The sequence below is a fragment of the Manis pentadactyla genome, chromosome 2 (genome assembly GCF_030020395.1).
Source record: "Manis pentadactyla isolate mManPen7 chromosome 2, mManPen7.hap1, whole genome shotgun sequence".
Classification (NCBI taxonomy): domain Eukaryota; kingdom Metazoa; phylum Chordata; class Mammalia; order Pholidota; family Manidae; genus Manis; species Manis pentadactyla.
Window position 1 is genome coordinate 48,207,446 of NC_080020.1, and position 143,249 is coordinate 48,350,694.

Here is a 143,249-nt window from a genome sequence, read left to right on the forward strand (position 1 = left end):
TGTAGGCTTTGCAGACCATACATCCTCTGCCCACAACTACTCGACTCTGCCATTGTGGGGCAAAAACAGCCACAGAGAACACAGAATGGGCCTGGCTGTGTTCTATAAAACCGTTTTTATAAACAACTGGTGTCGGGTTGGACTTAGTCCGTGGACTGTAGTTTGCAGACTTCTGGTAGAGTGGTTGTATAAACCGTCGCATATTTTTTACACTGGATTAATAACATTCATCAAATGTTACACAACATGGATGAATCTTAGAAAGCATATGTTTTGAGCTAAAGAAGTCAGGTACAAGAGGACACATGCTTTTGATTCTATTTATAGAAAATTCAAAATCAGGCAAAATTAAACTAGCTGTTTAGGAAAACATACCTAGGTAACAAAACTATGGAGAACATTAACAAGATGATTACCATAGAAGTCAAGATAATGGTTACCTTTAGCAGGTATGGAAAGGAGTATAATTGAAGGGGGACCATAGGAGAGTTCTGGGGGGACTGACATGGGTGGGGGTTATGTGGAATAATTCATTAAGCTGTACACTTGAATGTACTTTTCTGAATATGCATTATTTTCACCAAGAAAGTTTTTTTTAAAATAGGAGAAATTCTAATGTTTAATCTCACATGCCAATGTACTTTCCTGTAGACTGTGAGAGGTGCTTCAGGAGCAAATTTCCTGGCGAGGGTACCTGCCTAGGGCCCAGTGCTAAATTAGCTGGACAAGAAAACATAGGAGGGAAATGGTACTTATGCCCTAAGGAAATTGCCCAGGGGACTTTGCACTGTGCAGGGAGGAAGGAAAGAAGGCTTCAGGCTAGAGGGCCACATCTTATTCAAGGGAGAAGTCCCAGTGTTAAAACTGAAATCTAGGGTCTGAGCCAGAATTGGAAAGCGTAATGGCACCTCCATTGCCCATCTGCCCTGTGGAAGCTTCTTTGGGTTATTTTACTGCTGAGTTGATTTAAAACAGGTTTTGAAGGGCTGTTTACCTGGTTATGTGGACCTACTCTTCCTAGTCCTAGGGGCGACTCAGGTCACAGGCTAAACACGTGAGCACACGTGTGTTTGTGCACACACCAAGCATTTGAAATAGGCTGATAGATACCTACAGGATCACATAGTACTAAAATAATTTTGAAAAACATCAGAGACTAAAGAACCGAAAACATGTCCCAACTCCTGTCCCAGTGTTTCTGCCTACAAGGTTGTTTTCTCATGATGTTAATCAGAAACTTGAAGTGTTTCTATAGAAAATTTTTCATCCTTACATTATGAGCCCCGGGGAAAACTTGGAAACTACGTAGCATTCAAAAATAGAAAATGATTAAGTAAACCAATTCCAGACACATGATGAAATATATTACGGTCATTAAAATTCTATTTAGAGAGAGCTGGTAATAACTAAGACGAGAACAGGAAACAAAATGGAAATTACAGAATGATTGTAACTGTGACAACAGCAGAAACTTATACACAGGAAAATACCATAGGAGAAAATTCAATAAAATGGTAAAGAGCTATCTTCAGGAGGAGGGAATGAAATATGGATAGTATTTTCCTTATAATTTTCTAGAAGGAATATTTCTAAATTACCAAAACAATCTGATTACTTTAAAAATTATAGAAAAGTAGGTAGGCACAAATACATATAAGGAAGGCAAAAATCATGAAATTTGGCGTCCTGGGACAGGATGGTGGAAAGGGGAACTGAGGCACAGAGTGGGCAAGGGGGAGAAGCTACCACTTGGTGAGCTCTTTTCCAGGGTCTACATGTCTCAACATAGGGCCGCTGGTGGATTCCCAAACCAGGGTTTATGTGCAGTCTGGCAACTCCGAGTCTGCGCTCTTACCCACTCACCGCCTGCCTTCCCCCAGTTCTCAGCGCCGTCACCCCTATCGTCAGCATCACCACCATCTTCATCATCGTCGCCCATTTCCTCAGTTCAAAGCCACCTTTTTCTTTGTACATTTTAACATTTCTGAAATCAGGGTATTTCATACAATTGATACAACCAGCTTTTATTTTTCCTTTCCCAAAGTTTGTTAAATCAATGATTCATCTGTAATCAATACTGTCGCAGTCTTAGAAGCCTTTGTGTATCCTGCACCTCTTGCCTCAAATGACACTCCCCTCCCCCTACCTCCATATGAATAAAGCTTCCTAACAGTCTCAGATGTCCAAAGATGATGAGTTCCCATCACTAAGAGTATCACAGGCAGGATGAAAGGCCTCCAGAGGGGATGTTACAGACAATTCAAGGCATCAAATAGAGTTGTTTCAGCCCAGGGTTCCTCTGGTCTGGCGGTCAATGATCCCTTGTATCAGAATCACCAGGAGGTGATTGTCAAAATGTAGATTCACAGATCTAACCTTCAGCCCAGACCTATGCAATCAGAATCCCTAGGGATGGGCTCCAGGAATCTTTCCCTTTATCAAGCACTCCAGCTGATTCTAATGTTCACTAACATTTGAAAACTGGCCTAGACAAATGCTAAACCCCTTTTAATCTGCAAATTACAAAGTCTGGACATTTATCAAAGTCTCAACTCCCCTCCCACAGTTTCTCCTCTCATGGAAATTCCTGACTTCCATGTTCCCTGTGGACCCTGATCCTTGGAAATCATTTCTTTTGTGCTGCTTTGGATGAGAAGGAAGGGTTCATTCTCAAGATTTTATCACCTGGAACTCTGTTACCTCATCTACTCCCTGCAATTCTGTGTGCGTATGCATGCACGCTCCTAGCGCTGTACGAATAGTCATGTTCAATGCTTCTGCAGGAAGAGTGTAAATCTGTTTATCACAAATTCAGCCTTCATGCTTTTCCCTATCCTGTTTCCTCTGCCACAAATGCCATTTACTTCTGCATTCTTTTAACACACATTCACTCGCACCTACTACATGCCAGGTATCTGCTGGGTGCTGGAGATAACTGACATTAAAAACAATCCAGTCCCTGCCCTCCGGGAGGTCAGACCAGTAGGACAGATGGTTTAATAAAATAATCTGGCAAATGCAAAACACCAAGGTATGTGATATTGATTCATTTGCTTATTCACTCATTTGTTTGCACAGTGGAAATATTTGAGCGCACACTATGTGCAGGGTGATGTTGACACAGCAAACAGTCCAGACCTTGCTCTGCTGGAACTCGCATGCCAGTGGGGAAGACAGATACCAGACAAGTGAACAAATGAAGCCAGTGCTATCTGACAACATGTGCAATGAGAAAAATAAAAACGGATAATGTGAGAGAGTTGGTTGTGGGGGGGAGACAGTGCCTGGCATGGTCAAGGTGGGCTTCGCTAAGGAGATGACCTTTGAGGGGGGCGGAGCCAACATGGCGGCGTGAGTAGGACAGTGGGAATCTCCTCCCAAAAACATATATACTTTTGAAAATACAACAAACACAACTAGCCCTAAAAGAGAGACCAGAAGACGCAGGACAGTGGCCAGACTGCAGCTACACCAGCGAGAACCCAGCGACTGGTGAAAGGGGTAAGATACAAGCCCCGGCCCTGCGGGACCCGAGCGCCCCTTCCCCCAGCTCCCGGCGGGAGAACAATAGGCAGAGCGGGAGGGAGACGGAGCCCAGGACTGCCGAACACCCAGCCCCAGCCATCCGGGCCAGAGCGCAGACACAGTATATGCCCAGGGGGCCCTGGATACTGGGAGAACAGGGAGTAAGACCTCTGAGCGGGTGCTGAAGCTGATGCCCCTGTGACAAAGAAAAGCGGGGGCTTTTTGAAAGTCTTAAAGGAGATGACCTTTGAGCTGAGACCCTGGTCCAGAATGATGAAGAGGAGCCACCAGGTAAAGCACAAATACATATAAGGAAGGCAGGTTCAGTCCAATTTTCAGGAAGTTCAGAGAAAAACAGGCTTTAGCATGTAAACAGTGCCTCTGAATGACTCTTTGGAGAGCCCCTGCTTTTGAAAGTGAGGGTAGATCTGGGGTCTTGGTCCTCCCCCAACCCCACCACCACCACCACCATTCCCTCCAGCTCAGCCCAGGCCAGGACAGTCCCACAAAGCAGGGTTTTCACCTCCCAAGAAGCACACCCCAGGCAGAGACCCTGCCAGTGCAAAGCCCCTAAGGTGCCCTGTGGAGTCTAGGAACAGGCAGACCAGTCTGCTGAGGGTTGGGCATGAGGGAAGAGGGGAAGGAGGTGAGAACAAGTGGGGGAAGGGGCTCGATGGAGCAGGACATGCCAGACACAGTGGGAAATTTAATTGTATCACAGGTGCAATGGGTGCTTTGGAAGGGTTTTAAGCAGAGGGATATGCAGGGCTGTGAAGTCCAAGGTTGCATTTAAGAAGCTATTACAAGGTCCTGGTGCCTTGATCTAGGTTGGTGGAATCGATATAGAAAGAAGAGGACAGGTTCAAAATAGAACCAACAGCACTGGCAGACAGATGGGACTGAGCAGGGTGAGGCACAGCAAGAAGACAGATGACAACTAGCCTGAGCTCGGGTGTGGGGAGTGAGGCCATTTATTGAGATGGGAGAGGAGCCATTGTTTGGGTGCATCAGGAGAGCAGGAATTGAGATTCATGTTTTGGATGTGCATTAGGCTTCCAACTGGCTGTGTGAGTGGGGCAGTTTGTTATATAAATTCCAAGCTCAGTGGAGAACTCAGGGACGGAGATGTAAATGTGGGTCATGGGTAAATGATAAAGGCATGGCCGTGGGATTATCGTCTTGCCAAGGAGAAGGATCAATTCTTCCTCAGGGGGAGTGGAGAGAAAGGACCTTCACACTTGCTGTGTCACTTAAGGACTTTTGATTATAAGCAACAGAAACCTTGGCTACAGAGCAGCTCATAGACTGAGATTCAAGAGAGAAAGAACCCAGGTAGGACCGGAATCTCAGCAGCAGAAATTCCAGGACTATCTTGGGATGTCTCAGTTCCAGCTGCCTTGTATCCTGGCAAGATGCCATGGCAGACAGAGTCCCAGGAGTAATGTCTGAAGGACCAGCCCTGGGCTGTGGGGTGTGCTTGGGGGCACACCTGGTTCCACCAGGTCCTGGTCGGGTGTGGGATGGGGGAGGGAAATTCTCCAAAGAAATCTGGGTGCTGTCATTAAAGGGAGGACGGAAGCTGGGCAGGCAAGAGCAACAGACATCTCCTTACCATACCTGGCCTGCCTGGAAACTCCTGCACATTTTTCATGACAGCTCAAAGGTCAAATTCTCTCTGAAGATTTCTTTGACCTTCATAAATGAATTTACATGCTCTTCTTCTGCGCTCCCACTCTCTGAATTGTAAGCACCTGTGGGCCTGTCGCTCCAGCCCTAACTTCCCCTACCACCCTCCCCCCATACAGACTGAGCATGCCAAGGTCAGAAACACACTCCTATTCATCAGCGAAGCCCTAGCAGCTCATACACAGCCTGGAATATAATTGGAATTCTGCACAAAATTTGCTTCATTGAACGTGGGCCATCAATTGAAGATAATGTGGATCACAACCATGAAACTTTTTTTGATGTATCATTCTGATTCATTTTAAAGTCCAGAGTGAGTTGAGTGACAAATTACAGAGATCTCTCCCAAATACCTTTCAAGTCACACAGCCAAATCAGTTCTGCAAATTATATGTAATCAACGAGGAAATCAACAAATACTGCAGGCGCATTAAGAGTTTAGCAGATTCATTATGCATTTAGCACGTTCAGTCCAATTTTCAGGAAGTTCAGAGAAAAACAGGCTTTAGCATGTAAACAGTGCCTCTCTTTGGAGAGCCCCTGCTTCTGAAAGTGAGGGTAGATCCGGGGTCTTGGTCCTCCCCCACCCCCTCCCACCACCACCATTCCCTCCAGCTCAGCCCAGGCCAGGCCAGGCCCACAAAGCAGGGTTTTCACCTCCCAAGGCAGTGCTGGTCATCGCACAGGCTCTTTCTGCTGGGAAATTCTTTGGGAGATGAAAGAAGGGAGGGGAGAGAGGAAGGGAGGGACGCAGGAGAAATATAGAAAGCATTAAACTCCTTGGGACTCTGGCCTTTCTCTGAATTTCTCAGCAGCCTCATGCCTCTGAAAAGGGGTCATTTACTAATTCACTCAACAAACCTTGCCTGAACCCTTGCTCTGTGCCACGTCACAGGCCGAGCTCTGAATCAGACCCGGACCTGCCTTCAGACAACTTACAGCTTGGTGGGGGTGACAGACGCCACAGCCACAGGCACATCAGCCCCAGTAGAAACTCTGTCTCCCCTGCCTGAGGAGAAGGAGGGGGCAACATCTGAGCAGGGTACTGAGGAATGGTGAGGAGTATGTGAGGCGGCATCTCAAAGGTGCAGAGGGAGAACAATGCCTTTGGGGAACAACAAGTAGATTGATGCCACCACAGCATTAAGTGTAGGGGAGGACAGCATGGATAGCACCTCCTGCACACAAGTCACAGGGTCCCCCGAGTCCTCCTACTTCAACTTCCTCCCGTTGCAGATTCAGTCACTGGCACCCAGGGAGGGGAAGTGAGTTGTCCAGGATCACCCAGCAAGTGGCAGAGGCTGAAGGTAGCCTCTGGACATCCACCCCAAGTCCTCTGCAAATTCCCTTCCACAAGTGCCTCAGTCACCTCTGGCCACAAATCATCCCATGTTCTAATTTCTGAATTGAGCTGAGAAGTGGCAGCAATCCTGGACACCACAGAGCACACAGCCATGATAGTCCCCTTATTGATTTGGAAGAAATAACATCGATAGAAGAATAATTCACACTGGCAAGGATGTAACACACGCACTTGTACTAGTTTATGCTCCCACAGCAGACATTGCTAGTCAAGCCCTGTGCTATTGCCCACTGATTTCTCAGTCCATTACTTCAAGCAGCTAATTAGAAAGGCATTGTATTGTCACTTAGGTGAATGCTGCATGCCTTTTTCTGTGCAACCATTTGACTACCTGCTGCACCCACTATTTCTAAATGAAATTAAAATTCAGGGAAGAACCCCCTGCAGCCCAGGGTTATCCTTGCAGGCAGGAGATGCCCTGGTTGTACAAACTGCCTCCCAGACCAGAACCCTGAGGGGAATCACCAGCCTCCTGACTAGAGAGATTCTACTGATACCCTGCCTTCCCCAGACGGTCAAGGAGAGCGGATCCCTGCCCCACGCTCCTCGCTGTGGGGCTGGCATACTTCAGTCTCTCCCGAACTGCAGTGTCAGAATCACCCAGGGAGTCTGTTGAAATTCAGTCTTTGGCCCCCGGCCTACAGAGTTTGATTCCATAGTTCTGGAACCCAGCCTAGGAGTCAACAGCTTATACAGACACCCTAGGTGATGCTGACACAGGAGGCCTCTGTGCCACACTTTGAGAAACTAGTAAAATGGGATTTGGAGTCCCATAGATGCAGCATTCAGTAGGTGCTCAGTAAGGGGCAGCTCAAGGTTCTGGCAGCTGGCCCCACCTTGCAGGAGTCCCAAAGGTGCCGATGCGGATTACTATCATCTGTAATGGACAGGTTTAGGGGTGCGTACCTGTACCACAGCCCGATCTGGAGAGCTGCCCAGGGCCCCTAACCTCTTCCACCAGTAACCAGCACAGACTGGTCCAGTAGGGGAAACTATTCCAAGGACAGCTATCCTGTAAGCAGGTGACCTGGACCCATTAGGAATCCCCTAAGCCTGGAGTTCAAAGTCACAAGCCCTGGAAACCACCTGAAGAGGTGGTGCAAATGGGAGAGCAAGGCCCTATCTAAAGGGGAAACTTCTCAAAGGATATTTTAAATGTCAAATCTTATAATATTTAAATGTCTGTTCATGCAGGCCAAAATTGTCAAGGCCAGCCAAAATATACTTACAGGCTAGATTCCAAACACAGTCTAATTTTGATATAATCAGCCTCATTTCCCAGCCTCCTTTGCAGTTAGTTGTGGCCATGGGACTAAGTTCTGGCCAACTGAAGTTATTATGTGGCCTATAGAAGTGTTGTGTGGGACTACATGGAAGTTTTCTTAAAAGGGAAGAAGTGAATCCTTCTTCCCTTCTTCCTTTCTGATGCTCAGAATACAGACTTGATGACTGGAATGTCAGCAATTATGTTAGACACTGAGATGACTTTGAGGATGGAACAGTGCTGAGGATGACAGAGCAGAAAAATAGGAAGAGGCTAAGTCCTTTAGGGTATTGAGAAGCTGTCATACTAGCCCTCAGCTTCTGACTTCTATCCTTTTTTTTTAATATGAGAGAAAGAAACTTCTGCTTATTTTTGTTATATGCAGACAAATTTAATCCCCCCCACCACCTTCCTAGTTTAGATGAGGCCTGGTCATTCTGGCTACTCTTGGATTTCATAAGAGTACCCTAGATCTTCCTGGCAAACTGGACTAGTTTGGATGACCCCTTGAAAACCAAACATTCTCTATTTTTTCTCTACCCATCTCTACCCCCATTCCTTACCCACCCCAGACTACACTACCCATTATTTTCAAGTTAAACAATTGTTAAAGGATCCTTTCTTTAAAAGGTAAAATCATGGTTGTCATGCAAATATAAAATGAGCACATGTCAAAGGTATGATTTAGCTCGTTAATAATGAGGGAACAAAAATCTGACAACAGGTTCAAGGAGAATCCAAGGAACAGACTCTTGAATAAGCAATCAAGAATTCTGCCATGAATTTGTTAGTGGATGCAAATCTGTCCTTCCACTGGGTGGAAAACAACTGAATCTCCATGGCAAAATTCATTTGCGTCACTATGGACAAGAATCATTGCCTTTACTGCCAGTTTTCTACAATTTACAGAGTCATAAAATAGCTCAGTCAAGACCGTGAAGGCTGCAGAGCCCTAGAGAATCAGAGAACCCCGAAGAGTCTGCCAGACATTATTTTAAACCCAACAATGCCCTGAGCATCTCTAGCTACTAAAGAAGAGAGTGTCTCGTGTCCTTCCAAGGACACCTTCCCAAACCTCCACACGTTTGACTTTCCTGCCTCAAAGAAACACCTAGAGAAGCTTTCCCAACTGAACTAGGCTTTGAAGGAGGAGCAGGACTTTGCCAGGCAAAGAAAGTTCTAGACTAGTGGAGGTACTTACAAGAATTCCCTAAGGAGCTGTTGAAAAAGTACATGCCCAGGCCCTGCCCTGAATTTACTGAATTTGCTGTTTGCAGAGCAGGCCCAAAGTTTTTACTGAGGTTCTGTGAGGTGTGATGAGATTGTGAGCAGCTGATGGAGATGGGGAGCAGAGGCTAAAGACCCCCCTCCCCGACATTCCTGCCACTCCCACCCCGCCCCCACCTTGGAGCCGGCACTGCTAAGTCATGGCCTCCGTGTGCTTATTTGGCAAATACCTGCCTGGTGATCCTGCTGTGGCTCCCCAGCCCCCTCCAGCTGCCTCTCTGCTTCTTTGCTCCCCTTTGTAGTGAAGCTCTTGCCCTCTGTGGTTGTGGTTTCCCATCCTCCCATTCACCTTAAACTCACTTCGGTCAGGCTTTTGCCCCAGCCTTCCACCAACACTGCTGTGCCCAGGCCATCCCCGTCTCGGGATCACCAGGATCCAGCTGGTCCCACTCTCCTCCTGCCAGACCCTTGCCTACCCTGGCATGGCGTGTCAACCCCACCCCGGAAACACTGTCTTCCCCGGCTTCCCACCCTACTCCCCTGGTCCTCCCACCCTCGGGTCTTTCCTTTCAGCCTGTTTTGCTCTAAGGATTTCCTTTCTCCCTCTAAACATGCCAGGACCCAGTCCTTGGCAGGCTTCTCCGTCAACACCTCCTCAGCCGTGAAGCTCTCAGCAGGACTCACGGCTTCCAGGGACGCCCGTGTCTTTCAACTCCCAAGTTCACTGCTTCGGAGCACATTCCTGAGAGCCAGCCTTGTGTCTAACTCCGCACTCAATACCTCCACCCAGTCCTCTGAGAGCAAACTCAGTCTGTCTACACCTCACTCGGATCTGCCCTCACAGCACTGTTCCACCCATAGTGTTCAGCCTGGTGTGCGACCCTCCCTCCTGCCACCAGCTCAGCCCGATCCTTGGGGTCATCCGTGACTTCCCCCCGCCTTTCCCACTCCACATTCCATCTGTCAGAAAATCCTACTGCTTCTGCCAAAATATACCCCGGATTCCAGGACATCTTGCCCTCGGTTTAAGCCCCCACTGTCTTCCCTGACTTGGGTCTACAGCACGCCCCTGGCTCCCACCTCCCTTGACCCCACATAGCCCTTTCTCAACGCAATGCCCACACAGATCCTTTCCAAATATAAGTCAGACTGATGTCATTTTTCTGCTTAAAGACTCCTGGTGGCTCCTAACACACCCCAGGGAAGGCCTTAATTCTAAGTCAGGGCCTACCAGGCCTACGGGGTCCGGCCCCAGGCCCTTTCTGACCTTCTCTGTGCCACGCTCCCCTCGCTCACCCTGCTCCAGCCCCAGCCTCCTGGCCATTGCTCCAGGCCAGGTGTGCCTCCCCCAAGGGCCTCTGCTCTGACCCTCACCTTCAAATCCTCGCTCAAATGTTTCTTTCCCTGATACCCTAATTAATAGCAGACAAGCAGCCATGACTGCTGCTCACCCTCCTGAGCCTCCTACCCTGCTCTTTCTGTTCCTCCTTCCACAGCTTAGTATCTCCTAAAAGACTGTGTGATGTACTGATTTATTCTGGTTTACTTCTTGTGGTCTGTATTCTGCAGGTAGAATATGAACTCCATGAAGGCAGGGATCTTTATCTGTTTTGATCATAGATTTATTCCAAATGCCTGTAACAGTGCCTGGTACATAGTAGTTGCTCAATAAATAGTCATCACGGAATTGTTCCTTGCCAGGCACTGAGCTGCCACCTTACACAGCTGTTTCATTTAAAGTCTCAATTCTCCAGTGTATTGAGGCAAGAAGGCAGGGCACCATGAAGAGGAGGGGCTGCCCAAGGACACAAGGTAAGTGCCAGCCCAGAAGCTGCCCCTGAGGCTGGGTGAAGTCCAGGGAAGGGATGTGCCACACTGCAGGCAGGGCTGATCCCAGATCCTGAGGGTCCTGGACGCCCAGCAGGTGAGGCTGGACCTTGTCTAGGCCAGCGTTGCTTACCCTCCAGTGAGCACCAGGTTTAGTTGGGGGGCCTGCTAAACACAGAATTCTGGGTACCACCCCCTGAGTCTCTGAGTCAGTAGGTCTGGGGCAGGGCCAAGAATCTACTCTTCTAACAAGTTCCCAGGTGCTGCTGCCACAGCTGGTCTGGAGACATCCCTTCAGGAGCCGCTGGAGTAGGTGGTGGAGAACCACTGAGGGGATTTCATCAACAGAGGCAGCTTCCTATTTGCTTTGCAAAGTGTTGTGTGCAGGGTGGATGGCAGGTAAGGAACCCCAGCAGGGGTGAGACCAGGGGAGCAGACCGGAGGGCAGCGGGGCCCAAGAGCCAGTCAGGGGGCTTCTGTGGCCCCTTGGCACTCTCCCTGGCTATATAGCTGCAGCCCTGTCTTCCAGTCAATTAACACGTTTCCTTGGCAGAAGATGTAGGCCTCGTGGCTCCTCGCTTGAAATTTTAATTATCTGCCAGAGCATGATTTCCATAGCCACCCCCTCTAGGGGCGGGTGTGAGATGAGCTAAATAGCTCCACAACACATGACGTTAGCAAAAAAGTCATCAGGGGCTCACTGATACTGCCTGGGAGCTATGCCAAGAGTCCAGAGGTGGCCCTCACCCCTGGGTGGGGGGCGGCGGGCTGCAGGCAGTGGATGGGGCTGCAGACGGAGGCCTTGGGCAAGCCCCAGGACTCAGATTCCTCAATTGTCAAATCAGTTACCCAAGAACAGCCCAGCAGTGCCAGCTCTGCTCCAGGCCCTGGAGGCGCCTTCCCTCTCAGGATGAAAAGGACCAGCTTATCCACCCTTCTGAGGTGTGAAGGGCACACTGACAGTCTCCATTTTTATAGTGTGCATTTATTGAAAAGCGAGTAAGAAAAATGTATCGCTGGCATATTCAATCTGTGCTGTTATAATTATTTCTTAGAGTAGAGCTAAATTTAAGTTGTTTTAGAGGTGACCTCAAGAAAATATTAATTAAGCAACGTATATCCAGCAATTAAATAATGCTTACTTGCTGTTCATGGCTTAATTTATTAATACCTTAGAACAACCCTATAAAGTAGTTGCCATTATATACTCGTTCTTCAGACAGAGAAACAGAGATACAGAGAAGTTGAGTAATTGGCTCATGGTCCCACAGTAGATGGTAGAGGGAGGATTTGAGCCTAGACAGCCTTGATGTAGATTCTGTGCTCTTAACTGCCTCCTCATAACATAAGCAGGATGGGCAAATATCAGATGATGGTCCTCCAAACACAGTCATTCGGGAAGCACCAGCAAAGCGTCCCTTCCTCGGCTGTTCTAAGACCATTCAAAGTAACGAGGTGGGAGGCGCTATGGAAGAAGCTATCTGGGCCCTTCCAGCCACTCAGCCTCCCAGGAGGACGGAGGTGGGAGCTGGTGCCCAGGTCTGTCTTCTCCAAACATGAAATGTCTATGTTGTCTTGACCGCCCCTCCTTGACCCATGGGAAGCAGGAAGGGAAGCTGGGAGCCCAGAGGATGGATGGAGTGAAGTGGGAGAGGCCAGAGACAGGCAGAGCAGCGGGGAGATGTGCCCGGGGAGGATTCTGTGGCCACAGTATGAGTCTCCAGTCACATGGATGCAGACATCAATAGGGCTCATCCAGGCTGTGGCTCCGATCCTCTTACCCACCATGCCCCCCTTTTAATAATAAAAAAAAATTGAAAGTGAATCAGAAGATTTTTAACTGCCATATCCAATCTGTACTGTTATAAAGAATTATGTCTTAGGGTAAAGTTAAATTTGTTTTTTGAAAGTGTTCCCTCTTTTTTCCTGAAATATATCTATAGGTCCATGAAACTCCCACCCATATTTCTTTATGTAAGTGCTTTGGCATGACTACATTTGGCAGATTACTTCATACAATGAAGAAAATATATTTGGATTAAAGAGGGACAAGGGACTCAGATGCCTTAGAAGGCATAAGAAGTGCAGGGAAATGAAGGGGCAGAGGCAGAGGGGGTTTCATTAAAAACCAGTGTTAGGATTAGTGTAAATAGATTTCTTTCTATGTGATAAGAAAAAGGGAAATAATATTAATTGGAGTCTGGCTAGCATGCCAAGACAAATAGAGAAAATAAGGCAATGTGACAGTCTCACAGAGAAGCTGGGCCCTCTTTGTAAGCGTAGTGTCCAGAGAGTTCCCTGCGCTGTGGCAGAGGACAGGGCAGAGATGAAATAGTCCTGGAAACGTATCTCCTGTCTTGAAATTTCAGCACCTAGTAAGGCACACAGCCAGTCCCAAAGACCTGGGAGCTTGTATCCCTGGAGAAGAGAGAAGTCAAGGGGTATGGGATGGAAAAGAAAAAATTATAACACAGAGGCTTTAAAAGAGTTGTGCAGTCAGCTGAAAACCCTATCAAAGTAAAAAACAAAAAAATGACAGAGAACCTCTCAAATAGTTTTTTAATGTGTAGTTCCAGAACACAGATTTCTTATCATTAGGCTACAATAAAATTTTAAATTGCATTGAAAAGAAATGATTTTGAATATTTCTGGAAAATTCATTAATGAAAATTTAGTGACATTTCTGCATTTTATGTATCTCCACTAATTGAATGCAATTTGGTTCTAAGTCTATTATAAGGTGTATGCAATGAGTGACTGCTTTTACAATGGCTACAGGGGTGGCTCCAGCCCTTTACAACTACATGTGGGGTCGGAAATGCTAGGGTAGATGATGTGTTAGATGCCCATCAAAAATAAATTGGTCAATAATGTCAAGACAGAATTTTTCTTCCATTTAAGCTCCCTCTCCATAAGAACTGTCTCCTGAATTACTGGGTTTTCACAGAGTGTCTTGTAAAAACTTTTCCTTATTAAAATGTTGAGATCTTGATTATATTTGTACTATTTAGCCTGGTGGGACATTTTAAAGCCTGGAGGGATGCACGCAATTCTCCCTTGTGCCTTGCTGTGCGGGACCTTCATGCCCACGGCAGGACTCAAGCATCCTTGCCCCTTCCCCAAATGCCGGTAGTGTTCACAATCCTTGTGACAATAAAAAGACTGCCTTCCACTTCTAAAATGCTCCACTCAGGGATGGTATATCATCCAGGTAAGAACCCTGGATTCACACGGTAAAGGAAAACTCAGGTGGTCTGTTCTGTCCTGCTTTAATTGAGTCTCTACTATATTGAAAAGATATGGCCAGGTTCTCCATGTATCCTCACAGCAGAATATAAAGCCATTCTATTATTGACATTTTCCACATAAAGAAATGAAAGTCTGGAAGGGCGAAGTGAGTTGCCCAGGGTCAGTCACCCAGCTGGCAAGCCCTCGGCTCTTGCTCCAGGGTCCTCATCTGTCAAATGGCTAGGAAGCAATCACTATGTATTTATGGAAGGAGTGAATAAAGAAACGAGCAGACGGAAAATTGTCTGGAAGGCTTTCTTCACTCCAGTACCCAATCCAGTAGGTTTCTGGAATGCATAAAATCAAAATGAATTTTTAAGTTTCCAGTGTCTGACAAATCATGGAATAAGAAATCCTCCTTCATGAACGGGTTACAGAAATTAAACAAGGTCCACACATCAAAAGTACTCAGCACCTAATAGTTCCATCCTTTCCTGTATAGTTCACCCCATCCTTGCCCTCCAAGGTCAAGGTAAAAACTCACCTTAGTAAAAAATATCCTTTACTCGACTACAGCATTTACCAGATCACAAAAGCGCTTCTATATAAACATTCTCCCTTGATTTTCATGTGTTCAAAGAGTTGGTTTTGAGCACCCACTAGATATTCAGAAACACCAGCTCAGGGAAGAAGGCAGTGCCCTGCTTCTCAGCTCCACTCAGATCCTCACATTTCCTCCCTCCACTGTCTAAGAAGTCTGCTTCATTTGCACTGGAAGCAAGTCTTCGCCTGAGCCCTGCCCTGCACAATCTGGCTTTATGTTCAAGATTACACTTCAACCGGCTCTGCTGGATTTATTTCCCTTTGAGCTTGCATTTGGCTCTTAAAGGAGCTTTCCTCTTCCTCCCTGAAAATACCTTAAAGATAATCCTTGAATGCCCTTCTCTAAAGGGTTTACTGAGCACATTCTTATCCAGCCTCCTCCCCTCTGGGTGGCAGGTGGGAGCTACAGGGAATGGGCAGGGCTGCAGGGAATAGATGCTGAGCTACAGGCAATGGGCAGGGCCACTCCGTGGATATAAGCTCCCCACTCTGTCAGCTCAAGGCCTGATCTCAAATGCCTCAGACAGGGTCCAGCACACACAATGGGTGCTTAGAAAACTTGTTAATAGACAAAAGGAGAGAGAAAAAGCATAAAGACAGGCTTTCTAGCTGGTCATCCTTTTCCCTTATGTTATGTATGTGTGTATGAATTTCATGTACGTTATCTGCCTTCCAAAAGCCACCAGAACTGAACTTTTAAATAGAGGCTTGGTGTTTTAGATGAAGTGGGTTTTAAATATTCTTTGCAGGGAGTGCAATGGATAAACCCTTAAGAAATCTTCAGCCCTTTGAGGAATTAACTCTTAGAAACTGATGGGGTTTTAGGGCAGGCTACCCTAAAATATGCCACTTTGACATGTTGATTATTTTGAATTAAAGTTTCTTAAGAAACAGCTTAAGGTGCAAGAAGGATGCTCTGAGCCTCCTTTGGCCCCTGAAAGCAGGGAATATTCCTCATGTGAAGGCTACCTTCCCTGTACCTGGAAGTTAGAAGACATCCTTATCATCAGAGAGAGGGAATTCAAGGTCGAGAAGTCTATATGAAGACACTCCATTACTTCCTCATTTATTTGCTTGCCCAAGCCAAACCGCTTTGTCGATTCTTCACAAAAATTGTTTCTTTGTTTAAAAGATATCAGAGCTTCTGCATTTGGTCAGTTCAGAGTCTCATATTTTTAGGAGCTCCCATATGTACAAAATTAAATTTGACTTTCTCCTGTTAATTTGTCTTATGTCAATTTAATTATTAGATCAGAAAGAAGCTAGAAGGTGAGAAAGGAAAAATTTTCCTCCCCTACAAAACCATTTATTTAAAAGGGAAAAAAAACTCCTGATGAATGAATAGATCCAGACCATGATTATGAATGTCTGCTCCAAAAAGATACAAAGCCTTGCAAAAAGAAGAAAATAAAAAGTTAATCCTCTTACAGATTCACCTCATCTGGATCCAGGGGCCAAGGAACAGGAGCATGCAGGGAAGAGAGGAACAAGTCAAACACCTGGAGGCTGCAGTCAGCAAAGACAGACTGGGAGAAATGTGATAAGGCAAATGAATATGTTTCTTCAACAACAACAACAAAATTGCCTTTAAAAACTGAGAGAGAAAAAGATGAAGGAGGGGAACCTTAAAAGGAGTTTAGGAGAACACATAAACTAAGGTATGATCCATGCCATATTTTGATCCCATTCAAGCATGTATTTTCAAGGGGGGACTCACCCCTAAAGGAGCTTCTTTGGGGAAAATCTTAGCTGTTACAATAGTCTGTGGCCCTCCGAAAAGCCCCAGTACATTAAAAAATATACGGTATATCCGTACTATTAAAATTTCATGGAGCAGAGCAAGGAGGGTTGTATTGGAGAAAAAATGTCTTAAATCTTAGGGGTCCGGAATAAAAAGTGGTTTAAAAACACTGAATTAGAACATGCAAACTGTAAAAAAAATGCATGTGTGAGGCAACAGGGAAAACACTGAGTTTTTACTGGGTATCTGATGAAATATTTTTTAGGTATGACAATGGTATTGTGGTAACATTTTTAAAGAGTCCTTATCTTTCAGAAATAACTACTGACATATTTGTAGATAAAATAGAGAGTCAGGGAGAAACAAAGACAGAGAGAGCCAGAGATATAAGGAAAGAGAAATTCATTGGTGTTTCTTAGAGTAGTAGATTTCCTTCTGTGTTGCAGGATTCATCGGTTCTTAGACTGTGATTGCTAACTAGTGGTCCACGGATTGAACTCAGCCCATGGTTATGTTCTGTTTTGACCCTCAGGGTGTTTTAAAACTGGGTGAGCCAACACTTTCAAATGAGATATTTCACTTAAAGCTCCCCATTTCCAGCCTCTTGCAAAATCAGACTCTCTGAACTTGGACCTGAGCCCTTAAAAGTGACTCCCTTCTTCTGGTCACCACTGCCACTCCTGGTCATACTGGAAATGCCCACACTCGCATTCTATTCTGCTTCCTGCCTTTTTCTTTCCTGCCAGCTTTTGGTGTATGGAAACAATGCCATTAACAATGGCCACCAGTCCTTGCCCAACTGTGAACTAGGTAGAGTTTGGCCACATTATCTCATTGAACCCTCCAAACCCTTCCCTGGTTTGGACATAGGTCCTGTGATCACTTCTATTTCATAAATGACAACACTGAGGCTCAGAAAGGTGCAGTGACTTACTCAAGGCCACATAGGCACTGGGAATTTAAACCTGTTTTTTCTGATTCCAAAGTTGTGTTTCATGTCATACTGGCTGCTGCTGCCCCTTTCGTGTGACCAAAACATACAGGCTCAGTCCCCCAGGCCCTCGGGCAGTTCTGATCTGAAGGGGGGAGGCAGAAGCCACTCAGTTTCCCCAGGAACCTTGTCTCAGTCTGGTTGGTTCCCTGGCAGGGGTGTCCCTCCCATATTTGACATCCAGAGTGGGTCATTTTTATAGCAACCCCTTCTCTATATAAGGTGGGTATTAAATTATAATAATCTGAAATAAAATATTCTCAGGTGAAATTGATATATTTTGCTTATCAGTGGACCAAAATATTACACCTCACAGTTTGTATTTTGTTGCCCTGTTTTAAATTTCAAACATAAACAAAATTTCCTGGTAGTCATGTAGAATGACAGAATTGAAAAAACTCAAGTTCAGTTTCTTCATCTTTGCAATTACTGTTCTTTCACTTATTTCAAATCTACTGTTCAAACACTGGAATGTGCAGCATTGTAGACCTCTCCCAAAGCAAACTATTCTATACCGTTATGAACTTACTCTCAAAACAAGGGCTTAGAGCTGAGTGCCAGGTCTAATGTGAATGTATCATGGTTGACTGTATGACAGGGAGTTCTCAGAATAAATTTCCATGTAGAATAATATTTTTTAAAGCATAGGTAACAAAAATGTGCTAATTTGTAGCTGACATATATACTATTAAAACTCTCAACAATGACCATAGCTATTGTTTAGAACTTACAGCAACTGACGTTTTTTACAGGGAGGAATATTTTATCACTAACATTGTTCAGAATTTCAGGGACAGGTGACAATAAAAAAGCAAACTGACTTGTAGTTCATTTTGTTATTGCTAAAGTCTCAGACAATGGACCCCTTACTGCTTCCCTGGCCACCCTTGCGTGCTCAGTCCCTCTGGAACATCCTTCCCTGAGCCCAGAAGGGCCCCCATGTGGGCTGCCCACTGGAGCAACAGAGTGCAGGAATGCCCCAAATTTGATGTCAGATGACTAGGTGAAGCCCCAGATCCATCACTTTACTTCTTTTAGCTTCAGTTTCCTTAACTGCTACACAAAGTCAGGCAAACAAAACAGGGGCGTTGGGAGAAGCAAATGAGATTATATCTACCAAATTATATAGCAGATTATAAACCATGAGGCAGTATACAAACCCAGTCAATATTGTCAATGAACAAGCATTCCAGAAGGTGCTAGCACAGTTTGAAGGTGGACAGGTGCTATTTATTGAGCACTCACAATGCATCTGTGAACTGTTTTTTCCAATACCAGTCACCAGTTCTGACACCAACTCTCTGGATACCAATGGTAGGGTGGCCTATACAACTCAATTCAGTTCTGACACTGCGCAGAGCTAGTGTAGATCTACAGATTGAGGCTCAGTCCCCCAAACTGCCCCACTCAAGATGCCAGCCACAAGTCCCATGTTGCCACCTATACCTCTGACCAACCAGCTATAAATTCAGGAGGTCCCCACAGCCTCCTCCGCAGCTTGAAAATTCACTAGAACAGCCCACAGAACTCAGGAAAGTGCTTTAGTACTGTTAGCAGTTTATCATAAAGGCTACAACTCAGGAGCAGGCGATGGAAGAGATGTCTGGGTCAAGGTATAGGGACAAGGTTCAGGGGGCTTCCACACCCTCTCTGGGTGCACCCTCCTAGCACCTCAATCAGTTCACCAACTCAGAAGCTCTCTGAACCCCATCATTTGAGGTTTTTATGGAAGTTTCATTACAGAGGCATTAATTGGTCAAATCACTGGCCATCAATGATTAACTCAATCTCCAGCCCTCGCAACTCTCCCCAGAGGTTGGGGGTGCAGCTGAAAGTTCCAACATTTTGATCATGGCTTGGTCTTTCTAGCAACCAGCCCCCCAACCCTGAAGCTATCTGGGAGCCCTGCATTTTAGGAGCTTTGTATGAGAAACCGAGACAAAAACCAAGCATATAATTGTTATGAATTGTCACTTTGCATATACTACCTTACTTAATGTCTTCCTCATCATAATTCTGTGAGATCAGTGCTGTCATTCCCATTTAAATGATTAGGAAACTGAGGCTCAGAGAGGTTAGTGGACTTGCCAAAGTCATCACAACTGAGCCAGAATTCCAATCTAGGCTTTGGACATTCCAGAGCCTGCCAGATGCAAAGAAGGAATGGCTTCACCCTACTCAGCATGAAGTGAAAAGAAGACAGGTCCCCTGTGGGCATCACCCTGAAGCCAGGGCCACAGGAATCTACCCCACTGGTGGAGCTGGGGCTGTTGACCCTGGGTGAGAAATTATCAGGAAGCTGACTTGAATGCCAAGGAGGTAAGACAGTGTGAGCGCTTGCTCTTGCTTTTTAAAAGGACTTTTTAGTAACTGAATGAAAAAGGAGTCTAAGTGATCTTGTGCCTTGGGACCAGGCAACCAGGCAGCTTCTAGATCAAGTAAGAAGATGCTTTGAGAGTCCAGCTGACAAAGTACCAGGGAGAAAGAACAAATGCTCAGCCCCGGATGAGACAAAGCAGCAGGACAGATCTGCATCCCTATTTTAGATTTTGCATACTAAATCTGAGAGAGGTGATATGACTTGCCCAAGGTCTACAGCCCCCAATTGCCAGACTCAGGCACTAAGCCCCAGTCTGTATGACTGCCTGGTCTGTGCATGTTCACAGTGTGTGGCCACCCCAGGAGTGGCACAAGGCACCAGTGTTTGGATATCTTCCTTGGAAGCCACAGATTCCTATCTCTCTTAGCAGAAAGCTCCTGCAAGAATGATGATTCTGCAGCCTCTGCCTACGACTTTTTCTATTCTGGGTGCAGGGTGTGCAATTAGCATAAATCTGAATAAATTTCTCCTTTTTAACAGAAAATAGAAATACATGAGAAAAGAGATTAAAAAGCTCATGTTAACTAGTGGAATTGTGTGCCATCCTTCTTTAGATTCTACCTCATGTCTTTCCTTCTGTTTAAGAAGCCCATCCTTCTCTTTTCCACCTGATGAACTCTTCATCCTTCAAGGCCCAGCTAAGGTGATGTCTTCTGTACACTTACAGGGGTGATCATTTCGCAATATATACAAATATTGAATTATCATGTTGTGCACCTGATGTAACTAGTATAATGTTTTATGTCAATTACACCTCAATAAAAAAAGAAAGAAAAACTCATACAATACCAGAAAGAGCAAAGAGAAAAAACATCTGATCACCCAGAGACAACACCATGAAAATATTAGGTCACATCCTTTTTCAGCAATGTTTAATTTTTAGCAAGGTGCATGCTACACCTCACTTTCCTCCTCTATGCTAAGGAAGGTAGCCAAGTGTAGAGAAATGAAGCAGCCTTGGGGTCAGGCAGACTAGTCTTCCATCCCATCTCTTGTCACTTGCTGGTATGTGACCTTAGGTCAGTAACTTCGCTTCTTGAAGCCCAGCTGCATTTTTGGTGTGTGATGGGATTATTTATTTATTTATATCAACACCTTTATTGAGAGATAATTCACATATCATACAATTCATCCTTAAGATATACGCTTCAGTGGCTTTTAGTGTACTCACAGAATTTTGCATCCATCACCATAATCAATTTTAGAACATTTGGCTACATCAAAAGAAACCCCCACTCCTTAGCCATCAAGCCCCATCCCCCCCAAACTCTCAGCAACCACTGATCTACTTTCTGTTTCTATAGATTTGCCTGTTTGGGACATTTCATATAAATGGAATCATGTAATAGGTGGCCTTTTATGACTGGTTTATTTCCTTAGCAAAATGTTGTCAAGGGGACTTTATTAAAAAATTATGAACCTGGACTTTTTCACATGCCAAACCACTCCCAGGGAGAGCACTGGTTTTGCCTTCTCGTATTCTCTTTGCTGCCCTTCCCCAGCCTTCACCGGACAGCTTTATCCGGGCTGGCACGTAGGTTGTTGTGATGCAGGCTTTGGAGAAAGGCCAAAGAAGAGAGAGCGACTGCAAGATGGTGGGGACGCACGTCCATCCTCTGTGGCACAGACAGGGTGACCATGCCGAGCTTGAGGCAGCTGTGGGCTTGGATGGGATGCAGGGAAAATGTGGTGAACGTGCATCCCAGGCTTATGAATTGGATCTGCTTTAATGTTCTGTTTGTAAGATTCAGCATGCCTTTTTTATTACTTTTGGCATAGGACTGTGCTTCCCTAGAAGTTACTGTTTGCAAAGATAGAGATGGTCTGGAATCCTGAGGCCTCCTTGATGACCTGGCCAAGGCTCCTGCCCAGCTGGGAGCAATCAGTGCTGGCAATGGTAACTGGTGAATAGCATAGGCAAGGCGCCTTACACTCTTTCTCACTCAGTCTTTGCAGCACACCCATGAGGCAGGCACATTTTACTGATGGGAAAACTGAAACTCCTTAAGTGAAGACACAAGGAATTCCTGAGAAGGATGCTCGCTGCCTGCTTACCTTGTACAGTCTACCCACAAACTGGACCTCAGCAGGTAGCACCCATCCTGGTCCCCAGAACATACTCCCACAGGCCCACCCACATGGTCTTCCAGTGGCCTGACTCTTGGCCCAACTCTTAGCTCTGGGTCAAAGGGTTCCAAGCCACACTAAGGTCATTTAATATTTTAATGTCTTTCTTTGGCTTTTAAAATAATCCAGAACTATAAAGCTCTTAGAAGAAAACACAGGGAAAAAGCTTTATGACATTAGATTTGGCCATGATTTCTTGGGTATGACACCAAAAGTGTAGGCAACAAAAGTAAAAGCGACAAATGGGACTACATCAGAGTTAACAACTGTGCATCAAAGGACACAATGAACAGAGTGCAAAGGCAACCTATAAAAGAAAATAATTTCAAATTATATATCTTATAAGGGTTTAATATCCAGAATATATAGAGAACTCCTGCAACTCATAACAAAAAAACAAACAGCTTAATTAAAAAATGGACAAAGGACTTGAACAGACATTTCTCCAAAGAAGATATGCAAATGGCCAACAGAAACATGAAGAGATGCTCAATATGACTAATAATTAAGGAGATGCAAATCAAGACAACAAGGAGACACCACTTCACACCCATTAGGATGACTACTACCAATAAACAAGCAAATAAATAGAAAATCAGTGTTGGCAGACATGTGGAGAAATTGGAATTCTTGTGCACTGTTGGTGGGAATGTAAAATGGTACACTTGCTATGAAAAACAGTATGGGGGTTCCTCAAATAATTACAAATAGAATTACTGTATGACCCAATAGATTACTATATGATCCACTTCTGTGTAAATACCTACAAGAATTGAAAGCAAGGTCTCAAAGAAATATTTGTACAGCTGTGTTCATAGCAGTATTACAGGTTTACAGCCGTCTTAATACAGTATTACAGCAGCATACACAATAGCCAAAAGGTGGGAGCAACTTAAATGTCCATTGATAGATGAATGGATAAACAAAACGTGGTATTTGTAGCCCATGGGATACTATTCAGCCTTAAAAAGGAAGAAATTCTGACACATGCTACATAGATGAATGGATAAACAAAACGTGGTATTTGTAGCCCATGGGATACTATTCAGCCTTAAAAAGGAAGAAATTCTGACACATGCTACATAGATGAATGGATAAACAAAACGTGGTATTTGTAGCCCATGGGATACTATTCAGCCTTAAAAAGGAAGAAATTCTGACACATGCTACAACTTCTATGAACCTTGAAAACATTATGAAAATTGAAATAAGCCAGTCACAAAAAGACTTCATTATTCCATGTTTACATAACATAGAGTAGTCAAAGTCGTAGAGACAGAAAGTAGAATGGTGGTTACCAGGAGCTGGGGAAGGAGGAGTTCAAAGAGGAGAACTAGTTCTCCCAAGATCACTACAGCTCAGCCACACTCATGCTGTAGCCACTGCCCGATGCTGTCCTCCAAAGAGTGCATCGTGTGCATCTTTATATTGATGATGAACAGGGGAGGCTTGACACAGAAAACCCTGGTTGAATTGAAATTAATTGTGGTTATAAGTTTTGCTTAAGTGTTGCATGTTCATTTGATATGTGGAGGAGGCACAGAGGGAAATTACAGGAAGGAATCACTTTGAATATCCCAGCTGGTGGCTGTTGTAATAGAAGAACATGGGCTTTCCATGGAGTCAGAGATTGCTCACTGGAAATCTATGGGATCTTCAGCAAATCATTTAGCCACATTCGCACTCAGTTTCCATACCTAGGAAAGTTAGGATAAAATTCCCAGCCTCACAGACCATGGATTAACTCAACTGATGGACATAAAGTTAGTAGTTGGCAATTTTTTTTCTGCAAAGAGCCAGACAATAAATGTTTTCAAATTTGTGATGGTCCACAGGCTCACTAACTTCTTTACGGTGATAGTAATTGTGATGATGAAAATAGTGATGATGACGGTGATGATGATATTTATGATAATGATGGTGGTGATGTGGTAATACTGATTATGATTTTATAAGGAGAGTACGGGGAGTGATTGCATAACCCCAATGGATGGGATCCAGGGACAAGATAAGAACATAAGTCTTCCAGGCACAGTCGCAGGGGGCCATCTGGTGAGAAAATGGGGAGCAGCAGAGGTGAGGCTTAGAACCTCCCCCCTCATGTTCTGAGAGAAATCTTCTGCATACGTGGATGTTTTATTGCCCTTGTCTAGCTTGGATTAACACATAGTCTACAGGCACACACCTGATCATCTACATTTGCTCTCTTACAACACTAAACTCTGTTTTCTACCTTTATCTCGTATCTACCTACCACTTCAGCATTTTATTAAAAATAATAATAATAGAGAAATGTGGTATCCACATATAAATCAAGTATAAAAACCAAATGAGTATTCATATTTGAACTGACTGTTTAGAGTTCATAATGCATGAGCAAAACCGAAAGCTTCTGTGATGACTGCCCTTGTACTGTTCACCATGTAACTTATTCACTATGTAAGAATTTGTACTCCATGTAAGAATTTGTTCGTTATGCATCAGAAGATTGGAGACTGACGAAAATTAGGCTTGGGGTTGATTAATGATTGTGCATTGAGCATTGACTCCCCTATACAGAAATTTATTGTTGTTAACAACTATTTGATCAATAAATATGAGAGATGCCCTCACAAAATATATATATATATATATATATATATATATATATATATATATATATATATATATAAACACACTTCCAATTGTAAAATAAATAAGTAACCGGGATGTAATGTATAGCATAAGGAATATAGTCAAAATATTGTAACAACTTGGTATGGTGATACCTGGTACCTAGAATTATCATGTATATAAATGTTGAATCACTGTGTTGTACACCTGAAACTAATGTAATGTAATACTGTTGTCAACTACGCTTCAATAAAAAAAATAAAAAATATATAAAAAATTAAAAAAAAACATAAGTCTTCTCCATTGCCACTGTGAAGAAGACATACCAAAAGGAGTGGATGCTGGCATCTCTGGGTGAGGACACCGACAGGCTGGATCCCTTTTTCTAGGCTGTTTGCACACAACCCTTCTGTTCAAACTCTTCCTCCAGACGGACTCATAGCAGTGGCACTGTGTATCTGCAATGCTCTGGCACTGACTGGGTGTCCTAGAATTAGCATCAGATTCCACAGGGTTAAACGCTCAGTCATCCACAAAACCACCGCTACTTCAGACGCCATCCACAAGCCTCAGGAGCCACCTGCACTTCTGACTCGCTGACTCCAAGTCTGTAGGTTCCCATAACCCACTCAGGTTTGATAATTCTCTCAAATAACTTACAGAACTCCCTGAAAATACTGTACTTACCACAGTTTTAATACAGATTACACTGTTCAGCACCAGCCAAGTGAAGGACAAGGTCTGAAGAAGGGTGCAGATCTTCTGTGTTCTCTGTGGAATCCAGACCCATCACCCTCCCAGCCCATCGATGTGTCCAGCCATCAGGGAGCTCTGCCACGCCATGATGCAAGGATTTCTACTGGGGCTTCATTATTACACATGTCTAAATAAATCAATGGCTACATAATTAAATTCAATCTCTAAACTCCTCCCTCCCTGGATGTCAGGCTGCAGTTCCAACCCTCTAGTCACACGCTTGGTCTCTCTGGTGGCCAGCCCCCCGCCTAAAGCTATTTAGGGGCCCACATTGAGTCACCTCTTTGGCATAATAAGGACACTCCTTTCACTCAGGAAATCCTAAGTTTTTGGAAATCTGGACCAGGACGAAACCAGATATATTCTTTTTTTTACCACACCTCTTTTAGAAGGCCTCCCTCCTCCCCTCACCAAAGGCTTTATTGAATTTCCAGGCTCTGAACTTACTGCCTGAGAGACATCTTGTCCCTGGAAATGACCTCTGCAGGGACTGATCTCATCGTTCAGCCACACATGGACGCATTCTGCTCATCTGTAGGTACCCATGGACCTTCCCTAAATCTCCTTTTCACCTGCCTCCTGAGCTTCAGGCCTGAACCCCACTTCCTAGACTAAGGCTAGAGCCCATCAATTACTTACATCATCCTGTGGATCTGCCCCAATTCCGTCTCGCCAATCACTCCCCGAGCCTTCTTACTGTGCTTTCTTAGCTCACCCCAACTTCAGATCCTCAACTTGCCTAGCCTAGAATTCTGGCTTGAAATGAGTCCTGAAAGGACAAAAGTCCAACTGCCAATGGCACATTCCCAGCTCTGCCATTTCCTAGTTGTATGACCTTTAACTAGTTACTTCAAGTCCAGAAGGTTATGTTGCCTCATCTGGAAAAGAAAAATTATCTTCCATCAGCCGGTTCTGGCTAGGCTTTGCTGCAGTAACAAATACATCCTAACGTAACAGAGGTTCATTCTCATCCACACCCTCACACACAGCACTGCTCTGCCCTGTAACTGTGTTATCTAGAACACGGGGTCTCTGGGGCCCCTGGGGCAAGGAGAATAGAAAGGGTGAAGGACGTATACTGGCTCTCACTTGCCTTGGCCCAGAAGTGACCCACATCACCTCCATTCACAAGCTACTGACCCACAGTCATCTCATGGCTCCCACATACCTGAGAGGATTGCTGGGCATGTCTGCATGCTATTTGGTGAGTGCCAGCAGTCTTCTCCACAGGTTCTTTGGCCCACTGGGAGGTTGGGAAAAATCAAGAAGCTCATATATGTGAAAACTCCAGCCACAGAGCAGATGATAGCTAATCAGAGCTTTCTGATTCCACAAAGAGCCTCTGTTTTGCTTGGTTAGCTCTACGGTCTGGATAAGGGAGACAGTCCCTGTTATTGTTATTTCCCAGTGGGGCCTGCTTGCTTCCTGGCTGCCTATCACAAGACAGGTCCTTATGGTCTGGCCATGGGGGCTGCTCAGACAGGGCTGAGATAAGCCACCCTGTAGAAATGACCACGTTATTTCTCTCAGCCCCGGTCCAGGGTCAGGGATTCTAACAACTCAGCCTTCAACTCAAAGCCATAGGCAAAGTCTTTCTTAAATGTCACTGACCTTTACCTTTCAGCCAAAGGTCAAAAACAATCTGACTTAGTGCTGTTGCTTTCTATTTTCTGGCAAAGTTTACTCCATGTGGCTGTACCCAAGTTAGCTAGTAGAATGGAGCACAAGATGTGGAGTCAAGACAACAATAATAGCAGCAGACATTTATTGAGCACTTCCTGTATGCCAGGCTATTTGCCAAGTGTTTTATGAAAATTGTCTCATTGAACTCTCTCAACATACCTGTGAAGATCCAGTTATTATCCCCATTTTACAAGTGGAAAAATGGAAGCACAGAGTTTGGGAAGCCTGTCCCTGTGTCACAGTTGGTATGTGACAGGGCCAAGATTCATACCTAGATTTGTCAGATTAACATGGCCTATGCAGTGGACCACCCAAATCCACGCCTGGGGTCACACAGCCCCTTTGCTGTTCACCAACAGTAAGCACATCTCCCAAACACAAAGGATCCCTAACTTTTAGAGTATGTGAGGATTCAATAATTCATCTTTCAATAGGCATTTATTAAGGTCCACTGTGTCTGAGGACTGGCTAGCTTCTGGGGTTCAGGAGCTGAATCATGAATGGTGTCTTTAAGGAGCTCATGGTCCAGGGTCTCATTAGTCCCAAAACAGGGAGAAAAAGGCCATGGGAGAATGGAGGGGAGGAACCTGGAAGCTGGACACAGGGTGAGGAAAGGTCAGGAAAGAGCAGAGACCTGATGGGTAAATAGGGAGAATCAGCAAGCCAAGGAAGGAGGGCATTCCAGGCAGAAAAGAGCATGTACAAAGGCACAGAGGCACAAAAGGACATCCTTGGGAATTTTGAGGGACTTGGGATTGTTGGGTCATAAAATCCATGATGGCGACAGGGTGGGGACTGTTAGGAGACGTGGCTGGGAGGTACCCAGGGCCAGATTGTTCGTTCATTCATTCATTCATTCATTCATTCATTCAAGGAATATCCACTGAGCACCAAAAACACTCCGGCCACTGTGCAAGGCACCGCGGATACAAGAGAGAACAAGATGCAGAGTTTGAAGTGTGGAGGAGGGAGATGGGCACAAAACGAGTCAACAAGTATTAATGAAAACGTTTCAGAGAGATACAAATAAGAAGGGCCTTGAATGCCAGGCCCAGGGATCTGGGGTTGCCTGGAAGAGTTGTGGGCAGAGGAGATGAGCTTAGATCTGTATGTTAGAAGCTCACCCATTCCAGGGGGGCTTGGTGCCGCAGCCTGGGCAGGCACTCTCAGCACAGCGCCAGGCCCACAGACCTGGGTCTCTGTGTGCTGTGCTTCCAGAACTGGGCCTCTGCCCCACCGGCCCCACTCTTAGGTATTCCATCCCCAGCGATGTCTATGGCAGGACTAGATGCCCCCTAATCACTCAGCTGGCTCCATGCCCAGCAAGGACTGGGGCGGGGTGGGGAAAGGCATCTTGATAATCATTAAAGCTCCAGCCTTGAACCTGAAGGAAGAGACAGCCCGAGGAGTCCCTTGTGCCCTGCCACTGAAAGGCTGAGGGCTCAGCCAGGTTCCCTAGGACCTCAGCCACCCTGAATGGGTGGTGCTCAGAGATCCAACTAGAGGCCGAGAGTCTTGTGAGTGACTCCTGCTTCTGCCCCTGACCTGCCATGGACCCCAGGCAGGCTGTTCCCCACCCTGCACTTCTGTTTCCTTCTTGGCAAAACAGGGACAATAATCCCACCTTCCACCCTCACAGGACTATGACAGGGAGCAGTGAGATTATCCATTTGCTCCTCACCCAGCAGGTTCTTACTGAGCTGGACCAGTGCATGTCAGGTGAAGGGACAGTGCAGACGGCAGGACAAGAGAAACAAGGCTCTTGTATTTATTGAGCATTGCCTAATAGCCAGGTCTTGCTTGAACAGTATCACATGAAATTGCTTCATTTAATTTTCATAGTCACTCAATGAGGTGGGTTCTGTCAGCACCACCTTTTTTACAGACTAGGACAATAAGGCAGAAAGAAGCTGTGAAACTTGCCATAGGACTGGTCCGCAGGGAGCAGCAAATGAGAAAATGAACCTGGTCAGAGTCCAAAGCCTGTCCTAATCACTAGTCCACTCTGCCTTCTGCCCATATATGCCTTACAGCCTATATGAGGGAGACATGGTTTGAACAACACTCAAAAACTAAAGTAGAGTTACAGGCTGGAAAATTCTGAGGCACTAAGTTACTGGATGGGAGACAGAGACAGGAGAAGCCAGCAGAAGTGAGACCTGAAGGAGGTGGGCACCTGGCTCACAAGGAGAAAATAGAGAAGAGAGGGGCCCTGGGTAGTGTGGGCAAGGCCTCGACTGCAGTGGGGTGTCCACTGGACTCAGCAGGGGGCTGCAGGCCTGGGAGGCTAATGCAAGGCGTTTGCTCTGTCCTCCAAGAGTGGTGAGAAGCCACGGAAGGGCTGTGCACTGACTTATGTTTTTGAAAGAATCCCCTGGGCTAGAGGGACCCCAGCTGGACACAAAGAGGACCATTCAAAAGACTCTGCAGAGATGCCGATGAGAGGGGGTGGTGGCCTAGACAGGGCAGTGCCTGGGGGTGGGAAGAAGGCAACTTTGGGAACATATAGCAAGTAGAATTAACAGGAGTGGGTGGGTGAGAAGGGTGACGTTGGGAAGCACAGGACATGGAAAGTTACAGGTCTCAAAGAGCTCCTCACCTGCTCATTCTCTACAGAAACAAAGGCTTAGTAAATCATCCTAAAACAGCCAGGTGGAGAAGGCACAGGGTCCTGTCAGACCTGGAGACTCTGGCCCCACTGCTGACCAACGCTGTGGTCTCCAGCAATTCACTGCACCTTCCTGACCCTCATTTTTCCTCTCTCAAATTCAGAGATGCAAACGATTTCCCCAGAAACCTCAAATAGACTTTCCTTTATGTCTCATTGGCCAGACATAGATCTCATGACCACCCTAGACCAATCAGTAGGGATGACATGATGTGGCAGTTTTCAAGCATATCTGTATATTCTTGTCACTCTCTTATCAAGAGGTAGGTCTCCATGAATTTGGGTCAAACTTAGGAACTTGTTGGCGGTAGAATGTGGCAGACAAGACACAGTGTGATTTCTGAGGTTAGGTCATAAAAGGAGATCCGGCTTCTACCCAGTTCACTGGAGCACATGTGCCGGAGCCCTGAGCTACCCCTTCAGTCCTAGCACCCTGAGGCCCTCACGCTGTGGGCAGGCCCAACTAGCCCATGCAGAGATTTCACAAGAAAAGGCCCTACGTGAAGAGAGAGATGGCTGGACAACCCCAGGGGCCCCAAGCCCCTCATATTCCAGCTTTAGCCCATCTGACTGCCATTGCTGGGACACTGCAGCCAACCTTTCTACGTCCCTACCCCACAGAAACCGTGTGAGATGGCAAGATGATTGTTGTTGTTTTAAGCCTTAAGGTTTGGAATAATTTGTTACCCAGCAGTAGACTACCAGGTCACATGACCAACCACACTTTATCCCCTGGGGTTACACACGTTGCCAGCTGCATAAAACACGGTTCCCCTTAGCAAGTGAGAGGGACGATGACTATGGGAGAGATGATCCCCAATGTCTATCACATTGCCAGAAGTTTCTGAGATGGGGGATTTGATGACCAAACTCTGAGTACTAATACTAGGAACTTTCTCATAAGCCACACATAGCCTGATACTCTGATTACTTGATTCGTACAAGATTTACATAAGAGCTGGACCCCTTAGTGCTTCTTGAGCCAGGTTCCTATATTATTAACATGCTCTGTGCCTGCAGTGGCAGCTGATTAAATCATCCACCCAACCCAGAGATCTTTCCTGTGCCAAGTTGTCTCTGGGCTGTGAAACACAGAAATGAAAATATAACCTTGTCCTTGCCCTCTGGGGACACTCAGAGTCAGGTGTACCCATCACTAACTGCCAAATCAAACATAGAGCATGTGGTGTTCATGAGAAAGTGAAACTCTGATGTAGATGGAATTCAGAGCCAAGCAGTCTCTTCTGAATCTGGGACAGTGGGAGATGGGGAGGAGGGCTCTGTGGCAACAGAAACATTGCAAAGCATGGCAGCTCCCCTCCCTACCTACTGCCCTCCTGGCATCTCTCTTGCCCCCTGACTTCCACCACATGGCCTTTGTTCTGTTCCTGAATGCTTCAAGCTCATCCCTGCCCCTGAGCCTTTGCACTTGCTGTTCCTTTTATCTAGAATGCTTATCCCTCTCCCTCCATTTTGTGTGACTAGTTCTTTTATAATTTAGACTTCAAATCAGATGTCACTTCTTCAGATATTTACCATTTCCTGGCTACTCAGCATCCGACCAGCCTTCTTCACATCAGAGCAGTCAAAGAAGAGTAGTTATCCTCCTTCTCTCTCTATCTCTCTCCTGACCCCTGAGAATTATGGGGCAAGCATGCAATCTAGTCTCAGCCAGTCCAATGGGAAAATCAGAAATTATTCCCAGTGGTGAGAACAGTCAAATCCAGGGTCTGACAGGGAAATGGGTGCCAGGCAGGGATGGCAGCTTCCCAGGCCAACTGTATTATAGCTGGTCAGGCTGAAGTCTCACTTGGGTCCTGCCCCCCTTACTAAGTCTTGTTCTCTATTCCTATAAATCCAACCAGCCACCCAGGGGCCCCACTCAGTTCCTGTCCCACATTTGTTAGACAGAACTGGTTTCTGTGGTTCTTGAACTTTCCTTACCTCCCTTTCCAAAGCAGCCAGCCTCCTCTCCCCACACACTCCACAGTGACCCTATCTATTACTGTAAGGCACATTCTTCAGCCTTTCCTGCCATTCGTATTACCTTGTGTTAATGTCTTTTCTTCTCCCCAGCAACAAGGCAAGCTGAGTGAGAAAAAATATGTTTTGGTCATAGTTGTATCCTCAGGGTCTTGAACAGTCCCTGACACAAAATCAGGATCCGAAAATCAATACAGAATTGAACAGATACGTACATGAAGATGGAGAGGAGGATGTGCTGATAGAAGGAACAGCATAAGCAAAGGCCAGGAGACAGGAAAATGTTTGGGAAACAGCAAATCCATACCTCAGGGATGTAGAAATAAGGGGATAAGGGAGAAGGCACTCGAGTTGCTCCCCCAGGGGTCAATGGGCTCCATACCCTCCCTCAAGTGTCTCAGTTCACGCCTCCGTCAGGGCTCCAGCTCGACACAGCAGATCTACCTACGGCCCCAGTGACATGGCCACAACTGCCCTGAGTGTGCCCGGAAGTGCACCTGAGGTTTTACAAACCTCTCTTCATTCCATCCTCACAGTTATCCTCTAAAGGGCGTCTCAACATCTCTGCTGTGCAGGTCGCTGTCACACAGCTTCCAAGGAAAGGTGGGCTGATCCTAGGCCCTTTCCTGTTTCTTCTGCAGGACTTACCACACATAAGGGGGATCCTAAAATTGCAGGCCCCAGAGTCACAAAGGGAGCCCCCCAGCAGCCTCAACTTGAATGCAGTGACAAGGAACCCAGCCTCTGCCATTGCCCGAAGTTGCCACCTGGCAGGTTTGGGGAAGAGAGGAAAGAGGCAGATCCAGGAAAAAGATTCTAGCAAACGGCAGAAAGACCTTGGAGCGGCTCTAACAAGGGACCGACAGATTCAATCTGAGCTTTGAGAAAGTCCCCAGAAGTGAGAGGAAAGCTGCAGGGGAGGCCTGAGGCCTGGAGGCCCAGGAGAGCAGTGAGGATGCACGGCCAGCACACATGCTGGCTATGGGGAGCCACGGAGGTGATGGGGGTACTTGCTTGTCAAGGTCTAGGCAGACAGGAAATGGACCTCAGGGTTTCTTCTGGCTAAACCAGGCCTCCTAAAACTACATTTTGCATGTGTCCCTAAGGGAATGCCATTGCATAGCCAGGGCCCTGCTGAGGGTAAGGTCACAGGGAGGCCCATTGCCTATTAGCCTGGGGCCCCGGCAGCTGTGTCAATCATTAGCTGGTGATTGGTGGCCTCCGGAAGCTGTGCTCTGTGGTAAATCACCCTGTGCCCCATGTTTTCCCACCAGTCTGCCTGAACACCCCCAGCTCCCCTCAAGAATCATGGATCTGCTAGGCTCCTGGCGGAGGGCTTGGGGCAGCTCTCTCCTTGCACATGTTGGTGCAGGGCAGGTCATCTGAGCCTGCTGTCAATGAATTAGAGGGGTTTCATTATTGAAGTGGGAAAGGGAATCCCACCAGACCATCTTTATTCTTCTTTTATAGTTGAGAAACCTACTAAGGAATGTGCGTCCTCTGTGCTAAGAGCTGGAGACACAAAGATGGAAATACGTGACTCCTGCCCTCCAGGCCAATGAAGGAGCACTCATGTAAACAAACTGTCCCCTTGAACCTGATCATCGCTGTCACTGTATGGACGATATCCAGTAGGAGTGCAGGAGAAGGGGTCCTGCCCAATGTGGCCTGGGGATAGCCATTGAAAACTTGTGGTTCTTCCATTCCAAGAGTTTAGGGTTTAGAACAGAAGCAAACACATGAATAAAAAATATCACACAACCAGATAATGGCATTCACAGATGTATGAGCACAATTTAGTGGGAGCATTGGAGAAGGAGCAGCTAATCCTGCCCTGAGGAGTTAAGCCAGGCTCCCCAGAACAGAACAGGAACTGAAATTTGGGAGGTTAGCAAGGGCTGTCTGTCTTCTGAATGCCCCCAGCCTCCCGATGTCCTCCCTGGGTGTCCTGCCCCAGGGAGCTCCTGTGACCAGCTCCTGGCCTTGCTCAGCTCCATGGCTTTCCTCACACTCAGTGGGTCCCCTGCCACTCCCCAAGGTATCCACTGGCACTAATCCCACCTCAGGCTTCCAGGAAGGTGGGGCCAGGACAGGGGAACCTCTTGGTTCTGTGCCCATGGAGGTTAAAAAAAAAATGTACTGTTTAAGCTTTTTCTCTGTTTCTGGAAGCTGCTAGCTCACATGACTTATCCCCTCAGGATTTCACGAGCACACACAGATTGATTTACTGTCCCCTTTAGAGCGGGTCAACATCCTGTATGGTTAACTCATTACACTTCTTTTAAAGCGAAGAAAAATGAGGCTCAAAACATGCTGAGAAAAATTGAAAAGACAGAGTTAACTACTAAGTTCAGGTCTGCATTCGTACAACACAGCTGCTGGCCCTCCCGTCCCAGGTCAGCCAGGGTCATGAGCAGCTGTGAACTGGCCTTGAGAGAAAGAGTTAATCGCCATTTATTCAACAAATAGTTATGAAATTCCTATTATGCACCAGGCACTGTTTTAAACACTGGTGATTTGGCAATGAACAAGCCAGACAAACATGGAACTTGGATTCTAGTGAAAAGAGATAAACAGCAAGTGGGCCAGTAAATGAGCCAACAAGAGCATTTCAGCGAGTGATACATATTAGAAAGGAAACAAAAGCAGGGTGGTGGGATAGTGAGTGACAGGAGGGAAGAGGGACTGCTCATTTAGAGGGATCAGGGAAGGCCTACATGGTGAGAAGCACCCAGCCGTATGAAGAGCTCTGGAAAGAGTATTTCGGGCCAAGAAAGCAGCAGGTGCAAAGGAGTGCAAAGGCCCTGAGGGAGGAATGAGCTTAGCATGGCTGTGAATCAGCAAGACCAGTGTGGCTAGAGCAGGGTGAGGAAGAGGCTGAGTACCATGAGATGGGGCAGAAGTCCTCCTTCTGAACACTACGGGGAGAGAGGAGTGAGGTCTCATCACCCATGGGATGGCTGCTCCTCATTGCACAAGGGGTTACTGTCAAACACTGGTCTTGCACAATCCTGAGGACACTCACCTACTGTGGCAACTCACCCTGCCTAATCTGACTCTCCCTGCTAATGCCACCGTTGTGCCCCATGCTTGACACCAAGTTTCAGCTTCCTTGGGGCACGTCCTATGTACTTGGCTGATGCACCACCCCAAGCCATGACGGCTGGTCCAGAGGGGCTGCTAGTCGCATGACCTCAGCTCCTCCCATGATTGCAGATTCCCCTTTCCCTACTGATGAATTCTTTGGGGGTTACTAGCAGATCCACGTCAGGGGCATCCCAATGACATTTTCTAATTTTAAATACCAGAGAGCGGGGCTTGGGGGCTCTAGTACCTTCCTTTCCAGAATACCTTAGCATATCTTATTTTAGAAAATCAATTTAAACCTAACATTTCCAGATCATTGATTTTTTTTTTCAGAAGAAGCCATAAATTCTTGTTTTATGTGAAATTTGCAGATCTTAAAAATACCAGAAGAGCCAAAACCTGTCAACTACAAGAAAAACTCCCACTATTAATTAATCATTTAATTTGTCATACAAACATCACAGTTATATATTACATGTGTGCATGTATATGTGTGTGTGTGTGTGTGTACTTTTCCAACTTTTGAAACCAGTTTCTTTTTTCCTATTATCAATAAAAAAGTAAAAATGGCTCTTCTGGTAGCCAGACCGTGATGTTCCCATCTGAACATAAACTATTCTCAGGGCTCACAGAATACAAACTGAGCCCCAGGGGGGTGAGACTCAGACTGGGCCATGCTGCCTCTGTGTCAAATAAGACAGAGTCATTCAGAGGCCACAAACATTACTAAACAGCCCCTCCTCTGGCTAATGAAAATAACTGTCCCTTTTTACTGCCTCCAAAATAAAATGCGTAAGCAACCCAATGACCCAATGACCCTTGCTTCTTGATGATGTCCAATCCTGGACCTCCTTCCTTGATTCTTTAGAATCATCCAGGTCAAACCCAAATTCTCTAAGAAACTCTTCCAGCCCAACCTGACCTTTGTGGTTCCTCTGGGGCACCTTCTCCCTTGCTGCAGGGCCAAACAAACCTACCTTGTGATGACAGTTGTGCACCTGGTGGCCTCGACAGCAGCACACCTCGGGCACCCAGGCACTGGAGAGAGCGACACCAGTTTTGATGGCAGGAGGTAGGGCACCGTTTGAGTGGCGACATCTATGTTACTCCCATTTTTTCAATGTTCCCCATCATATATTCCTTTATCACAGTATCTCATCACACACTGTAGCTATTTTGCTTTATTGTATTTATCTGTATTATTTATTTTCTGTATTGTCACTCTTCACTTGTTTTCTGTCTGGACCATAAGCTCTGGGAGGGCAGAGTCCCCCAGAGTCTGATAACAGGTTGGTGTATGGGGAACAGAAGCAGACGGGGACCGGAAGACCGTTCATCACCAAAGGAAACTGAGCAAGAATAAGAGTGCAAGCTGTAGTCTGGGGCACTGTAGAATGGAGAACCTGCCTGGGAAAGTCAGCGGCACTGGCTCTGGAAAGAATACAAGGACAGAGTGAACACTGCTGGCCTTGGCTGGTTCCCCATGAGCCATGAGCTCTCGGGTTTATGAATAATTTTCGCTCAGGGGAGCCCTGCAGTGCTTTAGGTCCTGGGACCTGAATCAGTGACACACTAATAAGGACAGCAATGTGGTTGGGTGAGGGGCAACCTTATATGGGTAAAAGCCCTGGGATGGGGCTTTTCCTCCACATCCGTCAGCAATTCTAAAGTAGATTGAATCACAGATTGTGTCTTTTAGCTCAGGAGGGGAAGAGAATTGAGAAATACCAGGGGTCACCATCTTCCATGTGAGTCCAATCCAGCTAGGCCATTAGACTTCCTGGGAATCCAAAAAAATTCCCTGACTCTGCCGGGAAATAGAACTCAAAAGGAATCCCACCAGCAGCTTAGCAGGTGCTGACCCCCACCTGAGGTGAATCTGAGAACCTTCTGAGGAAGAGATGGCCTGTGTGCTGAGTTTGGAAGAGAAGACACCACTCTTTGGAGCCAGGATGGGGTAGAATCAGAGAGGGGGGCTCATGATTCTACTATGGGCAAGACAGGAGCCAGAATTTGAATTTGCAAAAAAATTGTGAGCTAAACTAGAAGTTAGAAGACCAGCTATGGGGCCCTGAGCCAGCTACTGCTCCCTTTCCCCAGCCATTCTAGAAAACAAGGGGGTGGGAATCACGGCTGCCAAGGGCTCTTTCTGCTCTACAAATGGTCTGTGTTGTGTTTTGGGACAAGCACATGTCTTTTCCAATCCTCAGTTCTTCTGCCTGTAGGGAGAAGAGAGAATAAATAATAGAGGAATAAAAGTTGATTAATGTCTGTAGATTCTGGGCCAGACATCATGCCGGGCACTGGGGATGCAAAGATCAGACACTTTTTGGGTCCTCGGCAGTATATAGCTCATTGTACTGATGAGGGGCAATCAGAGACACAGATGGAAGGCGTCATCAAGGCGTAATAGCCAAACCTCAAAGAATGGAGAGGAGTTCAGGGGAGAAAGGGAGGACATGGCAAGGCGGGGTTGGGGGTGGGAGTTGGGGGAGCCACACAAACAATGGCCAGGATGTGTGTTTTGTTTGCTGAGTAACTAGAAGGCAAGGACTAGTGTACATATATTGGATATCTGCAGCAAAATTTACACAGTCCTGTGCCTGCGGGGCTCATGTAGGTGATGTACATGAGTGAGATGGGCAAGTGTCTGAGATTAAAGGAGGTGTGGAGACTTTAGTGAAATAGAGAATTTATGATGGCAGAGAGAAACACTGCTCAAGTTCCTGTTAAACGCTACCTTGTGAAGATGAGCCCAATGTCTCACTTTTTAGGAGAGGACAAAAATCTGGACTTCTAGGTGAAATCTTCCAATTTGTAAATATCAACTCCAATGTGCCAAGTGAAACAAGCTAGACATAACCCTTGGCTCCTTAGTTTGCCACCTCTGGGAAAAATGGTCTCTGAGATCCCTTACAGATCTTCTTTACTATAAAGGCATTCAGCATAGTGATTGAGAGCATGGGCTGTGGAGCCAGAAAGATATTAGTTCAAATCTTGGCACTGGCTTTTACCACTTTATAAACATTACCAGAGTTGTACAGTGCACAGCCTAAGCAGCTGTATAAGGCTGCCTTACATGTAACTATAAGCAAGGGCCTCCTCCTCTCCAAGTCTCAATTTCCTCACCTGTAAGTCAGCAATGATTATCTGTGCATCTACAAGTGTGAAACATGTATGCTTAGCTCAATGTTGGGCATATAGTAAATACTCAAAATATGACATTTTGGCCCTAGCGTCTTTCTAAGGACTCCAGCTAAATCTTCAGGCCCTCTGAAGAGAGGTATTCTTTTGTACTGGAGAAATTTGGCTGGAGGTTGGAAAGGAAGACTCTTCTTTATGAAACTGGGCTGGAGTAAAATCAGATAGGGGAGCTCATGCTTTACCTAGCAAAACATGAGCCAGAAACAGAATGTGGGAAAAGAGATCTTGAGAAAATTGGCCATGAAATTCAGGTTTTGAGAGACTTTAGTTAAAAATTTATTAGAAGTCATGAACATATCTCCCCGGGCAAGGGAAACAAAAGCAAAAATGAACAAGTGGGACTATATCAAGCTGAAAAGCTTCTGTACAGCAAAAAGACACCACCAATAGAACAAAAAGGCATCCTAGAGCATGGGAGAATAAATGACATATCCAATAAAGGGCTGACATCCAAAATATATAAAGAGCTCACGCACCTCAACAAACAAAAAGCAAATAATCCAATTTAAAAATGGGCAGAGGAGCTGAACAGACAGTTCTCCAAAGAAGAAATTCAGATGGCCAACAGACACATGAAAAGATGCTCCACATTGCTAGTCATCAGAGAAATGCAAATTAAAACTACAATGAGATATCACCTCACACCAGTAAGGATCACCACCATCCAAAAGACAAACAACAACAAATGTTGGTGAGGTTGCAGAGAAAGGGAACCCTCCTACACTGCTGGTGGGAATGTAAATTAGTTCAACTATTGTGGAAAGCAGTATGGAGGTTCTTCAAAAAGCTCAAAATAGAAATACCATTTGACCCAGGAATTCCACTTTTAGGAATTTACCCTAAGAATGCAGCAGCCCAGTTTGAAAAATACAGATGCACCCCTATGTTTATCGCAGCACTATTTACAATAGCCAAGAAATGGAAGCAACCTAAGTGTCCATCAGTAGATGAATGGATAAAGAAGATGTGGTACATATACACAATGGAATATTATTCAGCCATAAGAAGAAAACAAATCCTACTATTTGCAACACCATGGATGGAGCTAGAGGGTATTATGCTCAGTGAAATAAGCCAGGTGGAGAGAGACAAATACCAAATGATTTCACTCATCTGTGGAGTATAAGAACAAAGAAAAACGGAAGGAACAAAACAGCAGCAGAATCACAGAACCCAAGAATGGACTAACAGTTACCAAAGGGAAAGGGACTGAGGAGGATGGGTGAGAAGGGAGGGGATAAGGGGGGGAATGAAAGGGGGCCTTATGATTAGCATGTATAATGGGGGGGGCACGGGGAGGGCTGTGCAACACAGAGAAGACAAGTAGTGATTCTACAGCATCTTACTACGCTGATGGACAGTGACTGTAATGGGGTTTGCGGGGAGGACTTGGTGATGCGGGGGAGTCTAGTAAACATAATGTTCCTCATGTAATTGCAGATTGGTGATACCAAAATAAAATAAAATAAAATAAAAATTTATTAGAAGATTCCATTTATTGGAATATGTTTGGAAGTCTGTTACTTTTTTTTAAAGACTCCTATTCATGAAGGAAAAACCTCCCCAATTGCCTGGAAAAATTGAGGCCAGTGACTGGATAATAAGTGCAAATAAATTCATTGAGGGTTTGTTTATACAAGATTTAGAACAGGGCCCTGAGAACAGCCAGAACTATTCTCAGCATCTCCCCCTTCCCCTAACCCCCTCCTCCCTCCCCTCTACCCATCAGATCCCTTCCTTCCTGTTACCTGTTCATGGTTTTGCCTCTCTGGGCTGTGAGCTGTATGGCATCAGGCAGCCTGTCCTCAGTGTCGTTGCCTCTCTAACACCCAGGGCATGGAACATATTAGACGCTTGATAGAGCTATGAAGGGATCGAATGGAGGACTAGACAAATGCCTCCGCTCTTAAGGTGGCTGCGATGACAATGCTATGGGTTGAATTCAGTCCCCCAAAAAGATGTTGAAGTCCTAACCCCTTGTACCTGTGAATGTGACCTTATTTGGAAATAGGGTTTGCAGATGATCAAGCTCATTAGGGTGAGATCTAATCCAATATGGCTGGTGTCCTTATAAAAAGGGGAAATTTGGGCACGGAAATACATATAGAGTGAAGGTCATTGAACACAGGGGGACCGCCATCTATAAGCCAAGGAAGTCCAAGGTCTACCAGAAGCAAGGAGAGAAGCATAAACAGATCCTCCTGCACAGCCCTAAAAGGAACCCAACCAGCTGACACCTTGACCTCTGACTTCCATCTCCAGAACTCTGACGCAATACATCCCTGCTGTTTAAGCCACCCAGCCTCTGGTATTTTGTTATGGAGCACCAGGAAACTTATACAGACAGAATACACAGGAATCTCAAAGTTACAAATGCTGCATTTAAAGGATACATGTGCTGTTTCATTCATTCTTTCATTATATAAATATTGACTGAGCTCCACCCACGTGCCCAGCCCTCCCTAAGGCACACATGGCACGTGCTCCCAGCTTCCCTGTTGTTCTGTCAATTGTCCACCCACCTCCTTTCCATTCCCCAGCACAGGTTCTTGGACCCTCCCCAGTTCACCCGTTCCCTGGGAGATGTGTGCTTGACTTCAAAACTCCTTGTTGGTCACAGTTCACATTCAAATGAGGAAACCAACCCAGCCCCCCAGACCCCCATGCCACCCCTGCTAGATGTAAGCTTCCCTTGCCTGGACCCCTACCCCAGAGATTCTGATTTGTCCATTGGGAGGTCCAGACATGGGTATCATTTTAAACAACCCAGGGGGCTCCTAATGTGCAGCCAGGGCAGGGAAGCCCTGGACAGGAGGCCTCTGGTAAGAGGGCTGATCTTTGTCTAATAATAATAATAAATAACAACAACAGCTAACATTTCCAAAGTGTTTACTAGTCATATGTACTCTTTTAAGCCTCACAACAATCCCATGAGGTGGGTACCTATTATCATCCCCATTTGCAATGAGAAAAGTGAAGTGAGAATTATGACTGAATGTTTGTATCCTCTCAGAATTCACATGTGGAATCCCCAGCACCAATGTTATGGTACTAGATTTGGAGGTGGTTAGGGTCAGATGAGGTCATGAGGGTGGCATCCTCATGATAGGAGTAGTGCTCTACACGCACAGGAAGGGACCCGAGCTCCCCCTGCCCTGTGCGGGCGCAGAGAAGGGACAGCCTGTAAGCCAGGAAGAGAGCTCCCACCAGAGCCCGACCCAGCTGGCGCCACCTGCATAACCGAGAGAAAGGAGTATCTTGTACCTAAGCCATCCAGTCTGTGGTATTTGTTATGGCAGCCTGGCCCCAGCTGGTAAGAGACGGAGCTGGGTCCCACACCCTGGAGTCTGGCTGCCTGCCTGGGCCTGGGACAAGGCCACGACTCAGGGCTGCAGCCCAGGGCTCTCACTGGGACCCAGGAGCCAAAATACTGATTTGGACGTGCACGTGGGACCTGACCCAGCAGCTGATGCAGGTAATGTAATTGATCTTTTCATTTGCTGCTGGCTTGACACTTTGCCATTAACTCACCCCTGAGTACATTTCTGAATACGATTCTATCCTGCTAGGAATCTTGCCTTAGTATTTGGATCTATCCCAAACCTGATGCGTTTCACAGTGCAGAGATGCATGGGAAGGAAGCTACCCTGGGGTCCCTGATGCAGGGGCTGGAGGACAGTGAAGTGTTGTGCCCCAGACCTCAAACTCCAGGCTGGCTACCTCGACCCAAATCTCAGCTCTACCTCATGATAACTGCGTGACCTGGGGCAACTACTAAACCTCTCTAAGCCTCAGTTTAACTGTCAGAAAAATAGGACTGCTGACCTTAATAGCAGCTACCTCAGAGGGTTGTTGTGGGGATTAAATAAGTTAATACACATAAAGTCCTTACAAAGAGCCTGGCACGCAGACAGTACTATGTGTGTTTGACATTACTATCCTGGAGACTGCCATGTGACAGACAGTTCCCCAGCTGTAGTGGAAAACCTCTCTCTGTCCCTCTGGACCCTCTCTTCACCCCAAAGGGCCACTATATAAAAGAGCTCCCCTGCTTCTAGTGTTTTATTGTGCTCAGCCTACGAGCAGTGTTGCCAGGAGGGCAGGGGAGAGTGGGTTGGGTCTGTGTCCCCCACTTCTTCACTACTGGGCACTAGGGGGTAGCTGCCTCCCTCCTCCAAAGGTTGCAGCTCCTTCAAGACAGTTCTTTCCACCAAGCCCCCTCTGTGTCCAGGTTCTAGAAACTGCTAGCTCTAATCCAAAACGTAACCCTGGCCCCTCAGCCTAACCCCTCAACCTCATAATCACCTTCATCCACACCTACCCGTAACCCAAGCCGTAAACTTAACTAAAATCCTGGCACTGAACCCTAAACTTAACTCTCACCATAAAAATATCCTCACCCTACACCTATAGCTAACCCTAAACCTAACCCCTTAGTCCATAAATCTAGCCCTTAACCATCCCAGTCACCTTCACCCCCACAGAACAATAACAGTGAACCTAATTCTCATGTGAATCCTCAGCCTAAACCCAAATTCTAACTCTAACCCACACCATAACTTCATGTTAAATCTAACCCTAACCCTAACCCTACCCATTCCCCACTCCTTCACCCTCATCATCACCCAGACCTCACCATAACCCTAAACCTCAATCTTGCTGTTACTCTAACCCACACCATAACTTCATCCTAAACCTAATTCTACACCAAACTCTAACACTAAACCTACCTGTACCCCCACCTCCTCACCCTCACCTTCATTATCACCCACACCTCACTATAACCCTAAACCTCAATCTTGCCCTTACACTAACATTAAACCCGGACCCTAACTCTAATCATAACATTATCTTCCCCCTAAACCTAACCCAAGACCTAACCCTAACTCTAACCATGGCATCTCAACAGAACCCCACAATGTCATACTCACCCTCACACGCACCTAACCATAAGCCAAATCCTAAATATAACCCCAAACTTAACACTGAAAGTGATCCCTAAATCTAACCGTAACCATATTGACACCATACACTGAACCCAAAACTTTATCCAAACCCTAACCCAGATCCTAGACCAAACCTTTCAACCTTATCCTCAAGTTCACCAGCACCCAAGCATAAACCAAAACCTTAGCCTAACACAAATCCCAACACTGAACCTGAAACCTAACTTTCACCATAATCATATCTTCACCCTACACCTAACACAGCCCTCACCCTAACCTTAACCCTAAGACTAGCCCCTAACCCTGAACCTCCCCTTCACCCACATAGAACAATAACTGTGAACCTAATTCCCATGAGAACCCTCAGCCTAAACCCAAATTCTAACTTGATCAGACACCATAACTTCATGCTACACCTGACCCTACAACGAACCCTAACCCTAGCCATACCCATACCCGAACTCCCTTACCCTCAACATCACCCAGACCTCACCACAACCCTAAACCTCAATCTCGCCATTACCCTAACAAACCCAGACCCTAACTCTATAAACCTACCTTCCCCGTACACCTAAGCCGAGACCTAACCCTAACACTAACCCTGGCCTCTCACTCTAACACCTAACCCTTATACTCACATTCACCCACACCTAATTGTAATCCTGACAGTGAACCCTAAGCTTAACTCTCACCATAACCATATTCTCACCCTACTCCTATTGCTAAGCCTAAACCTAACCCTATACAAAAGTCTAGCTCCTAACACTGACCCTTTCTTTCACTCACACAGAACCATAACTGTCAACTAAACAATAACACGAATAAGTAGCCTAAACCCAGATTCTAAATCTAACTGACACCATAACTTCATCCTAAACCTAAACCTACACCTAACCCTAATCCTAACCATACACATACAATCACCCCCTCACACTAATTGTCACCCACACCTCACCATAACCCTAAACCTCAATCTCACACTTATCCTAACATTAAAACCAAACCCTAATTTTAACCATAACCCTATCTTCCCCGTATACCTAATCCAAGACCCAAACCTAAGTATAACCCTGGCCTCTCACCACAATGATTCAATGTCAAGCTCAACTTCACCCACACCTAACCCCAAGACAAATCTTAAACATAATCCGAAACCTCACACTAAAAATGAACCCTAACTCTAACCATAATCCTATCTTCAGCATACACTCCCCTGAACATAACCCTAAACCTAAGACCAAACCTTTAAATCTCATCCTCACATTCACCAACACCTAAGTATAAACCATAACCTTAACCTAACCCAACTCCCAACACTGAACCCAAAACCTAAGTCTCGCCTTAATCATATGTTAACCCTACACCTAAAGTCAACCCTCACTCTAAACCTAACCCTAAGTACAGCCCCTAACCCTCCTACTCACCTTCACCCACACAGAGCCATAACCGTGTACCTAATTCTCATGTGAATCCTCAGCCTAAACCCACATTCTACCTTAACCCCCCCCATAACTTTACCCTAAATCTAACCCTATGCCTAACCCTAGCCCTAACCCTAACCTGAGCCCTAACCTTACCCGTACCCCCACCCACTCACCCTCATCATCACCAAGACTTCACCATAACCCTAACCCTCAATATCACTCTTACTGTAACATTAAATGTGGACACTAACTCTAAATGTAACCGTATACTCCCCATACTCTTAACCCAAAACCCAACCATAATCCTAACCTTGGTCACTCATGCTAACCCCTCACTCTGATAAACACCTTCACCCACACCTAACCATGACCCAACCACTAACCTGAAACCTGACACTGAATCCTAAACTGACTCTCGCCATAACCATATCCTCTATCTATACCTATGGCTAACTCTAACCTAATCCTTAAGACTACCCCTTAACACTACCCTCAATTTCACTCACATGAAAACGTAACCATTAATATAACTATCAACGCTAAACCTCAGCCCAAAACTCAATCCTAACTCGAACCCACTCTATAACATCATCCTAATCCTAATCCTACACCTAAACCAACCCTAACCCTACTCATACCCCCACCTCCTCACCCTCACCCTCATCATCACCCACACCTCACCATAACCCTAAACCTCAATCTCGCCCTTACAGTAACATTAAACCCAGATGCAAAGTAAAACAGTCATCCTACCTTCCCCAGACACCTAACCCAAAACCTAACCCCAACCGTAACCCTGGCTTCTCACTCTAACACCTAACCCACATACTTACCTTCACTCACACCTAATTGTAACACTGACACTAAACCCTGAACCTAACTCTCGCCATAACCATATTCTCACCCTACTCCTATTGCTAAGCTTAAACCTAACCCTGTACAAAAGTCTAGCTCCTCACACTCAAACTCTCCTTCATTCAAACGGAACCATAACTGTTAACTATAACATGAACCATCACCCTAAACCAAATTCTAAATCTAACCCACACCATAACATCATCCTAAACTTAACCCTACTCCTAACCCTAAACCTAAATCTACCCGTAATCTCACCCAATCACTCTCATCGTCACCCAGACCTCACCATAACCCTAAACATCAGTCTTACCCTTAACCTAGCAATAAACCCGAACACTAACTCTAAATGTAATTGAATCCTCCCCATACAGTTAACCCAAAACTGAACCTGAACCCAAACCCTGCTCACTCACACTAACCCTCACCCTCATACTCACCTTCAACCACTCCTAACCATGAACCAAACACTAACTCGAACCCTGACACTAAACCCTAAACCTAACTCTTGTCATAACCATACCCTCTCCCTACACCTACCTCTAACCCTACCCCTAACCCTGTCCATAAGTCTAGAGCCTAACACTACCCTTACCTTCACCCACATGAAACTGTAACCATTAACGTAACTATCATGCTATTCCTCAGCCTAAACCCAAATCCTGTTACCCACACCATAACTTCATCCTAAACCTAACCCTAAAAACAACACTAACGCTAATCGTACGTGTACCCCGACATCCTCAGCCTCATCATCACCCAGACCTCATCATAACTGCAAACCTCTATCTCACACTTACCCTAACATTAAACTGGACCCTAATTCTAGCAGTAACCCTATTCTGCAAGTATACCAAACAGAATACCTAACCCTAACCCTAATACTAACCCTGGCCCCTCACTACAACCCCTCAACATCATGCCTACCTTCACCCACTGTAACCATAAACCAAATCTTAAACATAACCCCAAACCTCACACTAAAAATGAATCCTAACTCTAATCATAACCCTATCTTCATCATATACTGAAGCCTAAACCTAACCCTAACCCTAATCCAGATTCTAGACCAAACCTTTCAACCTCACCCTCATGTTCACCAACACCTAAGCATCCCATAACTTAACCTAACCCAACTCCCAACACTGAACCTGAAACCTAACTCTTGCCATAATCGTATCTTCACCCTAAACCTAAAGACAACCCTCACACTAACCTTGACCCTAAATCTAGCTCCAAACCTCCCCCTCACCTTCACCCACACAGAGCCATAACCATGAATCTAATTCTCACACAAACCTTCAGTCTAAACCCAAATTATAACTCTAACCACCCCCCCATAACTTCATCCTAAACCTAACCTTACACCTAACCCTAACCCTAAACCTACCCAACCCCCTACTCCCTCACCCTCATTGTCACCCAGACATCACCATAATCCAAAACCACAGTCTTGCCCTTACCTAACATTAAACCCAAACCCTAACTCTAACCACAGCATTACCTTCCCCATACACCTAACCAATGACCTAACCCTAACCCTGGCCTCTCACTCTAACACCTAACCCTCATACTCACATTCACCCACACCTAACCATAACCCTGACACTGAACCTTAAACCTAACTCTTGACATAATCATATTCTCACCCTACTCCTATTGCTAAGCTTAAACCTAACCCTGTACAAAAGTCTAGCCCCTAACACTCACCCTCTCCTTCACTCACATGGAATCATAACCGTTAACTTAACTATAATGGGAACCATCTGCCTAAACACAAATCCTGACTCTAACCCACACCATAACTTCATCCTAACCTTAACCCTACACCTAATCCTAACCCTACCCCTACCCACACCTACACCTCTTCCCCCTCATCATCACCCACACGTCACATAACCCTAAACCTCAGTCTCACCCTTACCCTAACATTAAACCCAGACACTAACTTTAAACTTAACCATATCCTCCCCATACACTTAACCCAAATCACAAACCTAACCCTAACCCTGGCTCCTCACACTAACTCCTCACCCTCATACTCCCCTTCACCTGCACTTGACCATGACCCAAACCCTAACGCAAACCCTGACATGGGACTCTAAACCTAACTCTCGCCATAACCATATCCTCTCCCTACACCTATCACTAACCCTAACTGTAACCCTATCCATAAGTCTAGCCCCTAACCCTCCCCCTCACCTTCACCCACACGGAGCCATAACCATGAACCCAATTCTCACATGAACCTTCAGCCTATACCCAAATCCTAACTCTAACCCACACCATAACTTCTTCCTAAACCTAATCCTACACCTAACCCTACCCATACCACCAGTCTCTCACCCTAATTTTCATCCACACCTCACCATAACCCTAAACCTTAATCTCCCACTTATCCTAACATTAAACGCATACCCTAACTCTAACTGTAACCCTATCCTCCCCATATACCTAACCGAAGACCTAACCCTTACCCTAACCCTAGCCCCTCACCACAACCCCTCAACGTCATGCTCACCTTCACCCACACCTAACCATAAGCCAAATCCTAAACATAACTCCAAATCTCACACCGAAAATGAACCCTTCAGCCCTAAGGGTAAAGGAGTCCAGCTGCAGCCAGCTGAGGGTGCCACACCATCTTCTGTGGTTTCTTTCACCCTTTCTGCCCCTTTGTAAAAAGTTCCTCCTGCTCCATTCCTCAAATTTCCCAACTGGAGTATGCCATCTGTTTACTGTCTTAATATTTTCTAATTGTGTGCCCTGTAAGGGCTATGTCAGGAAAAACCCTGGAGGCCTATGATGAGAGAACACACTTGTTAACACATTGTTAGTAGGTAATAAACTGTTTCATCACAGAGACTTGATGCTGAATTTTAGACGGGTTGGGGGTTAAATACTTCCAACCCTAAGTAAGCTCACTGCAGTTGGAGAAATGGTGCTGAGCCTGCAGGAGCAGCCAGTGCGGAGGGGTCTGGCCCAGGGAGCCAGGCTCCAGCCTCCCCCCTCACAAGGAGGCCTGGCCGTGATTGTAGGTCCCCCAGGGCAGGGATCACTGGACCAGTTCCCTACCCCTCTGCCAGCCACCTAGGATGGGGAGGGAACTCATGGCTCCCATGAGCTCAGGTCTGCAGGGTCTGGGTGTCTGGAGGAACTCCAAGGGAACTGCATCCTCCACAGATGTATTCCAAGTAGGTACATCTCAGAGGTATGTCCAGCTTCTCTACCTTGAGGCTCAAGGGTCCCATGGAAAGACGCAAACAAGGGTGTGCACCTAAGAGAGGGAGGCTCAGAACTTCCTCCTGACCATTGTGACATTGTAATTTATAATAATAAATATTGGGTGTCTCTGTTTCTCACCTAGAGTTCCTAAAACCTCTGGGATCCCCTAAGATAAGAGTAATAAAGTTGTCTTGATATTCATAGCAAGCTCCTTTCAACCACATCTGAGTTTATGTTAATGAAATACCTTTTGGAAAGCCTACCAAGTGATTAAAGGTTGAACTATTGGTCCCACCCAAACCCCCACCTCCAGGGAGAGGAGGGGGATGTGGTTGGAGATTGAATCAATCGCCAATGGCCAATGATCTAACCAATCATGCCTATGTAATGAAGTACCTATAAAAATATGAAAGGACAGGGTTTAGAGAGCTTCTGAGTTGGTGAGCACATGGAGATTTGGAGAGACTGGCGCTCTCAGAGATCACGGAAACTCCATGCCATTTCCCCATACTTTGCCCTATGCACCTCTTCTATCTGGCTGTTCCAAGTTATGTTCTTTTATAATCAACCAGAAATCTAGTAAGTAAAATGTTTCTGTGAGTTCTGCAAATTAATCAAAACCAGGGAGGAGGTCATGGGAAACCCCAATCTATAGTTGGTCAATCAGAAGAACAAGTGACAACCTAGACTGACTTGCGACCCACCTGAAGTAGGGGGATATCTCATGGGACTCAGCCCTCAGCCAGTGGGATCTGATGCTATCTCCAGGTAGATAGTGTCTGAGTTGACTGTAGGACACCTCTGGTGTCAGAGAATTGCTTGGTGATGTTGGGGGGGGGGAAGGTGGTAGCCATGAAAGTGGGTAGGGATGGAGGGCTAGGAAGGGGTGGGATTTCCCTCCTAAATCCCTATGACATTTGGCACTTCTGCTCTGCCCTACTCTCCCATCACCTGATCTCTCTGTCTCTTGGTCTCTCCCTCAGGATTTCCTGTCCCCAAGCTCCAGTCTCCAACTGGTCTTTGGCAAAGCAATTTCACTCTTTTCCAGCACTTCCACACCCAACAACATCACCTTCAAGAATCTGAAAGGTCATTAGTGTGAGTGCTCAGTATACATGTTCAGTGACCAGAAAGGGCCCCCAGCTACCAACCAAAGAGATGGGGGAGGCGGGGTTAGAAATATTTCTTGTACATAGTAATAATGAAACACCCAGCATGATAGCACATTGCTCAGACTTATAAAATATTAATGTCACTAATATTACTAAGTGATCATAATAGCAGACATTAATTGCATATTTACATGGTACCAGGCAACACCCTAAAAGCTTTACCTATAATATCTTTCTTAATGTTCACAGTACATCCATGGACCAGACACTATTTCTTCTCTGTCAAAGACCAAGAAACTGAGACTCAGGTGGTTAGGTAATTTTTCAAGGTCCCCCACTGAATAAGTGGGTTTGCACCCAGATGTGCCAGGATCCAAACCCAATCCTCTGAACCACAGATGTTGGCAAGAGAAGTCCAGCCCAAGACTGTAAGAACTCAGTCACTACAGTAGAGAAAAATGTAAGAAAAGCAATAAAAAAAAGAGCAAAATACCCAGGGATGAACATACAGGCAAGCAGGCAAGGCTAATAGCAAGGGAACCATGAAGCTTTGCAAAGCAGAGCAGAGGACAGACAGCTCAATGAAGGGAACCTGTATCTATTCCCAGGGCTGTAAGGTTGATGCTCTTCAAATTACCCCATTAATTTGTTGTAATGCCAATAAAAATCCCACTAGTGCTTGGGAAAAGATCTTGGCAAATTAATTAAAATTAATTTGGAAGAAAAAAATGTTCAAAAGTAGCCAAGAAAATGTTCAAGAAATGGAATAAGGAGGGGAGCTCACACTGCTCCTTCATTCTTTCAGTGGTTATTTATTGAGCACCTATTATATACCAAGTGCTGAAGATACAGACACCATCCCTGTCCTCAAGAAATCTAGTGGATAAAATATGCTAATAAAGCTAGGGACATGTAAAGAGTGTGGCTTTGGGGCAGAAGCAAACAGAGGGAAATAGTGAAGGCCCAGGCATAGGCTCTTGAAAAGGTAAGTGCAGAGGAAACTTAGGAAATAATAATCGTAAGGATGTTTGTTGAGTGCTTTGCATGTGCATCTGGTGGATCCTTGTCCCCCAGAAATCCTATGACTCAGGAACCCTTATGATCCCTACTTTACACATGCAGAAACATAAGTCCAGAGACATTAACCTGATCAAGGTCACACAGCCAGTGAGTAGCAAAGCAGGGCCCAGAATCCAAGTCTGTCCACTCCAAAATCCCTGCTCATGAGCACTACAACAATAATATGAAGAGGCATCAAGACACCTCATATCAGGAGGGGAAGTGTGGCTTAGTCAGCAGTTGTGGTGGGATAATTACTTGAGAGATTAACTTGATTTTACAAGGAAATTTGAAATGGACTAGATATTTAGATGTAAGACAAAAATGATAAAAACAATAGAAAATAAAGGGAAAAAAGGTTTATAATTTTGAGTTGAGAAAGACCTTTCTCAGCATGACATGAGTGGCAGTGATAATAAAAGAAAAGATCAGTAAACCTAGCCAAACTGCAATTTAAAACTTCTTTACAGCACAAGACACGGATGCAAGAGCAAAATGAGAAAATATATTTATGACAATATAGGACAGACAAATATCTTATAAATCCATAAGGAAAAAGGAAAGCACTCTAATAGAAAAATGGGCAAAGGATGTGAACAGACAAAACTGGAAGGAGAACCAAAGAGTGCTGGGCAGGTTGTGTGCCCCACGCTCTGCCCCTTGCAAAGGACCTGCCTTCTCTCCAGCCTCTGGAAGAGGCAATCAGATGTGTTCATTTGCTGGCCTGGGTCCCATCAGATCCTCTCTTGAAGCTCTGAAAAAAGAGATGAGTCACAGAGTTTGGGGTCAGCTGGTAGGGAGTCGAGCTGAATGGTCATCTTAGGATAAGGCCAGAGTCACATCAAGATAAAGCCTCCAACGAGACATAACCATGAGGTATGCTGCAAAGTGACATCAGCTAAATGTCTATTGATAGGAAACTGGTTTAAAAAAATACAGTTCATCCATGTAATGGAATATCACTTAGAAATTAAAAAGTGAGGTCAGTCTTTATATACAGGAAAAAATGCAGAAAATTAATGATTTTTTATTTTATAAAAAACTATATTAAGGTGTTTTTGTTTCTGGTGAGTGTGTGTGTGTGTGTGTGTGTGTGTGTGTGTGTGTGTGTGTGTGTGCAAGGACGCATGTGTGCATGTTCAAGATTCATATTGCCTGGATTTAGATCCTGGCTCTGACATTATCAGACATACGGCTTTGGGAAAAAATACTTAACCTCTGTTTCCTCATTTATAAAACAAGAAATAACCTTATCATCTTCAAATGGTCATTTTAACTAGGATTAAAATATATATAATCTTAGGATAATGTTGGGAACATATTAAGTGCCCAGTAACTGGTAGTTACCATCATCTCATCTACAGAGGAAAAAAACAAAACAAAAACATGGAGAGAATGGATTGGGGTTGGGATGACACTGTTACATTTGATTTCATACACATCTATATTAATTAAGATTTTCATAATGGATATACTTTATTTTAGAAACTAAAAGAAAGCTATGAGGAAGCTTTCTCTTCTAAGTGGAGGAGCTGATCAGTAAGTGGAGCAGATAAGCCAAGAGAAGCAGAGACCCCTTCTGGGTCCCTAGAGAGTAGGTAGTGAAGGGAGTGGCTGCAGGGAGATGGAATGGGTGGCATTCTACTTCTCATAAGGCTCAACAGTCAGTGGATATCACTTCTGCGATTAGATTACAAATTATTCTGGCTTCTGTCTTGCTGGCAGATCTCTGCCTGGCTTGGATGAAGCAAGTTGCCACGTTGGGGAGGGCCACATGGCAAGGAACTGAGGGTGGCTTCTAGCCAATAATCACTGAGGAACTTGGGCCCTCAACTTAGAAAAAACTGAATCCTGTCAGCAGCTATGTAAGTGAGCTTGGAAGGAGTCCTTCCCCAGTTGAGCCTTCAGAAGAAAGCCCAACCCTGTCTATATATTGATTGCAGTCTAGTGAAAGACCCTGAGCAGAGGACCCACCAAAGTTTCACCTAGAATCGTGACCAACAGAAACTGTGAAATAATAAATATATGTTGTGTTCAGCCACTAAGTTTGTGGTAATTCATTTTGCAGCAAGAGATAATGAATACAGAAACTGTGCCTCTGTTCAGAGGGGTATGTTAGATCTATTTGTATAATGTTGGGGAAATGTCCATGCTACTCTTATACTACAAAAAAATAAGTAGATGGCAGAATAGTATGTGTGATATGTTCTCATTTTTACAAATAAATGCTAAAAATATTTCTATGCATAGATAAAAGTCTAGAATGAGATATAGATCAAATTATTCATAAGCTTATCCTTGGAGAAATAAGATTTCAGGAAGTTCACTTACCCATATGGTTCAAATTTTACAACAAGCTTTATTACTTTTAGAGTCAGTAAAAAAAATACAGGTATTTCCATTTAGAAACAAATTAAAAGAATATGGTTAAAACATCAAAGAACTTAATAAAATATTTTGTCATTTGTGCCAGAGGCTGCTTCATGGCCAACCCATTCTCTGCCCTCTTCTCCTCTAACTGTCTCCCACTGTGGAATTTGGAAGAGTGACATTGTCACTTTGCAAGCCTCCCTTGCAGCTAGGGGTGGCACATGATAGGTCTGGGCAAATGAGAAGTAACAAAGTCTCTGAGAGGGACAAATATCACTGACTCCCACCCTTCCCTCTTTTTTCCTGTACCCACAGAGCACCCATCTTGTGGGAAGAGACCATTACCAGACCATGTTACCTGTGCTATGAAAGGACACCAAGCTAAGACATCTCTGAGGAGGGGCATGTGACCCAGCCTGGGAACCTAAAGTTGAACTTCCAAGAAAATAAAACCTAAGCTTGGCAGGGAATCAGGTAGAGAATATGGAGGAAGAATGTACCAACAGAGGAAAATTGGGTCACCATACACTCAAAGAGCAGCAAATTAGAGATAGGGTCATATTTTCTACATATTTGTATATCTCCTCCTTGAATCAAGATGCATTCAGCTGCAAATCATAGAAACCTTGACTCATGGTAGTGGGGAGGAGGGGTGTGTTTCATTATCTTACAAGTGAAAAAGTTGGTAAGTCTGTAGTTCCAAGGTTGGTCCAGAAGCTCAACAATATCTGAGTTCTGAGTCCATTTATTTGCAGTTCCCATGGCTTTTCCCTCATGGTCAAACATAGTGGCCTCAGCTGTAGGATCCAAAGAAGGAAGCAGCAAAACAAGCAGCCAGAGCAGCAGGAGAAGGTGTGCCTCCTTCTGTCTTTCCTGTTATAGGAGGGAGATTTCCCACCAAAAAAAAGTGGCCCCCAAAGACTTCCCATTCATGTCATTGGCCAAACTGGGCCATTTGCAGCAGAGGCTGGGAAAGCACAGAGGAAATCACTGTGGTAGACAACAGCTCTCTTCCCCACCTGGTCCAGGGACAAGCTGCCCCAGGCTCACCTCCTGGCCCTCCTGACCCTCACCTCCAAACTCCTTGACTCTGGGACTCTGATTAATGATCCAACCAGGCTCCGAGGGGTCAGCCCAGCACAGCTCCCAGGCCTGGCTTTGCCTTTTCTCTGGGCTATTGTTCTCCTACCTGAGTCCCAGTTCTGGATTGCCTGTGTCAGCCAACACACTCTCTGGCTGCTCTCAATGTTCTCTCCCATCCTTGCTATAGGAGATAGCTAATAGCTCCTATTCTGTGTATTAGTCAGGGTTCTCCAGAGAAACAGAAGCTATAGGATGTGAATATAGAAAGAGAGAGATTTATTATAAGGAATTGACTCATGCCATTATGGAGGTTGACAAGTCCAAAATCTGCCTGGTGGACTAGATGGCTGGAGACAAAGGCTGAACACATCATTTCCAAATGTGAGTTCTCACAGAAGTCTATTTTGCTAGTGGAGGGTGCCAAGAGGGCAGGCTGGTTAAAAGCAGGGGCTTTAGAACTTGTCAGGTGAATCCCCCAGCTAGCTATAAGATCTTGGAGAAAACTCTGACTTTCTGAGCCTCAGTCCCCTCATTTGTAACCAGGGTGTAAATAATAGTATCTACCTCACAGGGCTGTGGTAAGAATTATTTGAGATGATATATGCAAAAAATCTTAGAAAATGGTGGATGTTCAACAAATTGTATTCCTTCCTATCTTATAAGCCAGCATGGGGCATCATGTAATCTTAGAGCCAAGAAACAGCCAAGGCAGAGCTCTTTGGAGTAGTCCTGGTGGGGCAGGAACCAGTCTGGGGACCCCCAGCCCTGAAGCCTTTCCAACATCTCTCCCAAGACTTAGAGCACATGATGCCTAGGACATGTACACCATCCATCCCAACCGCAGTTTTAGGTGCCCTACCACAGACCCAGAGCCACTCCACTGCGCATGACAAAGATAAGAAATGACAAAAACCAGTTGCTTTGACTGGAATTTTCCTCAGACCACTTCAGTAAATGTTATCACTATACCATGGTATTCATTATCTTAATTGTTGCAATCTTTTCTTTTCCCGAATTTTAAGCTGTCAGCAGAGATTACTCATCCAAAGAAAGCATACATTTTTTTCTATTTTGGTCAACTAGTGGTTTGGGTTTCCTAGAATGGAAGTTTTTGACTTCCTGTGAAAGTTAGTAATTATTATACATTCAAAACAAGGAGGAAATTGGGGCCACCAGTTCCCAAAGTCCTCTTGCAAAGTGGGGAGCCTGTTAGCAATAATAATGACTTTTTATATTACCAAAATGCTTAGAAGTCTCCAAAGATTCTCACATCCAGCCTAGAACTAGGAACTTGTAGAGCTGGAAGGCCACATCTGCTGAGTGGCCAACCATGAATTGCCCCTACCAACTCATTCTACAGTGTATAAAGTGTATCACTTCCCTCTTAAATCCCTCCAGTGGCTACATTTAATTTAGGATGAAATTTACATGTCTCACCATGGCCTTGCCCCAACACTGTCTCCAACCGGTGTCCCTCTCCCTCACATACTCAACCATGATGAACTCCATATTTCTTGCTGAGGCTAAGCTTGTCCCAACCTTGGGGCATTTGCACATACTGCTCCCTCTGTACGAGACACTGCTCCTCCCTATCTTCATATGCCTGGCTCAGTTCAAATGTTAAACCTCAGAAAAACCTCTCCAACCATCTTAAAGTTCTGCCCCCACTCATTATCAAGGATATTTCTTTGCTTTGCTTCCCTGGTCGCGATTTTCTTTAGCAGAAATCATCTGCTTGTTTGTTGTCTTTTTCCCTCCCTCTAGCATGTCAGATCCTCATCTATCTTGCTCATCACTGTATCCCAGGGTTAACCCAATGCCTGACATAGAGTAGGTCCAGTAGACAGGTGTTGAATGAATGAACCTTCTTAATATCTATTTCTTTTTTCATCTGAGCCTAAGCCAAATTCTTTGAGGCAGACGTTATCGTTATGCTTCTTTAAAGGTCAAGGAAATGGGGCTTAGAGATGCAGATTCACCCAAAGCTCTTTCCCTAGTTATTCATTGCTTTGGAACAAACCACTCCCAAATTTCCTTGCTTAGAACAAGGATGGTCATTTCTCTCAGTTCTGTGGGTTGGCTGGGTGGTTCTCCTGTCGGGCTCGCACTCATCCATGTGGCCATGAGAGCTGGGACAGCTGGCCATCCTTCCCCATGTGCCCCTTCATCCCAGACATCTTTACACCCTGGTGGTCTCAGAACATTATTCCAAGAGACTTAGAGCTGAAGCACAAAGGCTCTTAAGGCCTGGACTCAGAAGCCACACAGCATCACATCTGCTGGGTTCTGTTGGTTAAAGCAAGTCACGAGAGACCCGGACTAGGGAAAGGGACTTAGACTCCACACTGCAAAGGAACTTGGGCCAAATTGTTGTAGACATCTTTGAGAATCTATCAGAGTTGGTAAGCCCTAGAATCAGCTAGAGTGAACCTCTGACTCAGCAAGGAAAACCAAGGGAACCTGGCCATATCAAATGATTCCAGAAATCCAAATGGACTGCAATAAATTTACCTCTCAATCATATTACAGGTTCCCTGGGGTCTGGCAGTGTTCCAGGACTTCACTCTGAGGTCCAAGGTGACAAAGCAGCCTCTCCCTGGAACAGAGCCAGTCTCATGACAGAGAGGAAAGGGACGTGGCAAACACTCACTGTCCCAGAGCCTCTGCATCGAAGTGACACGAATCCCCTCCGGCAACCATCTGTGGCCAAACAGTTCACAGACATACTATCCTTTCTCTGGGAGGGGCACTGAAGATGACTGGACAGGAGTCCCACCCAAATGGAGCCCATTTGCCTCTCTGGAACCTTAAAAAAAATCATTTATGGAGCTATAACCTTTCTCATTCTATCCTGCTGTTGGTAGGATCAGCTCCCCATCAGCTCTCTCTATCCAGAAAACCTTCATAGAGACGGAAGTCACTGTGGCCTCTCTTCTCCAGAATACACATCCCAGCCTTTCCAGCCATCCAGCCAAAAACCTGCCAGAGTCTCCTGGCACTCACAAGATCAAGTCCAAACTCCGTCTGTGTGGTGTCCTTAAATTCCCCCACGATTTGATTCCTGCTGGCTAGCTGACCAGTCTGTATTCCCAGAACGCCTCAGGCTGTTTCATGCTCTATGCCTGTCTCCCTGCTGTTTCCTCTGCCTATATGGCCCTCCCCTCTTCCCCAGCTTGTGAAATGTGACTTTCCTCTCAAGATCTGGCTCTACTGAAGAAATCTTTTTTCCCTTGGTAGGGTCAATCAACTCTTCCTCTTTCTAAACCTCTTCATTATAGCGTCTACTCATTCACTCACTCAACCAACATTTATTCGCATTTCTTATTATGTGCCAGGTACCATTCCAGGTTCTGGGGAAACACAGGGAACAATACAAACAAGGCTCCTGTTCCTTCACTGGTTACATTCTGGTGAGGTAAAGCAGACAATAGCATATAAACCAATGAATAAAACAATAACTTTAAATAGTTATAAGTGTTTTCATTATAATAACAAAGGATAATAAAAACTCTGTAGCAAGAATGTGGCTGCTTTAGATAAGATAATCAGGCCTGTAGCCTGACATTTGAGCAGCTATGGGAAGATATGGGTGAAGATCATTTCCAGCAAAGGCAACAGCCAATGCAAATGGCCTGTGGTATGGTCCAGTTTGGCCCATTCCGGGCACAAGGAGGAAGCTGCTGTGGCTGAGGCACCCAGAGGGAGGCAGAGAGTGGTGGCCCTTGAGATCAGAGAGATGAGCCGTAGCCAGATCAAGTTTGCAGTGATAAGACACTTGGATTTTATTCTAACTACATGAAGTCACAGGAGGGTCTTAAGCAGGGGAGTAGAGATGCAGAATCTGAATTATGCTTTTTAGAGATGACCTAAGCTGCTTTGTGAACTGCAGGTGAGCAAGAGGGGAGTCCACGAGACCAGCTTGGAGATCTTCCTGTCATTCCAAGATTTTGGTGACTTGAATGCACAGCCTACAACAGACTGTCCCAGAAGCCGTGACCTCAGAGTTCTAGGGAACTGTGACCTTAATCGCTGTATCTCAGCTCATAGCACAGGGCAGGGTCCATAGTGACAGAATGGCTTAATCGTCATTAACACGTCTGAAATTTACACTCCACTGAACCCAGCATCCTTTCCTTCTCCTCCAACAACACCAAGCTTCTGCAGAAACTCCCCTCCACTTATCAGGTTCTGCAAGCAACCAGGGGGCAGCCTATTCGCCTGCCTGCCTCTCTCCCACATTGGGCTAACCACCCCAGGTCTGGCACAGTGCCACTGGCCATCCTGCCCACCCAGGCTCCCTCATACTGAGGTGCGCACGGTTAGCACAGCAGCCTCGACATCTTGATATTTAAGAGAGAGGCTTTCCCATTTGAGCCCTCATTTTTCCATCTGGAAGGTGGGCACTATGTTCCATACCCTAACAGCCCCTATCCCAAGACACTCCTCCACACCTCTTCTCTCTCCATCTCTTCCTCCCACCAGAACAAATCCACCCTGGGTTTTTTCTGAAGTTCCTCTGATCCCCGAATTATCCAAACTTTTCTCCGGAAACCAGTTCTTTGTCTTCCAGCCTGATTCCAGGTGGCTGAGTGCTGGGCACCCAGGGTGAGGGGTGCCACCTGACCTGGGTCTAGCCCTCCCGGGGCAGCCCGCCTGCCAGCGGTGGGCAAAGGCCAACGCTGAGGCCCCTTCCACCCAGCCCGTTACTGAACAGCTAGACTCCGGGTCCCCAGCCAGGCTGCGGGGAGAGTGGGCAGGAGCGAGAGGCACAAATGAGAGAAAGAGGGGGCAGCGCGATAGAGAGGAGGAGAAAGGGGGAAGTGCCAGAGCTGAGAGCAGGAAAGGCTGTCGACGAGAAGGAAAAGAGAAAGCGGGGGAGAGTGTGGGGGAGAGGCCGAGCAGAGGAAGAGAGGCGAGGAAAGACAAAATGCGTGTGTGCGCGCGGGCCTGGAGCGGGGGAAGGAGGGAGAGGCCGGGACGAGCGGGGGAGAGACTCGGAGAGGGGCGGCGGGCGAGCCGCGCTCGGGAGCCGGGAGCGGCGAGGTGGGGGCGGAGACGAGGAAGTGGGTGCGAGGCGCGGGGCGCGGGCGGGGCGCGTCGCCGGCTCCATCCCTGCCCGGAGCGCAGCCGGCGCGGGCGCAGCACCGAGGCGAGCCCGGAGCGGAGCCACGCTCGGCCGCAGCAGCAGCTCCAGGTAACGCGGCCACCGCCTTCCTGCGCCGCTCTCCGCGCCCGTCGTGCCCCTGACCCCAGGTTCGAGCTCCCGCCCCGCCGCTCGCTGGTCGTGCCTGACCTTGGGCAAGTCCTCGGCCGGCGAGCCTCAGTTTCCTTCTCTGTGAGCCTCGGGGGATGTCGCGCCCGCGCCAAGGGGGGGCGTGGCAAGGACGGACTGCTGCGCTGGGGCGCGGGGTCTGGGGGTTACCCCCTCTGCCCGCGCGGGGGCTGGTTTGGAGAGTCCACTTGCGCCGAAGCAATGCCTGTTCTGCTCCCGGGTCTGGGCGGTGGTATTTTCTCAGGGCTGTGTGTCTGTGGGAGCGTGGAGCGACTTTCTGATTAAGGAAAGCCGACAGAGGGCCAGGTAGGCGGAGAGAGGGCTTCCAGCTCCTTAGGCAGCTGAGGTGTCTGGCCTGCGTCCTCCCTGCACTGCTGCCCCGTGCCCAGGAGCAAGGACCAGGCAGCGCTCAGCCTGGCAGAAGTCCAGCCCAGAGCACCTGGAGAGCTTTTTGCTTCTGAGATGAGTCTGAGCCTGGCGGTAGCCTCAGCTAGGAATCCCTGTTGGCCCGTTTAACTAAGTACAGTTGACCTTGAGTATGTGAGCCTCAGTTTCCTGCTTTGTGAAAAGTGGCATGTTGAATGCCCCCTTTGAAGGGGTCATGAGGATAAGGAGGTGGGGCAAGAAAGTACCTGGGGCTTGTGGTGGCCCCCAGTGGCAGCTGTTTTATGCTAACTGGCGCTGGTCGCCTTCTGGGACCTCATCTGTATGTGCCAGGTCCTCTCTGGCCTCCTTTGCCAGAGATGGGAGAGGACAGGCTGGACATGAAGCAGGGCCCAGGAAATTTGGGAAGCCTAGGAGCCCTCCCTCTAACTTAGACACACATCCTGATGGTTCTCTAAGGTACACGATCTGTGAGATGACAGTTCATGTCCTGTAAAGACTCCTGGCTGAATCTCTCCCTACTACTGAGTCCCCTGTCGCTGGAGGTTATGAAAGGCTCATGAAAGAAAATGTAGATAGATTACATTTATTGATATCTCTGACCCTGAGATATGACCATTATTGAATGGGATGAGAAAATAACATTTCTCCAGCACCTGCACCATGCATGCCTAGTATTAGGTGCATTATGCAAGCATTATTCGCTAGAGTCATAACAACAATCTTGGGAAGCTGGTGCCATTAAACCCCAGATTTACAGAGGAGAATACTGAGTGTCACAAGGGCAAATGGTTTCCACCCAGTCACACTGTAGGAAATGCCTGTCTGGATTGGCCCCAGGTCTACCTGGCTCCAAAGTGCTTCTGACAGTACCATACTGGCCCCAAAATATGACTGCAAAAGGTGTATAGCATGGGGCCTGGCACCAGGCCGGTCCCCAATCAGCGCTGGTTTCTTGTGCCGCATGTCATAGGAAGCTCTGCCTTATAATCACTGCAGAAAATGAGTCTGAAGGCTGGCAGTGCGATCCAGGTATTTTTGCAGTGATTCCTCTTGGGGTCTGGAAGGAAGGAAGGTCACTACTCAACACCACATAGGAAGCACATAACAGGCTAACTCACCCCAGCCCAGCAACTTCTCTTCTTTCCTCAACCACTCCATCCCAGTTAACCTCATCTCCATTAACCTTGGCCTAGGCTGCTTCTCCTGGCTTCTTGGGCACTTTCTGTTCTCCATACTCCGCTGACTAAGCTGACCCTCCCAACTGATGCATCCCAAGGGAGAACAAGTCCAGCTGTGGTCCATCTCCACCAATGTCCCAGAGAAGGGGAAACAGGATTAAGTCTCAATCCCAAGGATTTAGCTCATCTTGGGGAAGAAATCCCTGATAATAGGAAAATGGGCACCCTGCTATGGGAAAATGGGTGTCCCGGCAGTCTAGAGAGATTCTTTTGCCAAAAATGTTTTATAAGAAGAGGAGGACATCCACATGAAGTTATGAAACTAAGCCTCTTTCAAATGCAAAGACATTCATCAACCACCAGGGAGTGCCTCAATGTCCAACAATAGGGGATAAATTTAGTAAATTATGGGACAGCCATGTGGCTACTAAAAATGGAGAGTTTTTAATGAATAGAGACATGTTTATACATACATATATAGGGCACGGTCACAAATTTATGACAAGAACTTAGAAAAAAGACTGGAAGGAAATAGGCCAAAGAGTGTTAACAATGTTTGGCAGTGGGTGGCCGGATTATGGGAAATTTGTTCCCTGACTCCATAATTTCTGAACTTTCCACTTATGCAGTGAGCATATACTTTAATAATTAGCAAGCACAGAACTGTCTGGCATCTAGTATTAACCTATCACCACCTCCTCCTGGCCAGCACCCAGGACAGGGCTGACACATGGACAGAGCCACCTCTCTGTTGAGGCCTGGCAGGCTCCTTAGAAGAAAGAAGGAATATTAAATTATTAATACAAATACTATCTGACATTTTTTGTCTTTTTATTTTGTGCTCACGATAATCTTATGAGGTAGGTACGATCAATATCCCTGTTTTACAGAGAAGAAATCAGGAGTCAGATCATTCAATCACTTTTGGCCCATGTCCCACAACATCTAACCAGAGTCAGGAAAGGTGCACAGATTCAATTAGCCATCATTTAAGCACCTATCACAGAAACCTTGGACTTGACAGGTGAAGAAATAGTTCAGCACTGCCCTCCAAAGTGCTAGGTATTGTGTTGGGTGCTGGGGACCCAAAGGCACATGCGGTGTCGTCGCTACACAGGCATCAGGGAGAGTGGTGTGTAAACAGTGTCTTCAGGACTTTGATGGGGGGTTGTTCTGGAAACTGTGGGACTTCAGAGGATGAACGGTGAAGGCTCCCCAGAAGCAATTTTATCTGAAATGGTTCTAGAAGCATAAGCAAGAATTCACCAGGTGAGCAAGAGAGGTGTGGGCAGTGGTTCTCAACTGGGGACAATTTGGTCCCCCAGAGGTTATTTGTCAATGTCTAGAGATATTTTTAATTATCACAGCTAGGGTCAGGGGTGTGCTAACACCTAGTGGGTAGAGGGCAGGGAGGCTGCTACACATCCCACAGTGCTCAGGAGGGCTCCACAACAAAGAATTCTCCTGTCCTATATGTCAGCAGTGCTGAGCTGAGAAACCCTGGATTTGAAGAGAATGAACGACATTCCTGAACAGGGGATCAGCCCATGCAAAGCTGCCGCAGATGTTTATTAAGCGCCTCCTCTGTGCTGGGCACTTGGAACCTGCGATTGCAGTACTGGCCACATGGCCTCCCTGCTGCCACTCTGCCCCCACCAGCAACCAGGTGTTCTTTAAAAACCAAACTTTAAAGCTGTATAGAGATGTAATTCATGTATCATAAAATTCACCATTTAAAGTATACAAGCTAATGGTGTTTGGTACATTCATGGGGTTATTCAACCATCACCCCTCATTCTAGACTATTTCCATCCCCCTAAAAAGAAATTTTGTACACACTAGCCTTCACTCCCTATCCATCCCCACCTCCCACCCAAGGCTAGGGAACTACTAATCTATTTTCTATGTCTATAGATGTTCCCATTCTGGACATTTCATATCGAAGTAATTATATAATGGATGATTACATGGAATAAAATATGGTCTTTTGTGACTAACTTATTTTGCTTAGCATCATGTTTTCAAGGTTCATCCATGTTGTAGCATGTATCAGTACTTCCTTTTTCTGGCCAAAATAGTAATATTCCATTGCAGTGGATATACTGCCTGTTGTTTATCCATTCATCAGTTGATGGGCATTTAGGTTGTTTCCACCTTTGGGCTATGATGAATGATGGTGCTGTGAACATTTGTGTACAGGCTTTTTTAGGATGTTGTGTTTTCATTTCTTTTGGGTGTGGACCTAGAAGTCATGTTATACCTAGATCATGTTAAGGCTATGTTTAACCTCTCAAGGACCGGCCAGGGTTTTTTCTGAGGCAGCTGTACCATTTTACATTCCCACCAGCCGTGTATAAGGGTTCCAGTTTCTCCACATCCTCACCAACACTTACCATCCAACTTTTGGATTCTAGCCATCCTAGTGGGTGTGAAGTGGTATCATTGTGGTTTTCGTTTGCATGCGCCTCATGGCTGATGAATTTGAACATCTTTTCAGGTGCTTGTTGGCCATTTTTGTATCTTGGTTGCAAAACTGTCTATTAATGCCAGTTTTTAAAACTTCATTGCATCATTCCCTTACTTAGACTGAAATGCAAACCCCACAGAGGTCCACAGGGCCCCACATTATGGATGGGGCCCTGCACACGCCTCTGACTACGTCTTTCCTGGCTCATTCTGCTCTGACTACACGGGACTCAAAGCGGCACGCTGGTTCGCCCTGTAAATCCCTTGCATGAGCTCTTTCCTCCTCCTGGTTCACCATCTGCGTAGCAGCTCTGTGCGCAAGCTCAGTGCAGCCTTCCCTGTCCTCTCAGTCTCAAGGCCCTCTTTAGCACATCTCGAGGTTTCCTTTGGTCATTTTTTTTTAACTCTGATAAGATCTGGAAAAACTGGGCTCCAGCTATGACTACACCTTTCTTCACTGTGTGACCCTAGGCAAGCCATTGCCCCTCTCTGGGCCCCAGCTGTGCCATCTGAAAACCAGACTGGGGTGTTCTGGCTGATATCATAGGTCCTTTCTGACTCTGCCCTTCTTTGATTCCTGCTTCCATGGGACAGCTCTGCCATGAAGGCACAGGCCTGGCACCGTGACAGTGAGAGAAAGGCAGCTGGGGCCAAGTTGGTCACGGATCAGAGCAGGCAGCATGCTGATTATCTCCAGTCCCATGGGGACAGTGTTCAGGAGTATGTGGTAGCTTTGACCTGGCGCCCAGCCTCCTGGAACAGCGAAGAATTGTCATCAGTTCCAGCAAGGACTGAATACCTTGGCCACTTTTAGCTCCAGAATCACCTACTTTTCCTGAGAAAATAATCTTCTAACCTCCAAACCCTGAGTATTAGAGCCATTCAGGCCCTCACTCAGTCACTCAACAAACACTTTTCAGGGCCACTTTTATGCTTACTTCTGGGCAATGCTCCAGAAACACAAAGATGTGGAAATATGGCACCTGCCAAGGAATTTCACTGTAGGGGGAAGGCAGATATGTAACCAACAAACGATATTGTAGGTAGCAGATACAGCCCTTAATCCAGGAGCAGATGTCTGAGGTCTGAGTACGTATTGCCCTGGGGGCATTCAGGGAAGGATCCACAGAGCTGGGTGTGGAGGTGAATGGGAGGGCAGCAGGTAGACACAGAGGGTCTGTTATTCCAACGGGAGACAGAGGTGTGCAAAGACGCAGAGCTGCAAAACCTCCAGGCGTGCTCAGGGCATTCAGAGTGATGAGGTTGTGTCCTGGGTGCTGGGGTGGTGGAAGGACATAATGGAGGAGTGACAGGACCAGCATCATGAAAAGCCCACAGTGCCGAGCTGTGGAGTTGTCCTGTAGGCGTGGGAGCCACACAAGGATTTTAGGAGGAGGATAGAGGCGATCAGGTTGCATTTTCTAAAATGCCCTTCCTCCAGATAGAGTGGAAGCAGGCGGGGCTGAGGGGAGGGCAGAGGAGCTAGTCAGGATGCCCTTGCTCTTGTCCAGATGAGCAGGGATGAAGGCTGGGACACTACAGCTGGCAAGAAGGGGGCAGAAGCAAAAGCTTTTTGGGGGGTAAAAGCACATGAAGGGGGGATGGGCTGAAGGAGACAGGGGAGGCTAAGTAATGAACAATGCTGAAACAGTTTGATGCCAGCCTCCTGGGGTCCCGGCTGCCACTGAAGAGGCATAGGGGCTGCAGGAGCTGGCATTTGAGTGTGCTGTTTTCCAGGTGGCTGAGAGACATAAGATAGAGGTGCAGGAGAGGGTGACCCAGACCCAGGGGTCATGGTGTGCAAAGGCACAGCGGGTGAGAATATGGAGACTTTCTGGGTGACTGGAGCACAGAGGGCATGATGGGAGGAAAGGAGGGAAAAACTGAGGCTGGAGAAGACTGGAGGGCAGAGATGTTGGCATCAGAGGGCAGTGAGAGTCCAGAGCAGGGTCCAGGCTGCAGCACCGCTGTCACTTCCAGACACTCCCTCCCCATGAGAAAGCCGGCAGCTCGGGTGTCAGCCCTCTCCTGGACCCTCAGCACGCTCCCAGGGCTGCATGGCCGATGTCAGCCTGACTGTCAACCAAGAGGAAGGCAGACTCCCTGAGCAGTTGGCCAATGCGTTTAATGCTGATCTGGGACAAAATTCTCAGAGATAATGAAAGGGGAGGTTGGTTAGAAAAGGAAGTCACCCTGGGTGCCGACCTGAGAACAGCAGGAACAGGCGGAGATCACGGAAGGCAGCTGGCCAGAGGGCTCTCCAGGGGAACCAGGCAATGTTAAAAAAAAAACAAAGAGCCAACATTTTACAATGAGACTTCATTTTTAAAACGGATATTTTATTTTAAAGCCAGAGATTTCACTTAAAATCCAGATGTCCAGTTTCTCTAAAGAATGTGGCGACCTGATGGAACAGGGCCCAGAGTGACCACGGTGACCCCCCCCTGCCAGGGCATGCGCAGGTCGCCATACCTGCTCCCCACAGTGCCACAGCGGGTGTAGACAGTTCACACACAGCATGCCTGGGTCTGGAGGCTGTGGGCAGGAACAACCGCCTGGCTTTCTCTGCCCTGCCACCCTCCCTTTGCCCTGTATTCCCGAAACTGGTCCTGGGAACATCATTCTCAGGGTAGGCTCCACGGGAAAAATAGGGCTGGGGGTGGGGAGGCGGTGGTTCTGGGACTTTATTTGGCTTTTAAAAAGCCCTACAGTTCCCAGCACCCTCCGTCACAGTGCAGGCTGGCAGACACAGTTAAGACCCCAGGTGACTAGATTCAGTCTGCAGGTAGACACAGAGGGTCTGTTATTCCAAGGGGAGACAGAGGTGTGCAAAGACGCAGAGCTGCAAAACCTCCAGGCGTGCTCAGGGCATTCAGAGCGATGAGGTTGTGTCCTGGGTGCCGGGGTGGTGAAAGGACATAATGGAGGAGTGACAGGACCAGCATCATGAAAAGCCCACAGTGCAGAGCTTCCTGTTTTTAAGTAGGACCTTTAACAAATGTCTGCACAGCCCATATGGGAAAGTACTGCCTTTTTCTAAAGGTTTATTCAATGGTTATGTGCTTTTCTTTTCACTTTTGATTAGGTAAGGCATTAATGTGGTTCACAATTACAATATATCAAGGTGCATAGAGAAAGTCTCCCCCACTCTGGCCCCCCATCTGCCCAGTCCCTGCCCAAAAGAGGGAGTCACTTGTGATATGGCCTCCCATATTTTCTTAATACAAAGCATATATACTTTATAAATATACATTTTTTCTTATTTTTGACATAAGAAGAGGATATTATACACACTTCTTCAACTTATTATTATGTTTTAGTCACTGTATAATTAATTATCAGTGTAGAAATTTTGAATAAAGAAGTCTGGAAGAAGATAGTAATAATAAGTCATAGTACACCATTCAAAGAAAACCACTCTTACCATCCAATCTGCCTTTCCAGACACAGCTTTGAGTTGTTGATTTTCTTCCTTATAGGTTAACAGGATTTCACAGTCACAGTCATCCGCTAGGTGCAACTTGAATCCTGCTACTTTATTGCTTAAATATAAACATTTTCTCTTATTATTTCATCGTGTCCAAAATGTGGCAGTAATGATAGTAACAGCTATAGTAATTCCATTCTGACATAATTTACTCAACCATTCTTAGTTTGAAACACATTAAAGTCATTTGCAATATTCAACTGTCATAAATAACACAATTGAACCTGCAGATTTTTACATCTTTGGAACTGGGCTGACTGAGCATCTCCAGGAAGCCTGGCATCTAGGTCAGAAGTCATAAGTTGGTGCCCCAGGGCTGGGGCTGGGGGCTGCGAAGGAGCTGAGGGGACTGCTGAGGGCACTGCTGAGGGAGGGGATGTGGCTGGGGTCCTGGAAGCAGAAGGGAGAGGGCAGGACAGAGGCCAGTGGGGAGCCGGAGGGGGACAGGTTCTGGGCCAGGCATTGTGCTGAGTGCCTGTGTGTCATGCACAGCGTTCCTACCCACTGAGCACCTGGTAAGTGCTGGGGCTTTGCGCACATTCGCCCATTTATTCCTCCTAACAATCAGGTAATGTAGGGACTATTGTTATTTCCATTCTGCCATTTGAGGAATCTGAGGCGGAGAAACCCCAAACCATTGCTCACCTCAGTCACAGAGAGAAGCAGCGGGGCCAGAAGGTAACGCAGGAAGCTGGCTGCTGAAGCCCCTTTCTCTTAATCCTACAAGTCTCCTGACACTGTTGCGTGGTTGGGATTAAAATCCCCGATTCACAGGAAGGGAAACTGGGGCTCAAAGCAAAGTCGCCTGGCTGAAACTGTCTCACTGGTAAGTACCAGAGCTGAGATGAGAACCTGCTGCAGCTGCTGTGGAAGACCCACTCTCTCAGCCGCTGGGTCTTGGAGGCTGAAATGATGGTGGGCTGAGGGGCAGGCTAGAAGGAGAAGCCTTCCAAAGCAGACAGAGTCCCATCTGGCCTTCCACACTGTGCAGGGCTCACCACGAGCCGCCCTGCACTCTGCCAGTTCCCAGTGAGACCCAGAGTCACTCACAGGGCTCGCTTCCCCTCCCCATCTGGTGACCTAAGGTGCCTTCTTTCACAGCAAGGCAGGACTTGAAGTCCAGGGTTTCTGCTAGAAGACCACAGAATGGCTGTGGGGATGGCAGTGATGTTTACTGAGGAGCCATGCCCTTGTAGCACTATCCCTTCACCTGCATACTTTACCTTCCCAGCACCGGACACTGTGGTGGTATGCCCATTACAGAGGGCAAAGCTGAGCCTCGAGAGGTTCCTGGCTCTTTTCCACTACAAGGTGTCACCTTCCTGGACTGAGCAAAATGCTTCCTCGGGTGTGGGGCAGGCAGCCCTGGGGGTCCTGGGATGGACTTGGGTGGTCAGTGGCACAAATATCAACAAACATGCGACCATACGGTGAGAAGACTCCCTTTTCAGTTCTCCTTCAAACCTTCCTCTTTATGTCAGAGAGAAAGTATCAGTTTGCTGCCAGGCCATCTTTAACCCCTCTGGCACAGGCCAGTCTGCCTTTCTGACAAGGAGAGGGTGGGGCCGGCTCTTCAGGCAGCAGTCACTATACGGAATTTAACAATATCGGTTGTTTTTCCACTGCATTTATTTTTGAAGTGACCTCTTTGAGGGAAAGTGATCTCAGTGGTTATTGCAATAATTAAACAATATTAAGTAAAAAACAGAACTGGCATTTTTCTGTGGGTTTGGCAAAAACATGGCGGTGATACATGCACGAATGAGGTTTGGGAGACCCAGGAGGTGGGGGCAGGGTAAGCAGTCAGGAATGGGAACCGAGAGGGCTGTTCCCAGCTCTCACCAGCCATGTCGCCGCTACCCAAGCATCCAGCCCCTCTCTGCCACATTTGCAAAATAGGGTCGTAGTGACCAGCCTGACTGCTCCACAGAGTTCTCCTGAGGGACTCGAATCGAGGTATGTGGAGGGGCCTTGGCAAGTGGAGAAGGGCAGAGAAGATTACTACGTAAGATAACCAGTGTGCATAAATGTTCCAGGCAAGTATTAGGTGCTTGCTGATATCGTTAAGGTGACTGAATGGGCAGCGGCAGGACTTTCACCTGTAAGAGCAAGCAGTGCCCCGCTGGAAGGGCAAAACCCTCCTGGAGCGAGGTTGGGGGAAAGAAGAGCAGAGAGGAAAGAATACAGGGGCTCGCAGGTCAGTTCTGGTGCCCAGCTCACACGGCAGCAGCTGCTGCTGGTCGTGGAGGTGGAGCTGGGGGTGATGGTGATGGTGGTGATGGAGATGAGGGCGGTGATGAGGATAACGGCAGTAATTGTTGGGAGGGCCGCTATGCCAGGGATGCTGGCAGTGATGGCTATGTGGGTGGTGATGAGTCCATTTGGAGGGCCTAATGGCTGTTTAGCATAGAGAGGCAAAGACTCAGGGGAACAAGGAACTCTCTATAGGGCTGCCTAGGGATTTGTTCTCTGGGGCTTCAGAGCTTTCCAGAAACCTACAAAAATGTCTGCAGGCTCACACAGACACACAGACACACAAAAGCCAGATCTAAAATACAAAAAGAAAACCACAAAAGAGCAAGTAATAAATGTTTCATTGGATATCTACAAATGTAACACTGTGACAGCTAGTCAATGGCCACTCATTACACTAAATAGCTAAATAAATATGAATCTATTTTCTATGGAAAGCACATATATTACAAGCATTTATCATGCAGTTGAGTATGCTTCCAAAAGAAAGAGTATATGGGACTCTATAATGTCTCTAAATGGCTGTGGCTGACTGGCAAATGATTTACAAGACAGTAAGTCTCCCATCATTGGTCACATAGAAAGTGGCTGAGGATGACTGCCTCTCTGGGATGCTGTGGAATAGGTTTCTGGGCACCAGATGACTCCTGGGTTTTGTTTCTACCCAGAGCCCTCCAATTGTATTATTCTGGGGTGCTCAATTCCTTCCTTTCCACCCCCTACACACACACACACACACACACACACACACACACACAAAGTAGCTGGAAGAAACCTTCAAGATATTCTAAGCCCATCTCACCGCTTTTCTGCTGAGGAAACTGGATGTATGACTTGTTGGAGATAACACAGCAAATCAGAGTCACACCAGGGACTCAGTCTCGGACCAGATTCCCAGCCCAGTGCCCTGTCCACCCTGCCCCTGCCCCTGGGCATTTTTCCCTGAGTGGCAGAGTTGGATGCCTCTGCGAACACTGGCAATCCAGGGTCTCACCTCCCCCAGAAGAACCAAGACAGAATTTTCATTTGGCCCAGTCTAACCCCTGCCTTGAAAACTCCTCTCCTCAGGCCTTTCCCACACCTGACAACCCACTGCTGGTGGTGGACTTTGGCCCAGTCACAAAATGCCATAAACCTCAACTTCCTCACCTATAAAATGGAGATCAGTAATGGTAGCCACCTAATAGTGTTGTTATAGAGATTAAATGGGATAAAGCATATAAAGTACTTAGAACGTCGCTTGGCACTTTCAAAGTGTCCAATAAATGGGATATTATGTTGTTGTGATGGTTGTTTTCAATATGCATTTGATCAATCCAGTAAGTATTAAGTCTCCATTAAGGGCCTGTCTGGGAATAAAGTAGAGAAGACCCTGGCCCTCACACCACTGCATTCCAGGGGGGAGAGAGAAACAGTGAACAAATAGGGAAGCTAGAAAAATACCAGGAAAAAAATGTGTTGTGCAGCAAGCCAAATGGAGGGGAGATGACAGAGGATGACGGGAGCCGCCTTGGGGGGATCAGTGAGGAACCCTCTGCAGAACAGCCATATGCACCAAGACGTGCATGTCCAGGTCAGCAGCAGATCACAGGCAGAGCCCCCGCAGGAGTGAGCTTGTCCACGGCACAGGAGCCAGGTCAGGGTGGACAAGGATCTCTAATACTTGGGGTGTAAGTAGGAGATCAGGGAGGTGGGGCACAGATTCCACGGGGCCTGGTGAGCCAAGGGGAGGTGTAACAGGACAGTGTTGGTGAAAGAGAGGAAGTGAGCGGTGTTAGTGATAGAAGGAAGCCAGCTGAGAGCTGTCACAGAGTTCCAGGCAAGAGATGGGGCTGGTGTGGACTAGACCCAGGATGGTGGTGGCAGACAAGGTAAGTAGCCACATCCAAGATATACACATTTTATAGGCAGGATCAGGGCTTGCTGATGGGTTGAGTGTTGGATGAAAGAAAGACAGGAGTCAAGGATGATGCCTGAATATGTAGCCCAAACTCTGGGTGGATGAAGGGGAGGCACAGGGTAGAAAAGAGAACCAGGGCCCTCTGCCAGCCTCACACTTCCCAGTGCCTACAGTGTCCAGAGTAGGACATCCAGACAGCCAGCAAGCAGGTTTGCAGTTGCCAGGGACCAGGGGAGGAGGGGTCGGGGTTGACTGCTAAATGCGTGTGGAGTTTCCTTTTCGGGTGATGAAAGTGTTTTGAAACCAGAACGGGGGAAGGGGTGGGGTGGGAGGTTGCACAATATTGTGAATGTGCTGAATGCTACTGATTTGTGCACTTGGAGATAGTTAATTTTATGTTATGTGACTTTCACCTTAATTGAGAAAAAATGAAGGAGAAATAGACTTTCTCAGACAAACAATAACTAAGGGAAACTTTTGCCACCAGATGTGGCTTCAGGTTCTCACATCAGCCACTGGCAGGGGCCAGGCAAACAGCATGGGGTCTCTTGCTGATAAGAAAACACCACGGCCAGAACTTGCCACACAGATAGTCAGGGAATGGGTAGGACCAGATTCATGTCTTTAGCAGGGAGAGGGGAGGGCCGTGGATGCTCAGAGACTGTGGAACCAGGCTTAGTTCAAAGTCCTGCCTGCTGTGTGCCCTTGGACAGGTGACTTAACCTCTCTAAACCTGAGCTTCCCTATCTGCCAAATGGAACTACAATAATCTCTGCCTCACAAAGATACTAATTTATCTGTAGTTGGTCAGCAAATGGAAGTGGTCAGTGTCCTGGCTTCTGGTCCAGGTCACCTTCCCCTCACTGTGATGCCCAAGCAATGCCATTCTTAGTAGGGAAACATCCACTTTGGTCCCACCTGGCCCCTCTGGGCTGGCGGTACACGTCTCCGGGGTGGGGAGAGCTCCTCCCAACCTCTGCCAACACAGAACCTGCCCTGAATTCCAGGCAACATTCTGATCACCTATCAGCCTGTGTGGAGACCGCAATGCTTGGAACAAGATGTGCTTGAGGACCAAAGCAATCCTGACTTTGGACCCCTGGAGACTGAGAAGAAAGGAAATGATGAGACCAAACCTCAGATGACTGGGAGTCTGGGGTCTTTCTCTGGTGAACAGCCTCAGTCAGAGGCTGCCTTAGAGAGACTTTCCCAAATGTTCTGCCCACCATGAGGAAGGAGTTAGAAATCTGCAACCGCAAAGATGAAAGATGACTTTGAATGTTAATGTGAAGGAGGAAGTAAATGCCCAGACAATCACACCATCACTTTGAAAATCCCCAAAAGTGGTTTCTCTCTCTGTAGGAGAAGCAAAATACGTTGTGGTCCAGAACAGGGACTCTGGAGTCACATCCTGACTTTTCCACTTAATGCTATGGAGACTATGAGTAAGTTTCCGAACTTTTCAGGCCTTGATTTCTGCCTTTGTAAAATGTGGAAAAGATCCCTTGCCTCAGGATGTTGTGGTAAAGCATAAACGAGAGGTGGGCAGAAGCCCCTCCCTCTCCCCCACCTATCAAGAAGTAAGCATTCGATATGTGTTAACGGATAAGCGTCCTCACTGATTGGTGCTGACTGCAACCCAGAGAACTACCCTCCCAGACCTGCCACCAGTTCCCTGGGCAATCTTGGGCCTGTTGATTGAAACTTCAGTGGCAACCTTTGGCCTTCAGAGCTAAATCCAAACTCAGCACTCCAGCCGCAGCTCCACTGTCCCCCTGAAAATCAGCTCGAGAGATGCGCAGAGGCATTGCCATCTTTGTGCCAACAACAGGAAGCACCGGAGGGCATGGCGTGACCAGTCGGACTCCCAAAGCTGTGCTTTGACTTGTGGGAAAATGATGGTCCCTGAGGGCAGTGAGCTTGGCGCTGGGATTTCTTCTAAAGGGGCTCCTGGCCAGAGCACACCAAGCGGCAGCCATGGCCTGGAACCCTGAGCTGGTCATAATCCTAGGCATCACGTGGTGACCCAGCTTCTGCTCCTTTGCATGTTCCCTCTGCCCAGCGAACTCTGCCCCTTCACTTCTCCACCTGTCTGCCTATGTAGCTGCTAGGTTGTTAATTGGTAATACATACCCAAGGTAAAAAGACTTGAATGGTTGAAAATGGGCTATGGTGCCAGTCCTCCTGCCAGCGTGAGCCCAGCCCCCATTTCCCAGCAGCTGCCAGTCTTCCCCTTTTCGCAGGCCTTTCTGAGCCAATCAGACCTGCGTCAGCACGTGTGTATGCATGAGTCCACATGCATACATTCCTCCCTTTCCACAGCGCCCTCGCACAGGTTTGGAGACCACCCCGTATCAGCCCGGACAGTCTATCTGAGTCTGTGAGGCGGCAGCACCACATTCCGCCCTGTGTACTTTTACACCCTTTCCAGCTTTTTCTGACTCACACCATGCTGTGAAGAGTCACAGGACGAATTCCTAGAAAAGCAACTGCTGGGTCAGTAGTCTTGTGTTTTTAATGTTAATAGGGTTTTCCAGGCCCAGTAAAACGTTGCCTAATGCACATGTACACTTGTGCAGGCACACAGACACATTCACACACACCCCATAGCTGCCACCTGCTACCACCCGCAAAACCAGACTTCATTACTCCCAGTTCCCGCAGCCCCTCGTGGCCCCCACTATGGCCCCTATCACCATTGCTTGGCTCTGTCTGAACTGCTGGGGGCCAGGACTGCCATGAGCCATTTGTTTATGTCCCCAGCCCTTGCCTCAGGCTCCTGAGTGAAGGTAAGGAGCCCCAGCACATTGTATCTCCTGGCACATCACAGCTGTCAGCATTTCTCAAGTGGAGATGCACCTCTGTCTGACATCTGTAAGCGGGAAGAAAGCTCCCTGGGAAGGCCAGAGGTCATTTCCGTTCCAACCATCTGGGCCTCTGTCAGGTTGCTGAGCACCTCATGTTGGTGCAGCCACTGTGGGGCTTACACAGGCTGGTCTTCCCTCTCTAAAGAATGAAGTTGCTTCACTGACCCCTTTGGGCTTCCTGACAGGGGCAGAGCTCCTTGGGGTCTGATACCAGCACCACTTTCTGATGTTCTCAGTGCCAGGCACCCAGAACACTTGAAGTGGCCAATTATAGGGAGTAAGTTCTGAGAAATTATGGCTCATAAAGATGAGGAACTGTCCTCCCAGGACCCAGTGACTTTGGTGTCTCAAAACCGACAGTGATAAATGCAGGTCGTCAGCAGGGCCTGGCTCAGGCTGCCCCAAGCTGCCTGCCACACCCCAACTCCTGATGTGGACAGCAGGACAGCAGAGTCCCCTTCCTGCCTTCCGTCACATAGCCTCTGCTCCCACGCCCCCTCCACCACGCAAGGCTTCCCATGGTTCTGGGGTTAAAATCCACCATCTCCTTCCTCCAAGCTTTACAGGGGCTGTTCCCTCTGTCTGGAACCTGCTGGTCCCCCATATTCACTGATTCACCTCCTTCCCATCTATACAAATCTCAACTCAAATACCTGCTCCTTGGAAAGCCTTCATTATCCCCCCGGGTCAGGTCAGGTTCCCCCATTCTACAATCTAGGGCCTCCCTCTACTTCCCCTTTATATAATTCTTAACACAACTGCAAATAAATGCGCAACTCGGCAGTGAGTTACTAATGTGTGTCTCCCCCACTGTACTAGAAGTTCCAGGATCACATTCACTGCTGTATTCCCAAAACCCAGTGCGGGGTCTGCCCCTGGGAGGCCCTCAGCAAGGATATGGAGGGCGTGTGATTGCTATTTCCTGGTCTTGTGGATTTGGACAATAATACAAATAACATCTGGTGAGAGACCACCACATGCCAGGTCCTAAGCATTTCATAGATCTTTACTCTCTGCATTTCCACATCCACCAAGTGATGGAGGGCATATTATTAGCCTCATTTTATAAATGAAAAAACTAAGGCTCAGAGAGTCTGCAGTAATGTGCCCAGGATCACAAAGCTATTAAATGACAGCATTGGAATGAGAACCCAGATCCATCCAGTGTCAGAGTCCCCTCTTTCAGCCCCTGGGGCTCCCCTTCACTTACTGGACTGTCGATTTTTGTGGAAGAGGGATAAAACCACCTATTTTACAGGCTTGCCCTCTGGCTCACCTCGAAGGTGCCTAGCACACAGTAGGTGCCTGATGAATACTGTTTTCTTTTCCAGTTGTTAATTATTGCCTGGAAAACCAGATTCATCTCTCAGGCCTTGTGAGAAACCCAGTCAGATGAGCCTTAACCAATGGCACCAGGTTGCTGGCTGCCTGTGCCATGCCAGCTCCCCCAGTGGCTGTGCCTGCAGTTTACCTGCTGAAATCACAGAAGGAGGACTTCATTTCACTTCCCAGTGATAAGGGGAAAGAAAGTGAAGGGGATGAGACTGCAGCCCTTAGACCAGTCGCCCCTGTCGTTGACAAGCAGAACGTACCCCCAGCGGCAGTCCTCCTGGGATTTCATCTGGGAGGAGCAGTGAGAGGGAAGCAGGAGCATCAGGCAGGCCTGGTTTTGCTTCAGGGTTAAACCTCTCCTGGTGGGGTGGCCCTCGACCCTCCAAGCCCCCATTTTCCTTGTTGCTGTGTGGGAGGATTAGGGAGGGAAATAATATTCCAGATCCCACCCACTAAAAGTCAGTTCCTGGGGGGATGCATTCTGATGGTGAATTACCAGGGACCCCACTAGGAGGAGAGTTTTCCTGGGGCCCAAAAACCTCAATTCTACCCCATGGAGTTAAAGACCCCTCCTTCCTGTGCACCCCAGAAAGCACAAGCCCCTGCCAGAGGTGTGAAGTGGGGGGCAAAAGTGTGAGAGGACGGAGCAAGTTCCTCTGGAAGACTTCCTGGAGGACCGGAGAGAGGAGGCCAGATCTTGAAAGAAAAGTGAGGGCTCTCCAGACACTGAAGGGAGGAAGAGCATTCTGAGCAGCAGAAACAGCATGTGCACAGGCACAGAGTCAGAATGGGCCTGACGCATCCAAAACCAGGAGGAATTAAAGGCCACTGGAGCTGTGTTTCTCGAAGTGTTATCCTAGCACACTAAAGGGCGCTTGGCAGGCAGAAACTGAGGCTAAAGAGAGAAGACAGAACCAGGTCGTGAAAAACCTTGAATGCCATGCCGAGGATCTATACTTAGAGATAACCTGGGCCAGGAATGGGAAGTGATCAGAGCAGACTTCCTTGCACACAACACAGTACAGCGGGTTTAACACACATCTGCTAGCGCATTGAGTGCATTTAACAACACTCAATTAGTGGCTAATTGGCCAGCACGGGACCTGAGAGGTACACATGAGGTGGCCTCTGGGCAGCCCCCTGCCCTTTGCTATGGCTGCATTTGCCAGGTGACAACTGTAGGTAAAGGTCAGAAGCCTCCCCAGGGGGATGTGGGGGGATGCCACCCATGAGCAAATTCTCCAGAAAGTGCCTCTTCAAAGGCTATTAAGGCCAAGATGAGAAGAGGAAGCACTGCAATGTGCAACTGTAACATCTGTGGTCAGCCTATGAGATGAGTAAAGGATGTGGCTGAAAACTGTTTTAATGAATTTCACATCATTTTCATGCATACACACATGTGCAGAGAGAGAATGAGAGGTAGAACAGTTATTTAATCTGCACGGACAGTTGGACAACCTCATGTACATTGTATTGTTTTTCAACTTGGGTGTGTTGAAGATTTTCACTATAAAATGTTGGCCCATTCCCACATATCCAGTCAGACATTCGAACCAAACCCAGTGAACCCCAAGGAGAGCGCCCTTAGGTTTCCAAGGCGGGGAAGCCACACACACCCATGCACACACACCCACTCCGTGTATCCTGCACCTCCTCTATTGTACAGACAATGGAAAAGCATTGGATGGATGGATGGACAGAGAAGTAGATGAGGGGTGGAGAGAGGTAGGCAGGCCCAGGCCCTGCCTGGGGGGCAAACACAGTCACAGTGAGGCTACAAGGCAGCAGGTGCCAGCAGGATAGCCTGGTACCAAGTCCGTGGATGGGTGCTCCTGTCTTCAGGCATTTGGGGGAGGAGGTGCTTGAGCTGGACCCTGAGAGGAGAGGAAATGTGGTGAATACAGGGAAGAGTGGTGCTCCAGGTGAAGGCAGAAGACAAGAAGGAGGGAGAAGGCATGCCGCATCTGGGGACCCTTGCTGCCTGCATGGCAGAGGTAGGGGATAGACACAGGGTGTTTGGTATCATCCAGCTGAAGGCCCGGTGAAGCCTGACCCAAGAACAGGCAGTAAGGCCACCCGAAGGAGTGCGAGCCTAGTTTGAGTCCAGGCTCTCTGGCCACATTCTGGGCATGAGACGTCATTGGCCTCCTGAGCCTCACGGTCCTCACTGTGAAATGAAGCAGTGATTTCCCTCATGCTTGGATGGCTGTGAGGATGAAGTGGTATTTCATTTACCATGTGTGACCTCACCAGGCCCAGGACCGTCCTGCAGGCCAGTGCAGCCACGATCTTGAACCATCCCCCGCTGATGGACACTCAGGCTATGTCCCAGTTTATGCCACTTGGAAACCTGCTGACACAGACATCCTTCTTTCTTCCCGCATTAGTGCCTGTGACAAGAAGAATGTCAGTCCCCTCCTGGGTGTGAGGGCTTGGCTGTGGGACAGCCCGAAGAGCCCGCCCTTCCTGTATACCTCCGGAAGCTTAGTTTACACAACAAGCATGCCAACACTTTGGAGGTTTGAAAGAAAAGTGGAAGAAACCGTTTTTATGTTAGCTGTGATGGTGACAGAGATGTTGACAGTGATTACAATGATCTTGTGGTGCTGTGACCCTCTAGGACAGACATTCTACCCGCAAGGTGTGGGATGGATTGAGCTCCACACCTTCTCAAAAGGTCACTGGAAACCTCAGAGACCTGGTCTATTAAATAGAAACACAATAGCAGTGGTTCTTCAAAACTCCATGAAAAAAGGAGCCACTTCTGTTCTGGCCATCACTGTGCCCCTAACACCTTGGACAGCATTTGGCACATTATAGTTTCTGAACAAAATTTTTTGCTGTGAGGAACAGAAAGAGGGAAGAGAAGGAAGGAAGGGAGAAGGGAGGGAGGATGAATTCCTGATTATATGAGAGGCTGGTTTTGTCCAGATTTGAAACCCCCAAACATTAATTTAAAATGCCAGTCCAATGCCAAATACCTGTGTCTGGCTGTTCAGGAGACTCACAGAAAATTTTTATCAGATACAGGGATTCTCAGAAAAGATACCTTTACTGGTCTCCCCCAACCCCCAAAGTTAATTAAGTGTGGCGGTGAGAGCCATGCTGTTTGTGCTATTTATGTAATGAAAAGATCTAAAAATAATACCCAGAGGCCCAGCTCTAGTGGCCGGGTGGCTGAGCCAGCTGGAGTGGCAGAAGGTGGCCAGGAGCCATTATCTCTGCACCAATAGAGTGGTTATGATTGAATGATGCTTCTCATATTCAGGTTGCAAAGCCTCCCTAGACAAAAAGCCTGGGAGAGACTTCATTTATCCCACGTGGCCATCAGCTTGCTTCTGAGAGGAGCTCCGCTGTCCACTTGATTTCTGCGCACTCCCAGAGCCCAGGAGATGGTCTGCTGGCTGTCCTCTGGAAAAACAGGATCAGCTGTGTGAAAGGGTGCAAGAATCAGAAGGGCCTGAGCCTGCACTTCATCGTTTGGAAGCATAGAATATCACCACTTGGAGGGAATGCCTGAGATTTCCCCAAGAAGCATTTTGTATGTGGCCATTTTATAGCGATGTTTACAGTGGCACAGGGAGAAGGAAGGAATGGAGGAAGGGAAGCAGAAACTGGAAATCACCCAGGCACCCATGATCGGGGGACGATAGAATAAACCATGGTCAGCCATCCCATGGACTGTTACGCAGCTATTGGAAAGATTGAGTGAGTTCTGTACCAGCTGAGCTGGATGTGGGGCCACATGTGCTGCTAAATAAGAAAAGATTCAGAGAGAGGTTTAGAGCGGATGTGGGGTGGCGGTGCCGCTGGCAAACCACACCAGCCCACTAAATCTGGCCCTCTGCCTGGCTTTGTGCAGCCCTTGAGCTAAGAATGGCTTTTGCAATTTTAAATAATTTGGAAATCGTTTCAAAGAGATGGGAAAAAATCAAGTGAAGAACACTATTTTGTGACACATGAAAATTATGTCAAATTCAAATTTCAGTGCCCAAATAAAGCCTGGAGCACAGCCTCACTCGTTCATTTGCACAGTATCTGTGGAGGTGCTTTTGTGCTATAATGACAGAGTTGAGACCATGCCACATGCAAAACAGAAAATGTTTACTACCCAACCCTTTCCTGAGAAAGTTTGTCCATCCCTGGTTTAGCATATGACCATGTTTTGTAAAACTAAGTGTCAGACACTATTCTCAGCACTTTATCAGAGTGAATTCATTACATTTGCTTATTTATTCCTTCATTTTATCATTTATCCATCAGATGCTTAATGCCTACTTGCTGGGCACTGGAACCAGTAGTGAATAAGCAGATGTAGCTCCTATTTTCAGGGTGCTTAGAGTCTGTGCCTAGATTTTTCTCCAGTGTAAACAGCCCCAGACCCTCCAGCTGTATCTCACACAGTGACAGAGTGGTCCAGTCCCTTGCATCCTGTCTCCCTTACTCCTCCCACTGTGTGTCCTCATTGCCACAGTCCCTCCTAAGGAGAGGTACCCAGACTGGTCCCGTGCCTCCTAGGTGTCTGGCAGGGAGGTCAAGGTCCAGAAGGATGCTTTTTGAATTTGGCTACACTCTTAGTCTGGTTTCAAAGTGCTCAACTTTCAACCTTTGCATTTTCAGCTCATGCTGTCCAGTGGCCCCAGAGGGTGACGTGGCAGTGTTTGACCCCTGTGGATGGGAGCAGCTGCCAGCTATGGAGAAGGGCATAGATATGTCCACACATGATCCCTCCTGCATAAAAACAAAGCCCCTTCAGACACATCCCCAGTGCCTCAGTCTCTATGCAAAACCTGGAGAGTGGAGGAGAACTGCTTCAGTCCTGGGAGAAAGCTGGCTCTGCATGAGGCGATTTGAGGACTGAAGTTTCAACAATGAACTTCCCTCTTCATTCATACTCATACCCAGCACCTCCTAGGAGTCTACTTTATTTATTCTAGAAAAACAGCACTGGGTCAGTCATCATAGCTTCCCCACATCTGGACTCTTGGCTCTGTTGAGGGCCTAGAGCCAGTGGTTGACATAATTGACACATTGGGGAACTGGACAAGAAACAAGCAGGGGCTGTTTGCAGAGCAAGGAGCTGCAGGGTCCCAGGATGGCGCCCAATGGCACCACCTCTTCCTGTTGTCTGGAGTCAACCCCGGTCAGGATCACTGTCAGCGTCATCCTCACTGTCCTCATCCTCATCACTGTCGCCGGCAATGTGGTGGTCTGCCTGGCTGTGGGCTTGAACCGCCGGCTCCGCAATCTGACCAACTGCTTCATCGTGTCCTTGGCTGTCACTGACCTACTCCTCGGCCTCCTGGTGCTGCCATTCTCAGCCTTCTACCAACTGTCCTGCAAGTGGGACTTCGGCAAGGTCTTCTGCAACATCTATACCAGCCTGGACGTGATGCTCTGCACAGCCTCCATCCTCAACCTCTTCATGATCAGCCTTGACCGGTACTGTGCTGTCACGGACCCCCTGCGCTACCCTGTGCTGGTCACCCCAGTCCGGGTTGCCATCTCCCTGGTCTTAATTTGGGTCATCTCCATCACTCTGTCCTTCCTGTCTATCCACCTGGGGTGGAATAGCAGAAACGAGACCAGTGGGGTCAGTCAGACCATCCCAAAGTGCAAAGTCCAGGTCAACTTAGTGTATGGCTTGGTGGACGGGCTGGTCACCTTCTACCTGCCTCTGTTGGTCATGTGCATCACCTACTACCGCATCTTCAAGATCGCCCGGGACCAGGCCAAGAGGATCAATCACGTCGTCTCCTGGAGGACAGCCACCATCAGGGAGCACAAAGCTACGGTGACGCTAGCTGCCGTGATGGGGGCCTTCATCATCTGCTGGCTCCCCTACTTCACTGTGTTTGTCTACCGTGGGCTGAAAGGGGATGATGGCATCAATGAGACCCTAGAAGCTGTGGTCCTGTGGCTGGGCTATGCCAACTCGGCCCTGAACCCTATCCTGTATGCTGCACTGAACAGAGACTTCCGCACAGCATACCAGCAGCTTTTCCACTGCAGGCCGACCCACTGCAAGGCTCATGGAACTTTTCTGAGGACCAACAGCTCTCAGCTGTCTAGGGATCAAAGCCAAGACCCCGAACAGCAGGAAGAGAAGCCCCTGAAGCTGCAGGTGTGGAGTGGGACAGAGATCATGGACCCCCGGGGAGCCACAGACAGGTAACTGTCCTGGCCATTTGTGTTCAGGTGGGGGCGCAGGGCGGGGGTCCCACTAATGGTAACCATGCAGGCAGCAGCTGTTCACAAGGTGCTGGTCTGGACATTATGTGCTGAAAATTTCATGAGCCTTTTGCAAACCTCATGTTATTCCAACTTCCCAGTGGCCCCCCAAGGTAGAATTTTTTACCTACATTTTTAAGATACCACATTAAATCTGAGAGAACTTGGCCAGGGCCACACAGCTGGCACCTGGACAGATGTCTCCTGACCCCAGAACTTGTGGGCCTTCGTTTCTAGCTACATTGTCCTTACAGTCAGGAATCCTAACTTTGAAACTCAACTGTGCCACTTAGTAGTCATAAGTGTTCAACCAACCCTCAAATGACTGCACTAATAGAACTGTCCAGGGCACAGTGAGAAACCCATCTCGGTCCGCATTTAGCATCTATTACGCATCCTCTTCTATGCTGGGGGTGCTCAAATCAGAGGAGAAAGAGGACTGGCCGAGTTTGGAAGGCAGAGCTTTGAAGGCCAGACTAAGGAATTGGACATTTTACTGTAGGTCTTAGGGGAAGATAGAAAGATTAAAGGCAAGGGTGGGGGTAACCCAGCAGGTCTGTGGGCTCTGGTCACCCCCAAGATATGGACCAGAAGGATGAGACAGGGACATCAGTGAGTGGGGATGTGGCACTAGTCCACAAGAGAGGAGAAGAGAATCGAGCACAATCTAGGAGGCTATAAAGAAATAGTCTTGGAGACTACTGGCCATTCGTGTGCAGGAGATAGAAGAGAGAGGACGCCTCAGTATCCCACCTCCACGACATACCAGACTGAAAAGATAACAGGACCAGAATGAGATTTAGATAAATTCAGGGGTGACAAAGCCGATGTAAGTATTAAGGGAAACCAGACCAAAGACTTGAGTGGCACTGGGAGGCGCACTGCGAGGAGAGGAAGCTCACAGGTCTGATGGGCTCTGGCTTTTGAGAGGGTAAATGACAGCACGCTGAGGACACCTGGCACAAGGAAGTGCTCAATAAGTGTCGCTTTCCTTTCTTTTCACACAGACCAGGACTTTGCCTATTTGCTGGTCTGTGTGCCTGACCCATTCATTCATTCATTTGAAAACATTTATCTACTTCCTACCACATGTCAGGGATGTACTGAGCACTGGAGATGTAGAAATGACATTTTTGGCATTTATTGTGATGAACAGGTTTGCACAATAATTGCATAGCCCCAGTCTCATCTCTGCCCTCACTACTCTGTGGCTTGAGCAAGTCCCTGCCCTTCTTGGGCCTCAGCTTCCTCACCTCATAGAGTATGGGGTCTGGCCTCATGTGGCCTGCCCTGATCACCTCCCAGAGTTGCCTGAAGCACATGTGAACCACGTGCAGCATGCAAACAGGATGTATGACCCCTGATGGGATCATGTCCCCTGTCAAGCACTGAGCATCAGACTCAAGGAAAACTTGGAGGCATGCCCTCTGGGTTCTGGTCTCTGTGGAGTGTTGCAGGAGCAAAACTGCCCAACTGGACCCTGGGGCCTCATGTCCCCTCTGGTCCTTGCAACAGCCAGGTGTGGGGTATATGCCATAGGCTTGGGCCCTGGGCCTTCCACCCCTCCACTGCTAACCTTCTGGAACAAGCCTCATTGCTCTGCATCTAGCCTCCTCCTGGCCTCTGTCAAATCCACTCTCCAAGCCACCCAAAATTGTCTCTCCTAAGTAAAGATCTGGAGACTTCCCTATCTGGCCCTGATGGGTAAGATGCCCACCTGCCCAGCTCCTTCCGCACTTTCTCATTCAGGAAGTCCTTGTTTCTGTGTATTAATCATTCTGTGATGGTATCCTCTCCCCACCCGTGTCAGGTGCTGAAAGTCCAAAGGGAGAGAAAGCAAGCCCCCTACCACAAGCTACCACTCTTGCCACCTTTAATTGCCCAGGTCAGTTGAGGAGCAGACTGGCAACAGTTCAGTACACCCCATGCCAAGGACTGACACCCAGTGTGCTGGGCACCCGGATAAGATGGTGCATGGCCAGAGAGCCCATCCCAAGGAGCACACCTCTGAGATGAGCCTGAAATACAGATGGGCAAGACCCATTCCTCTGGGTAGTGCTGGACCCTTTCCACTTGTGGCCTTATTTCATTCTCCATGCAGCCCTGTAAAGTAGGTGCTTGTTAGTCTCCACCCTACAGGTAGGAAAACTGACACTCAGAGAAGTTAGGTAAAATTGCCCAAGTGATACAAGCTACTGATCAGCCATGCCTGAATTCTAAGCAACAACAAAAATATTCCCCACTATTAACTGCCCCCTGGGGGCCAGGCATACTGAGGGGTATGAGCGCCCACCTTCTCTCCTGATCTTCACTGCTGAAGATCCCCAGGTCGGGGGCTCTGAAGAAGCTGAGGCCAGCCGAGAGGCCACACATGCCTAGGTCCCACACAGCAGCCACTGAGCCAGGACCTCAGAGCACTATTTCCCAGGTCTGTGGCTGCCCCTCAGAGCAGTGGGCAGAGGAAGGTGGGAAACATCATGGTGGGAGGGCACGGGGAGTGCAGGAGGCCAAGAACAGCCAGAGGTCCACTATCCCGCTGAAGCTACCAGGACCATCAGTGCCACATATGGGCCAGTATAAGGTGGGCTCCCAGCTTCCCTGATGGCCAATAGTGTGTCCTTCTTGTTCTTAGTCTGGAGACAGAAAGCCAGCACTGACCTGACCAAAAGCCCTCATCACTGCCGAAAGGGCAGAGCCGAGAATTCTGAAGGGATGAACAGCCTGCCCTGGGAAGCGGGTGGGAGCACAGTCAGCCAGGGGCGTCCAGGAGAGAATGGCTGGGCTGGCCCGTCCTCCCTTCCCTGCGGTCACCCAGCAGCCGCTTCCCAGCAGGATGCTCTGTCCGCCCCTTCCGACCCAGGCTGGCTGCCTCACCCCACCCCTCATCACCCTCCCCATCCGATCCCTGGCTCCCCGCTCACCCGCTCTGCTCCGCGGCCCCTGCTCAGTGACTCCACCGCTCCTACGGGAAACAGGCCCGCGTCAGTTTTCTAGGGCCACTGTGACCCTGGGACCACGGACCTGGCGACTAAAACAATTCATTCTCTCATAGTTCAGGTCAGAAGTCTGAGACCACGGTGTGGGCAGGGCCAGCCCTTCTGGGGCTCTGGGGGAGGGTCCATGTCCTGGCCTTCCCCAGCTCCTGGGGGCCGCCTGCCCTCAGAGGCTCCAGGGCCCTTCACTTCATTTCAACCTCTTGCTTCTGTTGTCACATCTCCTTCTCCACTTCTGTAGCCAGATCTTCTGCCTCCCTCTTATAAGGGCACTTGTGATTACATTTAGGGCCCACCAGGATAATCTCCCCACCTAATTCCTTAATTTAGTCCACTTAATCTCATCTGCAAAGTCCTTTTTGCCATATATGGTGTCAGCTCCCAGGCTTCAGCGTGAGGACCTGGACATTGCCGGGGCCACGTGCAGCCACTGCAAGTCACAGCTTCTTAGCCTGGCATGAGAAGCCCTTCATGATTTGGTCCCTAACCATCTCCTGATCTGCTCCTTGCCAACAGCTCCCAGCCTCCACACCCTCCTGCCACTGCCAGAACAAACCAGTCAGGTGCATTCATTCACAAGCACTCACCAAGAATTTGCTGTTCACCAGTAACCAGCTCAAGCCCCTCTGGTCCCAAAGCCTGGACTCTTTCCATGATGAAATGCTACTTGGACTTGAGTTTAGCCCAGACTCAGTACCAGTCCCATAAATACCAGATGGGGAAACTAAGGCACAGGGAGGCAAGTGACCTGAGGTGCGTAGCTCGCTCATGAGGGGCTGGGGGTGGACCTAGTATCTCTCGACTGTTGCCCAGCATTCTGGGTCTGTTTCTCACACACTCACTTGCACTGGGTAATTTCTCAAGGCAGGGAGATAATATTCATGAGCACCTGGAGAATCAGCAGTCTGCCTTGGGGTGAGGAGCTTCCTCATTCCTGCAGAGCCCCTGGGCCTGTGGCTGCAGTACTTCCAGGCACCCAGAGGTTGGAGTCAGAGCTTGAGAAGTACATCAGAGAAGAGGTGCAGAGGCAGGCAAGCTGCCCCCACGCCACGTCCAGCTAGCTCTCCCCTCACACACCTCTTGCCAGCATCCTACCTGGCCCCTCCTATCTGCTCTCCTCCCTCTGAAGCCAGAGAGAGCATTTCCAAGTGCAAATGAATTATGTGCCACCCCTCTTGGTGCTCTTGGAATCAAATACAAAGTTCTATCCTGACCTCCAAGACTCTGTACCCCATAATGCCCTCCCCTTAGCCCAGGCTGTCTTCTTGCCTGTCTTGATGCATTCTATTTAATGTCTGCTCCTCAGAGCATAATAAGCTACCTGAGGGCAGCCCATCCCTGTGTTGTTCACTGTGTATTCCTAACAGGACAGGCCCAGTAATATTTGTTGAATGAATGAATGAACGAATGAGTGAATGACTATCTCAGTCTAGGTCTCTAAGAGTCCTGGAGAAGTAAATGAATCCACCCCCACTTTAGAGAGCAGGAAATCAAGTCTGAAAGGGAGAAGTCCCAGGAGCCTAGCAGATGCTCAGAAATTCCTGGTTCCTTATTCTAACTTGGACGTCACAAGGCTTCCCTCCAGGGAGCAGCAGCTGGGCCAGGCCTCGGAGCAGAATCCACTGCCAGCTCTGAATCAGTATCTTGGCGAAGAAAGGGGTTAGGACAGGAACCCAACCCCTCCCCCTGGCTCTTCCACAGCCCAGAGAGGTGAGGTGACTCATGCCAACGGCACAGAAGTGAGCTTCTGAGTAGGCCAGGGGGCTGAGTTCCCCACAACCTGGGTGCTGACCATTGCAGCTCCATGGCACATCCTGGTTTGGCGGGAGGTTGTGGGTGCAGGGGAGGGTGGAACTGACTGTACCTTCTGCCCCAAGTCCTGTCTCTCCAGATAAGCTGCAATACCTGTAGGAGTGAGAGCTTCATGGCTGAGGTTACACACTTCCTTAGGAGTGTTGCTCAAAAAGGGAGTTTCCTGTAGCTTACCCCTTGGAGAGCCCAAACATGTTTATTTGTATCATTTGAGTTCTAAAATGTCTAACAAACTTTTTGGACCGTTGATTCCAGAATTTCTTATGGCCTTTGTGAGTGCTCTTTGCAGAGGCACCCAGAGCAGCTTACCTCCAACTAAGGGGCCTGTCTGCCCCCCTGCACGCTGGAAGCCTGCTTGCTAGCTACTTTGTCCCCTTTGCCCTCTGGCCTAGTGGTCACATCACAAAGCTGTTGGGGTGTTCTCCTGCCTCTGGTGTGGAAATTAGGGAGCCCCACTATGAATCCTGGGTTATGAACCCCAGTATAAGTCCCAGTAGTTAGGCATTGGGTGATATTATTCAAGTCACTAGACAGTCTGAGCTACAGTTTCCTTACCTATAAAAGCCATGAGAACATTTTACTATGATAATAAGTGACTTTGCAGAGCTGTTGTAAAAATAAAATGGAGTAGTAAGGGTTACAGGCACTTGGTACAATTCCTTGCATGTGACATATGCTTCAATAGATGTGAATTTCCATTCTTTACTATTCATTTCTTTCTCTTGCTATCCTCTCATTTGATCTCTTTTCTATCATTTTATATCATTCTTCTCTTTATTCCCTGTCTTCATAAATTTATTAATTTGCATATAAATTTAAATCTGCTTATAAAAATTCATGAAAAATTAACAATAAGACCACAACTTGGGGGAAAGTATTTTTCCAAAATTTGAAAGATAAAGATATTTATTGTAGTGTTTATATCACTGAAAACAAAATGAAAATGCCAAAAATGTCAAACATTTGTAAATTTATAAATGGTGCTGCAGCCGTACAACAGAATATTATGCAGCCACTAAAATTATGCCTTTGCAAAATTTTAGTATAATGAGCACATAATGTTAAGAGAAGAAGATTATAAATCCTATTATTATAAGTATAGATCTGTGTACTCATAGGAAAAAAATAATATGCTGCAATACTAATAATACTTCACATTATTTTTGGGACCAGGTATTATGTTGCTCTTTTCTTTTAATTGAGGTAAAATTGGTATATGACATTACATTAGTTTCAAGTGTACAACATAATAATTTGATATTTGGTTGCACTAAAAAGTGATCATCACAATAAGTTTATAGTTAGCATCCATCACCAGAGAATTGACCCCATTCATCCATTTTACCCACTCAATCTCCTTCTCCTCTGATAACCACCAATCTGTTCTCTGTATCTATGAGGTTTGTTTTGTTTTGTTTGTTCATTTGTTTTGTTTTTTAGGTTTCTCATATAAGGGAAATCATATGATATTTATCTTTCTCTCTCTTATTTCACTTAGCATAATGCCCTCAAGTTCCAGCCATGTTGTTGCATGGTAAGATTTCCTTCTTTTTTATGGCTTAGTAGTATCCCATTGTGTATATGTACCACATCTTCTTTATCCATTCATCCAACTTGGGTTGCTTCTATATCTTGGCTATTGTAAATAATGCTGCAGTAAACATAGGGGTGCATATATCTTTTTGAATTAGTATTTTCATTTTCTTCAGATAAATACTCAGAAGTGAAATAGCTACATCATATGGTATTTCTATTTTAAATTTTTTGAAGAACCTCCATACTGTTTTCCACAGTAGCTACACCAATTTACATTCCCACCAACAGTGTAAGAGGGTTCCCTTTCTTCCACGTCCTCACCAACACTTGTTACTTCTTGTCTTTTAGATAATAGCCATTCTAACAGGTGGAGATGATATCTCATTGTGGTTTTGATTTACAGTTCCCTGATAGTTAGTGATTTTGAACGTCTTTTCATGTGCCTGTTGGCTATCTGTATGTCTTCTTTGGCAAAATGTCTGTTTAGCTCCTCTGCCCATTTTTTAATTGGATTGTTTGTTTTTTTGCTGTTGAGTTGTTTGAGTTCTTTATATACTTGGGTATTAACCCTTTATCAGATCTATGATTTGAAAATATTTTCTCCCATTTGGTAAGTTGCCTTTTCATTTTGTTGATAGTACCATTTGCTGTGAAGAAGATTTTTATTTGATGTTGTCCCACATGCTTATTGACTTTGCTTTTGGAGTCAGATCCAAAAATTCAACACCAAAATGCTGTCAAGGAGCTTACCACCTATGTTTTCTTCTAGAAGTTTTATGGTTTCAGGTCTTACATTAAGTCTTTCATACATCTTGAGTGTATTTGTGTATGGTATAAGATTGTGATCTAGTTTCATTCTTTTGCCTGTGGCTGTCCAGTTTCTCAACATCATTTCTGAAGACACTGTTCTTTCCCACTATATGTTCTTGGCTCCTCCATCATAAGTTAACTTACTATATATGCATGGGTTTATCTCTGGGATCTCTATTCTGTTCCACTGATCTATTTTTGTGCCATTACTATACTGTTTTGATTACTATAGCTTTGTAATACAGTTTGAAATCAGGGGAAGTGATACCTCAAGCTTTGTTCTTCTTTCTCAAGATTACCTCAGCTATCCAAAGTCTTCTGTAGTTCTATACATATTTGGGGATTATTTGTTCTAGTTCTGTGAAAAATGCCAGTGGAATTTTGATAGGGATTGAGTTGAACCTGTAGATTACTTTGGGTAGTATGGCCATTTAAACAACATTAACTCTTCCAATCTATGAGCACAGAATCTTCCCATTTATTTGTGTCTTCTTTGATTTCTCTTATTAATGTCTTATAGTTTTTAGTATGCAGGTTTTTTACCTCCTTGGTTAAATTTATTCCTAGGTATTTAATTCCTTTTGATGCAATTATAAATGGGATTGTTTTCTTAATTTCTCTTTCTGATAGTTCTTGATTAGTGTATAGAAATGCAACAGATTTCTGCATATTGATTTCATATCCTGCAACTTTACTTAATTCATTTATTAGTTCTGTCAGGTGTTTGATGGAGTCCTTAGGATTTTCTATATATAGTATCATGTCATCTGTATCTTCCTTTCCAATTTGGATGTTTTTTATTCTTTTTTTGCCTGATTGCAGTACCTAGGACTTCCAATACTATGCTAAATACAAGTGACAAGAGTGGGTATCCTTGTCTTGTTCCTGATCTTAGAAGAAAAGTTTTCAGCTTTTCACCATCGAGTATGATGTTAGCTGTGCGTTTGTCATATATGGCATTTATTATGTTGAGGTATGTTCCCTCTATACCCACTTGGTTGAGATTTTTTATCATAAGTGGATGTTGAATTATGTCAAATGATTTTTCTGCACCAATGAGATAATAATATGATTTTTATCCTTCATTTTGTTAATGTGCATATGTTGATTTATTTGCAGATGTTGAACCATCCTTGCATGCCTGAAATAAATCCCACTTGAGCATGGTGTATGACCTTTTTAATGTATTGTTGAATTTGGTTTGCTAATATTTTTTTGAGGATTTTTGCATCTATGTTCATTAGGAATACTGGCCTCTAATTTTCTTTTTTTGTGGTGTCCTTCTCTGGTTTTGATATCAGCATAATGCTGGCCTCATGAAATAAGTTTGGAAGCATTCCCGCCTCTTCAGTGTTTTGGAAGAGTTTGAGAAGGATAAGTATTAAATCTTATTTCAATATTTGGTAGAGTTCACCAGTGAAGCCATCTGGTCCTGGTTTGGGGGAGGTTTTTTATTACTGATTCAATCTCCTTACTAGTAATAGTCTATTCATACTTTCTATCTCTTCATGATTCAGTCTTGGAAGAGTATATGTTTCTAGGTATCTATTTCTTCAATGTTGTCCAGTTTGTTGGTGTATAATTGCTCATAGTATAGTCTTTTATGATCCTGTGTATTTCAGTGGTTTCAGTTGTAACTATCCTCTCTCTTTTCTGATTATATTTATTTGAGCTGTCTCTCCTTTTTCTTGGTGAGTCTAGCTAAAGCTTTGTCAATTTTGTTTATCTTTTCAAAGACCTCTTGGTTTCAGAGATCTTATCTATTGTTTTAGTCTCTATTTCATTAATTTATACTCTGAACTTCATTATTTCCTTCCTTCTACTAACTTTGGGCTTTGTTCATTCTTCTTTTTCTAGTTCCTTTTTGGTGTAACATCAGATTGTTTATTTGAAATTTTTCTTGTGTCTTAAGGTAGGATTGTATTGCATGAACTTCCCTCCTAGAATTGCTTTTGCTCCATCCCATAGACTTTGCATTATTGTATTTTCATTTTCATTTATCTCAAGGTATTTTTTTATTTCCCCTTTGGTTTCTTCTTTGACCCATCAGTTTTTCAGTAGCATGTTGTTTAATCTCCACATATTTATGATTTTTTTTCAGTTTTCCTCTTGTTATTGATTTCTAGTTTTATACCATTGTGGTTGTAGAAAATGTTTATGATTTAAGTCTTTTTAAATTTATTGACACTGTTTTGTACACCAACAAGTGATTTATCTTGGAGAATGTTCCATGAACACTTGAGAAGAATGTGTACTCTGCTATTTTTGATGGAATGCTCTATATAGATCTATTAAAGTCCATCAGGTCTAATATGTCAGGTCAGGCTAATGTTTCCTTATTGATTTTCTGTCTGAATGATCTATCCATTGATGTAAGTGTGTATTAAAGTTCCCTACTGTTATTGTATTGTTGGCAATTACTCCCTTTATGTCTGTTAATATTTGCTTTAGATATTTAGGTGCTCCTATTTGGGGTGCATATATATTTACAAATGTTATATCATCTTACTGAATTTCCCCTTTGTAATTATAGTGCCCTTCTTTGTCTTTTATTATAGTCTTGGTTTTAAAATCTATTTGCCTGACATAAGTATAGCTACCCCAGCTTTCTTTTTGTTTCCATTTACATGGAATATCTTTTTCTATCCCTTTACTTTTATTCTATGTGTGAGTCTTGTGTAGACAACATATAGATCAATCTTGTTATTTTATTCATTCAGCTACTCTATGTCTTTTGATTGGATAGTTTAGTCCATTTATATTAGTTATTAATATGTATTTACTTTTTTGCCATTTTGTTCATGGTTTTCTGGCTGCTTTTTTAGTTCCCCTCTGTTCCTTTCATTTTCTCTTGTTCTCTTGTGGTTTGATGGTTTTCTGTAGTTACATTTAGATTCCTTTCTCAATATCTTTTATGTGTCTTCTATAGATATTTTACTTTGTTATTTACTGTGAGATTCACATACAATAATAGTCTATTCATAAGGTAATCTATCTTAAGTTTTTAGCAACTTAAATCTGGATCCATTTGAAACTCTATACTTTTGCCCCTCTCACACTATGTTTTGATGTCATATTTTACATATTTTTATTTTATGTATCCCTAACTAATAATTATAGTTATAGTTAATTTTACTATTTTTGTCTTTTAACCTTCATAGCCTTTTCTTTTCAGCTTAGAGAAGTCCGTTTAGCATTTCTTGTAAGACCAGTTTAGTGGTGATGAATTCTTTTACTTTCTGTTTGTCTTGAAAACTCTTTTCTCTCTCCTCCAATTCTGAATGATAACCTTGCCAGGTAGAGTATTCTTGGCTGAAAGATTTTTCTTTAAGCACTTTAATGTATTATGCCAATCCCTTCTGGCCTGCAAAGTTTCTGCTGAAAAATTAGCTGTTCCCTTGTATGTAACAAATTGTTTTCTCTTGCTACCTTTAAAATTCTCTCCTTAACTTTTGACATTTTAATTATGAATCTTGGCATAGATCTCTTTGGGTTCATCTTATTTGGAACTCACTCTGCTTCCTGGACCTGAATGTCTATTTGTTTCTCCAGGTTAGGGAAATTTTCAGCTATTATTTCTTCAAATAAGTTGTCTGCCCTTTCTCTTCACCTTCTGGGACCCCGATAATGCTAATGTCATTCTGCTTGATGCTGTGCCATAGGTCCCTTATGCTGTCATCGCTTTTTTAAATTCTGTTTTTTCTTTTTGCTGACCTGTTTACTTCCAAGGGACTTGGGGGATGGAGGGTCTGTGGGGATCTGAGATATTCCTTTAGAGGGGCTCACATATGGTCTCACTCATCCCAGGACCCAGTGCAAAGGCAGCAGTTTGAGAGGTGACTGGATCATATGGGAAGGAGATTCATTTGCTAATCTTTAAGTGTCTGCTGGAGGGGCCAGGACAGTAGGACTTTCTTTGGGGATGGAGGTGCTGGTGAACACCATTTTTGCACTCTCCTTCTACCTTGCTAGTGCGGGAAGGGTGTGCCGACACAGCCTTGCTAAAGCTATGGGCATACCCTGTCCCAAGCACTCTTCCTCTGCCTTGCTAAACCCATGGGCATGGTTCACCCCCAGTGTTCTTCTCTGGCCTCACTAAAGCCCTGGATGTGCCCCACAGAGCAGTTCCACTGCTCTGCCTTCCAGGTCGCTGATTCATTTTGCTTCATCTAGTCTGTATTTTTCCCTCTAGTGTATTTTTAGTTCAATTATTGTATTGTTCAGTTCTATAATTTCTTTCTATTACTTTCTAATACTTTCTGTCTCTTTGTTGAAGTTCTCACTGTGTCCTGGGTTTGGTGAGCATCTTTATGACCATTACTTTGAACTCTTTATCAAGTAGATTATTTATCTCCATATCATTTAGGTCTTTTTCAGAAATTTTGTCCTGTTCGTTCATTTGGAACATTTTCCTATTTCCTATTTCCTCATTTTGCTTGACTGTCTGTTTGTTTCAATGTATGAAGCAAAACAGCTACCTCTCCCAGTCTTAAAGGAGAGGACTTGTGAAGGAGATGAACCTTATCACTCAACCTTGCCCTAGCTCTCGGTTGACCCTGAACCTTCATGATTATTTAAGTAGTCTGGTTTATTCTCGATAGGTCCCAGTTGTTGACAGTGTGCCAAGACCTACCAGTGTTCCAAAAGAAGTGATTTCAGCCAGCACCCAGTTCCAGGTTGATTGGAAGCCAGATCCTCAGGCTGCAGCTTTTAAAGTATGCAAATATATACAGTCCTCTGGGACTGCAATAGTAAATCCTGCTGACTTGCAAACCAGGTCATCTGGAGGTGTCCCCTGGGCAAGAGTTGCAAAAATTAGGGCTTCAGATTAGCTCCTTTCTAGAAGGTGTGAGTGAGTTGTGGTGAGGCCAAGGAAGGGCTCAAAGATGTTGTCTCGCTGCCTGTGTTCATTGAGGGTGTCTCTGTAGCCTCTAGATTTGTGCAAACCTGAAGCCTGTCCCTGAGATTGCAGCTCGAGGACAAGTAGATGAGCCTTTTTCATAGGTAGACTGGGCCTGGGTTTCAGTCTGCTATCTGTACAGTGCCTGGTTGTAATAGCCAGCCCAGAACTGTCTTTTTGAATGATGTCATCCCATGGGCCCCAGAAATTCAAGCCCCTCCAGCCACCAGGAGCAGGTGATCAAGGAACATCCCCTATGTGGGCTGTGCTCACCTGCCAGCTTCAGCAAGGCTGCAGGAGAGTGCTGAGGCTGGGGCACACCTGCAGCTTTAGGCTTGAGTGAGGCCAGGGGAGAGCACTAGGGGTAGAGCATGCCATGGCTTTAGCAAGGCTGTGCCAGCAAGCCCTGCCCTCGCTAGCAAGGTAGAAGGAGAGTGCAAAAGTGGCCTTCACCAGCAACTCCATCCCCAAAGAAAGTCCCAATGGTCCCTGCTGCTCTAGCAGACACTTAAAAATTAGCAAATGAATCTCCTTCCCATATAACCCAGTCACCTCTCAAACTGCTGCCTTTGTACTGGGTCCTGGGATGAGGGAGTCCATATGTGAGCCCCTCTAAAGGAATATCTCAGATCCCACAGATCCGCCCCCAACCCCCACACAAGTCCCTTGGATAATAAGCCCCATTTGGTTTCCAAAGACAAATCTTTTGGGGGCCTCATCTTTCTGGTGCAGATCCCAAGGGTTGGCTACCTGATGTGGAATAAAAACCCCTCAGTCCTCAGAGAGGCTCCAGACCCCTGGGATCCCTCCTGGTGTGGATCACTGAACTGGTGGGGTTTCTGGTGAGACCACCTCTGGGCCTTTCTTACCTGTCTTGATATGGCCCTGTTATCCCTTGTTGTGGAGGAAGCTGTTCAGCTACATTTTTATTCTCTTTCTGCATGAATCATTCCATATGTAGCTATAGATTTGGTGTGTCCATGGGCAGTGAGTTCAACATCTTCCTACCCAGCCATCTTAGACTACCTTCCTCGATCTTTCTTTCATATAACAAGTTTTATTGGGACACGCTTCACATGACATGCTATGTGATTCACCCATTTCAAGTGTATAATTCACTGGTTTTTAGTATATTCACAGACTTACACAGCCATCACCACAATCCATTTCATAACATTTTTATCACCCCAAAAGAAATCCTATAGTGTTTAACTACCACCTCCCAATCCCTGAATCCCCTCTCCAATCTCTGCTCCCAAACAGCCACTGATCTAATGTCCAGATTTGCCTGGTCTGGACATTTCATATAGTGCAAGGTTTTCTGGGCCTGGCTTTTGCACTTGGCATGTTTTCAAGGTTCTATTATTTTCTGCCATTTATTCCTTCCTTTCTGTCTTCCATTTTTTTGTGTTTTCTTTCCCTCCTTCTGTTTTTCCTTTCCTCCCTTCCTCACTTCCACCCATGGTCCCATTTCTCTTTCATCAAGCTCTTTGGCTTTATGGCAGCTCTTGGTATTTACAGGCCCTGCATGGAGAACTTCAGGCATGAGGCTGTGCCATGGACCACCAGGTGCCCACATCCCTACCTTCTACCTGGGTGGGCTCAGAATACCCCCTCCTCAGGCCTGCAACACCCACCCTTCTGCACAGCTGCCAGGCAGAGCAGACAGGCGTCAGCAAGGGGTTAATCCTTCTCATCTTCTGTCTCTTCAGAGAGTTTGGGGAATGAGACCCCCTCCCAAACCCCCACCCCCAAGAGGAAGTTAGGGGAAGGAAAGCAGAAGGAAAGAAAGTGGGGAGTCTTTTAAGGCTTCAAAAGTCCTGGGGAATAAATGACAGCCTCCTGCCAAGGAGTCACTTTAAAGGTAAAGAACTCCTCATTTGCCACAGCCCCCCAGTGATTGTGCCTCTGAGGCCAGCTGGAGGCCCCTGCTTGTGCCACGCCATCCCCTCTCCCTCCCTTCTGCTTCACACTCGTACCTTCCCCTGCCCTTTGCCACCTTCACCTCCCTCCTTCTGCAGGAGGTCTGGCACACATGCTGTGGGGCCTTTCCAGGGGGTTCTGATGGGGAGAGAAGAGGAACTATGCCTCTGGAGCTACTTCTAGTAGCTTTGTACCCATAAGAAAAAGGTGAACACTCTAGTTGACCCAGCCCCAGGGCACACAGCTTGGCAAGCACAAGGTCTGGATTTTAGCCCTGCTACCTTGGGAACAGACTGCACAGCCATACAGACCTTCCAGACCATGGATGATGGCAGGTGTAGGGCCGAAGATGGGAAACTTTATCTGTGAAAGGCCAGAGTAAATAGTTTCAGCTTTGCAGCCCATCCGTTCTCTGTCTGCCTTTATAGCAGGAAAGCAGCCAGACACAATATGTAAATCAATGGGGTCAGCTGTGTTCCAGTAAAACTTTAATTGTGGACTCTGAAATTTTAATTCCATATCATTTTCACCAGTCACAAAATAGTATTCTTCAACTTTTTTCCCCACCATTTCAACAAAAATAGGTGGTGGGCTGGACCCTTGGTGTAGGGGAAAGAAATGGGTGCCAATTCTAGCCTCAGCTCTTGCTGGCTCTGTGACTTTGGGCAGGTGGCTTTCCCTCTCTGAACCTCAGCTGCTCATCTACAAAATGAGGACAAAAATGCCTCCCTATGGGGATAGTGATGAGGCTTATCTTTTACATAAATATGCAAAGCACTAGCACAGAATAGATGCTCAGTAAGTGATGGTTTTTCTTTCTGTTCTTTTTCTTCTGTGGCCCCTCTGCAAAGGAGCAGCTGAAAAGTTCCGGGCAGGCTTTGTGGACTCATGTCTCAGCTGTACCACTGAAATGCTCAAGTCAGGCCCTGACCCTGCGCCTCATGTCCCTCCTCTGAAAATGGGGGGCTTGAATCAGTCTTAAGGGACCATTTCAACACTAATTATATATAAATGCTTAACAAGGGAGAGAAATTATGCCAGACTCCCAACTGTGTTTGTCAAGAATCTTCTGGCAAGGGCAGTGAAGAACATGTTTTTCATACTAATGAATCATTCTGAGCACGGAGGCAAATGCAGTAAAATGTGTCCTTGTCACGATCTGAGCTGCAAGTATAGGGGCCAGGGGCAGGTGACAGCGCAGACCCAGAACAGGACAGGGCTGCCCAGGGAGCCCCAGCCTAGTAGGCAGGGGGCTGGGCTTCTCACTGCCTCTGTCACTGATCAGCTGTGTGGCCTTGAGAAGATCATGTCCCTCCTTGAGTCCCAGTTTCCTCACCTGTCAAAGAGAGCTAAGACTTCTGTCTGTCACTGCTTCTAAATTTAGTAGCGTTGAGTCACATGACTCTCTGCTTTGGAGTGACCCTGGTATTCATTCATCCCACAGGGGCCATGTGTGGCTGTGTCAAGGGACAGAGATAGGGTATGCTTGAGACCCGCTACACACTGCCCTGAGACTCTCCTGGGGTATGGGACCACTTCCTCTCTGCCCAGAGGTGACAAGGGTGAGATGGGAGTTTGTCCCAATTGGCAAACAGTGACAGGTGACTCTACAAAGCATTGGTGAGGCTGCTTCTCCATACCTGGTTGTGCAGAGGGTTCAACATGCAGGGAGAGCTGCAGGCTTTGGTACTCACAGGCCCTTGAAGGACTCTCAGGCTTTCCTCACTCCAGGACTGAGCACATCCCATCGTCACCCAGGGATGTGCAGTCAGGGTTCCTGAATGTCAGGGCATTCCCAAAATCCAGAGGAATTAGGATACAGGGGTATGTTGAAGCTTTCTCTCTGCCATGCCTGTAGGGGCCCCTTCTGTGTCCCAGCTTCTAGCTGGGGCATCGGGCACAAGCCCCTTTGCTTATAGATCCCCCCACTCATCTTCCAGCAACCTCCACCTCACCTCCAATCAGGGTTTTGCCCCAAAGAAGATAGGAGGGGGCAAGGCCCACTCCACCAAGTAACTCCTGGCTTCCAGCCCCAGGCAGCTCTCCTCCTCTCTGGGTGCTAGGGAACTGCTTGCATGCACCCTTGAGCACCGAATGCCCTTGGATGCTCTCACTGTGGTCTCTGTTTGAGGCCTAAGAAATCGTCTCTGCCTTCACCCACAGTCCCTGCCCAAATGGTGGCAATGGGGACAAGCAAGGTTGAGAAGCCACGGCAACCCCTCCACATCTCAGAATAGTTTCCTTTCCTGTCCCCCTGAGATGCACCACGTGCCTGCCACATTGGCCTGCATTCATAGCTGACTACCTGGTGATGGTACCTCGTCACCACCCCTGCTCTGGGGGTGTTTGAGGCTGGTAGAGTCAGGCTACCTGGAAGCTGACTGACCTTGGGCACGTTACCTAGTGTCTCCATGCCTCCGTTTCTTCATCTGTAAAACGGGGATATTACTGTACCCACTTCAAAAGGTTGTTGTAAGCATTAAAGAAGAGAATAAATGTAAAGGTCTAAGAACAGTGTCTGGCTTATGGGGAACCACCAGTGATCATGACCATTTCCTGGCAGGGAGCAGCATGCATGAGGAGCCTTGTGATTGACTGAAATGTCTCCCTGTTGTACTTTGCTATTTTCTCCACATTGTTGTGTTGTGTTTGTTTGTTTTTTTTACTATTATAAACAACCTTATTGTGAGCATCTCCATGCAGAGAACATTTTGTTTCTTTCTGATTATTTACCTAGAAACTGAATTTCTGGAAACAGAAATACTGGTCAAAGGGGAGGGACATTTTAGGCCTTATTTACATTTGCCAATTGTCTTCTAGACAGGCTATACCAGCCTCATTGCTGTCAACCACACCTCAGGGTATCACCTCCTCAAAGCTGAGTAGGGAGAGAGCCGGGGACAAGTCCTGAGCGCGGCTGATGAGCACAGGGCATAGACAGCAAGGTGAAAGGGCCACCAGCATTTAAGGATGGGCAAAGCAGACAGGGAAGAGGGGAGAAGAGGCTTTCAAGGGGCTGAACAGGAACCATCCAAGTGGGGAGACCTTGTAATACTTTCAGGGCCTAAGCCATTCAGAGATGAGAGAGCAAAATCTCACACAGAAGAAACCAGCATGGTGATGTAGGAGCGGAGGCCAGGATGTAGTGCCCGGCAGGCTTGGGTGACCTTGGGCAAAGGGCAGGCCTCTCTGAGCCTCAGCTTCCCCATCTATGGCGTGGTGTGACACTCGGCCTGCCTCACAGGAGTGGGGTGGAATGAGCTTCGAGAACTGTCTCGAGTATTGTGGGTTCTTTTCCCATAAGTGACCACTGGCAAGCATGGGCGGGGCATACGGGTTTCCTTCAGGTTGAGAACACCTTCCACAGTTTCAAGGAGAGGATCAGGCAAGCCAGCCAGTCTTAAATGGGCGTTACTGAAGGGTTCAGGCAGCAGGGCAGGGTGAGCACAAGGCAGGGACTGGGGAGATCTGAGTGGGACCCAGATGTACCAGGACAACGCCCGGCAGCCTGAGCACCGCTTTGTGCCTGTGTGTGAGGCAGGGCCGGGGCGGGAGGGGACGGGGCATCGCCAGCTTCGCAGCTGGGAGACGGCTGGTCTCTCAAGGCTCTTCCACCGATTTACTATGAGTCTCTGGACAAATGACTAATGTTCTTTGGGTCCAGACTTACTCATCTGTTAGGGAGAAGAATATGATGACTTTATTGGATAGATCACATGGACGCCATGAGAGTTCAGTGTTAAGTGCTGACTCATGGACACGCTCATCATTTTATTATTCCGCAACCTCAGTTGAGTTGCAGGAAGTGGATAACTGGGGTGGGGGAGGTTCAGTGGAAGTAGGGCTCCCTACACCTTCGCTTCTCCTTCAGGCAGCCCAGCACGCTATAGCACACCCAGCACCCTTCACTGGCTGTGTGACCTCAGACAAGTTTCCTAACCTCTCCGTGCCTTGATTTCCTCTGCCATCCAATGGGGAGAATAACAGCACCTACCCCCCGGGGTCAGTGTGCAGAGTAATTGACTTAATACTTAAAAATGCTTAGAGCAGGGCCTGGCATGCAGGAGGAGCAGGATTGTGGCTGTCATTGGTTGCTCTTAGGGCTCAGATCATGTGCTTTGGGCCAAGCAGACATGACACAGAGCCCTGTTCCTCCCCACACCAACTGTGTGGCCTTGGTCAGGCCACTTAAACCCAGAAAGGGCTAGTCCCCTCATCTGGAAAGATGTGGGTGGCGGTGCCCACCTGGCCAGCGGAGCACACTGTAAGGCTCAGCGTGACTGTGGACTGAAGGCCCGAACAAGGACAGCCGTGAACACGGCCCAGACCCGCGCTGCAGCCTCAGCTCCCCCAGTGCTGGGCACGCTCCCTCCCGCGGGCCCCTCTGGGCTCTCACTACCAGGCAGGTAGGATCTCTCTGACCAAAATCGACAAATCCTGGAGACAGGCCAGCCCAGGCCGCAAGCTGTTCTGATCAGTTGCTGACCCGCCCCAGTTCCACAGCCTCCGCAGCGCACCAGAGCCTGCCAGACCACAGGCAATGCCCCACAAAGACCCTCACGTTCTGGCTACTGAATCCCTTTCTGCTCTGTCCCGCCGCATCGCCAGGCTCCTAGGCCAGCTGCACTAGGCGTTCGGGTTCTCACAGCACAGCCCACAGCTCAGGCACCCCCTCTTCCTAAAGAAACCCCCCTCTCCAACTCCCATGCGAGTCCCACACATTGCCTAGCACAACTCAAGTGCCGCCTGCTCTGAGGAGCTGTCCCTGACCCCAGGACCAGAAATGGCTTCTGTGCCACCCAGTCCTGCCCAGCACAGTCAGGTACTGGCACACTCACCCTCCTGTGTGCGCACATAGCCTCACATAGCCACCCATAGGTGTTCATGCTCCCACTCCCTTGAGTTACTTGAGACCAGTAACCCTGCCCTGACCGTCTCCACATCTCCCATAGCAGCGCTCAGTCCCATTCTGTCATTTAGTCTGGTTCTCAGGAAGGAGCATGCCACAGTGGAAAGGGTGCATCCTTGGGAGTCAACAGCTGTAGTTTCAAATCTGAATTTTTCTACTGAGTGACCTGGGGGCATCACTTGCCACCTGGAGCCTGTTTCCTGGTCTGTGAAATTAGGACACCTGTACTTGCCTTACAATGTCACTGGGAGGGTTAACTAGGGAAAGGACACAAACACCCCACTCAGGACCCAGCACAGGAGCACTCCATAAATGCTAGCACTTGTCAATCATTTATTCATTCTCCAGTACCATTCATGGATGCCTGCTCTGTGTCAGGCCCCATGGGATGGCTAGAGTCATAGGCAGACCCTTGTTTGATGAGTTCCTGTCTGACCCCAAGCTGTTACTCCCCAGCATTCAGAGAGATGGGTCCTGGAAATTCCCTAATCAAGATGAGCCTAAAGTTCCCTGACCCTCACCATCTAATTCCCTTGTCATGGGGACAAAGTGAAAAAGGAGTCATGGTTTGTGATCGTTATCTATTGATCTCAGTAAGTCCCAGGGAGTTCTAGGGTGCCTTTCTTGGACAAATGTCACTATTTGGCATGAAAATGAACACAGTGTGTTGGCAAAGCTCCTGCAGAAGTCTTTGCCCAGTTTGCTCTGACTCTTGCTACTGAAGGACAGAAAGAGGCCTCCACCTTATGGGCTTACCGCCAGGCAGTGTCCCACCCATCATCCTGCCCTCGCCCTCCACCCCTTAAAGCAGATGCTGGTGCAGACAACCCTCTGTGTTTACTTACAGAAATGATGAGAAGGCCATGAAAAAATAAGTTCATTCATGGTCATATCAGCATATTGGGAACATTGGTTTGTGGTGAAAAACAAAGGTCTATGAAGACAGCACTCTGATTGGGCTCTGGGTAACTTGGTGTCCTGATATTTCCACCTTATAGCTTACTTTAGAACAACCAGGAATTAGGTCTGGCTTAGAGAAGAGGGTCACCCCTCATTTTGGTAAAAACTTAAGGCAAAGGGAAGACAGCACTCTGATTGGGCTCTGGGTAACTTGGTGTCCTGATATTTCCACCTTATAGCTTACTTTAGAACAACCAGGAATTAGGTCTGGCTTAGAGAAGAGGGTCACCCCTCATTTTGGTAAAAACTTAAGGCAAAGGGAAGGACTCCTGGTGGGTTGTGGCTGGCTCTCAGGACATGAGAAAGCCGCTTCCCCTTTCTAATCTCCTCCACTTCCATTTCCTCATAAAGGAGAGGGCCTTCTGGGTGATCCAGTTCCCAGGGCATAGGTGAAACTGACACTCCACGTGGCAGTTCTCCCATGTTGTTGGGTACAGGATAACAAGGACCTCAATTCAGGGATCAGCCCAGACCCTCAATACGCAGTCCCTCAACCACTTCTCCCCGTGGTGGCTCTCAGGGGAAAAGCAGCTGATGGCTGTGCCCATTGCAGGCAACAGGGAGGAAGAGAAGGAATTTCAAAACATTTCTCTTCTCCCATCTCACCTCATGACTTCAACAGCCCTTTCACTGGGGTTATTCTCATTTTACAGATGAGGAAAGGGACTTGAGAAAGGGCATGGAGTTGTCTGAGACCCAACAGCAGGGAAATGAGAAAGGCTCCAAATGAACTCAGGACTCCTGGTTCCGAATCTCACACTTTCCCCTAAACGTTCCAGCTGTTGGCTGGTGCTCAGAGGTGTTGACTGAGAAGTAAGTGTCCCTCACTGACTTTTCTGGGGCTCCTGCCCACAAGGCTCTTCCAGGCTAGTCGTAGTGGAATAGATATAGAAATAAGACCGCATGAGACATCACACAGAGGGATAAGGGCTGGCTGCCGGAGAGCCGGGGCAGTGCTTCTGCCTCTGATGCTCTGTGATTCGGGGAACTCAGAAGACTGGAGAATCACTACCTAAACTGAGATTTACTGGGTTTTTCATTCATTAGTTCACACACGTGATGGAACACCTACCATAAACTTGGCCATGGGGTAGAAGATGAAAGATCCATGCCTATCTTAGTCTGGGAGATAGACAAGTGAACTGTTAGCTGAAGGAGATCAATGCCCCAGCAGAGGGCTCTGGGAGATAGAGGGAACCGGCAATCCCGGGAGAGCTCAGAGAGAGCTTCCCAGCAGACCTGATGCCTGAGCAGAATCTTGAAACAGAAGTAGGAGTTGAACAGCAAAGAGGAAAGATGACGTGTCCAAAGGCTCAGATATAAGAAATAGCCAAGTAATGTGCACACATGGTGGTTCCGTGTGATCATTCCTCTGAGGTTACTAGTGGAAACTCATTTCACAGGTGAGAAGCCCAAGGTTCTGAGAGGGCCTGAGCACGGCTTCTCATGCAGGGAATAGCACTGAAACTGGGTCCTGACTGCTGGTGCTGAATATAACAACCTCAGGGTGAAAAGATGAAATTCAGATTCAAAGAACATTTATTTAGGAATATTACTAATCAGGACACTGTTAACTGCCAGTAGTAGAAACCCAGCTAAAAGAGGCTAGGATTGGTGGAGGTAGGGAATTGGCTCATTGAAATGATGAAACCAAGAGTAGCTTCAAGCATGGCTGGATCCAAATGCACAAGGTCATCAGAAATGTCTTCCTCCAGCTTTCAACTCAGTTTCACACTGTGCTGCCTTCTTTCGCAGTCAGAGGTTTCCCGTTGTTCCACCAGGAGCTCCTGCTCATCTTACCATCTTAGTGGACCCAGCTGAAAATATATCCCTTTCCTACTGTTCCACCAAAAAATTGCAGCCTTAAGTTTCATTGACTGGATTGGGTCACGTGTCTGCTTCTGTACTCAAACCTGGAGCCAGGGCAAAGAATTAGGGTCAACCCCACCTCACCCACGTGGGTAAGGAAGCCTGGATCCCCAAGAAGAATCAAGGTGCTGTTACCAAGAGGAGGGGAACTGCTGTGGGAAGGTGAAAATGATAGGTGTTTGCCACAAGCACTTACTGGGTGGCAGACACCATGTGACATGCTCTCCTTGAACTCCATTAACACCCCCTAGTTTCAAGTGTCAGGGCTCAGGGCAATAATGGGCCGTGGGTCCACGACGGGGACCAGGGAATACTAAACCTACTATTGTCTCTAGATGTATGTAATGTAAGAGAGTCTACACTGTGTGGGAATCCAGCTCAGTGTCACAGCCCAACTTCCGTTTGGCATGGACGGGTAAGCTAAGAAAATGAGGAGGGCTCCATGCCACAAAGCTTTATTAAGGTAAATATGCATGTTAAAATTTGTTTATAAGAGGGCAGAAATTCTATATGATGAGGAGGGAAGAAAATGAGAAAAAAAAGACAATTTAAAACAAAGCAAGAAAAGTCAGGGCAAAATTTTGAAAAGGTGGGACAAATATAAAACACAAAATCACATTGAAGAAATTAGTCAGAATATATCAGTAATCACAGTACATGTAAATGAGATAAACTGGCCAAATTTTTAAACATTAAGATTATCAGATTTTATTTTTTAAATACAAGCAAGTGTTTTTGCAAGAAATAGACTTAAAGAAACAAAAATGTTGAAAATATAAGGAAGAAAAAATAAGATGTATTAGGCAAATACTAACGAAAAGAAAGCTGGGTACCTATATTAATATGAGACATAGTGAATTTTACATAAAAAGTATTGCTAAAGATCACCGTATAGAATCACTGTTGCCCCACGGACAAGTTCTTCTGAAGGCATCCTTTAAGGGATGAGGCTCAGTGATTGCAGCCCCACACGGGCCACCTGGAGAAGGGAATGGGTGGTTCCCCCAGGAAGGCATATGGAGCAGATCAATCAGATTTGTTCACTCAAGTTTCCTTTCAAGATGATTGCCATCTGTGAACAGCCTTGTGGAGGCTAAGTCTGGAATTGTCCTCATTTGGAGAATGGCCATCCTGCTGGATTAATCATTATTTCATAGGAAGGGAGGGAGGGAGAAAGGAAGGAAGGAAGGAAGCTGTAATTTGCACCAAAAAAATAATAATAATAAAGTAAAATGCAGGCAGAATGACATGACATATTGTTTAGGGATACAAAAACATTTGTTGAAATAACTCGGGTTCTGGTAAAGCTCTATGTCTTAACCTGAGAGGTGGTCACACTGGTATCCATTTTAATATTCTTTAATATAGTCTTTACACCATGCATGTGTTTTTTATGTAGTCTTTTTGGGCATATGATATATTTCATTTAAAAATATTTAATGGCAGAATCGACATGTAATAAAAAGATATGTCTGAGTAGAGGAGTTACTTGGGACATTTATTTGCTTTGTTTTATTAATCTCTGTATCCTGAATCTCTTACTTCAAACATATGATATTTCCTTAATAATATTATCATAAGTGATTTTTCAGTCCTTTAGAATAAGGAAAGTTAGTTATTTCCAAGCCTAGAGCTAGCTTTTCTTTGATAATTTCACTGATTTCAGGGCAAGTCACTTTATCAGAGCCACAGGCTCCGTCAGGAATGTCAATCCAAGGGTAGATACCTGCCTGCTTGGTCAAATATGTACACTGCTAGCAAGGAGAAGGACCGGAGCCTCTGGAGTGCCAGGGGTATGACCTTGAGGTCCAGGTGGCCGTGGGTCTGGGGACAGGAAGGGCTGGCCAAACCTCAGGGAGAACCTGGGCCACGTGGGCCCCCGCCACAGCTCGGCCGGAACCTTCCCACCCACTGAGGGAGGCCTGAGTGCCAGCTGTGGCTGTTCGCTGGGCCCTTTCACAAAGCCTCAGGGAGCCAGGCATCCGAATCCACAGCTCTTGTCTGATAGGTTCTGAAAGGAAGCACAATGCTCTTCCCCGTCGCTTGGGGAAGGGAGGAGGAACAGCGAGCTCTAGTGGCCGGACGGTCTAACAGATGGAGGCTAGGGCTAAGGCCCAGCATGAGCTTCCAGGGACATCCTGAGGAACTGCAGTGGGTGTCAGGACCAAGCGATGGGTGGCTTCCAGACTCACACTGCATAAGGAAAGCTACCACTCCACCCTCGGCAGGGGAGCCAGAAACTAGGCGGTGTTCATGGCCATACACAGAGCTGAAGGCAGAGTTGTCCTGCTCTGGAGCTACAGGGAGCTCCCACAGGGTCTCTGAGGACATCATGCAGTGCTCAGACTCCCCTGTGTTTGGGCCAAGAGTGAGCTGGAGTGGGCTGGGGACTCAGAAGGGCACCCCAAAAGCCACTCACTTGCAAATTCCCTTTTCCTGCCAATCCAACCCACAGTCCTTTCCCACCTGCATTATATCCACTTGAATCTCTACACTCATTCACTGTTTCCACTGAGATACATTTATAAGAAAATTTCCTATCATCACCATAAATGGCAATGCAGTATCACTTGTAGAAAACAGAAAGTACTTGTGAACACAGATGCAATGACACAAACAATGCCATCAAAGTGTGGCCAGTTGCAGTTGCCTGGGTAAAGCTGGGAGCCTGCCCCTGCTCTCTGTCCTAAAGGAAGACCTGCAGGTGGTAGGTGCCAAAAACACACTGAACCTTTCCTCTGACCTCCTGAGGCCTTGAAATAAAAATGAGAAAGGACTTCTTAACTCACTGAAAGTAGCTGAAGGAAACAGCAGGCCTGCCATCCACAGCTTAGGAGGCAACAGGGCAGGAAGTTTGCATGCCCAGCAGTGAGGGAAATACTCTTCTTTCTGAAAATGTATGTCAAATATTCTGTTAAAAACCATCCTACCAAGCTTTTGGCAACTTCACATTCAGTGACCTATCCTGCTATCAGAACGACTTGTCAGACATTAACTGAGGACCTGCTGAGCCGGCCACAGCCACAGGGGCTGGAAAGGCAGGCACCTTGCCTACCGGGAGTGCGCATCCTAATAGAGACAGATGTGTTCACACCCCATTTTAATGCGAGACTGAATAAACCTTTGTGTGACTTCTTCTCCCAACCTTCTCCTGTGAGCATGTAGATGTTCAAAAATCAGTTCATTGACTTAGAAATGGCAAACATTAATTGGGCTCCTTCTGTAAGCTGGGCAATGTGTAGGATACCGTCCTGTGTATTTTGCAACATGTAATCCTCCCAAGAATTGGAAAGAATTGGAAAGGGGTTATTTTTTCCTGCACTTGAGGTTCCGAGGAGCTAAGTAACTTGACCAACAGCACATAGCATTTTAGAAGCAGACAGGGGATTTGAAACAAGTCTCCTGAATGCTCCACATTGTGGTTGAGGGAAAAAGTCTCTGTTGCACATGGGCTGCCCTGGTGGGAAAGGGAGGTCCCCTGCCCCACCCCACCACACCTCTCTCTTCCCAAGGCCTGGCTCAGAAGAAGTGAAGGCTAGAGGCTGGGCCCTGGCCCCACCAGCCGTCTCGGTGGTCACCTCGGCCCTGACGTGTGCTTGTGTCTCCTCAGGAAGCCAGCGCTGTCCGGCGCCTTGTGCCCTGGCAACCTTCTGAGCTGCTGCAAGAGCCTGTGGGGGCTGGGGTTCCTCCAGAGACCTGTGGGAGGCCCCTCGGAGGAGCAGCCAGGGGAGCCGCAGTCTGAGGAGCCACTGAGGACACCGCCCACAAAGCGGTGAGGACACTGCCCTCAGAGGCTGTGTATACCTGGCCCCAGGACACTGAAGATACTGTTCTTAGTCACCAAGATTTGACTCCTGGAGCCACTAAGGACCCAGCAGCCCTCAAAGCCACCAAGAACACATCCTCACCTGAGTCTAGGGACTCCCGGAGCACACAGTGGGGTGCTGGAGTCCTCGGGCCTAGGGAACAACCTATTCTGTACTCAGCCTTCCCAGGCAGAGGTTCAGGACTCCCCTGAGCCCAGGTCCACCGGATCCAGTGGGTTCAAAGCTCACGCTGGCACTGGCCCTGAGTCATGAGCAGAGGTAGCTGGACAGTCAGGGGTGTATACCCATGTGTGTGCGTGGATTTGTATGTGCAGGGGCACATGTGTCCTCTGAGCACAGCAGGCTCAGAGGGTGTTGCTATCAGGTGCTGGCTTCTCACTCCCTGGTAGGTTCTGCAGGATGAAAGAAAGGGAGGAGAGGGAAGGGGAAGGAAGGAAATTAGCCTTTACTGAACACTACTGTGTGTCGGGTACTTTGCCTGCATCTTTACAGAAGTAGAAACTGAGGTTCAGAGAAGTATGGGGCCTGCTGGGCCTCCTGGAACATGCACCTGGCTCATAGAGGCACTCAAGAAATAGTTGATGAATGAATGAATGAATGAACAAATGAATGGGAGGATGGATGAAAAGCCAGGCCTCAAGCTTCTGCTCTTGACATGACACTGTACTGCCTCTCAGGAGAGAGGCCAAGATATTTATTTCCCTGGCTCAGCCTATCCTCCTCCTAGCGAGGCTCCGACCCAGAGCTTGGAGGTCCCTTCATGCTGCCACACTGACCCTCTGGTGCTTTTTGTCACAAGAAGTGATGTGGAGTGGACTTGCTGGGTAAAGTGCAGGTGTTGGGGAGGGAGAGGTGGAGGTTGGGGGACACAACACACCTGAGTTAGGGAGCTGGCCCCACAGCGCTCTCTGCTGGACGCGCGACCTTGGGCACATCAGTGGACCCCTCTGAGCAGCTCTTCCTTCCTGTCCAAGGAAGTGAGCTCTCCTTTCCTGTATACAAACGTTGTTGAAGGGGCCCAAGGTGGTAGGGGTGGTGACAGCTCCAGAGAGATGAGGGAGTCCAAGGATTCTCCTTGCTGACCACTGCCCCTCCCTGAACCCACTCTGCCCTTGGCTCTAAGACCCCCTGGTTGGGTCCACCTCCCTGTCCATCTGTACCTTTTAGTCCCTCTGCAGTTCACTGTCCTCTCCCAGCCATCGGATGTGGCTGTTCCCTGATACTTCTCTTCTCACTGCAGTTTCCCTCTGTGGCCTCACTACACCCTTATAACTGTAGTCACCAGGCTTACCTCTGAGGAGACTACTCACAGAATGGTACCTGGAGCTCAGGCCCCTTCTGGGAGCTTTCCACTCACTGCTGCCTGCACGGCACCTCCACCTGGGTGTTTCCAAGATATCTCACCTTAGCATGTCCACAGCTGCGCCCTCGACCTTCTCCCTGCACCTGCTCCTCTCCCAGGGTTCTCCTCCTCAGGCAACAGCCCGCCACTGGCTTCAAAGGCCGAGGGTCCGTCTTGGCACCTCCCTTCTGCCGGCCCCTGGTGACCAACCTTCTCAAGTCCTAGCTCCCACACATAGGCACCGTCTGCTCGATTCTCTCCACCTGCCCTGTCATCACTCAGCCCCCTGCCATCCCCCATGTGGGACAATTGAAGCAGCTTCTTGACAGCTCTCTGAACTCCCCCCTTGCCTCTCTGCACACAGTAGCCGCAGTGGGCTGTGCGAAGTGCAAACCTGTCATGTCACACGTGGAGAAAATCCCCTTTCAAGTGGCCACAGGCCCTCTGTGGTCAGTGCCGACTTGCCCCTCCAGCCTCCCCCCCCCCCACACTCCTCTCACCGCCTCACCCTGGCCCTCCTGGGGTCTCCTTTTCATATGCTTATCTCACTGCTCCTTCTAGCTCCCTGGACAAGCACAGAGCTGTTTCCCTGACTTAAAATACTCTTGCCCTTTCGACCATGGGACCTCAGCTGCAATATCACTTCTTGAGGAAGTCTTCCTTGGCCCTCCCAACTAGGGAGGGTCTCTGACACCCCAGAACTGTCCTCAAAGCCATTTGGCATGGGTCACAATTAACTGTCAGCTGTGTGACAGATTTCCTGGCCCCCGTCTGTCTCCCCCTCTGTCTGTTGGCCCTTGTATGTTTAGCCTGTAGAAGAGTGTCTGGCACACTGTAGGAGCTTTCAGCAGGTTATCTGCCAATGCACCTGAAGCATGGTTTGCCCCAGCGGCCCTCAGAGGTGCTCGGTGCTCAGTGTCGTGGCTGGATTCCTTCTGAAAGCCCCAGAATTCCCTCCTTGGAAGTCTTCCCAGGAGTCTGAGGCAGGTGGGTCTCTATGGCCGGGTAGTGGAGGCATAAAATTGGTCTGCTGATCACACTCTCCCCTGCTCAGGGCTCCAACCCAAGGTGCCCATGTGCCACCTGCTGCTGCAGGGACCTCCTTCAGGTCTGTCTCTGAGCTGCCCCCACCCTTCTGGAGGCTTCCTGGAGTCTCTACTAGCTGCAGAAGTGGGGCGCTTGCTGCTAGAGGAGGAGCATCTGTGGTGGGCCCCCAAATCCATGTTCTGTGTTACCATCATGTTCCAATAAAGCTATCGAAACAGATGCTGCCTTGCAGTTTTATTTTTTAACTTCCTGGTGAGGAAAAACTCCCCAAATTTCATCATACGGTGTGTCTTGATTTAGAAAGGAGTTATGATAAAATGCTGAGGTAAAGGCCAACTTGGAAATTGCCTTAAAAAGTAATAGAGTTCTTAGGAAACTAGGTTTCATCTTAAAACACCACATCTTAAAATGCCACATAAGAAATGAGGGATAGGCAGGTCAGGTCAGAAGCATCAGGCCTTTGTCCCGCTCACCTGGTGAGCCAGGTACCCGGCAGGGGCTCAGGAAGTGTTTGTGAGAGGGAGTATTTATGAAATTGTCAGCCTCAGAGATGCCTTTGTTAAGTGGGAGAAAAAGACATATTTAAAACGGGAAACCTGTCAGTGGAGGAAGTCCGCCATGGAGTGTAGGTAGGCGAGAGGCAAGTAAGGAGCCAAGCCAAGATAAAGTTCATGGATTTTGTGCAAGGAATGAACCCCAAAGGCACCAGGGTCTGGACAATGAGGGACGACACTGACCAGAGTCGAGGTGAGGGTTCGATGACTTCAGGGTCAGTGGTGCGCAGTGTCCGCTGGGATGGAAGGGAGAAAGCAGCGGCGGGTGGTGGAATCCCGCACCCCAGGCTGTGCGGCCGAATGACACACCTGGTGAGTGTCCACAGGAGGCAGAGAAGAGAGCACATGTCATCCCAAAGCTCATGGCAACCACATCGCTGGAAATGGTTTTCATATATTCCAGGAATGGAGGGGAGCCTGAGAGAGATGAAGGTAGCAGATTGAGTCAATACGTGATGCTAAGCAATTCTAGGTGATGGAACTAAGTGACAGGGAAGTGTCTCCTGAGCCGTAACTGTGGGTACAATGTCTGTTAGGCACTTTAGAGGCAACCAGCCAGGGCTGGAAGCCTGGGAACCACAGTTTCCAGAATCCGGTACCAACAGGTTTAGGTTCCACCAGTGGGAAGTGGAGGGAAAGGAAACCCATTGTTGCTTAGACCAAGCGGAGGGGTGGGCGGAGGGGAAGGAGGCCAGGGAGGTGGAAGGGGCTGGAAGGGGCTGCTGGGAGTGAGAGCAGGGCTGTGTTTGGGACTACATATCCCAAGAGTATAGGATGGCTCTGAAAGGGCTCCATTGAGGCAGCTGAAATGATGAGGTAGGTCTGTGTAAGGAAAAGATATTCAGACTCCAGTCTGGAAAACAGATTAAGGAGCAGGGGGCGTGCCCAAAGTGAGGCTGGCCCTGCTGCCCAGCGGTGAGGGACAGGGGGGATATCGGCTGTTGCATATTTATCAGGATCAACTCCAGGTTGTCCTACAGACCTCGGCCTATGTGGCCTATGCGGCCCATGTGCTGGGAACCCACAGGAATGAGACCCTCCCTGCTCTCCCTAGAGAACTGCTGCTTGCACCTAAAATTAGCAAGGAATCAGGGAAGGGAGGAGACAGGGTGACGGGCCCTGGACTTGCACAGCAGGTGGAAGGCGCTGTGTGGAGGGTGGGAGGACGCGGAACACAGAAGCCACGAGGTTCTGAAGGGAAACGTCACTGGTGCTCGCTGAGTCGGCTGTGTTTAACTCACACTGGAAGTGTGGTGGGTGGCAGGGAGCGCCCACCCAGATCGAGGGAATCCATCTGGAATCCCATCTCAGCTATGTAGTCAGCAGTTCGCCGCTTTATCTGGAGTTTTGGGATTAGTCTGTCATTTTCATTGTCCATTTGAGGGGCTCTTTCTAGGTCACTCAAGCAGGAAATGATTGCCTCCTACCAGAATTCCCAAACCCCACCAGACTCCCCAGCATTCCGGTGATAATTCAGGAAGCCACAACCGTCACTAACAGCCTTCAGGTGACTGGGAGAATCTCCCCCTCATCCTAAGAGGCTCATGATTTATTCTGGAGGTCATTGAACATGTTGGCACCATGTCCCCGATCTCACCGCTCAGGGTCGTTCAGCACATGTTTCTCATGCCCTGAGATGCCACCATGGGAGCCAGAGTGCTGGCCGAGCTTGGCCATGGCCCTCACTGCCTGGGGCATTCCCAAGGCTCTCACGTGCCCATTGGGCCGTGCAGGATTCCCAAGGAAAGGCCCCAGAGGGACGTGCAGGCTGCACTGTGCAGTACCCAGGTAAATCTGTCCTTTGCTTCCACCTGACATTTATAAGCCCCTTTCTGTGCCCAGCATGGCACCAGCTCATTTTGCCCGCTGGGTAGCCCTGCCAGTGGAGGTTCACATCCCTACCAGCTGGGGACACAACATGCCCCAAGCTAAAAACACATGACACAGCGGAGCTTCCAACTCAGATCTGCTTGTCTGCAAAGGCCAAATCTTTATCACTCATGTTGTGAACTTAATTTTTAAGGATTAAGTATATAAAGTCCCTTTCCAAAATTATGACATTATAGAGAAAGACAGTTCCATTGGCCACTGCTCCCCGTCCTTTTCTCCGGAGACAACTATACTGCCACCCAGTTGGCAGTAGAATGTTCAGTTCACTTTGGCTTGTTTTCCCCATAAAAGTTATACTGCACCTAAGAAACTGAACACAGTCATTTGTCTTCAAGGTTCTATCACATTAGCATATAAAGGGTGCCCCACAGTACCGGGACCCTACAGTTCACTTCACTGACCCATAACTGTGGACATTTGAGTCATTTCTATCTTTGGGCTGTTTAAACAATAATATGCTGATCATCTGACAATATTTCCTTGTACACATGTGCAAGTGGGCTTTGTTGTTGAGATGTGTGTGTGTCTGTGTGTGTGTGTGTGAGCGCGTGCACACCTACAAGCGTAATTCTGGATATGGAGTATATATGCTGCCCAATAGCCCTCCAGAGGAGCACAGCTCATTCAAGCTCCCACAACGTGGGGGTGGCCTGGTTCCCCACAGCACCACCATCCCACCAGTGTCTTTTCTACCACACCCTGGGGCTTCTTTCATCCACTGGAAGCTGGAATATTCCTCCTAGAGATGCCCCACCTCCAGGGAGTGCTGGACAGGACATTTAGGTAGAAGAACTTAGCATTTCCCTTGAACTCACCCCAGGTGTGCCACGGGCTCTACCAAGTCCCACCTTCCTCCTCTGGGTCCTTGGGGAGGGACCCGGTCTTTCCCAAGTCACACAGCTGGTGAGAGACTATATCAGTTCATGATGGGCACAATGTTGCTGCATAACAAACATCCATAAAATCTCTTAGTGAATGACATTAAACATGTATTTAGCTGACAAACCTTTAGGCTGGCTAACCTAGGGCTCTGCTGGGGTGGTTCAGCTTTGCTCCACGGATCGCTCATCCTCTCCGGGAACCAGCAGGCCAGCCCAGGCACCATCTTCTCACAGAAATGGCAGGCACTAGAGAGGACAAGCCCAGCTTCGGCATCACTTTCATTTCAGAATGTCCGTGCCCTGCTTCCTAGAATAGCTCGTCACGTCCTCCTGGGTGCATCCCTCTGTCACAGACCCATCTCGGGCATCCCAGGGGTACCCAGGCTCAGACATCTGCAGGGGCCACCGAGGTTTCCTGGCATGAGACTTAAGACAAGGGCACATGGGCAGTTTATGACCACCATCCCTGCGGTTGGTCTCTGCCCCTGCCATGTTAAGTGTATATGCTCTGGGTATCACCTGGGCTGAAAGGGGTTGCAGCAGCTCTTCTGAACAGTGATGCTCTGTGGGGCTGTGGGTTCAGATTCTAGTTTTTACAAGAAGCCAAAAATCTGGGTTTCTAATGTTAGAGGCCTCAATATTTGTAAAGCTCTCAGAGAAGTGCTGGGCTCATAGTAAATGCTGTAGAAGTGTCCAAATAAACACGTGGATGGAGGGTGGGGGGAGATACAGAGACAACAGTGATTTGAGGTGGAGTTCCCTCATGGTTACATCCTCCAGTGAATGGCTGCCTCACAATACCAAACACAGCATGAAAGAAATTTCCAATTTGAAGACCATGTCTAACCCAGCATAAAATGCTCAGGCCCTGGGTGGATATAAGCAAGTGTTCCAAACATTTTGGATTCCTATTACATGTGAGAAGCAAGGAGGGGTGTCCTCTCAGTCCCTGGAACCTAAGTCTCTCCTGAAACATGTCACTGAAGATAGGCCTGGCCCAAGTCAAATAATGGTTTGAGCCAACCAGACATGGTAGGAAGCCCTGGAACATCACGGGAATAAACCACAGACATATTAACTCAGGTTTCCAGAACTGTCCTCACATAGCTGGGGAAATGTGCATGGACCCCTATACTTGCAATAAGGTAAAGGGCTCCCTGCTATGGAATTTTTTTTTTTACTTTTTTTTGTTTGTTTGTTTTTGAGAGGGCATCTCTCATATTTATTGATCATATGGTTGTTAACAACAATAAAATTCTGTATAGGGGAGTCAATGCACAATCATTAATCAACCCCAAGCCTAATTCTCAACAGTCTCCAATCTTCTGAAGCATAATGAACAACTTTTTACATGGTGAACAAGTTTTTACATAGTGAATAAGTTCTTACATGGTGAACAGTGCAAGGGCAGTCATCACAGAAACTTTCGGTTTTGATCATGAGTCATGAACTATAAACAATCAAGTCAATTATGATTATTTGTTTGATTTTTATACTTGATTTATATGTGAATCCCACATTTCTCCCTTATTATTGTTATTATTTTTTAAATAAAATGCTGAAGTGGTAGGTAGATGCAAGATAAAGGTAGAAAACATAGTTTAGTGCTGTAAGAGGGCAAATGTAGATGTTCAGGTGTGTGCCTACAGACTAAGTATTAATCCAAGCTAGACAAGGGCAACAAAACAGCCACAGATGCATAAGATTTCTCTCAAAACAGGGGGGGTGAGGTTCTAAGCCTCACCTCTGTTGATCCCCAATTTCTCACCTGATGGCCCCCCTGGACTGTGCCTGTCTTAGGTTGTTCCTCCCTTGAGGAATCTTACCCGTCTCTGGCTAACCAGTCATCTTACGGGGCCATACAGGGAAATGTAAAGTTGGTAAGTGAGAGAGAAGTAATATTGTTTGAAAAGGTTAGCTTTTTACTTCTTTGCAGATTTATGCCCTGTGGCTTCTATGCCCAGCGTTTGTCTTGAGGTATCTTTACCACTTGGAAGAATTATGATACTCGGTAATTTCGATATGAGGCACGAATTCTACTTAGGAGTTGTAATTATGAAGGAAGAAGAGAAGCTATAGAAGTAGCAGATGGAAGAAAACATGGGAAGATTGATTATTTCTTTGACATATCTTCTTGTAGTGTAACATAACCTGCTACAGAATTTTAAAAAATGCTTTGCTGGGCTGATGCCTTTCTGGGTTTTTAAAAAGTAAGATATAGAGAACCAAGATGGTGGCGTGAGTAGAGCAGCGGAAATCTCCTCCCAAAACCACATACATTTTTTAAAATACAACAAATACAACTCTCCTTAAAAGAGAGACCAGAAGACACAGGACAACAGCCAGACCACATCCACACCTGCAAGAACCCAGCGCCTCGTGAAGGGGGTAAGATACAAGCCGTGGTCTGGCGGGACCCGAGCGCCCCTCACCCCAGCTCCTGGCGGGAGGAGAGGAGTCGGAGTGGGGAGGGAGAGGGAGCCCAGGACTGCTGAACACCCAGCCCCAGCCATCCGCACCAGAGTGCAGACACACAGTGCATGGGGTGCTGGATACTAGGGAAACAGGACAGTAAGACCTGTGAGCGGGTCCCTGCAGCCGGTGCACCCAGGACAAAGAAAAGCGAGTGCTTTTTGAAAGTCTTAAAGGGACAGGGACCCCACAGCTGGACGGAAGTGCCCCGGGACACCTAGCCGAGCAGCAGGGAATCCTGGGGAACTCTGGGCACCCAAACCCCCGCAGTGCAGCTCAGAGGTCCCTCACCATGATAAACAGCCTCCCGCCTGTTCCCCCTCCAACACGGCTCTGCCATGTTGGAGCAGCAGCCTGAGGCAGGCCACGCCCACAGCAACTGCAGAGCTAAATAATCTCCATAGCGGCCGGGCAAGATCAGAAGCCCCGTCTGTGCGCAGCTGCCCAGCACAAGCCGCTAGAGGCCGCTGTTCTCCCAGGAGAGGAAGGCCAGAAACTGGCAAGAAGGGACTTTCTCTTACCCAACACATGCGCCAGCTCCCCACAAATATATCTATCGCCATGAAAAGGCAGAAGAAATTGATACAGACCAAGATCACAGAGACAAACCCTGAGAAGGAGATAGACCTGAAAAAGAATTAAAAATAAAGCTCATAACCATGCTGATGGAGCTGCAGAGAAATATGCAAGAGCTAAGGGATGAAGTCCAGAGGGAGATTACAGATGTCCGGAGGGAGATTACAGAAGTGAAACAAACTCTGGAAGGATTTATAGGCAGAATGGATAAGATGCAAGAGGCCATTGATGGAATAGAAACCAGAGAACAGGAATGCATAGAAGCTGACGCAGAGAGAGATAAAAGGATCTCCAGGACTGAAACAATATTAAGAGAACTGTGTGACCAATCCAAAAGGGACAATATCCGCATTATAGGGGTACCAGAAGAAGAAGAAAGAGAGAAAGGGATAGAAAGTGTATTTGAAGAAATAATTGCTGAAAACTTTCCCAAACTGGAGGAGGAAATAGTCGATCAGACCATGAAAGTGTACAGAACTCCCAACAGAAAGGACCCAAGAAGGACAACACCAAGACAGATAATAATTAAAATGGCAAAGGTCAAGGACAAGGACAGAGTTTTAAAGGCAGCTAGAGAGAGGAAAAAGGTCACCTACAAAGGAAAACCCATCAGGCTATCATCAGACTTCTCAACAGAAACCCTACAGGCCAGAAGAGAATGGCATGATATACTTAATGCAATGAAACAGAAGGGCCTCGAACCAAGACTACTGTATCCAGCACGAATATCATTTAAATATGAAGGAGGGATTAAACAATTCCCAGACAAGCAAAAGTTGAGGGAATTTGCCTCCCACAAACCACCTCTACAGGGTATTTTAGAGGGACTGCTCTAGATGGGAGCACTCCTAAGACTAAATAGATGTCACCAGAGAAAATAAAATCACAGCAAAGAAAGCAGACCAACCAAATACTAACTAAAGGCAAAAAATAAAATCAACTACCCACAAAAGCAGTTAAAGAAAGCACAAAAGAGCACAGAATAAAACAACCAACATATAAAGAACAGAGGAGGAGGAATAAGATGGGAGAAAAATAAAGAATGACCAGTGTTTAAAATAGCTCAATAAGTGAGTTAAGTTAGACAGTAAGATACTAAAGAAGCTAACCTTGAACCTTTGGCAACCACGAACCTAAAGCCTGCAATGGCAATAAGTACAGATCTTTCAATAATCACCCTAAATGTAAATGGACTGAATGCACCAATCAAAAGACACAGAATAATAGAATGGATAAAAAAGCAAGACCCATCTCCATGCTGCTTACAAGAGACTCACTTCAAACCCAAAGACTATAGGAACAAAGAAAGACTGAAGGAACAAAACAGCAGCAGAATCATAGAACCTAAGAATGGACTAACAGTTACCAAAGGGAAAGGGACTGGGGAGAAAGGGAGGGAAGGGAGGGGTAAGGGTGGGGAAAAAGAAAAGGGGCATTACGATTAGCATGTATAATGTGGGGGGGAGGGCACAGGGAGGGCTGTGCAACACAGAGAAGACAAGTAGTGATTCTACAGGATCTTACTACACTGATGAACAGTACTGTAATGGGGTATGTGGGGGGGATTTGGTGAAGGCGGGACCCTAGTAAACATAATATTCTTCAAAAAAAAAAAAAAAAAGCAAGATATAATTCCCATATCATAAAATCCACCCTTTTAAAGTATACAATTCAGTACTTTTTGGTATACTCACCAAGTTGTACAACCAGACCACTGTCTAATTCCAGAACATTTTCATCATCTAAAAAGAAACCCCATGCCCACTGGCAGTTTTCTCCGTGGAATTGCCTATTCTGGACATTTTCCCATAACACATGCAGTCAGTCAGAGCAAGCTTGGCATCCACAGGGACAGCTGCTAAAATTCAGAAACCAAGTCGTTCCTACCGCCTACCAATAAAAATAGGTCGTACCTAAAACCACAACCCTTTACTATACCTCCCACTTGTTATTTGATTTGGCTAGCTCCCAAAGGCGACCTAAGGAAGGAACAACCACCACCAAAAGACAGGAAATGTTTTGCTGAGTATTTTTCAGAACTGACTCCCTTAAGACCATGGATGGACATGAATAAGTGACTTTCTCTCCGTGTATAGTTTTTACTAACAGAAATAATTAGTTTTCCCCTGACCCTACTGAGTAAATGCTGAACAGAGATTGGGAGACACAGACCTAAAGGGGTGCCAAACTATTTACTTGCCCAGCACCCACGCATCTGTGTCCAGCTCTGACCCCGGAAGGACTTGCCCCAGAAAAGCCCATTTCTATTGCCTAGAAAATTTATCCCAAACTTGGGAATAAAGCTAAAGGGTGACAGCAGATCCTCTGAGTCATATGGGAGTGTATCTAGCAGGCCCAGTCAGGATTATGATTCTCTAGGGGAAAGTCCCTTTGTTGATTTACTATTTACTATTGATTAAGGACAAGGCTCTGCAAAGTTATGTGTTGACTAGTAGAAGATTGATAAGTTGCAAATATTTTCTTTCAGCCTGATAGAAATGCAACAATTTCTGTGCAGTAGGAAAAATACTAAAGGTTCTGGTTTATTGTCTCACTTAGCAATCATATTTCAAGATTGTTCCTTTCCAAAATGTCATACATATACAGAACGGAAATTACTCAGAAGGAAAAAAGAAGAAAATCTTGCCTTTTGTGACAACGTGGATGGACCTAGTGGGTATCATGCTAAGCAAAATAAGTCAGAAAGAGAAAGACCAATGTCATATGATTTCAGTTATATATGGAATCTAGAAACACAAAAAAAAACAAACAAAAAAAGAAACAGACCCATAAATACTGACAACAAACTGTTGGTTACCATAGGGAGGGAGTTGGGGGGATTGGTGAAACAGGGGATAAAGAGGTACAAACTTCAAATTATAAAATAAGTAAGTCACAGGAATGGAAGTACAATGTGTATAACCAATAATATTGTAATATCTTGGTATGATAAAAGGGGAAACTACACTTACTGTGACAAGCATCTAGTAATGTATGTAATTATCGAGTCGCTATGTTGTACATTTGAAACCAATGTAATACTTGATATCAATGATATTCCAAATTAAAAACAAAAAGATTCTTCCTTTCCAGATCTATAGTTATCGCTTAGATTCTCCTTCAGGCCAGCTCTTCCACCCTGCTTGTTCCCTCGTGAATAGGTTAAGTTAATCTCTGCCACATGTTGACTCTACATTATATGAGTCATACTTTTAATCTTTTGAAATATATGCTTTGACAACATCTTAGGTTTCTAAAACACAGCCAGGTGTCAAGAGTGCCCCCTGCTGACAGGGGCATTCTATCCATTAGACACTCTAAGCACAAGCTTTTCTGAGACCAGCAAAGGTATTTGGGGTCTGGGGAAAAAAAATTCTGAGTCTCCAAAATATGAAAAGAAAAATGTTAATTTTAAAAATTAATAATACTTAGTTAAATATCTATAAAACACAATATTTTTAAATTCTACAGAGTGTAATTTGTCAACCATAACTCAGGTGAACTCATAATTACATAAAAATTACCTGGAATATTCTCAGTGGTCACAACTTCTGATGCTGGGAATCCTTCAAGAAAAAAGAGAAAGGCATATTTTCTGTGTCTGTTTTACCAAATATAAAATGAAAATAAGAATAGTTATGCACTTAGGGATTCTCCTGCAGGGGCAGCAGTTCCCACTTGCCCTACTTTGAAGCTGAGAGCGATTCTAAGTTACAGAAACCCATATCCACCTGCAAGCCCACCTGGGCTCCCTACAATCTGATGGGGGAGGGCTGGCGCAATTTATGCCTTACCCTGACTTCCAACATCACCAAGACACTATGCCGTCTCTCTGTGGTCCTTTGGCGTGTTTCAGGGCCACTGAGAGGGGCCAAGATCTTGATGCAGGTCAGCTAACCAACTGTGCAACAAGAGACTCCTCCCCGCCTCTGCGCAACCTACCAAACTTCATGGGAAAGTGTACTAATATGAGTCTCCTTCTACCACCTGGTGCCAACAGCTATCCAACTGCTTTGGAAACATCGAATCCATGCTGCAGGCTGTGAGGAACTGGCACTAAGAAATAGTGAGAATGTTCTGGTTTTAAGCTGTCTTCCAGGTAATCTATTCACTGGTTGGTATCCATAGTAATTCCTAGAGGCAAAGAAGCCTCAAGAGAGATTTTGTATCTCCATTTCCACAAGGACTCAAGTTATTTTTTTAAGATCCTAATTTTGATTTTGATAATCTGGAAGTAGTGATTTTGACCCACCATGGCAGCAAGTGAGGTAATTCTAAAATAGCATTACCACCTGTATCAAGCTCAGGAAACTGAACCAGACCAAAACTACCCCTTATAGCCATTGCATAGGGATTGAGGCTCCTGTCCTTACGTCTCTGAAACTGTGGTCAGACCCACTGCATTATTACTGACAAAGCCCAGTTCTATTTTGACCCTAGACAAGATGAGGGAGCAAAAAATGCAAACTATGAGTCTCAACATTTTTATGAAAAAGGATCCTCACTCCTTTCTCGACCTCAAAACCCTAAGATCTGGACTCTGGCTTCAGTTCAGGTTCAAATGGCACTTTGGGGCCTGTTACTTATTTCTTCGTATCTCAATTTCCCCATCTGTAAAATGGGAATGACCATTAGTGTCAGGATTGAATGAGATAATGCATACAAAGTGCCCAGCACCTACTTGGCACCTAGTGAATGTTTGCTTTAAAAACCCCACAATTTTAAATAATTATTTTACATGTCACCAAATGAAGATAGTGAAGGTTTCCAGATTTTTTTAAAGTCCTATAGTTTGATGTTTGATGCAGGTCCTGCCTGTATAAATAAGCTAATCTAGGATGACTTACTCTCTATCTTATCAACAGATTAAAATGTTTCCAGACCCCACCTTAAATGACTCTATTAGTGTTGAATTCAATTGCAGTTCGCCAGCTGGCATAATATTACTCCTTGCAGAACATGTTCAAATATAAACATTGATTGGTTTCAATTTTACAGTTCTATTTTTATATTCTGGAATCAACTTTTTTTTTGTAATATGCAGGCAAAAGCTAGACAGAGGGAGAGCGACAAAGCAGTGAGCAGAGGGAGGAAGTCCAGAGCTGGAGGTCATACACGGTAACAACTGCCACAGCGAGCATTCATTTGCGGGGTTGTTTAAATATTTATCCAAAATTGAAATAGAATGTGGCTTGCAGAAACGAATGGAAGGGATTTTAAATCCTTTATTTGACAAGATGAGATTTATCCTTCCTTCTCAAAGGAGTGGCCTCCAAAAACAAAAGTGGCATGGTATTAGAAGGAAATGTAAGTGCTTCGCTTTTGCGCATTGCTCAGGTAAGACTGTTGGATTTACTCCTGCTCAACTTGTTATTTCACGTGCCTATTGCCATGGCAAGCAACTGTCAATCATGGCTGCCCAGACCTGTGAGCTCCTCTTGCTTTCTTATAGTTTCCTCTATTGCCCACTGTAGATTGCAAACATCTGTATTTCCTAGTCCCCTCCACCCCTTAGGTGTCGGCATGTGACACAATTCTCTGATCAAAAGCAGCAAGCACCTTTGATGTAAAACTAAGCTTTGTGCAAAAAGTGGTGGGCCCAGGCATCCATGGATCCGGCTGGTGGGTGGGGTGCAGCTCGGCATGAGCTTCAGAGGGCAGCTGGTTCTGTCACAAATCTGTGAGCTTTCTGATAACACTTATGCTAATAAATTCCTTCATGCTTAATACCCAACTCCAGGCATGTAATAGGTACTCAGCAAATTCTAATTGAAGGAGGGTTTGTCGAACTGAAAACTCTGCTGTGTACCAGTTCTCAAGAACTCATATGCTTCAGGAGAAAGACTGGGTCTGCTCTGAGGTATGTCTTCCCTACTAACTGGGAAGGCAGGGGCTATGTCTTTCAAATTCTTGGTGTCCAGGGGCTGGCAAGTGCTTGGCATAGAGTAGCCCCAATAAATCTTGGACAGGTATTATTTAATCCCCTCCCTCCCCTCCTGGCTCTCCAGGGTTGCATTTGTTCTGGCATTTGCTTGGGGGTGCCTCACCCCTGCTGTGGTCCCTGTGCTTTGGAAAATCCTGCCCTGGCCCTCCAGCTGAGCCTCACAGGGCCAGGAGTTTTTGGGGCCAAGAGGTTGTGCCCACCAGAAGTCCCCACTTCTAAACCACACTGGATTTCCTGGGCCAGGTAGTGCTAGAGCCCAATTTGAGGACCTGTGTAGGCCTTTTCCCCAGATCCAACCTCCTGAGGCAGACCCTGCTGATGGCTGCACATGGCTGGGCCCAGGAGTGGCTATTTACGGGGGGATATGTGTGGAGCTCTAGTCCTTGGACATGTGTGAGACTTGGGGCATATGGGATGGAGCTGGGGTAGGAAGAGAAGAGGGGTGGCCCCATGTTCTGGTGCAGAACTCCGAGGAGTCCAAAGATTCTACATTTGAACCTGATATCCCAGGTAGTTTTTAAAGTATACTTTGTCAAAGTCAGAAGGTTGAACATATGTAATTTAATAGTTTGTCCATGTACTGGCTACCTATTGCTGTATAATGAATTAGCTCAAAACTTAGCAGCTCAAAACAACACATGTCTATTACCTCATAGTTTCTGGGGTCAGGAATCTAGGTCCTGCTTAGCTGACTTTCCTGCTTCCCTGTCTCTCTGGGGGCTGTGATCATGGCGTGTCAGCCCAGGGTCTGTGATATCACCTGATGGCTCAACTAGGGAAGGATTGGCTGCCAGGCTCACTCAGGGGTTGTTGGCAGCATTTTGTCCCTCTCGATCTATTCCTTCCCACGTGGAAGCTGACTTCCTCAAAACGTGTAAGACATGGGCAATAGAATCTGTTGGAAAACTAGAAGTCACAGCCTTTTGTAGAAGTGACACCCTTCACCGTGGTCATCTTCTATTGGTTAGAAGTAAGTCACTAGGCCAGCCCACACTCGAGGGGAGAGCACAAAGCACTCACTTGCGTGCCCAGAATGTCCCACCCAGGGGTCCAGCAGAACCCAAATGCTTCACTGGGAGCCACATCCTGGGCTGTGTGTGCCTTGCTCCCACCTAAAAGCCCAGCACTCCCCAAAGCACCACCCTGCATTCTGGACACATGAGCAAAGCCCCTTTCAGAGGGAGCTTCTATGAAGGACAGAAATTACTACCTCCAGTTCCAATTACCAGCTGAGCTAATTACAAAAGTAATTGCAATTGAAGGGTCTAATTACCAGGCTGGGCCAGAGCAGCACCTCCTCCCCGCCTTTGGGGAGCCTCCTGTTGCCTCCTGGAGGCTGCAGACATGGTGGGGATCCCATTCCTGAGAGAACCGGAGGTCTGGCCCATGTCCCAGAGACCAGATTGCCAGAGATAAGTCACCAAGTTCTGCTCCCCCACACCCCCCAGATAAGCCTCCCCAGTCCTGAGAGAGCCCTGGCCTCTCCCTCTGTGGTTCTGGCCCAGCCCTGGACTCTAAAGCCACTTGACCTACTGCTGTGCTATATACCAAGAGCCAAGAAGCATGAGCAGTGGGCTCCTCCCACGGGCATCCTGGTCTTGGCCCTCTCTCTTGCCCTTCATTCCCCCTTGCGTCTCTACACCAGGCACGGTCAACCCTGGGACTCTGCCTCCCCTGTCTGGACTGGTGTTTGTCCTCAGCCTGGCTCCTTACAGAACACCCCTCAAGCCTATATGCAGCCCCCAGCCTCTGGATTCCACAGCCTGCCTGCAGGACCCAGGCCTGGCATTTCCTGCCAGCAGTACCCAGGAGGGCAGAGCGCATCTGGCCCTAGGAGATCCAGCCTGGCTTGGCCCTCAGTAAGCCCAGCACGCAGCACAAGGCAGGTGCTCATAAATCACTGTGGAGGGAATAATGGTCAACAAAAGGAGGCCCCAGAGGCCTTCCCCTACCTGACAGCAGCTCTGGCTGCCTGCCTCCCTCCATGAGGCACTTTCCAACTCCCTCTCCACATCCCCAAAGTAGCCAGCCAACCTGGGGCCCAGCCAGGCACATACTCTAGCACGGTCCACCCTCTGGCCACTGGAGCTGGGACAAGGCCTGCCCAGATCCTGGAATCAGGTCCCAACTCCCCAGGGCGTGACCTGGAAGAAGGGCTGGCAGCGGGCTGCAGGTGTAAACATCCTCCTGGGCCCACGGCTCCTCGCCTGCGGGGAACAATGCAGCAGGAGGCGTGGGCAGGGTCTCCGAAGCCCGGGAACCACAGCGCGGCCCTCTGCGGGGGTTTGAGGGTTGCCGTGAGAGAGCTCTGCGTTCTGTAGAAAACGTTCTAACTCAGGAGTGGCCTGGCCACTCTCCTGCTCAGAGAATTTTCATGGGACCCCATTGCGCACAGGACAGAGTCTGCATTTCCATGCTGGGCCAACCTGACCCTCGGCCTCTATCATTTTACCCTCTGCCACCTCCCCGCTGCCCCAAGGCACCCTCCCACCCCCCAGGCTCATCCCTGCGGGCCCGGGTCTGCCTGCTCCACACTCCCGCACACCACTGCCTTGGCTCTGCCTTTGTCCAGGGGCAGAGCCAGGCTTGGGGGAGCCTCTGAAGCCTACACAATGCGGGGTGAGTCTCCTGAAGGAAATGATGAAAGCGAGGGCCCTGGAAAGCGAGGGCCCCTGAAGCCCTGGGCTATTGGCCTCACGGTGGTCTTGTCTCTTTCTCTGCACCCGTCTGACCCACCTCCCTTCAAACTCTCACCCCAACTGTTACTTCCCTGGCCAGCCTCTCCCCAGCCCTGCCCACCACTCCCCATTTCCACCCAGCTTTGGGCTCCCAGGAGGCCCTGGGTGTGTCTTTTTGATGTCCACACCAACCTGCATCGTGGGACTCTTTCTGCGAGCCTGACCCTCCCATGAGGCTGGGGACTCCTAAGGACAAGGGCTGGGCCAAGACATCAGCATGTTAGCCTGGGGCATACAGCTGTCTCTGGAGACATATTGAATAAATATAGTGAAGACATTTCCCACAAACAAGCAAATATATGACCATCTGTTATCTGTTCTGGAAGGTTTAAACATTTAGCTGTCCAAACCAGGGACTGTTCTACCAGGAAGGTCTCCTCAACCCCACCCACAGCCACAACCAGCGTGTAACTCCCAGCTAACCCCTCCACCGGCCCGGAGGCCAGGCACAGAGAGCCCACCAGGGGGCAGTGTGGGAACACAGATGCTCCTCCCGCAGCACCTGCTGGCCCTAAACCGCCTCCCTGTAGAAAGCATCTCCACGCAGCCCCGCCAGCCTACGGCTCCCAGAGTTCCAATGACTAGTCTGCACTGCTGAACAGGAGAAAATCAGGACTGAGCGGGCAGATCCAGGGTCAAACCCCACCCAGCTCTGCCACTTCCACTCTGGCTATGTGAATTTAGGCAAGTTCCTTCCCATCTCTGAGCCACAGTTTCCAACCTGCAGGGTGGTTGTTATGCCCACAGGCATCTCTGGAAATAGTAGAGTGCCAAACAGGTTGATTGTTGTTCATTCATCATAACCAATTGTCTCAGTCCACTGTCCAATTCCCAAACGATGCCACATTAACTTGACTTTAGCTTTGGGGGAAATGAAAATGCCAACCCCATAACAAGGTTATAAAAAGCTCTGATTTAGTCTCTATTAAAGACATTATGAGAATCTCATTGATTTTTTTAAGGGAAATGAGAGAAAGCAAACCCTCTGGGTGCCAACTGAATTATCAGTTGAGAGTTTGTTACACTGGAGATGCGGGCACAGCAAAGCACTGACACTAGGCCCTGACTCTACTATCTCCATCCCCTGCACAGACTGTGAGCACCCCTAGACATGCTTCTCTGGAGTCCCGTGCTGACCCCAGGGACTAGTCCAGTCAGTGGCTCAGTTTCTGTCCACCATATTGCTCTAAGGAAGGTTTGGGGAAGGCTTTCTCTCCCTCTACCTACTTGGGTTTCTGGCTGCATCATTAGGAGTCCTTGGCTGCAATCCCTAAACTCTGACTTGAGGGAACTTAATCTTTTGGAAGGATGTCAGGTAGTTCATAAAAATGAAGGGAAAACTGGAGGATTGAGCTCAGCAGAAGTCGGAGCAGTTCTGGGAGCCCAGAGGGAAAGAACTCTTTTATGCTCTGCCAGGTTGCTACCGTTTTGGCAAGTGGTCCATCCCTATGATTTGAAACCCTGGCCTAAGGCCACCCTCCAGTGGCCTGGCCTGGAGAACACATGACACCTTGAAAGACAGCCCCACCCATAGCACAGAGGGCAAGTCCCCCTGAGTGGGGCGGGGAGGCTGGGGGCCAAAGACCAGCAATGGTCCCGGACACCATCCAATGCAGCGAGCGAGTCTAGGCTGGGATCCTGGCCCTGGTGAGATCCCCGGGGTCTCTGGGCCCAGCCCTGCATCGTGGAGCACAGGAAGGTGGGGATGTGGGGCAGAGGGGATGCAGGTGAGATTCTTCCTTCAGAGCATCCGAGTGCCTGCTGAGGAGGCAGGGTCTGTGGTCAGGGCAGAGGGGGTAGGGCCAGAGGGCAAGGCCCCCAGGGCAGATGGAAGTCCTGGGTTTTCATCACAGTTCGCTACCATTTGCTGAGTAACACCAGGCAGCTGCCCGACCTCACTGGGCCTCAGCTGTATCATCAGTAAAGATTTTTCTGGGGAGGCATACTTGCCCTCCATGGTCCCTCTGTCCTGCAGAATCCCAATACATGGGGTCGCTGGGGCCCACAGAGATGCAAGGACGACCACCACACACACACACACACACACACACACACACACACACACACCAGGCTCCACTGAACAAAAGGCCCCTCCGTATCTCAGTCATTAAACAGCAGATTTCTAGAGATGGGAAGCTGGTTGTGAGTGAGTTCCCTCACTTATTAGCTGTGTGACCCTGAGCAAGTCACTAATTTTTGAGTGTCAGTTCCTTCGTCTGAGAAATGTGAATAACACCATCTTCATAGGCTTGGTGGAAGCATCACATGAGATGACAAGAGGTGGGAGAATTTTGTAAGCTGTAGAACTAAGCAAAGAAAAGACATTATTTCTAAATTGCTATTTTTGCCTTTGCCTTGGTGAGGCCAGGAACTGGTTCTTATTTTCTGTGGCAAAAGCTCAGGGCCTTTTATTTGGGAATAAACAGCTCTTTTTGTCTCTCTCTGGATTTTGTAGCTTACTGGAAATCCTGCAGCCATCTGAGCCCAGTCTTCTGCTTGCAGAACCATGCCATAGACTCCAGGGCGAGCCATCCAGGGAGAGCGTGGCTCGGTGCAGCTGCCCCTGCAGACTCAGCCAAAGGCTATGTCAGGGGTCTGCTGGCACCCAGAGGTGTACTTGCCATGCCACCTGCGTAGTTAGAGTAATGCTAGCTGCTGCACAGATAGACCCATAGGCATAGGAACACTCAAGCCCAGCACTTTATTTCTTGCTCATTTCTTGGACTAGCCCAGGTCAGAAAAATCCAAACAACCCAGAGAGGCCCCACACTTCTGATCTCTATTTCCTCTCATTGGGGCTTGCAGACCGCACAATTCTTGCCTGAGCTCATGTCTTACTTGCAAAAGCTCGCTGTGGGCAGCACAAAGGAACAAATGCACACTAGCTTTTAGACTCTTTACCCCTTACCCTGAAACAACCACTTCCATGGTCCATTTTATGCAATTCATTCAATATTTTCAGCTGCATAAGAGGCCCTGACTTTCCTGCCTGTGATCTCCACATCTTCTCCCCACACTGCCCAGCCCTGGGGCCATGCCTCATAGTTTAGGTTTGTTGTTATGGCAACACCCTCACTTCGAGCTACCAATTCTGGTATTAGACTAGCACAAGCTGCTGAAACATAGATTCAAAATGAATAAGGGTCCAACACATCAGAACTGGGTTTCTTCTTCACATGAGCCTTGAGCCTGTGTTCCTAGTCAGTGGGTTTTCCTGATCATGGTCAGGGAACAGGATTCCGCCACTCATAGCCACTTTCCCTTGAATACAAGGGCTTTGCCCCAATCTCCTTCCAGCCTTAGGCAGGGGAGGAAATGAAGGACACACCTGCTTCTTAAAAGCCTCATCCCCGAAAGGGAGCCCATAACTTCTGCCTACATCTCGTGGGCCAGAACTCAGAACCCGGCCATGGCCACCTCTGTCTGCAAGGAAGACGAGAACCGGGAAGAAGAGAAAATGGATTTGGGGAGGAAGTCACATCCAACCTTGTCTTTCTCTCTGACCGCTCCCCCAGTATGCCTGGTGGTGCATGTATTGTCATTTATTCATGCAACAAATATCTACTTAGCACCTACTACGTGCAGGCTCTTGCAGGGAGCCAGTGATAAACTGAAGAATCACACGCCATATGCCCTCAATGAGCTCACAGCCTAATGGAGGGGCCAAGAAACATGCACTTATACCCCAGTGTGCAAGGAAGGGGGTAGGTAAAGTGTTGAAGGAGTCACAGAAGACTTCTCAGGGGAGCTGACATTTAAACTAAGATGTGTGGCAGTTGTCCCAGTGGAGGAGGAGAGTTCAGAGTAAGTCCCTGGCAGTGGCATATCTCCGAGCGTGGCCCCGCCTGCCAGGTGGCGCAGACCTGGAGGGGAGGAGCAGACCTTCAGCAGTGAGCCCTGCGGAGATGTTCTCTCTGGGTGATGGAGGAAAGCTAGCCTGCAGCGAGATACCCAGAAAGTGAGAGATCGTGTACTCAGGGATAATCTTTTCCTCTGGCTGCTATAACAAATTGCCACAAACTTAATGGCTTAAAACAATACAAATGTATTATCTGACCATCCTGGAGGACCGAAGTCAAAAATGAGTCTCAGGAAGCCCCAGGGGAGAGTCTGTTTCCCTGCCTTTCCACCTTCTGGAAGCTGCCCACATTCCTTGGCTCACGGCCCCCAGCATTTGCACCCCTCCGATCTCCATTTCTGCCCTCACTTCCCCTCCTCTCCCTCTCCTGCTTTTCTTTCACTTATAAGGACCCTCGTGATGACATGGAGCCCATCCAGATAATCCGGGATCATCTCTTCATCTCAAAATCCCGAACTTAATCACATCTGCAAAGTCCTTTTGCCGCGAAAGGTCACATATCACAGGTTCTAGGGACTCCATCGTGGGCCTCTTTGGGAGGACCATTATTCAGCCTACCACAGGTGCTCATTCACGCTGGCCGTCACCAGGAGGATTCTCAGACAAAAAAAGGAGCATCTATGTGGAGGGCAAAGCACAGTGACAAGGAAGCCAGGAGAACTCAGAAGTCAAGGAAAGGTGGCAGCAGCTGACAGCAGGAAGCCCACAAGCAGGATCACGCTCCAGCCATGGACATCTCTCTTCACCTTTCCAACATCCACTTTCCCTCTTCTGGCCACCGCACCCCAATTTTCCTGATGGAAATACTTTGGCACATTCTTAACCCAGGGGTGGGCCATAGCCCAGTCTAAGCCAGCCAGAGCCTTCCATTCCTTGTTCAGGGGTGGGCATGGCCCAAGCCAGGACAACGAGAGGGTTCTTGGAACTTGGTCCATTGGAGAAGTACTGCTGGTGGCATCTTTGTGAGAAGCCCTCTGAGACAGTACAAGAGAGTAGACTTAGGGAATGGAAAGAGATGGTGAAATTGTCTGAGAATCTGGATCTAGCTATGCCTGAAGCCAACACTGGACTTTTCCATTATGTGAACCAAAAAAAAAAAATCCTCTTTGGGTCTAATCCTATTTCTATCTGTTATAACCAAATGAGTGTTGACAAATCTAGCCTCTGGCCCTGGTCTCAAGTTCAGGGAGTGCCTGCTATGTCTCTCCCATTCTCCCCAATCTTCCCCATGCTTTAAGACCTTCATGCCACCTTTCTGAGGAAACCATCCCTGATTTTCCATCCCAGCTACCTGGTTCTACCTAGAGTGCTTCTCATAGCACCCTTACTTCTCCAGGATCCAGCCTCCCCACAGCCCCCCTTGACCATCTCTGACCTTTCACCCTTAGGGAATGAGCTGCTATCTGCTCTCTGGTCACTTGCATCTCTTGGAACGTGGCCTTCCATGAATCTGCAAGCACTAGATGCTAAGCTACAGGAGTCAACAGCTGTCATCCTTGAGAGCAGGAAAGAAAAGCATTATTGGCCCCTCACCAAGGGTTGCTAGCTGTGTCTTTGACAAGGCCTCAAAAGTCAGCTCAGAGCTTCTCACCCTGGGGTCTTCCCTATAAGGCCAAGTTCACCCCCACAGAGGAGCAGTTGGATAATCTGTCATAACCCCCAGACACAGAGAGAGAATCAGGAAGGGTCCTTGAGGGTTCTGATGCCTGCCCTTCCGTGTCTCTGCCTGATGGTCAGGGGTATCTACTTGAATGCCTCCAGAGACAGGGAGCACACCATTCCTCTAGAAAATTATTGCCTTGCTAGATAGTGGGTCCAAGTCTGTCCCCTAAACTTACTCTTCCTCCAGTGCCCTGGAAAAGCTGACTAGATACCTCTCCCCCACGAAACCTCCACTCCCAGCTCTGGCCCCGGCCCGGATACTCACCAACTATGCAGCGGGATGTCTCTCAGGTCCCCTACCACTGCTCCCCACCCCACATCCCCACAGGCCCCTCCCTTATACTCTAAGGACCTCTGGCTGTGCCCTGGAGGGTATCTGACCTGTCCATCCAGCTCTGAGAGCAGAATACAAAGCTCCAGAACTCCCAGAGCTCCTAAACTCACCCTGACTAAGTGCAAGCCCTCAGCCAAGCCTGAGGAGGAAGATGAGGAAGCATCCCCACCCTCAGACCTCCTCCTCCTTCTTGAGTCTGAAAAGATCCTCATCCAGGGGCTAAGGAGGCAGATACAGGGGTGCACACAGGTCACGGGGTCAGACCAGCACCCCCACACCTCTTCCATGGGTCTCTCACCCAGGGCGTCCAGGCTGGGGGAGGCCAGTACCCAGCCAAGGACACTGAGCCTGGGGGAGCTGACCGCACCCTGGAATTGGCATCGACCTGTGCACCCAACTCCAAACAGTGCTCTTCCGAGCTCCCGGAGACCCTGTGATGCCTCTGCCACCGGCCCCCATCAGGCTCTCGGTCGGGGTCTCAGGAAGGGAGGGGTGGGAGGAAGGAGAAGAGCACTTCTGAGCACCTCCTGGGTGCCAGGGCCTGCTACCACACCTCATCTACCACGTGATCACTTCAGAGAGGAAACGGAGGTGGCTGAGATCACGCAGACTTCCCAGGAGTAGGGGTTTGAGCCCAGCCTGTTGGGCGTCCGGCCATGATGGGGGCGCTCTCTGTGAGTGCTCCTGCATCACAGGGCCGCCGCCCCTGAAGAGGATGTGTGCGGCCGCTGCAGCTCTTCCCACAGAAGGAGGAAGACGGAGGGAGGTACGACTCCACGGAGTGAGGGCTGTGGTGCAGGGCCTGCGGAGCCAGAGAAGGGCCCTAACCCGGTCCAGGGAGCACGAGGAGCACGGGGAGCACGGGGAGAATGCATGACGGGTGGTCTCACAGCCAGGCCCCGGGGGATGGGACTGTATATGGAAGCAGTCTCCCAGTTCCTCAGGGGAGCAACTAGAACAGCAGCAAGGACTTGGGCTCAAAGCCTGGCTCTGCCCCTCAGCTGTGTGATCTTAGAGAAATCTAAGCCTCTCTGAGCCTCGGTGTCCTAATCTAAATAGCAAGGAACTTGGTAACAGTGAGATCATGTTGGTGAAAAAGCCTGGCACCTGGTTGGAATTTATTATTTATAAACTCCTGTCTCCTCTTGGTCTCCAAACTCTTATTAAGCACCTCCTACATGTCCAACCCTGGATGCGAAATCACCATTACTGCATTTGTTCAGATGAAGATGCTTGGGCCCAAAAGGTTGAAGGGACTTGACTGAGGTCACAAAGCCTCAGAGCCAACGCCGCATTCACTGAGTGCTTACTAGGTGCTCATCCCCTCAGAGTATCCTCCAAACATCTCCGGGAAGACAAGAGATTTGCTTCCCTCTCACAGACGGGGGAAGGATGTCCAGGACAGGGACCTACACAACGGAATCATCAACGGGGACCCTTGACAAGGGGCCGTGACAAAGGCCGACAACCTTCCTTGGCACTCCCGCCTGGGCTGCCTCTGCCACAGGCCCCGCGTGTGGCCTGGATAGACCCAGAAGTCAACATAAGCACCCTGGTTCCAGAGGGCTTTATAAGTTGACGACGTGATACCCAGTTTCCATTTTTGAGAGGAAACAAGCTTGTCAGAGAGGGTCAAGCTAGCTGCTGATGGAATGGTGCTGGGCACAGATTGTTTCTCACCTGCAAAATACAGATAATAATAATCCTTACTGATGTTTCCCCTGCCTCAGGTGACAAAACCCTACCCCAGATTCCTGTGGGACCCACCCCACCCCACCCTACACGTCTCTCAGGCCATGAGGTTGGATGGGGCTGAGCCCCCAGCCCCACCCCAGGCCAGCCTGTCACAGTCTCCCAGCTGCAGGCTTTGGACCCAAGTACCAAGACTCTTGGTGTCTCCAATGGGAAGGGACGGCTCTTTGAGCGATGCTGTTGAGAGGAGAGGATAGAAGCAAACAGCTACTCCAGCCAAGAGTAAGGGTAGCTCGGGAAGCAGGGCCAAGAACAGGCACAGCACCCTGACCCACCATCCAGTTCTCCTGATGCAGCTTTGTTTTGGCTAAAGCAACCCCCCAGAATATCTACGTATGGAAACCAATAAATGTCCGCTTTTCCTCAAGCCACTTGGAATCAGATCTCTGATACTCACAGCAGCAGAAACTTGACAAATACAGTAACCCAAAGTGGAGCTAAAATATCACATCTGCCATGAAAAAAATACAAGAAAGCATTAACATTTTAATGGTAGTAATTAAACAAACAGGAAAACAATCAAATTAAATAGAGAGTTTTAGTTATCTAGAAGGCAGCACTTAAGGAGGAAATTATTTATTTAGAGAAGAATAAGGAAAAAATTGAGACTTCTGAAATTTTGAAGAAGACAGAAGGGTGCACAGAGGGAGAAACCCTCGTGGACTGAGCGCTAACAATATGCTGGTTGCTTCTCCAACCACGATCCTGTTCCAGCCTCAAACACCCAGCACAGTCAGTGGGTTAGACCCACTTTCACAAATGAAGAAATGGATGCTCTGAGGGGATAGACACTTAGCAAAGCACACATTAAAATTTGCACTGAGTTCCATCTCACCCCAAGTCCAAGGCTATTCATCAGATAATTCATTCAGCTATCATTTGTTAAGCACCATGGAATACCAGGCCCTAGAGGTTCTGAGATCGCAGTCTCTGCCGGTCATCATATGAACACCATAGAAGGTGTCCGCAAGTGGAACTCCACGGTGAAAACAGGGCCAACACCAAAAGGGACAAAGCTCCAGAGGCTGCCTGCATCCCCAAACACTTCCGGGGGTTCCAAGCACAAAGTGAAAGTTCAGGACTATCTGGCTGTCCCTATAGGATCAGCACACCATTTGACCCCTGGAGCAGCACATGCTCTGTCCCTAAGACCAGTTTATCCTCTGGCTCTGGGACCAGCATAACTCCTGTCCTTGGAATATCTGACATATCTTGAATAACTGACATATCCCTTGCTCTTGAGAAAAATACTCAAAGTCTTGCCTAAAAACCCTTCTATCTCCCTTTCCAAAGCAAGAAGAACTCGCTTGCAGATAATCATACAACCTCAACCCACTGGTTCAAATGAGAAGTAAATGCTTTGTAAATCTCTTTATAAATTCCATCCAGGAATTCTGGACCTGATGGGAGATTCAAAGAAGTCAGGGCTGCGCAGGGTCCAGCTGGACCCAGTTTACCCAGAACAGAGCATGGGATTACCATCAAATGAGCACCTACTGTGTGCTCCAGTGTCAGGCTATGAACCCACCTAGGTTGCAGCTTCCCTGGACGCCCCCAGCCCCTGGCAGGAAGGTAGTGCTTGGGCTCCACTGCACAGATGAGCAAGCAGCAGCCCAGAGAGGGCGAAGCATAGAGTGACCCAGGGCAGAGCAAGACCCGCACCCAGGCCCCTGCCTCCAGAGCCCATCCTACTCTTATCTTGTCACCTTTGCCAGCATGTTGAAAAGCAGTAACCAGGCAGGAGTAGAGCCGAGTTCCAATCAAACAGTTCTTTATTGCCACAAAAAGAAGCTAAAAGGCCCCCTCCTGCTAGCTGCAGGGTAGGGATACAGGGACTCTAAGGAGCAAAGTCATTCATATTGTATCCTGGCAGCCTCGGAATACATCGCAGTGCTCTGGGAACACATCTCCTTAGCCCCATAAATAATTGAGAACCCATGCGTCCTGTGGCATTTCTGCTGAAATCATCACTCACCCACACTCCTTGCACTTCCTGCAGAGCCAAAGAAATTCTTGCTGACTTTTTTTTTAATGCAGCCTTTCATTGAAACTAGTTTTTGTATTCAACCTCCACCAAGCACCTACTCAGTCCCATGCCCTGTCTTAGGCAGTGGAGATGCAGAGAGGACCTGGACACAGCCCTGCCCTCAAGGAGCTCAGATCCTGCAGAGAAGAGAACCTCAACAGACAGAATTGCCACCATGTAAATTATTTACCAGAGTTAGGAGGAAAGGAGAGGATGGAAGGAGGAGGGGGTAAAGGAGGGGAGGGTGGTAGGTAAGTACAGACTGGACTGGCAGGACTGTCTTGTGGGGAAGCAGGAGGAGTCAAGGCTGGGCCCAGGAGAAGTTAGGGTCACCATGGGGAAAAGGGTGTTCTTGGAAGGGGTGGGGTAAGTGGAGAACCAGCCTAATGGCAGAAGGCTCTGCTGTGAGCCATGGGATTCTTCTGTCACCCTCAAGTCTTCAGTCAAGCAATTAGATTCACAAAATCACAAGCATGATGTTTTGTGTGTGTATGGAGATGGGGGAGGGCCCCAGTGTGTGCATACCAGTAGCCAACCTGAGGCGACATTCAAAGAAGTGGGAGCTGAGGATGACATGGGAGGAAAGCTGGGGGCACACAGAGATCAGAGGAGGCATGAGCTGACACAGGCTCTGAAACTGGGGAATTTGGCCAAGTTCATCAACATGCTCCCCAAGAGACACCTCACAGCACAGCATAGTGTGATGGGGTGGACGCACAGAGAGAGACTTACTCTAGGGGGTTTGGGGGGGGTGCAAAGGGGGTAACACTAGAGGTGGAGCTAGGAGTTTGCCAGGTAGAGAAGAGGGAAGCATGTCGGAGAGAGGAACCAGAGGGTGGGGATGCCTGTGTGTTGGCTTCCCAGCCAACTTCACTTCATTTGGTAACCAGCTCTTATTTTCCCCTGGGGAATCCCCACCCTTGGCCCCTGTGGTTTAAGGCGACCTAATGCCACCCTCCTACATGTAGGAGTGGGTTTGTGATCCAGACCTGGCCAATCAGTACACTCCAGCTCCCCAGTCATTGGTTTAGTAATGGACACATGACCCCTGTCAGCCAATGACAGTCAGCCCTGGGACCTTTGCTTGGAATATATAAAAAGACACCCTTGTATTCCCCTGGAGCTGCTACTGATTACTGTGAGGGGAGTGCCTACCTGAGAATGGGGCCAACACAGAGGAAAGCATGTTCTTAAAAGCATGATTTAAGCACTTCTGCATGCCTGAATGTTCCTCCACCACTGGACATTGAGTTACATGAGCCAATCATTTTTCTTTTTTGTTTGAAAGTATTTGAGATGGCTTATCACATTGGTGATGTCCTAAGCTGTGACAGTGGGTGCAAAGCCTATAGGTGGGAGATGGCCAGTGTCCAGATGTTCCCAGTGAGGAGCAGGAAATGCAGCTGTCTAGACAGGCTATGGCCAAGTCAGAGATCATAACATGTGAAGCCAAGAGTGAGCTGTGGGAGCCAGGAAATAACTTTAAGCATGGCAGTGGTGTAGTCAGATATATGTTTATGGACTCAATCTCTTTATTCAGACGTGTTTAAAACCTAGAAAGAATTCCCCAAGTAGAATACCAGCCAGATATTTTTCCTCTCCAGTTTTGCAGCGCGAAGGTGCTATCCAAGGTACTGAGAACCCCAAGAGGACTTTTCCAGGAAAGATTGCTGGCTGAGTCTTGTGGGAGGAGATTGGCTGCCGGCTTCTACATTCAAAATGCCAGCTTATTCTAGTCCCTCACTTCTGCACAAATGGAATCAGTCCTGCACAGTCTGTCTCTCCACTCCCTTGCAGGGGGAAGAAAGACTGTCTGAGTATCATTGCCCCCTACAATCAACCTCAGGACACACACAGTCTTGCTGGGCTGAAGAAACAGGAGACTAATAAAGCTTATAAACAAGAGGACCAACTGATGAGTTCTTTGATATTGGAGGTGTGCAAACAGCCAGAATGATTAACACTCTCATATAGGGTTGGTGTTAGATGGCATTACTGGCCCCAATTCTTCACCTCCCCCTGTATCCAAGCCCTTCATCATGTGACTTTAGAGTCTCGCTCATAGAAAGGACAAGGTACATTTTCCCTTTCCTTGGCTTTGGGCTTGGCCATATGACTTGCTTCGGCCAAGAGAAGGTGGGAAGCAGTGACAATGAGCCTGTTCCAGGCCTATGTCTTGAGAGGCCTAAGTGTTTCCACTTATCTTCTTGCACTTCTGCCTTCACCGCGGAGAACATGCACCAGTGAGATCACTATCAGGGGATATCTCTCCATGTCTCTATACATCTTGTGAGCAGAGGTAGGACTGGCAACATACTTTGCAGGTCCCATGGCAGAAGGCAGGATCCTTATTTAAAAGTTATTATTAATATCAAGATGGCTACAACAGAGCATTCAACCAAGTGTGGTCTCCTCTTATATTCAGGGCCCAGTGCAATTTCACAGGCCACATCCCAGGGAGCCAGCCTGGGCAGAGGCAGTGACAGTTTTTGTCTCAGACCTGGGTGAGGAAACTGTGGTCTTCAGCTCAAGTCCCATCCATCACTTGTTCTTCTTTGGCCTTAGAGCTAAGAATTTTTAAATGATTGAGAAAAATCAAAAGAATATTATTTCATGACATGTAAAAATTACATGAAATTTAACTTACAGTGTTCATAAAGTTTTATTGAATCAAAGCCCTGCTTATTCACTTACGTCTTGGTAAGCTGCTTTCGCACCACCACAGCAGTGCTAAATTATTGCAACAGAGCTCTGAGACACTTACTTCTGACTTTTTACAGAAAAAGTCTGCCAACCCAACTAGATAGAAGAGTCAGCTAATTCACTCCCATCTAGGCCAGCTCAGCGTTAACTAAACCACAGATCTCTGAGAATGAATGTTCATTGTTTCATGCCCCTGAGATCTCCTCGCTCTGTGTAATGTGGCCATCACTAACCAATCAGGCTTCAATCTCAGTTATGGCTTCTCAAAGAATGGAATGTGGGATGTTTTCAGATGTACATGGAGGGGACCTACATGGTGTTGAATTGCATCATAAGAAAGCACTGTTGTGTTAAGTCCTTCTTCCTTAAAGGAGGAAGCCCCAGCTTGGGGCTGGTAAGTCTTTAATGCTTTCCTCTGTCCTGGTCATTCTTCACAACAGAGACAGAGCAGATTTAAATTCAGGACCTCTATCAAGTAATAGCATCTCTCTAGAATGAAGAAGAGGGTTGTTTTCATTGTATTTTTTTATGATTTACCTCCTATTTCTGGCAAGCAATACTCATTTTCCATTTATGTCAGTGTTCTCATTTCCTTTTTAAATACAGTTGTTGATGTAAAGATCATGAGCTTGCTTTAACAAAAATTACAAAGGTGACATTATTTAAATAAAATATTGAGTAAATCATCATACAGATATCAGTAAATATTCGAAAAAATACAAAGGTACTGGGCAAATGGCTGAAGTTTGAGCAGCACTGGTAGAGATGACTTCTGCAACCCCTTCCTTCTCTAGTTACAGAGTGTGATGCTGCGCATGTTAAATCTGGGACCAGCCTCCTGGTGCAGGCTCCATCTCTCCTGCTCACTAGCTGTTTAATCTCCAAACAAGCTACTTCAGCTTTCCAAGCTGCAATCCCCTTGCTGCAAAATGGAGATGATAATACTTGCCTCCAGACTACAGTGAACGCTGCTGGCTGCCTACCAGCATGCTTCCTCTTTCGGGCCCTATTAACAGAACCCCACTTTTGTTCAGGTATCTTCTACTCTCCCAGGTAGCCATGAGCTTCAAGGAAGCTGATCCAAAGGCCTAATTGTCTTCGCCCTTTGCCAGTGATTTGTCCAGGAGTAGATTATGACCTAATGCTGGCCACTGAGGCATGAGAGACTTTGGAGAACATTCCATAGCCCTTAAGAGAGAGTCATGAAAATAATGCTCTCTTATCTTTGCTGGATATTATTGGGTCTGGATGTGATTCCTGGGACCAGTGCAGCCAATGCCTCTGATAAAACCAATGCAATTACAAGAGAACAGAAAGGTGGAAGATCCTAGTCTTGATCGTGGTGTTGAGCAACCCTGAGGCTAGCCTTACCTTTGGAAGTGAAATATAGGGCCTTATAAATGTCCTTATTGTTTAAGCCAAGGGAGATGTGATTTCTGTCACTTGCAGTCAAAATAATTCTGATACAGACATTGGTATTTTCCACATTCAACTAGTTGCATTAGTATATTGGCAAAATGGTATACTTGGCCTGTGATTATATATACAGTCCTTTTCACATAGGCTCTGTAGCAGAGATTCCTATTTGCAGTCAGCATTCCTTCCAATCTTCCTGCTTATGAACAGAGCCCAGTTTTTATTCAGAGCAGCAATGTGCCAAGTTAAAAGACTGCATTTCCCATCCCCCTTTGCAGGTAGGTGTGACCACATGACTGAGTTTGGCCCACGATGTACACACGGAAATGAATTGGGGCATTCCAGGAAGACTGCCTAAAGGGAGCTGACTCACCGAAGTACCCTCCATTCAGCCCCTCGCCTCCTCTTCTTCCTTCCGCCTCCTGATGAGGGTTGGAGCTGGAGGAGTCTCCTTGGACCTTGTGGTGACCTTGAGGATTGGAGCTTTGTGCAGCAGAGAATAAAGATGGAAGGAACCTGGATCTTCAGTTAATTTCTGGAGCTTCCACACCAGCCCTGCACTGCCTACTCCCTGACTACTTTTATGCAATAAAGCAAATCCTTGTGTGTTTAAGCCCCTGTTGCTTTGGGATTTCTGTTATGTACAGCAACACCTAATCCTAACTGGTACTGTATCTAATTGGAAATTCCTTGTTCCCTATCAAAAGGCTGATGTCTGCAAACATGTAAAAGTGTGGCTATAATAACTTTCAGATACACAAAAGACCTGAGATATGATCTGTATTGAACACTTGGATTCTCCAAAAAAACTCAGAGTTGTTGGGAGAGTGAAAACAGATAATTTATGTGATACACTTAACTCAGAATCTAGAGCATATGAAGCACAAATAACGATGACTTCTAGATTATTATTATCAGCTAGTCCAGACCTCTGATTTGACACGTGAGGAAATGGAGGCCCAGAGAGGGGAAGCAACTTGTCGGAAGTCACAGCCATTCGTGGGCGCAGGGAAGACCAGAACACACTTTTTTTCACTTTAGCTTCAGCGATCTTAGCCCTCTCCTGAGTCCTTTTGCAAGGTAATGAGCTCCACCACCAAGGAAGTGCTCAGGCCCCCCTGATGAGCACAGCCCCTCCAGGGACCTCTTTGGCAGTGATGCTTTGTTTAGTCCATTCAAGCGGCTATAATAAAATACCACAGACTGGGTGACTTATAAACAACAGAAATATATTTCTCACAGTTCTGGAGGCTGAAAGTCCAAGATCAGGGTGCCAGCACAGTGGGGTGAGGGCCCTTCTCTGGTTGCAGTCTTCTCATTGTGTCTTCATGTGTCAGAAGAGGGTAAGGATGTCTTCTGGGGTCTCTCTTTCACAAAGGCACTGATCTCAACCATGACGGTTCTGCCCTCATGACCCAAGCACTGCCCCAAGGCCCCATTTCCCAGTATCATCATCAGGGGATTAGAATTTCAGCATATGAATTTGGGCTGGAGGGACACAAACATTCCAAGCATAGCATCCCTCTCCTGGGCAGCCAGCTCATTTGGACCACCTCAGTTCCCTCCCACGGTCAGGAGTCCATAACTTGTTCAGGACCAGAATGGAAGGGAAGGATTGGGACCCTGTCCTCTTTGGCCCGTGTGCTCCTCATCTCTGCTACTGGGAGGACTGTGAGCCTAAAATGGGATGGAAATGAGGACAAACGTGGGAAGAGTAAACCATCTAATCCCTCCAATTTATCCAGACCAGGAACACAAGTAGGGTGGGTTTAGACCTACTTCCTTCTCTCTCTGGGGTTTTTGCTGCCCTCCTTTTAATTGCCCTGTCTCCTGTAGGGAAAGTGGGAGCCATAGACATCAGGGTGGCTCACACAGCCAGGGGAGAGGGTCCAGAGGTATTGATCTCACTTGAAGACCAAAGGGAAGACTGGAAGCCTCCAGAAACTGTTTGGATGCTGCCTCACTGCCAGAGAAGTATCTGTTATTGGCAGAACCTTATCACCATTTTCCTAGTGCTGTTATTAAGGCAGCCAGCTTGCCCCAAGCTGATGAATTTTAAAAGAAGCAAAAATTTTTTTTTAAAAACCTGAAACTGAAAGAGTAATGAATGTTTAAAAACTTGGCTCATTGGAAGCTTCACTCTGGAGCTGATTAACCCATTCACTGATTACAGGTTCCAAATCCATGGTTATTAGCAGATTCCAAGAACCATGTTAGATTTTAAAATATCTCTGACCATTTAATTCTAGGAAGAACACTGTGAGGTGGAAAGTGTTGCCACAGACCCCCAACCCAGCCATAACTAGGGGCACTGAACCCACACCTGGCCTGTGAGACTGTGCCAAGCCATGTTTTGGTCCTCTACCACAGGTCCACCCTGGGACTCAGCCAGGACAGATGGCCCACTTAGCCTGCCCAAGCACAACCTCTCATGCTTGCCTGCCAGCTCTCAAGCCTTCCAGCCTGGCCAACAAGGTCAAAAAGCTCTGTGGGGGGCAGGGGAGAAGATGTTGCCAGGTAGCTAATCGGGCCACCCCCTCCATTTTGGTTCTCCCTGGCTCAGAGGAGCAGGCCACCACGCCATGAGAAAGCAGAGGAAAAGCTGGTTCTGGTGCCCTGAGGGCAGTTTGAATGCCACAGAAGACTGGCTTCTAGCAGAGCTGTCCAACTAGACAGGAACAAGTTTCCTGTCACTAGAGGTATGCAAGCAGAAGCCAAAATGCCCCCTTCCAGGAACGCAGCATGAGGAATCCCTGCCTTGGGTGAGCTTGGCACTTAATGGCATCAAAATAACCTGCATTCCAGGAGAACTTAGCAGAACCAGCCTCATGCTAGCATGTACCAAGCACCTGCTCTGCCAAGCCGTACTCCGAGCACCCATCCAGTCCCAACAACTCTGCAGGTGGGGATCATTAGCCTGTTTTCTAGATGCTCAGACAAGGTAAGTGGTTTGTCCAAGGTCACACAGCTTGCCCCACGTCCAGCTGTCTCCCACACCTGTGCTTTTGCCGCTCTGCATCCTGCCTGAAGCCAATCCCATTTGTGGAAAGCACTTTCCATAATGAAGGGCAATCTCTTCCTCATACCAAAATATCAAAAACCACTGCAGTTCCCTGAGAGTTTGCTATGTGCCAGGCACTCTTCCAGGTACTTTGCAGATATTATCAAATTTAATCCACCCAGGCCATCTCCTCCCTTTGACGTGCAGGGACTGACCTCCAAAGGTGAAGTCACTTGCCCAAGAGCACAGCCAGTCAGTGGCAGAACAAGCCTGTTTTGTTTCTTTGAGATAGTGTTCTGGCAGGGGGCAAACCCTGCCACAAGGCACATGGAACAAAGGGGAGGGCAAGGAGAAAGAGGAAGGAGTGGGGAATCTGGGCAGCCATGTGGAAGAACAGAGCTCACGGAGCTGATGGAGGCTGGGGAGGGCCCTGCTGAGCAAGGGAGGCTGCCCCTGCCCAGGGGGTTTGTAGGGCCTGCTACGTGGCCTTGGTCAACTCACTGACCCCTCTGACCCTGAGATACACCACGGTTTAAAGCAGAGCTCCAAGCCCAACAGGGATGAAAGAACAATTTAGGAAACTGGGGCAAGCAGGCAGAGTTGGTAAAAGCTGTGATTCCATAAGCCCAGACCCTCTGAGGCCCATGGACCAGTTCCACATGGGAGTGCTAATTTACCCTCCCTGCTCTGGGGGGATTTGGGACTGGAAATCCCACCACATACAGAGCATTGGGTCCCAGTTATTCAAAGAAGTTGCTGGGGTGGCTCTTGGAAGTTGCCATTTCAGCTGCCTGCACTCTCAGATCCCATGCACACATCTTGCCTTATTCCAAGGAGGACCTGTAAGGGGTCCAGTTTCCAACCAGTTTCCAGGAAGCTGATCTTCTAGGTCCCCTTCATTCAGGTTTTTATTCATTCAACAAATGTTTACAGGGCACCAGAAATGTACCCATCCTGGAGGTAAGTACTTGCAGGTGTATTCTCTTGCTACTCTGGAGTCGGGCTAATTACCACCCATGGCCAGGAGAAAGGAAGAAATTTAGCCACAGCCACATGGCTAAGAAGGAGCAGCATCTATACTTGAGCCTTGGCCTGCCTTCCACACCAGCCGGCCCTGGCCCACTGCATCTGAGAGAAACCCACAACACAGGCCCTGCTGCCTGAGCCATGTGCATGCATGTCTGAAGGTCCTGGATTTCCCACCGTCCTGGCACCTGTCACAGTTTAGCGGGTTACCATGGTATCGCTCCCCAGCACCCTGGGCAGCAGGGACCACCATCTGTTTACACGGGCTGTCAGAGGAGTTGATGTCATGTGAAATTGTCGGCTCAGCAGGATGGGAGGAGGAAGAGTGGGCGGCTCTGAAAGCTTCCAAGCCATCAAAACTCATCTCTATCAAAGTCCTGAGCAAGTTGCTTCTCCCCTAGGGAGAATAGAAGAGAAGGGGGGTGCTGAGAAAAAAAACATTTCCTGAGAGGACGAAGCAGGTGGCAATAGTAATGGTTAGTATTATTCTTTCTGCTTTTACAATCATTTACAAGTCGCAGACTCATTTCAGCCTCTCACAGCCCTGGGAGGTGAGCATTGCTATTAGCTCCATTCTACCAATGTTCCAAAACACAAAACTGAGGCTCAGAGATATGAAGAGCCTGCTCTAGATCATAGGCAAGCTGGATGGCAGTTCCAGCAGAAACAGCTCCTGGTCCTCAGACTGAGAGACTGAAAGTTGCTTTTGGCCAAGATGAGAGGCAGGTCTTCCCCGGAGACCCTGACTAGGAACACACAGGCCAGTTTGCCTGCTGATCACACGGGCACAGAGTGGGAGGGAAAGGACATGAAGGTTCTAGTATCAGCTCTCACACAAGTTACGCTGCAGAAAGGGCCAGAGCAGCTAGGGGTTGCCCAGGGCACAGCTAAGGGGCGCTTACATTTCCCTGGAAATGTAACTGGAGAGTGGAAATGTTCCTTGCCTGCTCACCATCCCTTCCCTCTTCTTCAGTAACAGCCACTGATTCCCCTCTGGGGAACCAAAACTCCTCTAGTCTCACTCCAGTGGGCTTTGGAAGAGGCCGACCCACCCCCGCATGACCCAGATCTAATCCAACTGGTA

At 47.4% G+C, this 143,249-nt stretch overlaps 1 protein-coding gene across 1 annotated transcript; it reads left to right on the forward strand.

Annotated features, from left to right (window-relative positions):
• Positions 1 to 58,942: 58,942 nt before the first annotated feature.
• Positions 58,943 to 109,544, forward strand: HRH2 (histamine receptor H2). Its single transcript, XM_036884812.2, has 3 exons — positions 58,943 to 59,224; positions 79,793 to 81,343; positions 106,726 to 109,544. The coding sequence occupies exons 2-3, from the start codon at positions 80,268 to 80,270 to the stop codon at positions 106,889 to 106,891; spliced, it is 1,242 nt and encodes a 413-aa protein (XP_036740707.1). The 5' UTR covers positions 58,943 to 59,224; positions 79,793 to 80,267; the 3' UTR covers positions 106,892 to 109,544.
• Positions 109,545 to 143,249: the final 33,705 nt, after the last annotated feature.

Coding starts and splice junctions, on each gene's coding strand:
- HRH2 (XM_036884812.2), top strand. CDS start 80,268: ATGGCGCCCAATGGCACCACCTCTTCCTGTTGTCTGGAGTCAACCCCG. Junction 81,344..106,725: donor CCCCGGGGAGCCACAGACAG/GTAACTGTCCTG, acceptor GTGTCTCCTCAG/GAAGCCAGCGCTGTCCGGCG.